Source organism: Bactrocera tryoni, chromosome 2 (genome assembly GCF_016617805.1).
Source record: "Bactrocera tryoni isolate S06 chromosome 2, CSIRO_BtryS06_freeze2, whole genome shotgun sequence".
In the NCBI taxonomy this organism is placed as follows: domain Eukaryota; kingdom Metazoa; phylum Arthropoda; class Insecta; order Diptera; family Tephritidae; genus Bactrocera; species Bactrocera tryoni.
Window position 1 is genome coordinate 24,504,931 of NC_052500.1, and position 144,179 is coordinate 24,649,109.

The 144,179-nt window shown below is 37.8% G+C and overlaps 3 protein-coding genes and 1 pseudogene across 6 annotated transcripts; 1 reads left to right on the forward strand and 3 right to left on the reverse strand.

The window, feature by feature from the left end:
• Positions 1-8,730: 8,730 nt before the first annotated feature.
• On the reverse strand, positions 8,731-9,764 carry LOC120767704 (annotated as a pseudogene).
• Positions 9,765-14,033: 4,269 nt separating this feature from the next.
• LOC120767713 lies at positions 14,034-65,234 on the reverse strand. Its single transcript, XM_040093909.1, has 6 exons — positions 65,115-65,234; positions 64,770-64,907; positions 34,389-34,586; positions 29,777-29,871; positions 29,450-29,713; positions 14,034-15,619 (listed from the first exon to the last, which is right to left on the reverse strand). The coding sequence occupies exons 2-6, from the start codon at positions 64,831-64,833 to the stop codon at positions 14,573-14,575; spliced, it is 1,668 nt and encodes a 555-aa protein (XP_039949843.1). The 5' UTR covers positions 64,834-64,907; positions 65,115-65,234; the 3' UTR covers positions 14,034-14,572.
• A 15,693-nt stretch (positions 65,235-80,927) lies between these two features.
• Positions 80,928-82,260, forward strand: LOC120769628. The gene is made up of 4 exons (XM_040096733.1): positions 80,928-81,463; positions 81,532-81,739; positions 81,801-81,914; positions 81,988-82,260. Exons 1-4 carry the CDS (start codon positions 80,928-80,930, stop codon positions 82,258-82,260), a joined length of 1,131 nt encoding a protein of 376 aa, XP_039952667.1.
• Positions 82,261-88,480: 6,220 nt separating this feature from the next.
• Positions 88,481-127,409, reverse strand: LOC120768950. Of its 4 annotated transcripts, none has more exons than XM_040095738.1 (6): positions 126,985-127,409; positions 119,892-121,509; positions 109,763-109,889; positions 94,657-94,880; positions 90,332-90,777; positions 88,481-89,050 (listed from the first exon to the last, which is right to left on the reverse strand). In XM_040095738.1, exons 2-6 carry the CDS (start codon positions 121,302-121,304, stop codon positions 88,930-88,932), a joined length of 2,331 nt encoding a protein of 776 aa, XP_039951672.1. In that variant the 5' UTR covers positions 121,305-121,509; positions 126,985-127,409; the 3' UTR covers positions 88,481-88,929. The 4 variants fall into 4 exon arrangements, with proteins under 4 accessions (XP_039951672.1, XP_039951671.1, XP_039951670.1 ...); XM_040095737.1 differs by having other exon boundaries at positions 126,757-127,409; XM_040095736.1 differs by having other exon boundaries at positions 126,350-127,409.
• Between the last annotated feature and the right edge of the window lie 16,770 nt (positions 127,410-144,179).

Below are 144,179 nucleotides of genomic sequence, written 5' to 3' on the forward strand. Positions count from 1 at the left end.
TGCCATACAACGCACTAGCCTTCCAAAAGTTTAACTATTTGCACCTTAGTTGTCACCAAAACCTTCAGTAAGCCAATTTTTTCCAAACAAAATTAAAGGTGTCTAATGGAAAATGCGAACAAATAGCTTCCGATAACTAATTTAAAGAACGAAGTATGCCACATCACTCTCCGAACTAAATTCTACAGTTTCTGGAAATAAAAACTATCGAAACATCAGATTCAAAGTAAGTGACAATGACTGACAACTCATTTCACTAGCTTTTACTACTAATAACTTCTTTTTATACTCTCGCAACAAAGTTGCTAAGGAGAGTATTATAGTTTTGTTCACATAACGGTTGTTTGTAAGTCCTAAAACTAAAAGAGTCAGATATAGGGTTATATATACCAAAGTGATCAGGGTGACGAGTAGAGTTGAAATCCGGATGTCTGTCTGTCCGTCCGTCCGTCCGTGCAAGCTGTAACTTGAGTAAAAACTGAGATATCTTGATGAAACTTGGTACACGTATTTCTTGGCTCCATAAGAAGGTTAAGTTCGAAGATGGGCAAAATCGGCTCACTGCCACGCCCACAAAATGGCGAAAAACAAAAACCTATAAAGTGTCATAACTAAGCCATAAATAAAGATATTAAAGTGAAATTTGGCACAAAGGATCGCATTAGGGAGGGGCATATGTGTACTTAGTTTTTTTTTTCAAAGAAGGCGTGGTCCGCTTCCACTAAGTTTTTTGTACATATCTCGGAAACTGCTATAGCTATGTCAACCAAACTCTATAGAGTCGTTTCCTTCAGGCAATTCCATATACAGTTTAAAAATGGAAGAAATCGGATAATAACCACGCCCACCTCCTATACAAAGGTTATGTTGAAAATCACTAAAAGTGCGTTAACCGACTAACAAAAAACGTCAGAAACACTAAATTTTACGGAAGAAGTGGCAGAAGGAAGCTGCACCCAGGCTTTTTTTTAAATTGAAAATGGGCGTGGCGCCGCCCACTTATGGACCAAAAACCATATATCAGGAACTACTTCACCGATTTCAATGAAATTCGGTATATAATATTTTCTTAACACCCTGTTGACACGTACGAAATATGGGTGAAATCGGTTCACAACCACGCCTTCTTCCAATATAACGCTATTTTGAATTCCATCTGATGCCTCTTCTGAATAATACGAGTATATACATTAGGAACCAATGATGATAGCGGAATAAAACTTTACAAAAATACGGTATTTGAAAAATATGTAAATGAAAAATATATTATGAAATCTCGATTATCACTTTACCGTGCGAGAGTATAAAATGTTCGGTGACACCCGAACTTAGCCCTTCCTTACTTGTTTATATTAAGTTCGGTTAGATCGTAGCATTGATATTCGAAACAAAGGTAATCCTCTATCGTGCTTGAACAGCTGGGAACGTTAAGCCTAAAATTAGATTCATATATCGATGAAGAATTTTGAGCTTACCACAATATCGTTAAAGAAGTTATTATCAATCCCAGCTACTTCACTGGGTTCGCTGAAGTTATCTACCAAGATAGTTCAATCTGAGTCTAGCAAAAGCTGGGCATTAAAGAAGAAAGTACCTGGACTTCCTTTATACAGCCTTGGCAAAAAGCGTACTAAAAAAGACGAAGAAACATTGTTGGCGGCATACAAAACATTCAACCGTCCAGTCCTTAACTACACCGCACCAATATGGTCGCCAAGTTAAATTTAAATGCAGACGAGGAAGCTTTATACCAGAACACTGCACTCTGGACTATAACGATCCTCGATCGAACATCTACAAAGTGAGACCCGTATGCTCCCAGTTAAGAAGCATAAAAAGCTCCTCTTCAAGCAGTTTCTGCTTGAGTGTTTCTCTTCCCCTGACTTTAGATATACACTAACCGCCATTCACAGTTTAGCCATAAACACCTTCACCGACTCGTGCTCAGTGAATGGTGTGGTTGGAGTCAAACTAACACCCATGCAGCCAATGAGCTCGAGTTGCCGCGAGTAGCGAGAGTGACACTTGCGCAACTTCGTTCTGAAGACTGCAACAGGTTAAACTCCTAGAAACCAAACAGATGTCGAGCATGAAACAAGTCTCCGCATGGCTCTAACCTCCTCTTTGTATGTCAAGCTAACCTTATACACCTGACACCCTTCTCCCTATGGTCTGTTTCCATCGAAACAGCACGTTTCCTGGGGCTACCCTTGGATGACATCCATGACAACTTATCTGAACCTCCCCACTCTAATGGGGACTTAAAACCGTTACAACAATAACAACGACAGAGTACCGACTCGATTCCAATCGGATGAAATTAAGTTAAAGGCCCCTTTCTAGTTTTTTTTGAAATTTTTTAAATACAAAAGTACTTGCTAGCAATCTTCCTCTATTGAAAAATTCAAAATAAACTCATAAAAATTATCCGAATAACCCAAATCAAGGATCAGCATGATAGAAGGCGCACCCTGTATCAATTGAATCGCTTTATTATATTTCACATTATTTCAATTTATGTATCGCAACAAAATTAATTGCTCTTATAAGCATTTACATGTAAATAATTCTTTAAATGTACTTAATATTTGCAGGGGCCTTTAAAAACTACATTATTTGTCCAATTAAAATGATGAAACTCATCGGTTTTAACCAAATTGAATTTATGCAACAAATTTAATAATATTTTACCTAAATACAATATATCATAGGTATTTAAATTGAAAGTGCACATGAATACTTTCAATAGACACAGTTTTTTATTTACTTAAAATGTATTCAAGTGAATGCCGGAAATACCAATCCTGCAGTGAAGTAAAAAAATATAGCAATTTAGTACAAATTATGAATTTTACATAATTGATAAGATATTCATAATCAGTTAAGAGAATTAAATAGAATCAAGTTAGGCTCCTTATTTCCCGGCTAATGTGTGGTCTAACAAGTAGTATGGATATAGGACAGATATTTAAATAGATCAGATATTCTAGATAGTTGGCTGCTGTGGTAGAAAAAAAAAATTATGTTTCAAAAATGATGACGGGCAAGTGACCGCAGTGGCTGGCTTCCGGCGAATATTGGCTTCACGACAAGTGGCTTCACATATTCCCACGTCAAAGCACCACGACGCGAGATAAGGCGCACATCAAACATTACTTTCAATAAATATATTGCCTTGCGGGCATGTCGCGCTGTCTTATTGGAACCAAAGCTCGCCATTAATATTGCTCTATAGCATGGCCCATTGACTGTAAGATTATTGCCGCTTTCATATTTGAAGATATGTGGACCAATGATTCGCTCTGCCCTTAGAGCACACCAAACAGTGACTTTTTGAAAATATAACGGCGTCTCAATAATGACTCCCTATTTATCAACACTCGATCCATTACCCAAGCTGAGTTTTAATCAAGTAGCAGCTGACAAAACGACCAACTCCGAAAAATGGGTTGGCTCATTGATAACCAAACCTCTAAAAAACGACCCGTTATGTAACGGGTCATGCAAGTAGAGGTTTTTGTGTCAATAGCCTTTGTTTTGACAGATCACGCGTGTGTCGGCCGGTGCCGTTCGCAGCAGCTCGGACTGACGTATGGAACAACTTGGCGCATTTTACGTCGAGTTCTTAAATTGAAAGCGTACAAAATACAGCTTGTGCAAGAACTGAAGCCGGTCGACCTTCCCATCGTTTTACTCTATGGGCTCTTGAAACCTTCCAAGAAGATTTGGTTTTCGAGCTAAATTTCGTTTGGCGATGAGGCCCATTTCTGGCTCAATGGGTATGTAAACAAGCAAAATCGCCGCATTTGGGACAAAGAGCAATCTGAAAAGATTCAAGAGCTGCCATTTGTTTGCGGGCTGGTAGAATCATTTATTCATATTTCTTCAAAAATTATGCCGATGAGAATGTTACTGTCGACGGCGACCGTTGGTGATAACCGACTATTTGAAGCCTGAAATTGAAGGTCTTGATCTCTCAACGAATGAAAAATCTGAGATGTAGGTATTCTTCAAAAAATGAATGACAAAAAATGTTCTTTGGAATGACAATAAACATTCCCATTAAATTTGAAGTTTCTATGCTTTTTTTAAGTAGTGAAACTCGAAATGGATCACTCTTATAATGAAACTTATTTTTATAATTTGCGATGAAATTTCTACACCTCACTGTAACTATACGATACTTTAATATTTTCAGAAAGGATAAATAATTATTTAATATTAAAAATTCTGACTTTCGAGTGGGCTTAAAATTAAAAGTTTTTTCTCTTAAGTATTCAGAATATAATTGGAATTTACTGTCGGTTGGTTCTCATCAAAAGTCCCAACATCGAAACTCTTATTAAATACAGATATACGCTGTATTATATTTGGAACCGGAAATATTTTAATTTCCTAGTTTTATAGCGCGACTACTGGAAATACAACGAAATTAAAATTCACATTTTTCTTGAGACGATTTTTTTTGTGTTCATGGTTTGATTTATATCGCCTTTGAATATATTTTCTGAAAAAAAACTGATTTGTCAAACAAGCTGCTCATAACCTCAATTGCATTGCCTTTAATTACGTCTGCTTAAATAAATATATTGCCGTTAAATTTAACTGATTATTAATTTCTCTTATAACTGTGTACATAAGCTCAAACAAATTGTACATAATTAACTTGACAGGAAGTTGACCATAATTAATACTGAATAAGCAATAAATAAATATTTTTTGCCGCATTTTCAACCAAGCGGAATGAACGGTAATACAACTAATTATTATTTTGTTAATATATTATTGCCCTATTGTGCTACTTAAAGTTTAGTTGGAATATAAATTTAACATTTTTAATGCAACAATTCAGTTATTATAAGAATGAGAGGGGATTTGAAACTGTGTTGGATGTTTGAAAGTGGTCCAAATCATTCAAATAGCAAGCATGATAATGTTATGCTCCAACTTAAAGGTTATATTAGGTCAGGTTAGGTCGTAGGGTTGATAGCTAAAGCCACCTTTATGGCGATGATAATAAAGTGACAATACTGGTCTTGAGCTCGCTGACTCCGCGCTCCAATGTAACCAATTAGTGTTTGACCTACTTATCAATAGCATAAAGCATTTTATTATCAGACTGTTTTGTTTACCTGCTTATGGTAGAATTGCTGCAGATTTCAAAGCCAATGAGCTCATGAGTCGTTGAGGGTGTTAATAGCTCCACTGTGAATGGAGGTCAGTGCATGGCTGAACTTTGTTGCGTCCGAAGTCTAGTCGTCATATTGTTTTATGCCATTGCCGTAGTGGAGGAAGGACACGAGAAGCACTTCATAGTGAACGGCTAGATATCGTCTGTTGGTGATTCATATTTTGATCAAAAGCGAAAAAGTAAAGCCTCTGCTAACTCTTGCCTTAAATTTTGTCTCTTAAACTCTTCTCATTGTTTTCTTAACCCATATTTTAACTAGGGATATCACATAAAAAGGCGTTTGAGGCGCAGAAACCAAACTTGCTGGTGGAACTAGACGTTAGCCCGACAGAAATAAATCACCATAAAAATTCGATTAACCCTTGAAATGCATCCTTAAATTCAAAACTATCATTATAAAGGATTACTCTTAAAAAATTTGAATACAATTTTAATAGTTATGCATTTTCTATTAATATTTGACAGCTACAAATTCATACAAATAAAAACTCAGCTCAGAAAATTTGTCAGCACTTTAATGGTGATTATTTTATTATTTAACCAATAAGTTATTTTCAGGTTGTGAATTTATGAAAAACCATTTAAATATTTTATTAGAAAACACACACAAAACTTTGCGAAACATAAACGAATATGTCCGCGGACATGATGGATGCGAAAGACCGCTAAGGCGATTGTGTGGGGTTTGTATGGCGTTTTGGATTTTGAGCTTTTAGACATATAGCTACTGCTCACATATATATGTACATATGTATGCATGTATGTATATATGTACATCAATATGTACTTTCTATTCGCGATTTTGTATGCCCTTCTTGGGGCATAAACGGATATGTACGACGCAATGAAAAAGTAACTAAGTAAGTAAAATTAAGACTAGTTCATAACTGGCAATTTTCAGTTCAAAAGTGAGGTAGTCCGACAAGGACTATACTTGTACCTAAACTTGAGACCGTTAGTTGGAAAATTTAAAGGATGTAAACTCAAATTTTGTAATATTCTTGATTATGCTCAATATAGCTCTTAAAGCTGAGGCCACTGACTATGAATTTCGGTATTAAATTTTAATAATTTCGACTCGTTGTTGGATCGTATGTCTTTCAATGATGAAATGGCAAACCTTACTGAAGAGAAATCTCAAAAGAACGGGAAAAATATGGCATCGTTTGCTGCCCCCATAGGTCTACTTTTGTAGCGTCCCTATTGAAAACTCCTATAGTCGAGAGTTTTTGACTGACGTAAAATATTACTGGCGGTTTTGGTCCATAAGATTTTCTGACATTATTTTTGGGCTACCGAGAGATTAAATCAACCGAAATCAGCTGATTGACATGCTGAAGAATACTACTTTATCTGAAATAACATCTACTAGAATGGAAGAATGACAACCGTCTGACTAGTTGTGGTCACGGCTCATACTGGCTATAAGGTAATGAGTGCATACCACTACAGTAAGTCCTATAAGTACAGGGTATTGCATTATTTGCATTTCAAAACAACATACTAGCACATAAAAAAGCCGAAACTAGTCAACAAGCAAAAACATCGTCAACCTATTACACAGCAAATAAAATAAATGTTCACTAAGCCCCCATGTTCAGCCGGATATGAGTGAGTTTTTCATGAGTTTCGTTAATAAAACACAATTTATTTGTCACAAAATGCCAATTTGAAACTCGCGGGAGTTGCGTGTTTTTCGTGTGACACAAACACATACATACATAACTGCACATTTGCGCACAAGCACTTATGTGGCACTGCCATAGTTCCGCAGAGAACTTTAAACTTCGTGTTGCAGGCATGAAATAAAATCATAAATGTCTATATTCATGCATATGCCTTCATATATAAATACGTAGGTAGTAGTGTTTGTGTGCGCATATACCTGAAAAGCATAAGCGCATCGAGCCATAAATGCACACATTTTTGTACACGAACATGCATGTTGCAAAGTCAACCTGAAAGCGCATCAAATTGACAGAACAATTTTTAAATATTTCAGTTTTTTCCGAAAGTCAGCAAATTTTTTTGCGTAATATGTTGCATGCCCCGACAGATTACAATGAAAATGATAGACATAAAGAGCTGAGTACATTTTTTTTGTTTATCAGCTTGTGGTCGTTGTTTGGAAAAGCGCTACTGTAAAGCGAGTTTTTCACTGATATCAAGCAAGTGCGCGTTATGGTGTGCGGATTATGCTGAGAATTCGAAAAATTTTAGTTAAATAAAAACAAATTCTTTGAAAACAAAAAGCACTCTCAACAACTTTTATAGTTACAATGAAACACAATTATTGGTTACAAGAGTTGCCGATACAATACAAAATTAATTATAATTTGTATAAATGTTTTTGTGTATATCCTAACAATTTTTAATTATTTTTATAAGAATCAAGCAAATATTTGTATAAGTGATTCTAAAAAGTCAAAGGAAGTTGAAAAACTAAGATTTTGGATTTTTAAACATACTCTTAAAATGCCGGACCGAAATTTTCTCAAGTTTAATCTCATAGATTGTTTTAACCATTACTCTTTATCTCTGTCTAAACGGGAGTTAAGCGAAGAAATTGATTACATTGCCCCTTGCAAGAGTATCAGAGCATTAATTTGACCGAATTATTTTGCATACCCTGAAAAGAATATACTCGAACTAAGTTTGCCACGAAGTTTGGAATACGCAGAATAAAACGTCGAAGTCCCTACAAAAGTTATATGTAATCGATCAGCGTGACGAACGAGTATGCGAACCAGTCTCTGAGTTTTTGAGGTTTCGAAGTGTCATTTAGGATATTCCCCGCTCTCCCAAAAGGTATCGGACCACCATGGCATCATTGTATGGAAAATTTTGTTACTTTCCAAGACAACAGTGACAACCTTCTAAGAAATTATACAAATCGAGCTCCTATAAAAGTGTTGCCTTTTTTATTTCGGGATTGGAGATCTAAAACAAATTTTAATCATTGTAAATCGCTTTATTGCTTTTCAAAGTAATATCCATTAAAATTTATATACTTTTTCATGCGTTTGAAACAATTATCGGGGGATTTTGGCCACTCTGCCTTAGGTATCTCCAAAACATTTATTTTGGTGCATCAACCTCGTCTTGAGGTGCCCAGAAACGTTGATCTCTTAGTTTACTTTTTACGAATGAAAATAAGAAGAAGTCATTCGGTCCCAAGTCAAGACTATACGGTGAAAGACTTATCAAATTCAGGTTTTGAGTGATCAAAAATTCAATTTGTTCAGTCGATGTGAGAGAACTCGCAAAGTCGTGGTGAACATTGATCCGTCTTCAGTGGTAAGTTTCTTGAAAGAAAATTGGCAAAATAAAAATTATCATATAATATTATATCACTCACAATTTACAGTTCTGCGTTGTTCTAGTGGTATGGTGGTGACATATCCATTTTTTTCCAAAAAACGTCAGGCATCTGATTGGAAGGGCTTGAATTATCCATAGAATCGACACGCCATCTTTCCGAACCTGGCATGCAGAAGATCCTCGGCCACTTTATTGATCTGGAGGATGAAGATTTGGCCTCAATCTTCGATGATGCAGTTCGTCACGCTTAACACCCTCCAGTCGCTAGTTGGCACGTCCGGATTCTGTTTTTGTAGCAGTCGCAGTGCATATTTTGGGTCCACGCGAGGTATGTTTACCTGCGCTTTGGGCACCGATGGAATACTGCCGCGGTCTACGATCTCCAGCTTCGCTCCCTCCCAAAGGTTAGGTTCACCGTTGCATTTTAAGATCTCGGCACTGCTATGCAATTCTGCTCTATCAAATGACGGCATGGGTGCCCTTGGTTCGACGTTCATTCTCGAGAAGAGGTCTTCCAACAGTTTCATTTTCGCTATTTTCCACCGCTCCTGTGACATTTGTTCCAGCGGGTTACTGCGGTCTATGAGCGTGACGGTCATTTACCGTTTCGCAATCTCATTGGCCACTACCACTGCTTTAAACGTTATTGGTTTGTTGTCCGCGTGCTTGACATCTAGCTTTCCGGCTATTCCGTTTTTTCGAGAGCGCCTTAGGTTTGCTCTCCGTTGAATGCTGCCACTTTTCAGCAATGTGCTCCTCAATACGGGATCCAGGGCATTACACCAATTCGGAGTGCTATAGTGTGCCCGGCTGTTCTTCACCTCCTCTCTAGTCCAAGCCAGCCGTTTCACATTTGCTTCCTTCAGGCTGAACTTGCCTTTGAGGCAGTTGCATATTCCGGCCGCCGTCTTATATCTCGCTTTTTTCCTTCAACCCTCCTTGCTTGGCTTCTTTCGAAACCCTCTTTTATTACCAGAGTTAGAACCCTTGGTCGCACCCGTGCGCTGTAAAGCTGGTTTGGCAGTAGCACTACAACCACCGTAACCTGCTCCCGTTGGCGGCACAGCTCTAACGCGCTGTACCCATCGGTGGTAGCAGCCTCGTCTCCCACCGACTTTTAGCCCGATATCCGGTCCGTTTCGTTTCTTTGTCGTCCTCCATTACGAGTTTTAGATAAAGGAGTATCCACCATTAGCGATTTATACCTACCGCCAGGTACCTCATCAGCAATGGCCGTTGTAGTATTTCCCATTCACCTACTTCTACTTCTGAGGATGCATATAAAGTAGTCGAACATAAGGGGATGATTGGAAAAATACGTCAGCCTTCGCTAGGGACCGCCGGCTTGCGATGTAATGACTCTGCCCGAAGCTAGCTTGAGAACGTAACATTGTAAGCAGCGACAGCCATTGCCCAGTCGACACCCTCACAGTATAGCTAGAAGAGAAGAGTTAAATAAATATGTCAACCTGAGCATCAGAAAATAAAAAGGTTCCAAAATTTGTTGCTGGTTTAGTTCAACCCGGAAACAGCGATTTCCGATGTGTTTCCGTAGATCATCGTACAACTTTGTGCTGCGCACGGTGAAGCTTTATCTCCAAAAAGAGATTAAAGTAACACAGACAGCTTAAAAACCAGTTTTTTTTTTAATCCACATTTACAAACGCGCCTAATTAAGCACTAAATCACATATATTTTTATCAGCGGTTGGCAAACTTTTCGGTGCAACTCGTTGAACCCAACTCTTGTGTCAAAATTGTATCTCCGACATTAAAAGCGGATTAAAGAACAAAGCTTAAAATTTTGATAACACAACAGCAACACCTACAGTAAAATATGCGCTAGACGAAATTAATTCCTTCACCCACCCACCTTCTTCCTGCTTCCCACAGCGCAGGCATAAGAAAAGCCTGCTGGAATCAAGCGCCAGACCAATGTTGTTGACGATAAGCAAGAGATTGAATAATTCAGTATGGACATTCGTTGTGTGTCTGTGTATATGTGCGTGTCTACGGCTAACAATCTCTCCACAAGATTGTATTTACATTATCTACAAACAAATACAAATGCACTTTCGTACTTGACGTAATAGTGGTGATAGTGCCACGAACTTTATCAAAGAAAAACATTGCCAAATACGTAGAGACGCAGAAACTCCCTGCTCAAGCCTTAACTACCCCTGTACGCAGACGAAATTTACATTGTTCTTCTGCTTACCAGCGCTTCTTGTCCCCCCTCTTACTTTCCCGCCGTGTGGCGTATAGATACTTAGATAAAGGATAACAGGCCAACGCATCCTATCACTCGTTTTTAGTCAGATTGCCATTGTTAAGTTACTTTTGCACTTTTGATGAGTTCATGTTTTTCTTGTTGACGTCGTCGTTGTTAGAGAACACGCTCGCCGCATTGGTGCGAAGCTCCGTACTTAACTGCATTGAAATTCGTCGGTTCGGCCGACCTGTTTATACTCAGTTGACTTCATATTTAAGTTGAGAGGTTTTTGTGCTGAATCGTCACAACGGTCGTTTGGCCTTACCCCGAGCCGGCGTATTTCATTTTTCCGGGCGTTTGTTGAGATTACGTAACTACTTAACATGCAAATGATTTAATTGGAGACTTATGCATTAAATTTCTTACTCGGATTAAGTGTTACAATGTCTTTGCATTTGACACTTTTCGTTGTTTGGCGCAACAATGACGTTATTATACTTGGCTCAACCGGAAGTGGCTGGCCGAAATGCGACAATGCTGAGAGAAATAGAAATCTACACTAAAACTAGCGTACAAATAGAGTTAACTCGCTTAGTGCGTATGTATATTTAAAGCGTGGATGCGTTAGTGGTGCTAATAATGTCAAGTACCTGGTTAACAGTTGTTAAATAAAGTTCAAACTCTGCATTATTTTGGAAGCGCTAGAAAAATAAAACTGTGTAAGTGATGCTAACTCTAATTTAGGAATCTTTATAATAATTGAAGTAGATAAAGCACTTAGGCTGTCAAAGATAGTCTCGTTTGCAGCCCCAAACGCTCCTAAGCTTATATTTTAGGAATCGACGAACCAAACTCAATTCTGGGTTAGCATGTTTTGGATATCTGTAGGCGTGTCTTAGACCTGATCTGACAAAGACCGGACATTTAAGTAGGAATAATTGATCTGATACCTTCTAAGCTGCTGCGATTACTGACATCCAGCAAGATTTTTAACCGGACATCGATTGGGTAATGATCAGTCGAAGCCACTACAAAACAAAATGATAATATTGCTGTGGGCTAAGGACTCACTATACCTCCGCTTACCTTACCATTACTCCGTTGCAAAAGGAACTTGCGACTGCTCAAGTAAAAGTAGTTAACCAGAACTCATCATGCTCACGGTAGACGCCGTTATCTAGTAGTAAAGCGATAGAAGACAAAGAAGTTTCGAACCGCTCCCATTATATTTACTAATAGCGTGGTAAAGGTGCATCTCATTGCACGCTCTTCTTTCTTGTTAAAAAGTAGTTCTCTTTAAAAACCTTTAATGTAAAAATTATTTTATTTATAATACTATAATTGGAAGTAAAGTATGCGTATGTACAGTTCCAGTGTATAAAGAGCTCGGCACCGAGCAAGCCGACTTCCATTGATTTACAAGTACATTTGCTCTTCAACTCTTAAAGAAAACTTGTACGATTTCTATTGTAGTAGCCATAAGTACTACATATGTGTGCCGAGCAAACAGTACTAGTATGATATAAATCCTGCATCATTCAGGGTTTCTTGGATTTGAACACCTTTATAACATTCTTTAAGTAGTTTACATCATATGTACACCTGCGGACTTTTCTAACATGAAAATACTTTTGAAAATATCCATTAGACATCAGCGGCGGATAAGAGAAGTAGTTGGTTATACCAGTGACGAATACTATCAAAACTTGTCGTTTCGGCGCCGCAGTACGTCGATATCTCAAATTAAAAGCACACAAAATAGGGCTTATGCTAGAAGCCGCTCGACCTTTCTAAACGACATCGCTTCGCTCCATGGGCCCTTGAAAAGTTCCAAGAAGATTTGACGCTTTCGAGTTAAATTGATTCAGCCATGATGCCCATTTCTGGCTCAATGGGTATGTAAACTAGCAAAATTGCCGCATTTGGGACGAAAAGTAACCTGAAAATATAGAAAAATAGAGCTGCCATCTCATCCAGAACAAACAACGGTTTTATGTGGTTTGTGGGATGGTGGTATCATCGCTCCATATTTCTTCAAAAATGATGCCGGTGAGAACGTAACCGTCAATCGTGACCATGGACTATTTGATGCCTGAAACTTAAATTCGTGATCTTGGTGTCATTTGGTCTTCACAAAACGACGCGACTTCCTACACATCGCATCAATCAATGATTGAAAGAACACTTCGGTGAGCAGAAAATTTCAACTTTGGGCCGGTCGATTGGTCACCAAAATCATGTGATATCACACCTTTTTCCATTTTTTCTGTGGAGACATGTAAAGTCTAAAGTCTATGTGGACGATTTCGCTTCGAACCCATTAAGCAAAACATCACGCCAGTTACCAGTCGAAATATTTGAATGAGTCATCGAAAATCGGACTCAACGGACCATCTGAGACGTAGCCACGGACAACATTTGAAATAGTTAATCTTTAAAAAATAAATTTTATGGCATTTCTTCGAATGATAATAAATATGGAAATAGATCACCCAACAAGAAAGCGCCTTTTAATTGAGTCAATTAACATTTTTATTAAATGGTACTTACTACCTAATGTAGAGAGCTTTCTAATTGGATGAATTAAATACATGTCTGCAGCACTTGCTCACCTTTAACAAATGTCTTTAAATTCAAAGGCTCGGATTTATTAATAATAATTGAGTCAGTTAACAAATTTCAACCATTTACTAACTGAGTTCAATCAACGAATGTCATGCGGTTCGTAAGTTTCCTGAAACGTGAACTTTTTCATATTTTATACGTACCTTAGCAATCGGGATTCCGATTTCCAAATAATACCTCTGAAGATATTAGTTTTCAGAGATAATACTTACAGATACTGAAGATTATACTATTTTGCTTCCATTCAATGGTAGTAAGGCTTGCGTAACCGGAATGTACCTTAATTTATATCTGCTCACATACTGTCAACTCTATTCCTACCAGTGATTTACATCAAATTGTTACTGGAACTTACATTTTAGCCATAATTGACGATTTACATTGAGAAATACAAATGTCGAGCTTTACTTTAACTTAACGGCGATACTTTTAGATGACGGAACGTTGAACTGAATTAGACATAATCATCTTGATCTTGACTTCAGTGGAAGAAGCTATTTTGAGCAAAACTAATATAGAAGGGTTTTCATCTCAAGTAGTTTACTGAGTTTGAAGCAGTAATTATTTTTATTCCTTACAAAACATATAAAGTTGGATATCCAGAGATATGGTATGTATATTATAATTTATTATATTTCATATCTGTATATGTATGTATATATAAATAAGTGTAAAATCTAAAAACACAATGTGTATGAAGCTTTCTTTTAGTCTTTTAAGTTAAAACAAGTGTAAACCATTATTTTAAATGCGCTGTGATGTATATAAGTAACTGTAATAAAATATATAGAATATGCAACAGGTGATGAGTATTATATTAAGGCATTTTGCAAGACTTGTAAATACATATTTCATCAGAATTCATAAAAATAATTACGCCGAATACTAAATAATGCTTACATATACTCTCATAAAGCTTTGACTGCACTAACGCACATTTTTACTTAATTAAATATCAATAAAATACAATATATTTAGATCTGCGTAGAAATCTTGGAGCATGACTCATATTACCCGAGCGCTGCGGTGAACCACATAGCGCACGAGTGCATTGCGGCATATTAACAGCGGGAAGTCTTACACAAATTTCGTAAATAGTTTGCTAAAGCTTTAAACTTAACCTAAAAATCTCGCAAATTTTCACAACAGCCAACTTACTGCTGGGAGTTTGGCACTAGATATGTTTAACACTAATTTTAGATTGCTACTCAAGACGCACACTTCCTATTTGGCAGGGCTGGCAGGCTCCGAAATGGTCAGTTTTTCAAACATCGGCACGGCGCCGGGATTTTTCAAAGCATTCACATCGAACACTTCAGCATCGGGATTTATGGCGATATCGGGATTCTGCGCCGCTAAGTCATTGACGGCAATGTCATTGGACAAATCCACCGGCACCGCATCATAGGCATCAATGTCGTTGCTCAAATCATTTTGTTCATTGGAAGCGCGCGCCAAATCTGCCTTCAAGTCACCCCACTCCGAGTCGAAACCGGGATTCATCTCCACTTCGTCGCCCTCCGCTTCGTCATCGGATGATGAGAGATCTTCACGATTCTTGTTGTTTGCATAATTTGCGTAACGTTTCTCATTTGGTTCGTTGTCAACTTCATCAATGCCAGCGTCAGACTGCGCAGCCACACCAGCATCTTCACCCAACCACTCAGCCGAATCATCAACAGATTTCGCCAGCTCAGTTACTTCATCGATTCCGGCTGTTTCACCACTAGCTGTTTCGTTAATATTTTCCTCATCCAATTCAGCACGCAAATCATCCGCAGTCTCAGTGGTTGACTCGTTGGCGGCGGCGTCCTCTTCAACGTTAGTTGCATCATCATCGGTTGCTACGGCTTCAGTTGCTGCTGCTTCTGCTGCTGCGGCATCATCATCAGTATTTGATGACTCATTTGGGCTGTTATTCGCTGCCGTTTCCTCATTATTTTCAATTGTAAGCGCTTCGTCCTCAACAGCATCCTGTGTCGTTGGTGTTGCTGCTGTTGTTGTTAGCTCCTCCACAGCAGTTGTAGTATTTTCGAGGTTTTCCATGCCGGCTTTTATCTCGCTGTTGTTAACAGACTTATTGGTTTCCGCTTCGATATTTCCGTCTATTTCAACTACCTCGGCGATTTCTTCTTCCGAACTCTGTTCAACGCTTCCTTCGCTCGCTGCCACTTCAAGACTATTGTCTGTAACAAATGCAGCATTTAAGTTGGCGGCATTGTCCTCATTTGTTATTGGCAACATTGTGTCTTGTATGAGTTGCGCTAGTGGCTGGGGAGCGGTGTCGAATGCGCAGTGCAGTCAAGAGTATTGTATGCCATGTGAGCGTGTGGTGCGGATGGGAAAGGCGAGTGTTCAGCGCGTTGATAGGTGGTGGTGACAATGCGGATTCAAGAAAACGGTTGATGTGCCAAAATGTGGGATTAAAGTTGAAATTAAAGTTGGAATTTCGTTTGCAATGTGTGTATGTGTGTGTGCATGAAACGATAAGAAAAGGTTTTGCGAAATTCAATTAGTTTTAGGTAAGCTTTAGGTTAGTTTTAGGTTAATTTTAGGTTAGTATTTATGTTTAGCCACTTTAAATGAAGTACGAATGAGCGTATGAAGCAGCTGAGCAAATTAGTTGATTTAAAAATAATACTCACGCAATAAAATTGAAATCGAGACTTAAACTAGATAGCTTATTGTTTATGGTATAATACTTGAATGATTGCTAAACCAGCGCGACCACTCTTTATATATGGCCAACAAAACCGCAAATTCACTATTGATAAACAAAACCTACGCTCTACAAAAAATAAAAATTATTTACGCTCAGCATAGCTCACAAGCAATCACTCTCAAAATTCAAATATACAGCACACTCAAATACACTTCTAATGCCATCATCTGAAAAAAACCGCTCTTAGCAGGTTTGAGTCATCAAACAACGCTTCAATGTTGCTCTTAGTTGTTTTGTTATTGTTGTAAGCTATACTTGTAGTCAATTTGCACTCTCTATTATTGTTTCATCAAAATTTTTTGCGTAGCGCACTTAATACTCTTGGCATTACTCATTAAGATTCCGCTGCGTTGCCGTGAGTCACCTTCAACGACGCCGAATTACCATATTTCCTGAACAGTCAAGAATTTCAAAAATCCTACGCGCCAAGTGCTAACCACAGTCGCGTCGTATAGTAACTTATGCCGCTGGCTGGTAGCTGTTAGCTGTCACCTTAGTATGACGTTTCAAGCGACAGATCACTTTACAAGTGCTTTGTCGCTATTATGCTGTACCCAGCAAGAAAAAGCGTTAGGTTTTGAAACGTTGGGCAAAAAATAGTAAGACTTTAGAGTATAAAATTCACGCGAAAACCTATTCACAGAACACTGAACAGACATCTATGCCATATGTCACATCAAAATAATCATTACTATCTGGTATACGCTTGTCTTTCTGAAGTATATAAAGTGTATTGGGAGATCTTTACGTTCTATTAAATTTTGTATGCGAAATCAAATTTTTGGTGCAAAAACATTCAAAATGTTGGAAAAGGCCTTCGGCGACAATTGTTTGTCGCGAGGAAGTGTTTTTGGTATTGTTATAGAATATCCAAAGATGGTCGAGAACGCGTTGACGACGAATCGCGAACAGTATGTCCATCAACATCAACTGACGATCAACACGTCAATAAAATAAAAGAATTGGTATTTGATAATCAACGATTAACAGTTAAAGATCTCACTGGCATCGTAGGAATATCGGAAGGGTCAGTGGAAACCATTTTGAAAGACCATTTGCCCCTAAGAAAAGTCAAAGCACGTGTGGTGCCAAAATCACTTAAATATTTCGAAAAACAGCGTCGCGTTAACGTCAGTAAAACAATGCTTTTCGACTACCATGATGTTATGAAAGATATTATTAATGGCGGTGAGTCTTGGATCTACGCTTACGACCCGGAAACAGGCGAACAATTGGCTGAATATCGTGGTAAAGGGGAGCCAAATCCAAAAAACCACGTCAAAGCAGACAGTTTTCTTCGATTATCGAGATGTGGTGTACTCCGAATTCCTTCCGACTGGCCGAATCGTCAACAAGGAGGTCCCCGCAAAGACCGTACTCATCTGATTTAGCTCAGTGAGACTTCTGGCTATTCAGCGTACTCAAACAAACGTTCCGAGGAAACCGCTTTGAGTCAACTGAAGACATTAAACATGAATCACAGTTAATGTTATTCCGGAAACTGACCTGATTTTAACAACTGTTTCGAGAATTGAAACAAATGTCAGCACAAGTTTATTGGAGCCAAGATGAATGACATAAATTTTGAAAAATAAATTCAGAATTTTAAAATTTTGAACAAAGTCTTACTCTTTTTTGATCAAAGTAATATGATTACGATTAGTTAACAATCACCAATTTACCAAAGCCACAGATATTCTCTACTGGGTAGGCATGCGTAATGCATATGGGTATATAGTGTATGGCAACAAAAAGAATGATACATTTATACGTATGTTTCTCTACAAGTAGGTGTGCTACAAGCGCGTATACAAGCGTAGCTGAGAAGCTGAGAGCAATTTTAATTTTAGTTGCTTTTTCACCCATTTCTCGTTATAATTTCGTGGAATCATAAAAATATCGTTCTTTTTTAAATTAATCACCGGCATTTTTTTGGACGTAAGCAGCACAACAAAAATAAAAGACAAATATTGATGATTTGCGGCTTGCGCAAAATAAAACGTGTGCAAAAAAAATTGTATGCGACTGAATTGTGAAAATTAAAAATATGAAGCTGGATAGACTTAAGACTAAGAAATATACACATTTTATGAAAAGAGCGGTACTATATATGAGATGTTTCGTATTTTTAAAACGCCTTTTTATTTTGGAAACTTTTCATTTTATGAGGCTTGAACTATTTTTACGGTTTCTCTCATTTCTGCTCTATAAGCGGCAGCCTCTTCAGATGTAGTATACTATTAACCTATCCAATATATACCATAGCAACTTTGATAGCTTTGGAAGTTCTAGTCGTGAGTGCGAGCCCGCTACGTATGCTACTTGTATTTACAAGTATATTGCAGAGAACTCACTGGGAAACTGGGAAACTGGGAAACTACAAACTTATTATTACTTTTTTCGACCGGACAATCGTTGCTGTTTAATTGTATTAAGTTGCTGATCGAATTTTCGACTCTTTCTTCTTGGAAGTCAAGAATTTAAAAGAACTATATCCATGGTACAATGTCTATTTTGATAGATTTTATTTAGTTTAATCCAAAGAGATATTTAAGAAGCTGAGAGTAGCTCGTTATTAATAGAACAAAGTTTGGTAATGAAAACCGAACTCTCGCTTCCATATCACTGGTCGCTATTTATGCGGCTATAGAGATACTCTCCTCCCATCAGTTGCATTGGTGTCATACTAGATTCAGATCCACCATAGACACAACAATAATAATATCAATCTTTTAAAGTCAAAATGTCACGAATAATCACTAGGATCAATCAAAAATGACCTTACGATTGCAACGTTCAATGAGAATTTAACTTATCCAGCTCATTTCACTTGGTCCGTCATATACTTCTCGTTATTGATAACTCGACTATATCGGTATCGTCGAGATGATCTGGCTACTAAGCGATAAATAGCGATTTACCAATGAAGAATATAGCAGAGATGCTCTTTGGAGATAAAACTTCTAAGCCGGAAAATGTTAAACAAATCAATGTATTCTATATACGTTTCCTAGAGATTGAAAAACTAAAAAATACTAAACGATAATTATCCCAACTAATCATAGACGAAATCTAACAAGACGACATCGTCGATGTACTCGTCTACTGCGACATAGATAGTTGGCAATCGTCGGGGTACTTTAGAAAGACAACATCTAAACTAAACAAAGTAAAAAAACCTTTAAACCTTCCTCAAAAATGACATGATAAAAGATATGGGTGTTTGTTGAAATCGTTACTGAAAAAGCTTTTGTAGATAATCGTCCTAGAATATTAAAATCTTACGCATATTTTTTGACCGCATCCGACACTGACAACAACCTCACTCCGATGTCCCACAAGGCAAACGCACGAATCATCGAGCAAATTATGGGTTGACCTAGAACAATTCTAAACACTGGGTCTACGTAAACCAGGAACCACACCCACCTGGAATCGGCTGGGCATAAAACAAAAGTTTTGCTCATAAGCACCAGGCATGTGGAAGAAAGAATATTGATCGCCCATAGGGAAGTTTGAGATTACTTCACAGCCACAACTGCAGTGACTTGGCGTACACGTCAGGAAAAGCAATTACTCTATTAGCAAAAGTAATGAGCTCAGTAATAATGTATGCGACCCAATATTAGTCAGGGTTCTAGACATCAAATACTATGCAAGATTAATAGCCACCGTGACAAAACTGAGCCTGTTTCAACAGATTTGCATCCGTCAGTTCGAGTAACTGAAGAGGCTTAAATTGTCTTGCCACTACGACGAACTAATACTTAACCGGTGATATCGGGGAAGAGACTTCAGTTGGCTTTAAGTTTAGTGAATTCAAATTCGGCGAAGAATTGAAGACGTGCTTTTCTAGAAAAGTATTGGTTGGACTTCAACTGAGTTTGCTGCTTCCAGAAAAAGTATGTACTTCGGAAACTCAAGAAATGGAAAATCTTATTGACTGCTTGATAGACATGTAAATTGTAAAGTTTGGCCTTTATTCATCGAGAGAGAAATTTACTTTTCAATTGCTCACTCAGTTCAAATTAGCACCTGTTAGCAAGAATGATTCTGCGTGGGAGTTGTAGGCTGACATTGTTATTTGTGCTGAGACTGATTGCAAGATAGACGAAATTATCGATGACTTCAAAGTTATGGCTGCCAACAGTGGCGTGCTAACCAAGTCGCGAATGCGATGACAGTTACGGACCTATACGCTTTTGTTCTTTGTCCAGTCGAGAGAAAACAGAACTGACAGTGAGGTTGCTGAGGCCAATAATATCAATTTCATCAATCTTAGATTGTACCTCCCACATTTAGTTCTGCAACACGTATTATATTCTCCAGCAATTGATTGAAGAAGTCACACGATAGAAAATCTCATTGTCTGAAACATTGCTTGCTATAGAACGGCGCGGAGAGGTCCTTCCCGAACCTGATGGAGCTTTTGGTATTGCTCAACGTTAGCTTACACAAACATATTATATTTTTGGAGATAACCAGTTTCAGACAAAGCGGCATAGAGGCAGTTCCTTTTCGTGCTGTCGAAGCTAGCTTTAAAACCGAGGTGGGGTGTGTCGATCTTCCTTTCATGGATATTTTTAAAGATTTCAGCTAACGTGGAAAATCAGTCGGTAGTAGATTTTCTAGGTCTAAAGCCACACTAATAAGATTCAATAAGTTTGTTGTCAGTGGGCTTCATTCTTTCACTCACTACACTCGATAGAACCTTATATGCCATATTAAGGAGCCTTATCCCATAGTAGTTGGCGCAGATTTCGGGGTCCCCCTTTTTGTAGATTGGGCAGAGCACACTTAGGTTTCAATCTTCGAACATGCTTTCATTCGACCATACTATAACTTGCGAAGAAGCTGATGCATCTACCTTGTTAGTTCTCTGCCGCCATATTTGAATAACACGGCTTTGTTATTCTTCAGGCGGGTAATTGCTATTCGAACTTTATCATCGAACTTCAGTCGGGCAATTGAACATCAATTCCATAGTCCCCTTCTGGGAACTCGGGTTCGCCATCTACAATTGTTACACTTTTACCTTCCATAACTTCCATCTGCACCGAATAAAAAAAACCTCTAGATCAACTCTGGGGGTTCTAAGAGAGTATGCTGCGTTCTTATAACCTTCTGTTAGTCGCTGCATCTTTTTGTATAATTTTTGAACATTACCTCTGTCAGCCAGTTTGTCAAACTGTTTATACTCACGCATTTCGTGCTCTTTCGATTTTTCTCTGCATATGCGTTTCGTTTCTCTCTTCAAATTTCGCTATCCATTCGGCCCCGGCTTGTGCAACATTGCGATGTAGGTGATGATGGAGATTATATCACTTTACCTCATTAAATCCTATGTCCTCTTTTATCCGCTCTCTCTATCTTGTTCTGAATTCTACTCGCCTATCATATTTGGTGCTCTTAGAACGTTTGCTTTTCCATGCAAATTTGACAAGCATGCACCGCCCCACAATAGCGAGCTGGAAAATGCCGAATCGATGACGGCTATTTACACGCTTCAAAACGCCCATATTGATGTACCCTTTAGCGAGCCAAATGTTAATGATTTTTTCGTGGCCATGCAGCATACTGATTTATAGCAATGACATACAAAAGCCACAATAATAAAAATATTACTATGAAATGCTTTAATTATGAATGCAATTACAAATGACGTATTAAAAATTAATTACCATTTTTTCTATGCAATAGAATGTCACCGAGTGTGCAGAAAAAATATCGCCAGCAATTAAATGGTCAAAAATTACTGTAAAAATTGCGCGATGCGATGAATTATTAAATTATCAAATGAAAATGTACTAAGTAAATGCGCAATTATCGCGCGAAGCATGAATGACACTCATTAAAACGAAATTAATTTGCAACCAAATGTCGCAAAAAACGAACAGCAACAACAAAATCACAAAAATGAAATAAAGTACATAAAATGAAATTCTAAATTTTTCACCGCATATTCCAAATTACTGCGGCGTGAGTTGTTAATTATACAAATATTTTAGAATTCTTTCACCTGTTTTTGCGCCAACTTATTTACGCACACACACACATATGCAGGCATTTGCTCAAAGGGTTATTTATGTCATTAGGAGTGTGTATATAATCCAATCAGCAAGCAAATATGTGCTAACGGTACTCTCGCGCATACATAATAAACACATCACATTAATTTAATATTAACCGTTAATGTAGCAAAATAATATGGAATTTATACATTTTTTGCCGCCAACCAGCGTTTTTAATGACATTAAATGTCACACGCGTCCACAGTTGGTTTTGAAAAGATTTGATTATTTACAAAAAAAATACAAATTTTTCCATGTTTGAATTTGCTCATTTGCATGAATAAATCACTGCTGAAATTAACGAATTTTTATATGAAATAACACTTCAATTGAAATCTCGGCATAGATGAAATTTTCAGCCTTTTCGTTAGCCTTTCATATTTATTTGCAGCAAATTTTGATTCGGTTTTTTGCATTTGCTGACCTTTTGGCAGCATTTAAGGGATTCTGATGCGGACTCACAGCGCAGCAAACGCGCTCACCAAATCATTTTTATGTTTTACGCTGTCTGTGGCATGCAACACCTACATTTTTCACATTTTATCTAGCTGTATAGATTTGTTACCTAGAAGCTGTTATGAGCAGCGGACACATACATATACATATATGCATTAGGGTGAGTCGACAACTAACCGAGCGAAGTTATGAGTTAAGCATAGGTTAGGTTAGGTACGAGTAAATAGTTTGATTTCTTGTGAGGTCGCAAAAAATTCAGTTGTTATTGTTGATGTAGCGGCAGAATTCTTCCAGGTTGATAAAAAAAAACTCCGGGTCCATTCCGATTACATAGACCCAACTGTCGATGGAACGGCGAACTGTCTGCTTCTCCGTTGTGATGTTAGAACTCTTAGATACAGATCAAATAGACCGTCGCATATCGACAAAACACCTAGAGTTTGCCACAAATTCATTAAGGCGGCTAGTATCAACACCAGCCAATTCGGCGGGTTCATCTACATCCCATCTTTAGTTCGCCGTGTTCATTAAAAGTATGACAACCAATATGCTTCAACCAAAGTCTGGCGAAGACTGGACTGTGGACTAGAAAGTGTCCAGTTATTTCCACCTTATCATCTTCATTGCAACTTTGACAAGCTCCGTCCTCTGCCTACATCCCAACGCGTGGGTGTCAATGGGACAGTGTCCAGTTAGGATTGCGGCCTTATGAGCCTTGCCAGAAGCTAGCAGTTCAGTAGACCTCACTCTGTGGCAGAAGGCTTTCACAATCTCACAAGTGCTGGTTCCCGCCCAAGATTATTGAGCTCGCACAAGGCACATAGATCCAGTGCTCGAATACTGAGGTACCTTATGAAATCCGGTAAGTATTTTCATGAAAGCTCGTCAGCTTTACACTTTTCTAGGACTCCGCTGTGGCGAGGCAGCCAGACAAGTTCAATATGGAAGTAATATATTGCTACTGCTAATGCGGTCATGCAGTCCTTGGAGAGCTTTGAGCTCACTGTCACCGAGCTCGGAGCCTGTATAGCAGCACTGCTATCGGAGTGGATGCATACCTTCCAGAGAAGAGAAGTCTATCTGCTTCTACCTTGATGGCTGTCGCTTCTGCCTGAAAGCTACTACAATGGTGTGGCAGTTTGAAACGAGAGTTTATTGAGAGGTATCGACAGAAAACTCCTCTCCAACATTCCCCTTGTGCTTTGATCTATCCGGAAAAGCGACTGGGCCTTTTCTTTCGCGGTGCAATGTTCCAGGGCTGCAGTCGAAGTAAGCGAGAACTAAGAATGTCTCTCTCTGAGACCCTCAGTTTGTCCAGCTTTCCGGAGTCTGACAGCCACCTGCGCAGCAATGCATCTGCATGAATATGATAGCCCCACCCTAATATACACATATTTATGTATGTATATGAATTTATGTTTATGTTTGTACTTGTCGCTGTGCGAATGGACATTTCATATTTATGGCCATAAATATTAACTGTAGAGAAAACAACGCAGCAGATATTTTGCGCCAACAGCCGTCATATTGAAACAATTTGCTTCTTTTGCCCAGCGAACGGCAATAAATTGCCAATACACATGTCTGTAGGTGCGTATGGGCGGCAAACAAGCCCTTCCCTGAGTCGTCGGTGCTGGGTCTCATAGGCATACACGTGCGCGCATGCATTTGCGGATATTCGCGGCGTTCAAAATCTTGTATTTATACTATATACATATGTATATTCTCTTATATACTTGTTGGTAGTCCACGTAGTCGATAACGTTACACCTAGAGCTATGTTTTCAATTTCAGTTACAAATATGCTGTCATTAGGGGATTCATAAATTTGATTTGATTTTTTATAACGGCTGCCAAACGATGCATTCCATAAATATCGATATAGAACCAGTTGCTACATAAATATTGTTATGTATAGACACACACATGTACATATGTATATAGTTGTGTGCAATAAAGGTCTCAGAGCGCACTTTCGCGCCCACCTTTTCTTTTTAAAATGTCTTTATTTCTAAAAAATTAGAAAATAGCAATTCACTAATGTTTTTCTGCAATAGCAAATTGATTTTAATACAATGGTCATTTTATGACAGCTAAAATTTTCTGTATTTTGAAATTGTGTGCACAGACAGAAAAATAGTAGGCTGGAGAAGAGTTCGTGTCGCTTCTATGAGAGAATTTCACTAATTATGAATCCACAATTTGAACCTTCAAATGACAAGGGTACAAACTTGGCAGTTCTCGGAGTTATACTACTGTGAGAAAAATAGTGTAAGAAAAATTCATTCGTCGAATGGTTTTTCTTTGGGTTGGTATGACTAGTATCAGTGACATTTGTGCCAAATTTCTCATCAAAATTATAATCTGTCGTGCTTATTATACGCTTTTCTTTCTTCAAAGTTCATTCGGCGATGTTTATAGTGAGTGTAATTATACAGCAAAGAAGTTTCATTAAATTTTTTGCGCAGCACCGAATTTCTTATACCAAAAAATTCAAAGTAAAGGCCTTCGGTGTGTGTTGTCACTAGCAAGTGATTTTGTCTGCTACAAACTATTCAAAAAGGCTCGAGAATGCGATGACGATAAAACTCGCCCAGGACGGTTGTCAACATCAACTGATGATCAACATTCCAATTAAATGAAGGAGTTGCTGATTGACAATTCACGATTAACAGTCAGCAATCTTAACGGCGTCGCTGGAATATCGGAACGAACAGTGACCACCATTTTGAAAGACCATTTGGTCCTAGGAAAAGTGATTGCTCCCAAAATCACTCAATTTTTTCAAAAAACATGGTCGCGTTAACGGCTGCGAAACAATGCGTTCCGACCATCAGGATGTCATGAAACGTATAATTACTGCCGATAAGTCTTTGATCTATGCTTACGACACGGAAACAGATGATCAATCTGCCAAAAATAGTGGCAAAAATAAGCCGAAGCCGAAAAAACCACGTTAAAGCTGATCAAAAACAAAGGTTATGTGGACAAATTTCTTCGATTATCGAGGTGTGGTGTACGCCGAATTCCTTCCGACCAGCCAAACTGTTAAGAAGGAATCGTACTTGAGTATTATGCGTCGTTTGCGCGTAGCTTTTATTACAAACAAGTCATAATTATGGGCATGCTTAAAATACACCGCCGCATTTTGCAATGGTCATTCGTGAGTTTTTCGCCAAATTTTCAACCAATATCGTTCCGCAACCAACGTATTCGCTTGATTTAGACCCGCGTGACTTCTAGCTATTCAGCAAACTCAAACGACCGGACACGAAAAACCCGTCCGGTCGGAAACGACGGTGTCATTTGAGGAAGAAGTAAGCCCTGCTTCACAAATTAATGAAAACGATAGCAAAGCTGCATAAATCGAACTTCATACTGCTTCCGTATGCATCAGTGGCGATTCCACTGATTTTAAAAATTCTAGGTCACTGTGATCTATCATATGCTATTCCAGGCTTGATAATCACAAACTATTTTCTATTCTCAAACCTTAAAAGAATTGCTGCGCGAGAAATATCGCCGAGACTGAAAGCAATTTGTTATCAGAACTGGTATCGAAACATTTGAAGGTCAATACTATCGTTGTATCACCGTCAATGGCAATTATGTTGAATAAGTAAATCGAATTTTGCTAATAATACATGTTTGACTAAAGTCAAGAGTTTTTCTTAAAGAACATATGAACTGACGAACTGTGCATCCCGCCTCTTAATACAAATGGAATATTTTGCGCAGTTCTGAGTAGTATTTTATAGACTTAGAAAAAATATATACAAATAATATATAAAATAACGAAAACTTCGGTTTGCATCTATTACTTCATTATCTCTATCCTCGTTAGCTTTGGCCTGCTGCACATGTGCCCTTACTTAGTATAAAAAAAAAAAAAACAGAGCAAAATATTTTCTCCTTATATTCGATATACGTTGCTAGGCGAAGTTCTGAACCGATACCGATTTTCTGGCACGGAATCATAGGATGACATTGTGATTTTTAGTTGGTTATTGCACCTAGCACAAATATATCAAACACAAAGTCCAAGAAGTTAGCGACGTTTTCTCAAAGTATGTTTTTAAATAAAGATTTACGAGTCATTGCGATATAGTATTCATCATTCATTCATTCGGTTTTTCGGTTGTACTAACATTACTCATACGATATGACATACCCAATAATTTCCTAATATATTTTTGCAATGTTACTCATACGACACGTGCAACGCAAAAGAGTTCTAAGCAAAAAGTTACTTTTCGTTCTTCTTACAACTGCATTGAGACTATTATAACTATTAGACAGAATTTAATGTTTCTTTTAGCTTTGTCTCCTTCTTACTAGTCTAAATAATGTAGTGCAGTCCCAACAATACTTGGCATAAACCCCAAAACAGAGGTGTAGAAATAATAATAATAACTTCCGGCTTCATTAACTTTCGAAAATCTGGAGTCTAAAGCTTTTGAGTTTATACTGAATGTATAGTGCATTAACAAATAAAATATTTAAATTTACTATTAAATATTTTCAAAAAGTTTAACAGTCTAGTCTCAAGCCCCAAGGATAGGAAGTTCTCTTTGAAACTAAACATCGAAAACAGAGTGAGGAATTGGTAAGAAGTGTGGTTGGCGCTTGGCGGCGAAGGCTGTTATTAGAGTTAGATACACTAGATCACTGCATCGCAAAAACTCCTCTGGCTGTTTCTTCTCAGCTTACACAACTGTGAAGTATTTGTAGGCGGACCGAAGCCGTTGAAGGTGTGCAGTGAGCTTTTCCACAGATTGCGCGAAGTGAAGACGGAGAGTAGGAGGTGTCGAAGGCTCTCCATTCAGACTATCAGACCACAATAGCATCTCTCAAATGGAGATGGCTGCTATTAAAGTAGTAATAGGTGCACTTCTCCGAAGGGCGATTTAGTTCAGAGAAGTGTGCATTTACTTCGATAACCGAGCGACTACACCGGCTTTGAGTTCCCTGACTGTGCGCTCAAAACATGTCAAGGAGTTTGTGATCTCATTAGAAATCACTTCAAGCTTCCTTCATATTAGACTTGTATGGGTGCCCGGTCAAAGCAAAATCGCCAGTTACTGAGCTTACTAGTGAAGATTTAAAGCGAGTCGTTATTTTGAGATCTTCTTACGTTCTGGCGTTGGTGCTTTCAACCTCCTGTGAGCCCAACCAGCGCTGGGGAACAACCAGAACTTGTGCGACTGCGAGATCCTTTTAGACAAGAGTAAACCGTTATAAGACCCTCCAACTACTGGCTCTTACCAAATTCAATTTTCCCGTAATGATAAGTGTGTTCACTAGACTCTGTCCAATAGGTTTAAATGTAGAGCGACTAAATATTTGACAGGATGAACTTTCTTGGTGCCATATGGCGCAAGGCGAAATGGAAGTCTTAACCTCCCACTCCTTCTTCTTCCTCTATTAATCTGCTTTTGCCAGACTGAGATCGATATATCTTGGTAGACACGGCTTTGATTATTAACCGCCCCAAAAATTTGGATCAAAACCTAAAACTTATCCTATCCATTCATAAATCAAGGCTATTCAAATACCAAAATGGGCACATGGGGTTGGTGATGCGAATATATAGCCTATCCCTCACAAACGTCAACCTCACCTTCGCGCGGTACCCCCGTTCACTACGAACGAGGCTCTGACGACCGAGTAAAGGCGGTATAACCTGCGAGGAGGAAATTCCCACGCCATTGCCTGCCTAGAGGCGAAACCGGCAGCCCCAGAACTCTAGGCTCGGATGCAGAAGGCTAATCACCTAGTCATCTTAAACCCTCTGATTAGCGAAACCGAAATAAACAACTTTAAAGAACTTTCAAATAGTATATAATCAAAAATTTGAAGATTTCAAGAAAGGTCATCATGCAATTCTTATGAAAACGTTATTTTTAACTTAATAACTAGACCAATATATTCTTGGAATTTGCTAATATTAGTATGCTACTCAATACTCACCACTTTCTTTTCAAAAACATTTTTTTAGAAATATTTACAGTTATGAGTCTATTTACAGCTTACCTTTACCAAATTATGCCCAAACCAGATTTGTTATATTTATTAACCGTTCAATCATATGCATATGTACAGCCATGTAAATATATAGATATATTCTGTATATTGTATATACATATGTTATTGTATGCCTTAAATGTATGTATATATATGTACATATGTATGCATATCAGCTAAGCCCGCGATTATGCCTTAAATTAGTTTTCCAGCAAAAGCATATTTACAAGTTCAAAAATATTCAAAAATAACTTCAATACAAACAACTTTATTCGTTTAAAAATAAAATCGTTTTCGGTTTTTTTTATGAAACTATACAAAGTTATATATTTTATTAAGTAGCTATATATATTTTAGGATATATAATACAAATATTAGTTGCGGTAAAACTTTGTAGAATTCAATACAAGCATACATGTTAGTAATTGTTGTTTTTTTATTTTCAAAAACCATAAAAGCCACTAAATAATGCATTTAAAAAATTGTAGTTTTCGTAAATGCCTCTTTGAGATTTTGTCATATTCGATATATATATATAAATGTTGTATATAAGTACACACATCTGGAAATTCATATTTTTTCTCATATGTGTAAGCAAATATAGTCAAGCTAATGTAATGTAGATATGTTTAAGTATATCGAAAAAATATTGAAATTTATATGATACAAAGCAGCGAAGAAAATCAAATTAGTTTCGGAATTTTACACTTGGCGTAAAGATTAATTGTTTGAAAATCGAAAAAATAATGAAAATATACAAAACTTTACAATGTTATTGCATTAATAGATTTATTTGCGTTAATTGCAAAGTTGCTCCAGCGCTTAATATTTTACCTCGGGATCGTCGATGTTGTGTTTGATCTCATTCTCATATGAGTTCTTCTCCAACGGTTCGCGACGTTCATCCGATTCGCTCTCGTCATTCTTTTTGTTTGGTGCGGATGTCACAGGATTTCCAGCCTTGGCGTTGGGTGTTTCGGCAACGTCTTCACCCGACTCGAGCGGACGAATGTTGACCAAACGCACCTTGTAGAGATTATCAGCATCGCCGTATACGGTTTCGTTTACTTCGATCTTATGACCATCGACAACCTAAAGTAGCGGTAAAAGCGTTAGTTGCAAACTAAAAAGGTGTACTTATGTAATTAACGGTACCTTCACAGTTGAAGTTGTGTTGCCTTTCGAGGTGTCGAAGGCGCCCAACTCGTCGGTTGATGACCAAATTTGGCTGCTCAGGCGACGGAAAATATCTGCAGGGACGAGAAAGCATACAATAAATATTTTTTTGCGATATCAGTATATACTATACGTAGAACATATACTATACATTAGCTCATTCAATTCGACGCTATTTTGCTACATTAAATATTAGTTAACCAAAAAAATTACAATAGGGGGGGTCTCTCACCCGAGGCTGTTCTATTCTTTTCATTGGGGGTGTTCTTTTTTTCGTGACGGATCCCAAACCCAGCGCACAACCCTTGGGGAGCATGTTTTGCCTTCTCACTTTAGCTTGCATTGCTTTTTGGCTACCCAGAACACAACCTTCACAATCAGACTGAATGACTGACACATGGATGACGCTACTAGAATCGAATCTATTTCATTTTTAGTTAGCCCTAACCTGCAAAAGGCGGGAAATTTGACAGCTGTCGAATCATTAGTTGGTGAATCAGATCATTTTGAGTGAAAGCACTTTTGTTATTTTGAAAAAATTGATATTTTTTCGAGTGTAGATAAAATATTGCATTTTGAAGGGGAAAAAATACAGTGGCAGCAAAAACTTGACTTGATGACGAGTTTCCGAATACTGCCCCAGGAAAACCTAACATCAAGGATTGGTATGCTAAGTTAAGACATGGTGAAATAAACACCGAAGACGGTTAATAGAATGGACTCCCAAACGAGCTTGTTTGGGACAAACACATCGAAAAAGTCCACAAGATAAATTTTGATCGTAAAGTGAAGTTCATTGAGATATCAGGCAGTCTTAAGAGATCATCTTAACGTGTACATCATATCATTAACGAATATTAGGTGTGAGGAAATTGAAAATTGCATGTAGCGCGAGCTTACTTTTGACCAAAAACTAGGATGAGTTGATGATTCGGAACAGTGTTTGCAGATGTTCAGGCGGAATAAACCGAGTTTTTGCGTCGATATGTGACAATGAAAGAAATATGGCTACATTATTTCACTTCGAAGTCAATCAATCGGCCGTCTTCCGAGTGGACGATATACGATGAACCCACTCCTAAGCGTACAAAAATTCAACAGTCGGCTGGCAATGTTATGGCGTCTGAATTTTGGGATGCGTATGGAATATTTTTTATTGACTACCTTGAAAAAGGAGGCACTATCGGCAGCGACTATTATATAGTGTTATCGGATCGCTTGAAGGACGAAATCGCCACCACGAGTCAGTGAAAACGATGATAAGAATCCATGAGTTGGGCTTCGACTTGCCTCCGTATCCACCGTAGTCTCCAGATCTGGCCTACAGCCCCTATTTCCTGTCCTCAGATCTAAATAGAACGCTTGCTGGGAAAACATTCGTCGAATGAAGAGGGAAACACCGAGACTGAGGCCTATTTGTAAACAAAGAACAAGTCGAGTTACAATTATGGTAGCGGAAAGTTGGAGTGCCGCTATAATCAGAGTATCACACTTGAATAAATAAAACGAATTTTGCCAAAAGAATGTGTTTAACTATGATAGGCCTTTTCAATTGAGCTTTTAGTACTCATTTAAATTAGGAAGCTATTGTGAGAAAGGGTTGATTCAAACATGGGAGGGAATATTTGGTTCATTACTGGTTAAATAAAAAAATAGCTTTTCACTAAAATTATTCGAAATTTCTTCAAACTGGTACAAAGGAAAGTTGCTTGCTGCAAAATTTACGGCTTTTAGATAACCTGATGTAATACCTAAACAATATATTATACACTGATTTGATTAATGTGCAGAAGTGGAAATTATTTCTTTGTAAATAATAAATCAAATAACAAATTATTTTTCGAAAAAGTCCCAAACAGTACGCATTAAGAGTAGCTGACTAATCAAACATTTTCGTTTTAAAATATACATATGTATGTATGTATTTAACAATTTGTGATTTATTACTCACAGGAATACCGGATACTTCTTAGTTATTTTATTTATCTCAAAGGAAGGTTTTATTATTGTGCGCAAACTTACATTGCGCTCCCAAAGACTATTAAGCTCGAAACGTATGTATATAGATTTAATTCATACATAAAAATGAAGTATTCACCTACTCATACCATACGCAGTGCTCTCTAAACCCGATTTTAAAGAGAGGAAATTCATACTCTTATACATAGTAAGACATTTTTTATTTATTCCAAAGCTTTGTTTTCTTGTTAATAATGTTTCCATTGTTAACTTTGTGAAGTATTTCCCCATTTTGAGTCTTGGCGGATGTGGGGCAGTAGGATTGTCATGAATCAAAAGAATTTAAAGCGTCAAGATGCAAGATAAAGACATAAGTGTATGTAAGTATATATACATATGTGTGTTTGTGGGTTAAAAAATAAAATTGTGAAGAAGCTTCTTTGTGACATTAATTCAAATAACATATGCAACCACGAATTCACCGAAATACAATACTTGAAGTAATGAGGAATGTGTTCTGAGTTTCAAGTTGTTTTGAAGTCCAAATATTGCAATTATCGCATGCTGTTCTGTCTTAGTTTTATTATGTCACTTTATACCAGTTACTTTGTCTCAAAATATTTAACAAATTTAGCATAGCTGGTTTACAACTCCATGTCAACTCTATTTTTTACCTTCAAAAGGCAATATTTATCCACATGCGAAATTCTTTTTTATTAATTTTTTTTTAAATAACAAAAGCCGGGGGCTTTTCATTTGAACTGTTAGTTATAATTTAATAAGTATGACGAGCTGAGTCGATATAGTCTGACTGACCTCTGGCCGTACACGCGAACTACTTTATACCTCCGTTATTGAGAAATTGATCTGAAATTTTGCACCCGTCCTTTTTGCTTCTAGAAGCTGCTCGTTTGTGAAGACCACCGATATTGGACCACTATAACATATAGCTATCATACAAACAGAGCGATTCGGAGTAGTGCAACCGAAGTTAACGTTTTTCTTGTTTTATTTAGCGGACTCACAACTTGTCATAACGCATCGTAAGATCATAAAATCGTTAATTTCCAAACTTGTCATAACTTATAACTTTATGAGTCTATATGAACCCCGTGATTGTATTTTTTTTTAAACCGCAAGTAAACAATTCTGATTCACAAAAACAGCCCACCCTATAATGCGTAATCCATTACATATGTATGTATGTACATATGTACAAAGTAGTACCATATATATTTATATTTTATAGGAAATGGACTTTGCGTGCACATTTGCAAGCTGTTTTGTCGACTTTTTATTTGCATTGCGTGATTATTTGTTGTCTTTCTATGTCCAAGTTTCTATTCTTAGCCTTGTGCCTAATAGTCTACCGTATTCTTAAAGGTTACGAGGGCTTGCATTGTATGCTTCGCTTAGTTATTCTTATTTGTATTGTACTTCGTTTTTTATTTTTCAATTTCCAGTGGACGGCAGTGGACGTCTTACAAAACAAAATTGATTTTGCACAACACCGTATGGAGAAGAAACTATTTAGGCTAATTTTCTACGGCATTTCGATGTTTGAAGGCTTCACTAAAGGTGTATAGCGCATAATTGCTTACATATGTATACATATAAATACATAATAGTATATACTACATATATGGTAATAAGAAAACCGTGAACCAATGAGACAAGCACTAAACCACTCAATTCTAGTCGTGCACTTTGTGAAACAGTATTCCTCTTTAAGACAAATAGAGTGTGAATATATATTGATAGTTTCTTTCACAGCAACAACAGTCTAGCACTTTCTAGAAATTAGAAAAAAAGCTTTGCGCAAAACGAAATTGGACATACTGATTATCACTGAAGCTAGATTTTCGAAAATTTTATATTCCTTCGAAGCCTACTAAGCCGGATCGTCGGATTATCGCACGACGCTTAACTAACAGACAGCACATTCTCGTATGCGACCAATGTGATCAAAAAAGACGAATCGAATGTTTTTTATTTTGACAGCGGCAACATCGATTTCTTTCGGTACGAAAATGGAGGTAATTCATTGTCCAGCCCTCGTTCATTCGATAGTTTTTGCTACTGAAACCTTACAACACTTAGCTGCAGTATATGGTACCCTTTTCCTTCAATAGCTACGGTCCAAAAATTGGTATGTGGCTCACTCGATATACACCGGAGAGCAAAAACTGGACGAAATTGTGAACATAGTCCGGAAAATTTGCTCCTCAGACAATAAAGGATATCCTATCGACCGCTTTTCAGTGATCGGCATCAAATACATTGAGAAGGTTGAAGCTAAGCCGAGTGCTTCGACCTTGCCACAAATTCATTAAGGCGGTTAGTATCAATCCCAGCCACTTCCTTAGATTCGACAAAAGTACGCCTTCCGCGATATTTCAATCTCAGTCAGACAGATCAGAAAGGAAAATTAAATTGATCGAACCCGTTACAAATAATGGGGGTAGCATTGTTGTAAAAAATATCCTTCTTTTTTATTCGCACCCAATTAGCTACAATTAAAGACCTCATATGTATAAACTATTATATTAAGCCTAAATTTACTAAAAATGTACATAAAATTTCCTTTTCGTATCACTTTCAAACCCTTCCAAAATAGATAATAAATACGTACCTTCAAAAGCATCGAAGAAGCCCAAATTGAATGAGAACGGCAACGGATGTGGCTGCAGGAACGGATAGCCCACACCAGTATCGATGACGCCCCTGAAATCTTTGAAATCAGGTTCACCGGCTGAGCTTTCATCCGAGTCGTCAGTTGAATGACGACGCGGCACATTAATCACCTCAGCATCATCGCTTGGTGAACCGGCTGTAAAGAGAAAGAGCACAGAAGAATCAATTAACGCCTGCAAATGCAAATCAAGCTAACACAACACAGCTAATTAACTGTTATGGCGGCAATATTAGTATGTCTACATATGAAAACGGTCTATATGCTCCTGTGCGAGCTTTATACCGAATTAATATTCAGCAGAAATGCGCAACATTTAATTTGCCACATGTCAGCGTATTCAAAAATTATTTAGCAAAATTTATCAAATCACCCGCCCTGCAATCTCCACGTTTCCCCAGGGATGTAGCGTTAACAAATTATGTAACGCTCGCACGCTTGTGGCACATTTTGACGCCGCGAAATTTAGGCGAACCTTGGCAAACAGCCGTCAGTTGGCGAACCGTTACGCGTACCGCGCCGCTACGTCAGCGGTTTGTGCACTAAATATTACCGTGACTTAAATGTGAACGATTTTTGTGTTGCCGCACCCACACCGCTCTCTAATCACTGGCTTTTCCGCATCATCATTTCTCTCAATTATTTCGCGGCGGTCTCAGCTCCTCATTACCCCCTGATTATATGTATGGGTGTTTAGCAAAACCAAAAATTTCGCATAATTAGAAACGGCAACGAAAGGCGTACGCAGGAATAATGTTTCCGGCCCATTCATCACATTTTTCGGCAGCCACACATGACGAAACCGTGATTCAAAACACTTTTATGCGAGCTTCACTTGTTGTGGAATTGTTATGTGGATTCATAAATCTTAAGTCTTCTGCTGTCAGCTATAAAAACAATTATGCTGAAATCTAATGCAATTAGTTCGGATGTTTTCAACATTGTAATGTCGACTTCTGCTTTCTACAGGTTGGGCAAAGAAGCGAAGCAAAATGGCCTGGTAGTGAACGAGGACCAGTCATCAAACAAACAGTCGCCGCATTCGCGGTGTGGTTTCCACGTCAACATTGACAGTTATAACTTCGAAGTCGTTGATAATTTCAACTATCTTGAAATCACGAACAACATCATCAGACTTGAAATCCAACGTAGAATCACTCTTGCCAACAGGTGCTACGTTGGAGTGGTCCGCAGTACCAAGGCGTCCAATAGAGAAAAGGAAACCGACTGTCGCGCTGTTGTAAACTCGGCTAGAACCGCTAAGCGGTGTCTACACAAATAAAGAAGAACGTCGAATAGAGTTTTTATCGTCCGCCTGCTGAGTTGGTGGCCGAAAATCCCAAAAATTATTCCAAGAAACTTTTCTGCCACCGCAGTAACAACTGATATATTGTTAAAACTCATACAAAACAAAATTGAAATCAGGGAGAGCTGCCGACTTCGATCATCTTAGGAGCAGATTGTGGCTTTTAATTACCTTTCCACGAGCACACGGTCTTAGTAAGCTCATTAATGCTGTATTTTTTAGGTTTATAGGGATATAGACAAGTTGACAATGAGTGAACGTCAAGACCTCTACAGTTGTCTCTATGACAAAAGTATTCTGTCCGGATTGTTTATGAGACTTATACAGTACGTATATGTATGTATATGACACAATTGCTACAGAAACTGAAACTTTTAAAATATATAATTAAATTAAATAAGTTACATAAATCCTTTTAGAATGATTTTGGACTTAGTATAGTGTCTAAATTCGAAAGAGTTTGTTCTTTTTTGGATTATTTACTGAACTTGTCCGAAGTCGTCACCAAGTTTATTATTTTGGGTTTCAGGAATATCGTATAACTGGCGTCATATTACTTAGAAATAAGAGCTTGTTTAGGAACTCATGCAGTAAAACCTCAATACCTCAACACCTCCCTAGGTCGTCTCTTTCCTTCTCCTTTTTCCCCACTAGGGGTTTGAGGTTCATCCGGTCTAGTGTGTATGAACATCCTCTTTGTTTACTACCTCCAATCTGGCCCCTTTCCACATCTCTCCCATAAAAACACTGCGTCTTTGTAAAGAGCTGCAGATCGCTCATCGGACCACCTTATGAGCTTGTGAAGTCCATTTTCCATACACGTCTTTTTTTCGAGAGAGTTTTTTCCTTGAAGTGAGTTTTTCCGCTTGATTGACGTTTGAACCACTTTCCGACTTTCGTTTCCTGTTCCCCAGCTGGTACCAGCGATTCCGAAGCATACAGTTGCCTTAATATGGTATAAAGTTAGTATATTTCTACCAACTTGCTTGGTATTTTCCTTCCCTAGTAAGACTAGTGCAGTGGTGGACTCTACGCAAGCCCCTTTATTAACCTTAGCGGGTGACGGTTGCGTCACACTTAGTACTGCGTTCTCAGGGATAGATCTGGATTTTCTGATTACGATGAGAACGGACACGAAGACCCTCATTCAATTAGAAGTACCAGATCAAATTCCATGCTACTCTGGCTTTAGTTAATCAAAACGAAGGATTGACTTTATTAAACTGTTTAAAAAATTTTCAATCCAAAAGCTGGATTCACTAATTTAAGTTCGAAGTCAATGCACTTAATTAAATAAATAGAAATATTTAAACCTCTTCATTTAGTAGCACTAAAATCTCACACTCATAATCATAAATCTACATCGGTTGCATTGTATTCTGTTAGTTTGTTAGTTAAATATTTCACAAATATGTGCATTATATCAAACTAAGCACCCAATTAAAAAGGCATTGTGCGACACAGATAGCTTTTAAGTATTTATATACACACAATTTAACAGAAAACAAATATTATTTCACAAATTATGAATTTCGCACACAATGCACTGCAAATAATTAATTAATTAAATATCGCAGGTTGCCACACATTTTCACATGTTCAAGGGTATTAATGTGTTCACGAAATATATTTGGTAGATTTTGTTTACACCCAAAATACATATTATTTTCAAATTTAATCACCCTGACAACGAAAATCACAATATGAAAACTCACAAAAAGCAGCACATGAAACAATAGAGACAACCGAAGTTAAACAGGTGATTATTTATGAGTTGATCGTAAAGGCCAGTTGAGAAAAATTCACTTAAGTATTGATTGTATTAAAGTAGAGTCCTTACACTGAACTGAATAAATGAAGACCAAAGCGTGTTCGATTCACCACTTCATTGCCAGTTTAAACAGTAGAGTTCCAGTTCCTTTTCTCTTAAACTATTGATGAAAAGTTGTCAACTACGCCATGCAGTACTTTAATCTTTTCAACTCGTATATTCATTTATTATTTTTGCTATTTGTTACTCCAAACTGCTTGATTTATACCAGTTGGTTGTTCGAATCAGCACTCTACACTAAATATTTTTTTAAACTTTTTACTTCAGTTCGGCTCTATTTTCAAACTCTGAAATTGAAGCAGAGTCTTTGTACTGAATTGATCAAAGGAAACCTAAAGTGTGTTCGATTCGCCACTCCATTGACAGCTAAACTGATTTCTGCTTTCCTTTTAAACTATTGTTGGAAAGGTGCCAACTTCGCCATGCAGTACTTTAGTCTTTTCAACTCGTAAGTATAATCATTTACTATTCCAGCTATTTGTTACTCCAAACTACTTGAGTTATACCAGTTGAATGTTCGAATCAGCGCTCTCTGATCAATTTTTTAAATTTTCAGCTGCTCGCTAAAATTGAGTTCGGCGCTGTTTTCAACCTCTTACAATATAACATGCTTCCATTGTACAGCCATTCCTTATACTAAATTATGTGATTTACACTAGGTGGATGTTCAAATCAGCACTTTGCAAATGAAATTTTACATTTCACTAAACTGGAGCATCACTTTCTTTTAAAAAATATTGCATATGAAGGAGGCAACTGCGGCAAACAGTTGCACACTTTTTATTTTAAACCTCTTATCTTTATAATCTCTTCTTATTCTACAGATATTTATCTAAACCAGTTGGTTGTTCGAATCAGCACTCTTCAAGTTTTGGAAAATTAAGCTCAGTTTCATTTTCTTTATCACATTGTTATACTTTTCTTACAGGGTATGCCCACACATTCACGCCATATTGTTCTAACTAAATATTCATGTAAATATATAATATTTAAACCTTATTCAATATCAGTGTTTTATATATGCATATAACTATATTTTAAATACTCTCTGTTTGTATTATAAATATTGACATTCCTCATTAGAGTCACCACATGTTACAGTGCTGAAATAGAAACACTATAACACTACGAACATGTTTAGCTTTTTTGCTAATAAAGTACACATATAGTGAGGACTGCAAAATGGGCTATGAATTTTAAGTAATCATTCGGAAAAATATAAATATTTCTTCGCGTAATGTGAAAAAGTTTAAGCTCAATAATAAGTAGATCGTAGTCATGAGTTCACTATTAGAATAAAATTCATTTTTAGAATTAAAAGAAAGCCACCAAAGTAGTATTAAGTTACATTACTACTGACGAACCCTATGTGACTCCAAACAGAATATTTTGTAAAAACTAAATAGAAAATCGAACACTTGTTATGAAAAGAATGGTCAATTTTGATTAACCAATTGTTATCCAGCATTGTCTAGCTCTCTCCTAATAAAATTGACAGCTGAATCTAACGCACGAAAGTGTGTTGACACATCATAAATGATAAACCTCTTACCATGCAATCCCTGCATGTTCAAGCTGGTAATTTTGATTTATGCCAGTTAGTTGTTCGATTAACCACTTTTCTGGTAGGTCGAATCGAAGACAACTAATTTATACAAGTGTAAGAGTTTAAAGTTTTAGACAATACATTATCTATAAAAATGTTTGCAAACTTTCGTTAGGACCTCGGAGCGTCCGCATGTCTAAAACACTGGATACCTGTCGTCCGTCTATCACAACATGAGCGATCTGGTTGGTGGTTCCATACGGAGACAGCCAGGTAGCTTGATGCATTTTCCTGTGCTGGAATCTAATACTACAGATAATCCTATTTCGGGCTCCGGCGAAGTAGATTAGCCTCAACCCATTTGAGGATGTTTCATCATGGAGGCTGGCGGACTGTTGTGCCCACCCCGGCGTTAAAGTCGCAAAGCACAATATTGATATCGTGGCGGGGCAACTCTTATAGTTGCGCTTCAAACGCACATAGAAGACATCTTTGGTCAGATCGTTCTTCCATTCTGTCGGGGAGTGGTCGCAAATCAGCGATATGTTGAAGAACTTCGCTTTGAGGCGGATTGTGACTAGAGATTCATCTACCGGTGTGAATTCCAGGAGTCAGTGACGAAATCTCTCTCCCACCACGTATTACACACCGAATTTGCGCTCTTTTATATAGCAGTAGTAAATGCCACAAGAACCTACTCGCCTTAGTCTTTGTCCGGTCCATCGCAATTTTTGGACGTCGGTGATTTCAGCCTTTATTTTTACGAGAACATCAACCAACTGGGTAGGAGCACTTTCCCAATTAAAAGACCGGACATTTCAGCTGCATGCTCTTAAATCGTAATTCGTAATGTGTTTACCATGGTCTTCATCAAAACAGGGTATCTCGTCAGAGGCTGTTTTCGTCTTTTCTCCCGTTTTTTACGTGACGGGTCTTAAACCAAGGGAAGAGATGACTCGCCCTTTCGCTTTAGCTTGCCTTCAAACGAATGTTCTGTGCTTACCCAGAAAATACTTGATCTAAGATCGGAAATCGTGAGCTGCTTGGGCCATATGTGATATGTGACTTTCGTTTTTCTAACAAATCTTGTCTAATAGGTCGGTCAGTGTATAAGTTAGACATAATATATGTATGTAGATATATATATATAATTGCTTAGATTCCAATGCTCTGGTTGACGTTTTGCAGCTTAAGGTATTTCCCTGGCTTTGAATTTTCGGTTGCATCCGAACTTAGCACTTCCTTACTTTTTTTCTTTTTCTAGTTTGTTTGATACGTGATATTCAATAAAAATGCTCATATATAATAGACCCATAACTACACACACATATGTAAATCCATGCGCCACATACCCGGCTACACCTACACCGTGAGTAATTCTTCTAGCGTATTTTATCCCGACGCATGTCTGAAGTGGCAATTCGCACAAAAACTTTTTATTCACCAGCAGTAAAATATTGCGAGCCATTTTTCCACTTTATTTATAAGTAGCAAATATTTGCAGTCAACGGTGTGCAAGGTGCACCACTCGCACAATAAACGGTGGCCATACACATGTATGTATGGATGTAAGCATGTGCTGGAGCGCGCGTGGTGTTTGCATGTGTGTCAGCGGATGGCCCACATTTTTCATACTTTACTTTAATTTATCACTGAACAGTTAAAATGCGAACACTTGGAATCTCGAAGAGATTTTCTTGTCTTTTGTTTTTGGTTAAATCGGCTTAAAAGTGCAGTTGACACATAAATGCCAATGTAAGCTCCTGCAAGTGTCACGTTCACGTACACCAGCGACACAGACACACACCACACACACACACACACCGGAGCACTGCCACTGCCACCGCCAACGCCACCAGCTCACCGTCATCTGTCAGCACTTGTGACACCACACGTTTGTGGCGTCGCGCGGCTCCATTTGATAGACATAAGAAACCGTTAAATGAAACGAGCATTCATAATGTAAAGAAATGCACAGTTATACTTACATATATACATACATATACTGTATTTTTGTTCGATTGGTAGATAGCTATGCAGATTTTTTGGGCGTGAATTATTTTTGTGTCAGGAATCTGTATTATTGAAATATAAAGAAAACGATGTCCATATGTATATACATATAAGAATGTATATGTGTATTTTTATGTATGTAAATATGTCTGTATGTATGTATTTGGGGTAAGTGAAGAATGATTTTGAATAAATTCCGCATTTAAAACAGTTATTCCGCACTCCACCTTGATTGATGTGCCCTAATTTGCATTTATTGCCTGAAACCCTGTGGTGAATAACACTTTCTATTTTAAAGATGGCACGTGATCACGAGGAAAGAATATTACGACTGGGTGAGGACGGGAGTGAATAACTGCCGTAATTGAGAGCATTTCAAATATAGTAGGAAAGAATTATGAAAATAAAATGTTCATATGTCACCAAAAAGCTTCACAGCTACTAAGCTATCTTTGATGCAACTTTGAAAATATTTACTAAAAAAATATCCATCTTTCCATATACATATGCATACAAGTACATATGTGAAAACTGAAAAGTAAAGTATGTATGACTGTAAAGCTTTGAACCGCTAGATGGCGCTATACCGTATGATCGTACTGATGGTCCGATTTGCTTTACATTCGATATAACGGGTTTTTCAACAAGAGCGCTACGAGGTCATTATGCATAAAACACGATTTTTTGGTCACTACGGGCACGCTTGCAGAAGTCCAGACCCAATTTTCAACGATTTTCAAGCATAAATCGGCCGATAGTGCTGCAATTTCATGTTCGATATTCGTATGAAGTTCATCAACCGTCGCTGGATTGTTAGCATAGACCAAAGACTTGACATAGCCCTACAAGAAATAATATAACGACGTCAAATCGCACGGCCCAGGCGGCCAATTGTTTGGGCCATTTCGTGAAATAACACGTTCACCAAACTTCGTTTTCATTAAATCGATTGTGACATTCGCTGTGCGGCTTGCGGCGCCGTCCTGTTGGAACCACACATTTTACAAGTACATATCATTCCATTCAGGTCAAAAATATTCGGTTTTCATTAAGCGGTAGCGATTCCCATTCACCGTAACGTACCGATCTTGATCATCACGGAAGAAGTACGGCCCAATGACGCCGCAGGCTCATAAACCGCACCAAACCGAAATTTTTTCGGGATGCAATGATGACTAATGGAGTGGATGTGGATGGCTGCCTGACCATTAATGCATATTTTGCTTTTTGAGGAAGCCATTTAGCCAGAAATGAGCCTCATCTCTGAAGATGATTTTTCGATGAAAATCCGGATTATTTTCAAATTGTTGCTCAGTCCAATTCACGGACATTCGACGATTCTGGTGAGTCAAGCGGCTTCAGTTCTTGCGTTAATTTGATCTTGTAAAGATGTAGATCAAGATCTTTTCGCGAAATTCGCACAACGGCGGCACAGAGAAGTCCAACGCTTCAGAACGACGTGTGAGAAACAGACTTCAGTCTTCCTTAATTGATGCGCTAACGGCAGCATTATTCTCGACACTTCGGTCACCTCTTTGTTTCACTTGCATGGGAACATTTTGTACTGTGCTGTGGCTTCAATTTTTCTATAAGAAGCTCATCTGTTGATCCGACAAGATGATTAAGCCGACCATAAATGATTATGCCGACCATAAATTGGGCGTAGCGCTCTTAAAGTTGAGGCCACGAACTCCGAATTTCGGCAGTAAATTTTAATCATTTCTACTCGTTGCTGAATCGTATATCTTTCCATGAAAAAGTGACAAACCTTACTGAAGAGAAATGTCGAAGGAACGGAAAAAATATGGCGTCATTTGCTGTCCCTATCGGTCTACTTTTGTAGCGTTCCTATTGAAACCCCCGTTATATATACATATAAAGCATCAGCTTTACAAGTTGAGTCCATTTAGCCTTGGTCCACATAAAGTAACGTTTTTTCTTGGTTTTCCATAAATTTCATGCGATATACATATAAAGAAAAAAGAAAAGCAGGTATAGATCTAGTAACTCATGCTCCTTTTCTTAGTCAATCCTATATATGGAACTCCTTTGAATGTAGTGATTAGAAAAAGATTAGGAAAACTCGATGAATGACTGAATTATTTTCGGCGTCACATTTATTTGTTTGAATGTACACTCACTCTTTCTTCAATTTTAGAGATATCTGTCTAAATTTGATTATAGTTCTGATTTAATTCGAATCGTATCAAAAATTTGTACTTAAAAAAGTCTACGCCATGCTTAGATTAGAAATTACCTCAGCAAGCTGTCTAAAGATGGGTCCGTTTTAAATAAAATAGAAAGTCACCAGTGAAATTTACGATAATATATTTCCCACATAAACACCATAGAGGAACCTTGTAACCGATAATTCTATATAAGTGTCTTCCAGCATATTCTTTACATTACGCAAAACGCTCGTAATGTGTTACTTTATTACGAACAGCGTTGAAGTAGAATTGCATGGCGAAAAAACGGAATAACTGATTTATGGGCACACGAAGCTGTTTCTTTACTTCCATACGGACTATAAGTATGGTCATGGTTGAAAACACCTGCTTGGCACTCGGTTTTCGTTTTTGTCACTGCTTGCCATATATAGAGATAAGAACGAGTACAAAAACACAGTTTGTGAAAAGGTGACATCAATAAAATTACAAATAATTTGAATATTTTTGCGTTGAGCTTTTGTTTTTAGACGCCTGTTGGCTAACCTGCCAACCCAGTTATTAAACCGTCCACTTATTTGTCACGCGTAAGCCGAATTTATCAAATCGAAAGTACAATTTATGATTTATGAGCTGTGACTGACTCAGAGAAACTTAGAAAAAAACAGACGACGTTCAGTTGAGGTAATGCTCAAAAATTGTTGGAATATTTCTTATCATTAACTGTGATAAATTTTTGTAGACTGCTTAGAAATGTTTGCTAATTACAAAATAACTTTGTTGCTAATATTTTCTAGAACTGTCGTGACAACGCTTATTATCGACAGACATATATTTGCTGGAAAATATATGTTTTAGTATTTGTTAAAATATTTTCTCGATGATTTGCTGTATATAACATTAAATACTATGAACGTTTACTTGAAAAAGTATTCCACATTCGAACGAAATAAGCACATGGCCTTCGCTTGGTTAGTCCTCAACCTGTTTTCGTTCCACTTTGATCCCGTTACCACTTATAAACGTTTCTTTATGCCATTAGTTTGAATATCAAAGAACTTCAGCAATATTTTCAGTTCAGTAAACAAAATTTGAAGCAAGTTCTTTACGAAAGAATCTCGAACATTGTAAAAATCGAAACTCTCACATTTGGTTGTTTACAAAAACCCGTGCAACTCGGAGGTTATTTAACCGTTTGACAAACCAACGCTTGCCAAATGTTACAGACAGTCCAATCACATAAAACGTACCTGCCTTTCTGATGACCGGGTGTCTTAAACAATAATTTCACCTTACATTTCAAACACAGTAATAGAATGTCAGAGATTCTAGTTTGCCCAGCAATATGTAGAAGCAGGCTCAAGGCTCTTGGATCCAACTACGTGAACAGAAATCGCGCACAGCAAATTGATTTTGCCCCAGCAAATTGATTTCTATCTATCTGTCACGTCAGAGGAGAAAGCATGAGAGGGAACAACACTGAAACTGTAAACTTTCATAGTAGTTGTAAACAGCAGGACTGTTGTCATTTTTTCCTTCGCTGACATCATGGCCTAAACATTTAGCTGTCAAACTAACTCTACAAAGCGAACTATACGTAGAGAAATTGTCGCAATCCATATTTCTCTATTCTTTTGAAATCCTTCACAAATGATTTTCTTCAAAGTATTTATAGACTGAATACAATCGATTAATTTCTTTTCAATTTTTACTAGTCAGTAATGGGATTTCCATCAGAAATATAAGTAAAACATGATTATCTTCAATATTTTCGACATTTGTTTCTACTAAGAAGCTGCTCGTTCCTCAGAACCGAAGATGTCCGACTATTGCATATAGCCGCCATACAACTGACCGATCAAACTCAATATTTGTGTCGAAAACTTGACGAGGTTATTTCACGAAATTTGGCTTAGATTGTTATCTAAAGCAACGCTTTATTATCCAGTGAAATCACCACCAAGGAAATCACCCGTCTTGACACCCAGCATTCCTTACTGGATAGTATTCGACAGAATAGACCACGTCCAGCATGCAGTGAAGAAAATATAGCAGCCGTAGCTGCTAGTTTACACGAAGACCGTGAAGACTCTATTCGGCGCCGTTCGCGGCAACTCGGACTGACATATGGAACGATTTGGCACATTTTGCGTCGAGATCTTAAATTGTAAATTGTAAATATACAAAATAGGGCTTGGACAAGAACTGGAGCTGCTCGATCTTCCATAGCTACGTCGCTTCGCACTATGGGCTCTTGAAAATTTTCAACAAGATCCGACGTTTTCGAGCCAAATTTTGTTAAGCGATGAGGCTCATTTCTGGCTAAATGTGTAGCCAGAAAAGATTCAAGAGCTGCCATTTTATCCAGAAAACTCAACGGTTTGGTGTGATTTGTGAGCAGGTGGGCCATATTTCTTGAAAAATTATGCTGTTGAGAACGTAATCGTCAAAGGCGACCATTATCACACCTTGCTAATCGAATATTTGATGCCTGAAATTGAAGCTCGAGCTTTCAGCAGCATTTGGTTTCAAGAAGACGGCGCCACTTGCCACAAATCGCATCAATCAATCAATTTATTTAGAAAACACTATGCAGAGCAAATAATCTCACGTTTCGAGCTGGTCGATTGACTACCAAGATTATGTGATATCACACCATTAGATCCTGTGGGGATGTAGAAAGTCAACGGATAGACCATCTGAGACGTAGCCGCGGCCAACGTTGGAAAGAGATAATCTTAAAAAAATAAATGCCAAATAATTTTCTTTCGAATGATAATAAACATTCCGCACTAAATTTGAGGTTTCTGTGTTTTTTTTTTTAAGAAGGGAACCTCGAAGTGGATCATCCTTTAGCTGGCATACAAATTGACGGTTCAAAATCAAGTTATTGTATGAGCAGTCAACCTGAATGTGTTCTGGATGAATCTCGGCTGGCCTTTACACCTACAAATGGATGCACTTAAAGACCTCCCGACAAGCAAAAGCTTTTGTGCCACCTAGCAGAGCCACTTTGCTCGTTAATGAGCATCAACACGCGAGACCTCGTCATATTGCGGAAGTAAGGGAACAATTTTAAAGGTTACGAAACATACGAAGTGGAAGTGTCTTAGTAAGGAGGGTTGTTTCCAAAAATTAATCCAATAATACGTAGGAAAAGTTAAAAATTTTGGTCTGTTTGAGCTTGCGGTGGCAATCATCAGTATTGAAAAGACCACAAAAGATAATTTAAGTTCAAACTTTGATAATTTGAATTTGCTTTGCATTATCATCGTTTGCTGCTTAATTTCTAAGAAATTCTAATTGAACGTAAAACACTTTCGAACAACTGCTTTTATGTATATGTACTTAAGTACTTATATTATATGTGATGCGTATATGTATATACATACATATTAGATAAATACACCTTTGTCAAATATATAAACCAAATGATTACACGAATACCTACCGTGCAAATAAGTAGCGGTAAATGGTGTAAGCAATATGTTTACACACGTAACCACCCATCAATACCGCCTCACACACACTCACATGGTGCACCACCCGTGCTTAAAAGTATTTCAATATGCCATCAAAATAATTAGTTCGCAACGCATTGATGTGGAAGTCTGACTTTGTAGATATGCAATTAGAACCGCAAAATATGCAACAACATTGCGGCTGCAAGCAATGTTGCATAGAAAAGTGCACACGCACACACAGAGACATAACTAAATACACACACCAGCGCACATTGATATTATATTTAGATACCGTTATGAGTTTAGTCGAGCGGCCGCAGCGTACATTTCACTCGATTGCGGCTATCCTCACAGAGATATAGGCCATTGAACATGTGAAGCCGGAGAGCATTAAAAGGGTTGGGGTGGCGGTGACGGTGTGCTTATTTAGCCGCTGCTGGGTGGGGGTGGTAGGTGGTTGTTGGAGTTTTTCGTCGTGTTGACGCTGTGGCTTACAATATAATCGCATCAAATGCAATCATGAGTAAACAATTTTGCACGATTTTATTTCGCTGACATGGCATGGCAAATCATGAGCAATATGATAGGCAAAAACAAAACGCAAAACAACAACAACAACAATAGACTATTATTCATATTAAACGCAAAGAGGTTATTGTTTTCATAATCTGCACGATTATTGGCACGTAAAACAATTACACACGCACATATTTTAATCACATTTACACACACTCATACGTATACATATATGTATGTAGATATAAGCAGAGATATGCCATAATACATGCGTATATGAGTGTATGTGTGCCTGCACAAGATAATAAAACTCAAATCGTGTGTATTTATTGTTATTGACAATCGAATATTTCAAATGCTTATTTCATTTTAGGCTTTGCCATCAAATTTTCATAAATGTTGCTAACAGGTTGTTGCATACCGTTTATACAAAAAAAGAGCAATTATTTGCTTTTACTGACATCAAATGTGCCGTTTAGTACAAATATTCTTGTTTGTAGAACATGTATGTGCGAAAGATGTGGCAACTCGGGTTAAAAAAGTTTAAGTTCTTGGTGTTTTTGTAGAGTATGTAGAACAGAGCACTCTATTTGTGACCTTATATAATTTTGTTAATGATTATACAAGACATTTTATTAAAATTTCGAGCTTAGAAAATTCACTGATTATGAGGACTACCATCTAGCCATTGTAAATTGTTGCCCGCATAAGTAGTTCACCATGAGAGCCATGCTAAATTCTATTTTCCAAAGTCTGATTAAAGGCGAATCGAACACACAGTTGGTATAAGTGCTCATATATATGTATACTCTCTTGTAATGAATTCAACAGAAGAACTTTGTTGTTGCCTCCGAACATAAGTACATATATACATAAATATAGTGACAAAAGAGAACAGAACTCAAACATAAAAAAAAGTGGAGAATCGAATGTTTATTGTAAATTTTCCTTGAATGATATGAGAATTGCCTTTAATATTTCGAAAATTCAAACATTTTAACTTTGGAAATAGGTGGCAACTCTCTCGAAACAAATTTTGGGCATTAACATTCCGAACCTCTTTTCGATTGTATATGTAATAAAAATGTTGATTTTTTTTAAGGTGGCAACTCTGGTGAAATTATATTTTTAGCAGAACACATTTCAGAAATATATTTTTTAAAGAATTCTCATTTCATATCCACTATTTCTATTTATTTTTATTTATTTTAAATTATACTCTACAAACAGGTGGCAACTATTTTAAAATATACAAATATACATATTTGTATGTATATACTATATGTAAGTAAATTATATTTTAAAGATGCGATAATTGCTTTTTATATATTGAAAATTCAGACAATTTAACTTTTGAAATAAATGGCAACTCTCTTGAAAAAATAGCATTTTCATTGTTTCTGACCTGTTTTCGATTTTATGTAAAATAAAAATGTTTATTTAATTTTTTTTGGAAAGGTGGCAACTCCGGTGAAATTATATTTTTAGCAGGACACTTTTTAGAAACATATTTCTCCAATACTTCCCATTTCATATCTACTATTTATGGTTATATAGAAGAAAATTTTACTCTTCGAAAAGGTGGCAACTATTTCAAAATATTTCAAAAATATACAAATATACATATTTGTATGTTTGTATATACATATGCATGTACGTAAATTATCTTTTTATGATGCGTGGATTGCCTGTTTTATTACGAAAATTCAGACAATTTAACTTTAGAAAAAAGTGGCAACTCTCTTGAAAAAACTTTTCAGCATTGGAATTTCGCACCAGTTTTGGATTTTATGTGCTATAAAACATTTTAATAATTTTTTTTTGGAAAGATGGCAACTCCGGTAAAATTATATTTTTAGCAAAACACTTTTCAGAAATATACTACTCAAATGCTTTATATTTCAAATCTACTATTTATGGTTATATGTAAGAAAATTATACACTTCAAACAGGTGGCAACTATTTCAAAATATTTCAAAAATATACAACCTTTACTAGAATACTCTTTTCAAATTTATATCGATATTTTACCGTTGCAAAATGTTTACTTAATTTTCAAAATTGATCTTATGAGTTTTCACCGGATACTACGCCAGGCGAAGGCCTCATTTGAGAGTGGTTTACAGAATGTCGTAGAGACTATTAAGCAGTCTACTGTCGAAAAGAGGTTTTTTTGGTACTAAAACATTAAAACATGAACACAAAATGATTTTGACTCGTTCACTAGTTCTTGAATATTTAGATGTGCGAAAGCTCCTTAAAAGTTTATGCCACAAAAGCTTGCTATAAAAGTATCTCAAAGTAATTGTACCGATAGCGTTATTGCCTGAATTGAACTTTGAATAGTTACCGAAACCATCGTTGTCTTCAGATCTGAAGCCCAAAAACTTTTTTCTGTCCTTAGACTTCAACAGAATGCTCACAAGAAAGAACTGGAGACTGAAGTCTTCTTTAAGGTGCTACAAAAATTCTATGGAAAAGTTACAAAATAGCTTTTCGAAAATTTCACTTTTTTTCTACCGACTTTTTATATAATACTTAGCGGGAGTTTAGTTTTAGTAACATAAGATTTTGAAAAATTAATTTCATTACTTTATTAGCGACTGATAATGCCTATAAGCGTCCTTTTTCATATCGTATATATACATAGAGATCTAACATTGCCGACAAAGGGGCACAGAAGCCGCTTAATGGAGTCACGTTATCAATGCTAAGCCATGCACCGTATCTTGTTCGATTACCACTGTTGCCACAGCCATTAACTACATTGCCAGCAACAATAATACAAACAGCAAAATCCCCACAACCCAACGAAGAGTACACTGTGCGGCTAACACAGTGAGGCAACCGCTTTTGATGTTGATGACCGCTATCACTGATAATAACTCGTGCAACTCACACAAGTAATATATTTGTATATGGTAAATATATACATATATATATACATATATATATATCAAATATATGTCTGTGGCTGCTTACGTTTGTATATCCTCAAAGGTGCGTTACAAAGCCCATTTGTATGTTTGTATTTAATGCTCTGCCCCTCGCCCTCTTTATATGTGTATGTTAAATCCATATACACCGTTTTATATATACATACTATGTATGTACACATATGGTTCCATACATTTACATGTGTTAATAAATCTAGATTCTATCGACACACACACACGCAAACATAAGCTCGCACATCCGCATATTGATCCGACGCATCGGTTGCAAATGCATCGGTGAATTGCGCAACACTTGCAAAAGTTGGCAGTATTTAGCTATGAATTTGTCCAGTTGGTCGGTCAGTCAGCACAATCCGACCAGCTGTATGTCACCCGCTACGCTGACGCCCTCCGGCATTTGTCACCGGCATCGGCGCTGCCACTTTCCTCGTCAACTAGCATAGCCGCCGAGGTTACTACGCTTGTGGTCGTTGTAAATTTAATGAGATTTCTGTCAAATTAATTTCCGGTTATGATTAGATTTTCGTTAATAGCAATTTGCGGTTTTCAGCCAAATATTCGAATGTTCAGCTGGGACATGTGTGCTCATCTTCAACCATACATACAGATAGTCATATGTAGATACGTTTGAGTGTATGGGAGATATATGTATGTATTCGTATGCCAATGAAGTGACAGGAAACTGTACGATTTTCACATTGTGTTTCAAAAAAAAACGGTATATAAAAATATTGAGTGTGTAAAAACTAATTCTGTGACTTTTTTATTTAATATTTTAGGTTATAAAACTATATTAAATGTCTTATACACTTGAAGCTCAGCAATTAAAGTGTTCTCCTTAAACGAAGGCAAGGCTGATTGAAAATCCAGTTGGCGCAACTCTATATCCATATATTTACAAAGATTTATTATAACCGATACTCAAATATCGATAACTTTCATCTAATTGAAATAGTCTGAAACTCTGCGTCAATCCAATCGATCTACTGCTTATAAGCTTGAATACAACGCTTCAGGCAGTGACATGAAGTCTCATAATGTTTCCCGAAAACAACATATTATATTTATATAAAGCGATTATCCTGATACGATACACTTTTTTACGACTAATAACATATGAAATCTCATGAAGCCACAGAAAGAAGTAGTCAAGCTCCACAATCAATTTGATTCAGATAATCAAAGAATCCTCAATCGCCGACGAATAATTCAAGTTGCCTCTCGAGTATTAATTTCGTAGTGGTCTGAACACCTCGGACTATAATAATGACAAGTACCAACTAGAGACTTGCAATCACTTTGTATGACAACTCGCACTATTTACTATATAGGAACTGTTCGTTTTCTGAAGTGGCCGTTAGATTAGATGACAATTCTAATAGCTTACCTCTAAGCACGGTTACATACCCGTTGTATCAGCAAGTAAGCTTAATATAAAAGGGAAATTTCCAGGCATTTTCACTTTTGCAAGGCTGAAGCTGAAAAATCCCGGCAGTTATACCTTCGACGAACCAGTAGACATAGCCAAAACTGACATTGACCGTCTCAACAAATTTCTGATCGCCTCGACGAGCTTGGTTTTGATTTATGAGAGTCTTAATGATCAATTTTATCGGAGCTTTCGGTATCATTACTACAACGGACCGGCGTTAAAAGCTGTTCAAGTGTGACCGCTATTAGTTTCGACACATTTAACCCAACTTAACCATCCTCCTAGGAAGAAGTAATGTGTAGAAGTTCACGCGAGTGAGGAAAGATCTCTGAACGCCATTCACTTGGGAACGATTCCTTTACATATAATTCAGCTCACGACTTCCGGCCTTAGACCAAGTATCCTCTGGATAGCCAAAAAACATCCTTTGGAAGGTGTGCCAAAGTGAGAAAGAGAAACCTCCTTCACCAGGGTTCCGCGCTGGGATTGGGACACGCCACGTAAAAAAACACACACAATGTAAAGAACAAAACAGCCTCGGAAGAGAAACCTTCCTCATGATTACGACCACTTAAAGCGTGTTAAGGATTACTATTTAAGGGCATGCATCTGGAATTTCCGTTCCCTTAATTGAAAAGGTGCCGCACCCAACTGGTTAGTATCCTCAAAGGCTGACATCACCGCCATCTAAGATGTGCGATAGACGGGAGAAGGACTGAGACGAGTATATCCTTGTGGCTTTTACTACAGTGACCATATAAAGGAGCGAAAATGAGGTTTGGGATTCGTGGTGGGAGAGAGACTCCATCGCCAAGCCCTGACATTCACCCCGGTGGATTAACGTCTAGCCGCAATCCACATCAAAGCGAAGCTCTTCAATGAATAGCTGATTTGCGCCCACACCGAGACGGAAGAGAAAGACGATGTGACCAAAGATGTTGGTACTGCATTGTTTCTTCGTCAGTTTTACGCTAAATTTTCAACCAATATCGTTCCGCTACTACTTTATTCACCTGATTTAGCTTCGTGTGACTTCTGGCTGTTCAACAAACTCAAAAGACCGCTCCGGGGAAACTGCTTTGAGTCAATTGAAGACATTAAACATGAATCGCTGCGCGCATTGAAGGCTATTCCGGAAATGGACTTTAACAACTGTTTCGAGTATTGGAAAAGCGTTAGCACAAGTGCATTGGGGCCAAGAAGGGATTACTTTGAGAGGAATGACGTAGATTTTGAAGAATAAATTAATAATTTTAAAGTTATGAACAAAGTCTTACTATTTTTTGCTCATGGTAGTATATGCTTATCTTTTAAAGGAAACAACTGGTATCATATTACTTAGATAATAGCAGAAATAATATTGTATTTTAATACCTGATCCCAAGTAATTACGAACTTAGCCCTTAGAACATTTTATAAAATAACAAAAATAAGTAATATACATAGAATAATATAGATGTATGTATATATATATTTTTTTGATTCTAAAATACGTCAATTAGTCAGCAAATTTATATAATTGACATTATTTTTAGTGAAGTAGTGTCTCAACGCTACAGTTTTAAACGAATATTCGAGTTAAGAATTAGCATAAAAAGTGGCAATAGTAAGGGCTAGTCAAGTACTAAAGTGCACCGACACTTCTAATAAACGCATATGTGCATAGGTACTTATTATATATTCCTATGACATAGTATTATAATAATCATTTTAGAGGTGTTGAAAATTACTTTCAGCGAATATATAAATTTAATGCATTAAAATTTCGGCAAAAAGCGAGAATTACTTGTAGTTTTTATAATAAATTGCATTCATTACAATTCTACGAATCATTACGAACCCCAAAATATAGTACAAAGAAAAGCTCGTTATGCCTAACGGTTTTGAGCTCATGCAGATTTATATGTTATAAAATAATCTCCACAATTCAGTAAATTAATTTCTGCTGATTTCAGAAACGATTAGCTCTGAATTATATCTCATTATTTTCAATTTAAACCTGTAGTTACGCTCAAACGAACATGCAAAGACACACATACACAACACATATGCAAGTATATGTATATTTGTTTGCAAATCTTTTAATGAATGCATTCACTAATTAGTGGTGAGATGATTCATCGCTGCTATTTTGCTGTATTTTTGCATTACATGACTTGCGATAAAATTAACGAAGTAATTAACACGCGGTGACTTTAATAGGCATTAAAATTTGCAGACTACTGGTTTCTAGAATTCACTATTGTTCAAAATTTTAACGGCAAAGTGAAAATTAGTCGCATAGACACGTAAGCACAAAAACATTTAGTTTTTAACGTTTAAGTACTTATGTAAATAACGTCGTTCAATACAGGGCGAGGAGGGTATAATTTACTGATTTTAACAATTTGCTAATAACTAATGAAGGTTGAGTTTATTGACTCATACTCCAATTATTACAGTTGATTTGAAATAGTTTTCAGTTGCATAATTCGTAATTGAGTCACTTGATTTTCTAATTATTTATAAATATATTATTATTATTATGTATAAATATTTTCACTACATAAACATACATATGTATATGTATATAAGTATCTATTTTTATGTCTCCACAAAGGCAATCTCGCATCACGAGACATTGTCACTGCCTAGGCCTCGCTGAGCAAACACGCAATCATCATTACTTTAATTACATATATCAGTAATTTTTATGAATACGAGTACACCTTGGAGGAAATAGCTACTATATATATATTTATATGTACATATACGTATATACATATATTTCGCAAAGCTTGAAAATGTATGGTTTTTATACCGCTTACCGAATATATGCATTAAGTTCGCCAAAAAGTTGGAGATCAAGAAGGAAACATCGGATACCCTATAAAATACATATATGTGACCTGGTCTACGGAAAGGGGGCTTAAGTGTCAAAAAATTAATGAGATAACGAGAAACTGACGAAACGAGTTGTTTATTTTTAACAGCTGTTTCCCAGAAAACTAGTTTTCGCACGTTAGCTCCCTTTTCATAGACCAGGTCATATATACTAAATGATCAGCGTAACGAGCTGAGCCATTTATTCTTGTCCACTTCTCTGTCCATCTGTTTCTATACACGCCCACTAGTCTCTCAGTTTTTAGGATGACAAAATGAAATGAGATATCAAAATCAACTCCTTGTATAGAAAACTCTTTTATTTAACGAGTTATCTTCACGAAAACTGACTGGTCCAAAGCAACAATACAGTACACAGAACAGTAAATTGTCCAGTTAGGACCTTTATAGTATATAGCTTCCATACACTGTTTGAACAAAATCAAATTCTTCGATCGAGAATGCGCAAAAACTATTGTCAATATTTATAATCGAACTATCGTCAATATTTATAATCGAGTAGAAAAGGTATCAGAACTAACGCGTGATCCTTTAGAGGTACTTTTCTCAATTGCTTTGTTTCGACAAATCACGCGTGAGTCGTGTCAAACTCTCATATTGTTTTTGTTCAGTATTCTTTGGTATACCATCATGAAAACACTTACACTTAAGCAGCGTTTACAAATCGTTCAACTTTATTACGAAAATTCACGTTCTGTAAAGAATGTGTTTCGCGCGCTTCGCTGGCGTTTGGTCAACATAATCGGCCTCCGAAGCATACTATTCGCAACACCATCACCCATCTTGAGACCCAGCATTCATTATTGGATAATTTTCGACCGAATAGATCTCTTCCAGCACGCAGTGAAGAAAATATAGTAACCGAAGCTGATAGTGTACACAAAGATTCGGCGCCGTTCATAGCAACACAAACTGACTTGACGCAATTTACGTCGAGAAATTGAAATCGTATAAAATACAACTTGAGCAAGAACTGAAGCCGATCGCTTCGCTCTATGGGCTTTTGAAAAGTTTCAAGAAGATCCAACGTTTTCGAGTCAAATTTTATTCAGCGATAAGGCCCCGTATATATATATGAATAAGCAAACTTGCCGCATTTAGGACGAAGAGCAACCGGAAGAGATTCAAGAGCTGCTATTTCATTCAGAAAAAGCAAATGCTTGGTCTGGCTTCTGCGCCGGTAGAATCAACTGTCCATACTTCTTCAAAATGATGCCGGTGAGATCGTAACAGTCAATATCGCGCCATAATAACCGACTAAATGATGCCTGAAATTGAAGCTCATGTCCTCGACGACATTTTGTTTCAACAAGACGACGTCACTTTTTACATCTCGCGTCAATCATCATCAAGATCGGTCGATTGGTCAACAAGATCATGATATCACACCCTTAGACTTTCTCCTGTAGGCATACAGTGGGCTTACATATGTAAAATCTAAAGTCTTTGCGGACATTGAAAATTAGACTCAACGGATGGACCATCTGTGATCTTCAAAAAATAAATGCAAAAGAATGTTCTTTCGAATAATAAAAAACATTCCCCAATATATTTGAAGTTGCTGTGTTTTTTCTTAAAAAAAAATAGGGAACCTCGAAATGGATCTACATATGTATTAATATCATAAATAAAGGTGTAGTTTTTGTTTATCTGAATTTTTAACTTATTCAAGCTACAAAGTCACCTAATAAAGCAAAATTTTTAATTACTTCATATAATCCTCTCTTTACTTAAATAAGCCTCTGCAGCAGTTAATTAACACATAAGCCTATAATTAGTACCGTTAGTCAGCCAACGCAAGGATAAACAAGAATTATGTAAGTGAGAAAAAAAATCACGCAAAAAAAAATATTTTCAAATGTTATAACTATTTAAATATATGCATACTTATGTGCATACATACATATGTACATATGTATATAAACTTATAATCTTAAGCCTCGAAACCAAAAAACTGTTGCGACACAGCTCTAGAGCAGTACAAATTATAACAGCAACAAGCCGTGACCAACAACAATGGCGTACGCGCATCGAAATGCCGAGGACAAGGCATAAAGAATAAAAGCAACAATAAGAACTACGAAATAAATTTTAAAAAGTTAATTTGCCTGTCGCTTTCGTTGTCAACTGCAGGCGCAAGTATGAAAGTCCGCACACACACACACACACACACACACATAAACATGCACACAAGTACAGTACGAGTACATTCGTTATGCGAAATCCGCAGTTAACTACGCCGAAACGGGGCATCTGCAAATAAATGCAATGACGAACAACAGCAACAACAATAACAGCAACCCGTTGAACAACCAGCAACAAGAATGGACAGACTGCAGTGCGAGCAATTGCTGCTGCAAAAGAATTAAAGTCCCCAACAAGTATGAGCTGCTTTTATGGTTGTTGTTGTAGGTATATATGTATGCATGTCTGCTTAAATGCCTGCCATGAATTGTGCATGGCTACCGCAGCCGAAAAGTCACCAATACCACCTCGGCAGTGATTCCACTCTTTAGCCGGCTTCCATGGAAATGCTGGTGTGCCGCGGCGACGGCGATATTTATGCTTATAGGATTTTATTGTGACAAGCATTTCACAAAAATTGTGCACTTTATTATCACACTGATTAACGCATCATAAATTACCTTCAAAAAGGGCAAATATGAATGCCAACACGCTGAAGTGGGCCGGCAGCGGAAGACACGACTCTAAAGGAAATACTCAAGCGTGTGTGTATGTAGTATGTAAGTATATATGTAAGTACGTTTGCAAATAACGCAAGTATTCATTTAATTTAATTAATTGGTTAGCGGTGCAGACATGCAAATATATTTACGCATGTGGACTATAAGAACCCAAAGTGTTGTGTGGTTTGCCACAGAAGAGTCAATACGGGAATTGAGAGTGGGAGTCAACAATAATGATTGTAAAGTATTATCGACTGACAAAAAGAATAACAGCTCCTAGAAGTTAAAGAGTTGCTGAGGGATAGTAGTTATAGAGAAACTCCTAGTGATAATAAAAGACCAGCAAAACTGAAAATAAGTTAACATACCCCAAATATCAGCAAAGAAATGGTCGAAAATATTATTCTGGAGTATCATAACCAAACTTTTTATGGCAGAGACAGTAAAAACGGGAGATATTGTGTTACAATTTATTAAACAATTACTAAACTCTATAAAACAAAAGCTGCGAAAAGTTCAGGTCGAGGAATAAGCCTTCTTAAAAATATGTCAACACCATATGATCAACCACTGATTTCGCCGATTGTGAGCTCTTCTTCACACATCTTTAAAATAGGAGAGTCATTTCGAGCAGGTTAGGTTAGATAAATAAGCTGATATTTTATAATCCTACTTGGACAGCTAGAGACGCCTGACCCTAGTAATAGATCAAAACGAACGTCGGATATCAACAGAACGTCTAGCGTCTGCAACAATTTGATTGAGCCAGCTAATATAAATTCTTGACAATTAAGGTGGTATTCTGGTCTAGGATTTTGAAAAACTCGATTTTTTTTTTTTGCATATTTTGAAACTTTAGACTTACAAAAATATAACCTTGGAAGGATTTTTCAAAATTCGAATTATTTTCGGAGAAACAGCCGATTTTGTGACGTGGCGTCGGTGTTCACTAGAATTGTCTCCTAAACTTTAAGCGCGTTTTTCTCGAAACTACTTATTTTGAGGTGGTTGACATGATATCTCAAGTTCCACCGAACCGACTCCTTTGAAATTTGGTATATACCAACTTTATACAATGCTCTATCGTGTCTGCCTTGGATTTCCAAAAATTTTTATTTGAAGTATTGAAGGATGGTAAAAATGTTTTTAATTTTTTTTTTTATCTTAGTTTAAAAAATGCCTAAAAGTCATGCGTCTAGACCAGAATAATCCCTTAATTAGCCGGCAACTGAGATACTTCAACTTTAGTCTTTCGAAAGCTGGAGAACAAAGTATTTCACCCAGTGAGTCCCAATGGGACAGTTTCCCGTTTGGAGTCAGGAGAGTTCAATGGACCATTCATCTTCCACCCTGTGCCTAAAGGCTTTCGCTACCCTCAAGTGCTGCTTCCTTTCCAACGTTTGCTGAGCTGAGAAACCCTAATTCGTTTATATCCTAATGGATTTCGGTGAGCGGTGCCTTTTCTTACAAACTCAACGAAACCTAGGCAAGTTTAATATTGGTACTAATTACCGAACAAGAACCAGTAAAGCCAAGAGTTGAGAAAAAAAACAGGACATATACCTGAAACGGCAGTTTAGTAATAGGGTGAGAAAAATATCAAATTTGTCTCAAAGATCATGAGATGGAGAGTCGATTCGGCGCCGTTCGCAGCAATATGGAATGACGTATGTAACGACTTGGCGCATTTTACGGCCTAATCTTAAATTGAAAATGTAAATGTTAAAAATTTTGCCGCTCGATTTTCCCAAGCGATATGGTTTCGCTCTATGGGCTCTTGAAAAGTTGAAGATGATACGTCGTTTTTAAACCAAAATTTATTCAGCGATGAGCTCCATTTCTGGCTCGTTGGGTATGTAAACAAGCAAAATTGCCAGACGAAGAAGAACCTGAAAAGTTTCAAGAGTGGCCATTTTAGCCAGAAAAAGCAACGGTCTGATGTGATTTGTGGGCCGGTGGAACTATCGGTCTATATTACTCCAAAAATGATACCGGTGAGAACCTAACCGTCAATGGTAACCGTTATCGCGCCATTAGAACTGACTATTTGATGCCTGAAATTGAAGCTCGTGATCTCGGCGATATTTGGTTTCAACAAAATGGCGCCACTTCCCACACATCGCCTCAACCAATGCATTTATTGAGATAACACTTCGGTGGGCAGATAATTTTACGTTTTGTGGCGGTCTATTCGTCATCAAGATCATGTGATATCACACCGTTTTTTTTCCTGTGGAGATATGTAAAGTCTAAAGTCTATGCGGCCAATACCGCTTCGATTCAGGCCTTGGAACAAAACATCAAAACATGTAAACCACAAAATATTGTATTTTCTATCTTTAAAACTGTGCAACTTTTTATGACTAAACTTTGAACTTTATTCTGTAAATTGACTCTGATTTCTAGTAAAAAACCAAACAAAATCGGTTTATTAAATATATATGAATATAAATATATGGGCATAATATTAAACACGGAAGCAACGCCTGAGTGGCGCTATTGTACTGCTATAAATACCTACGTAAGTCCACAAGTGCATCAATGTTTAATCTCTGGCGAGCATTATGCGAACAAAAAAATCAATAAATGATTGAATGCAATAGAAGAAGACAACAACAACATTATGGATTTAAAAATTCTATCTGGTGGAAATCATTTGCACAGTTTGCCATCATTGTAATCCAAATGTTGTAGTGCACTGCAAATGAGATACTTCATTACAAGTACTATACAGTACGAAAATACTGATAAGTACTGGGTAAGTACTAGTACCGTTGGCATGAAAAATCAACGATCGAAAAAAAGTATATATGTATGTATATGTATGTACGAAATTGCACACTTGAAATTTCCGGTGATTTCTCGTTCATTTATTCACCGTAAATCGCTGCATCAGTCAACGCATCAAAGCGCTTGCCGACTGCTTCACGGTGTGTGGGGGGATATGTAATCAGGAGTTCGCCGCTGTAAATGCAAATGCAAAAAGCGAATATGAATACGAATGCGAATGCGAGTGTGAATGCAAATGGAAATGTGAATATCGATGGCAATGTTGGATTGTTGAATTGTTGAGGTTGTTGCTGTCGTATCATTATTTGTTTTTTACCCTGTCCCTGTGTTGCTATTACACAGGTACTCGTCGCATTATTTTATTGTTTATGTTTTTGCTGATGTATGATAATATGAAAATATTTTTTCAAGTTATTGATTTTAGCCACGGCTTAATGTTTTTTCATTACTTTCTGCAAATTTGTCAGAAAGTATTAAATATTAAGCGGCAAAAAAAATGTGTCCATTGTAAGCTGATTTTAATATTTCGAGTGCAGTTATTAAAGTATTACTTTCATGCATAAAATGTTTCGCAATTTAAGTGTGTCAGAAGTTGTGGGGTTACTTCTTGAAATGATAGAGTTTTTATGTAGTTACAAGCAGCGACGGTCAATGAACGGATTACCGGCCGAACTATTCAAAAACGGCGGCGAAGAACTGATAAGGAGCATACGTCACCTTCTTTGTAGAATATGGTCGGACGAAAGCATGTCCGACGTTTGGAATTTAAGTAATATCTGCCTAATAAACAAAAAAGGAGACCCCACAATCTGCGCCATTTACCATGGGATAACATCGCATATAAGGTTCTATCGAATGCATTGTGTGAAAGATTAAAGACCACCGTCAACAAACTGATTGCACCTTATCAGTGTGGCTTTAGACCTGGCAAATCAACAACCGACCAGATATTCACCATGCGCCAAGTCTTGAAAAAGACCCGTGAAAAGAGAATCGACACGCACCACCTCTATGTCGATTACAAAGCTGCTATTGACAGCACGAAAAGGCTCTGCCTTTATATGGTTATGTCTTAATTTGATATTCCCGCAAAACTAATGCGTCATGTCGTCCGTATGGACGAAAATATTCCAGCTCTGAAAATGTACGATACAGTACCCGCCGGGGGAAGCAGAGAAGAGAAAGACCCCCAATCCAGTGTAGAGATCAGGCGGAGAAAGACCTGACTATGCTTGGTATATTCGATAACCGGAAACTTTAAAACGCCTTATTCACAGGCTCAATACCAAACCACAGCAGGTACCTGAAATTCATCTGAGTACTTGGTCTATGAGAGTACATTTGATGGAGGAAAGGGCGCAATAGACTCTAGCTGGCGGTACAAACCTCATCAAATTTCTACTCTGTTATATTCTTAGCAGAATAACACAATTAAGGATGATCGTTGTACTAAGAGCATAGCGATGTCGAGGGAACATTATACAAGATACTTCTCTCGACAAACCTGAAAATGTGATTAAAGCAAGAAAAGGCTTCGATATAAATATATTTGGAGATGGCATTGACCTTGCGGCGACCACCATTTTTCAATAACGAAGGATGACCAAACAAACTGTTGATTCTCCATGTAAACAGCAGCAGTATTTTGGAGAGTCTTATTTATCACAAACACAAATACTTGAGTGCAACGAAGCATTCAGTGAAGATCGTGAAGTCATCGAAAACTCATCTCTTGCGATTTGTACAACTACTTCTTTACTTGACGATAACATTGAAAACATTAAAGAAATAGTGCTTGAAAACCCTTGTGTTGGCATTTGAGAGATAGCAGAGGACCTCAAGACCTTTTAAGGACTGAGCACATATTGGTTAAAGTTTTTTATATGAAGCGTGTCAATGAGAATTGAATATTTTGCAACACGAAGTCGACTATAGGTCGCCAAAGAGATGATCGACAACTTAGCTGAGAACCATACATTTGTCATGCATCAGTGATGATGCTGATGACGAAACGAGGGTATATGAATATGACTTCGAAACTGTCCAACAAACTAGATTTATAGCGCCCCGAAAATTAGAAATGGCAACCGAAAAAACTACAATTTGCTGAAGTCAGTGAAGGTCATCCTAACTTTATATCTAGAGGGGTCTATTTTGAAGGCAATAACAAATATTATAACCATCTAGTGTTGGAAAGGTGAGATTTTAAGCTTCATTTAACCAAAAGGAAATTAAATTCGTTGGAAATTTCGAAATTTCGATTCAAACTGATGAACGTTTTATACGGCTGAATTAATGGCTCTAGCGTAAAAATGGCAACAAACGGTCGATCAAAATGGTATATATTTGTTTATTTATTTATTAGTACAAATATAAAAAAACTAAATGAAGTTTGATTAGAAATACGAAAAGACTTTTTAGACTACGCAATATAAGCGTGAATTAAATTATATTTTTGCACTAGGTAGCCACCAATTGTAAATTTTAATTTTCTTCATTAAAGTGAGAACTTTTCAAGCCTTTTGCCGCATGTGAAATTGCGCAAGAAAGCCTCATTAAAGTGCAATAATATTGCCTAAAATTATTTTTTTTTTTACACTACAGTCTATTCCATTGTCAAATTTATGCAATTATCACTCATTATCAGCTTTATTGTCATATTTACACATATTGTCACTTTACAGCCATAAAATTAATCTGTAATAATTTTACGATCGTTTATTTCCTATCAAGGAAAACTACTATTATGTGCTCTGTAGATGACCTTATATTAATTAATATTCAGTATCACTTATTATACCCTGAACATGGTATATTTAGTCTGTCATGAATTTTGTAACACCTTGAAGGAAACTTCTGAGACATTATATAACGGGTAATCCAAGTACAGGTACTTTTTTCAATAACCTTTTTTTTGACAGATAACACCTGAGTCGTGTCAAGCGGTCATGCTATCTTTCGTTCGTTCGTTAGTTCGTTCAACTTTATTACGAAAATTCACGTTCTGTAAAGAATTTGTTTCGCGCGCATCGCTCAACTTATGGTCAACATAATCAGCCTCCTAAGCATACTATTTCCAGCACTTTTATCCATTTGAGGCTCTCCATTCATTATTGGATAATATTCGATCGAATATACCACATCCAGCACGCAGTGAAGAAAATAAAGCAGCCGTAGCTAAGTGTTTACACGAAGACCGTTTAAAGTCGATTCGGCGCCGTTCGCAGCAACTGGGACTGTGTATGATGTATGGAACGACACGAATTTTACGTCGAAATCTTAAATTGAAAGCGTATAAAATACAGCTTATGCAATAATTGAAACCGCTCGACCTTTCCAAGCGGCATCGCCTCGCTCTTTGGGCTATTGAGAAGTTCCAGGAAGATCCGACATTTTCGAGCCAAAATTTTGTTCAGCAATGAGGACCATTTTTGGCTCGATGGGTATGTAGAGAAGCAAAATTGCCGCAATTGGAACGAAGAGCAACATGAAGAGATTCAAGAGCTACCATTTCATCCAGAAAAAAACAACGGTTCGTTGCGGTTTGTGGTGTTGTGTTATCATCGATCCAATTTTATTTGAAGAGTGATGCCAGTGAGAACATAACCGTCATTGACGTCTGTTATCACGCCATAATAATCGACTATTTGATGAATAGAATTGCAGGTGGTGATCTCGGCGACACTTGGTGTCAACAAGACGGCGCAATTTCTCAAAACATCGCATCAATCAATGGACTTATTCAGAGAACACTTCGGTGAACAGATAATTTCACTTTTTTGGAACGGTTGATTGGCCACCAAGATCGTGTGATATCACAACGATATATTTTTTTCCTGTGGGCATATGTAAAGGCCTTGGAGAAAAACATGACGTGTGTTCTTCGCCAGTTACCCATCGAAATGCTCGAACTAGACATCGAAAATTGGACTCAATGGCTCGACCACCTAAGACGTAGCCTCCGTCAACATTTGGAAGAGATAATCTTCAAAAAACAAATTTCTTGTTAAATTTGAAATTTCTGCGTTTTTTCTTTAAAAAATGTAGGGAATCTCAAAATAGATCAACCTTTAAATATTTTTTCTTTATTAAGTAACCTTAATTCGACTTCAAGGTTGATTATTTCAATGAACGTGGTTAGAAAGAACTAGTAAATATTTCTGTTCAATGTAAACCGTTAGCCGGTTACGTTTTTGAACTTAATTAAGCATATAGTTGCTGTAAGGAATACACCTATGAAGGGTATATAACTTCAGTATTCTCGCAGTTAACGTTTCTTGCTTGTTTTCTACGATATTTAGTTTATGCAAAATATAGCTTGAACTTTGTTTCAGAAACTTGTTATATATTTAGCTATTTTTTTAGGAATTAAATAAATTACTAAAAGCAATGCGCCATTTTCTGCTCATGAATTAAATATTTCTAAGCGTAAGTCCCCTTTTAACTAAGAAATGATTAAGGAGAGCAAAAGTTAGCAATTTATATAATATTATATATGTGACCTGGTCTACGAAAAGGGGGCTTAGGTGTCAAAAAAAGGAGAACAATTAATGAGATAACGAGAAACTGACGATTATTTTTAACAGCTTTTCCCAGAAAACTAGTTTTCGCACCTAAGCCCCCTTTTCGTAGACCAGGTCAATATCACATTATCCTTATATAAATATAAATATAAACATATATAATATTTTTCTAAATATTTATTTATTTCGAGTCATTATTACTCACCCGGTAGACACAGCACACCGCCCACAGCTAGAGATGCAACAAGTAATCCGATGAGGAACTTCATGGTTTGTGATTTCTTATTTGTCAACACTTTACAAACACAGCCACACAAACGTTGTTTATATTATATACTATGAACTTTGAAAATAAAATAAAAATTTGTTTAAACACAATTAGAAGAAATATAAAATTTTACACAACAATATAAAAGTTGTTGTTTTTTTTGTTATGCAATTTAGCGAGCGACTAGCACAACAATAATTTGTAGCTTTTATGGGCGATAATTATTGAAACCGCTTATTAAATATTAATTTTCTGGAATATTTCATAACAAGTGCACACTACCTGTTCAGCAGTTAGTGTTTTTAGTTTTAGAACTGAGTACCGTTTGCACTGCACAAGCTTTGGTTCGTCTATACCCGTTTGATGTCTATGGCGATATGGCGAGCACCGGGCACGGCAGCGAGTAGTTAAAGCGTTAAGCGGCGCTGGTGTCACCACACCAACAGCGACTTTGCTTGCTGTCAGCGACGCGACGCGCGGCTGACGTGTGTTTTGCTACAATTCGTTGTATATTTGTATGTAATATATATTTATATATATTTCTATATACTAGTTACACCGTTTTGCCCGCTCAACTGCAGCGCTTTGCACTGTTATATTCACTTCCTCCGCACCTTAGCTTTGTTGGGGCTTTCTGTTTTCACAATTCCGTTTTATTATTACGCGTTTATTGAATAAAGCAGAACGTATGGCACACAGGCAATAACACAAACAACAAAACAAACGCTAAATAATAAACAAAGTATACATAAAAAAGTTCAGTTGTAGTGAAAAAAGTGCGCGCCGGCACATTCACTGTCACAGTCAGCGCTGACGGCGACGTCACACACAAACTTGCATACATACATACATACATACATATGTGTATTTGCTCTAGCAGCCATATGACAATACAAACAGTGATTTTAATTCATCACTCTCCTTCAATGCAGTCGCTGGCTCAAATCCACAAAAATTAATGGTTGAATGTATGTGCACACATACATACAAATGTACAAGCTTTTGGCGCTGACTAATTTAGAGACATGCAGAAGTGACATATAACGGGTTTTTCATTAGGAGTGCTTCAAAAACGGTTTGGGATATCAATGAAATTCTTTATTCCTGTGAAAGTGCATTCGACGCCATTATGTATGGCACTAGACTTCTTTTGCATGGCCACCACGGGCACGTTTGCAGAAGTCCAAAGAGTCCAGCAGACGCTGAAACCAATTTTTGGCGGTTTTCAAGCATAAATCGGCCGATACTACTGCAATTTCACGTGCGATATTCGTATGAAGTTCACCAATCGTCGCTGTCTTGTTGGCATAGATCATAGACTTGACCTAGCCCCACGGGAAATAGTCTAACGGCATCAAATCGCACGGCCGAGGCAGCCAATTGATTGGGCCATTTCGTGAAATAACACGTTCACCAAGCTTGGTTTTCAATAAATCGATTGTGACAATCGCTGTGTGGCTTGTGGCGCCGTCCTGTTGGAACCATATATTGTCCAAGTCCACATCATTCAGTTTGGCCCAAAAATATTTAGTTATCATTGAGCGGTTGCGATTTCCATTCACAGTAACGTGCCGGTCTTGATCATTACGGCAGAAGTACTGCCCAGTGACGCCACCGGGCCATAAACTGCATCAAACCATAATTTTTTCGGGATGCAATGGTGACTCATGGAGTACGTGTGGATTGCTGTTTGACCAATTACGCATGTTTTGCATTGACGAAGCCATTCAGCCAGAAATGACCCTCATCGCTGAAGTTGATTTTTCGATGAAAATTCGGATTATTTTCAAATTGTTGCTCAGCCCAATTCACGAACATACTACGATTCTGGTGGTCAAGCGGCTTCAGTTTTTGCGTTAATTTGATCTTGTAAAGATGTAGATCAAGATCTTTTCGCGAAATTCGCCACAACGACGTCGCAGAGAAGTCCAACGCTTAAGAACGACGGGTGAGAGACTGACTTCAGTCTTCCTTAATTGATGCGCCATCGACAGCAATATTCCCGACACTACGGTCACTTCTTTGTCTCACTGGCACCAAAACATTTTGTACTGTGCATGTGGATTCAAATTTTTCCACAAGACGCTCAATTGTTGACCTGACAGGACGCTTATGACGTCCATAAATTCGAAGTAGCGCTTTTAAAGTTGAGATCACTGACTCCGAATTTCGGTAGTAAATTTTAATAATTTCGACTCGTTGTTGGATCGTACATTTTTCCATGATGACATAGCAAACCTTACTGAAGATAAATGTCAAAAGAGCGGGAAAAATATGGCATTGTTTGCTGTCCCTATGGGTCTATTTTTGTAGCGTTCCTATTGAAACCCCCTTTATAACAAACATATGTATGCACGTTACACATACATATGCAAGCGGCTCATTGAATGAAACACCGGCAAATTAATAACAATTGTATTACGATGTTTATGTACTTATAAACACATGAGAATTATATTTAAGTAGGCATCTAATAACCATATAAACATATACATACATACATACTTATGTGCTATACGATTATACATCCTCACATATACATACATATGCATACATATACTTATACGCAAATTAGTTGGATGCAGCTCCCCTGTTTATAGACAAAACGCAGCCTAATCAAAATTACAGTTAATTTTTGCGACCTACACATACTTGCATACACTGTATATATACAGCTGCGGTCAAATTCTTAGTAGTGTGCAAACGTAGACGATTAACTGTTAAAAACGTATGCGATATCGCCTTTATAACAAAAAAACAAGAAAAAACGTTAACTTCGGCTGCACCGAAGCTAATATACCCTTCACAGGGGCATTTCTTTTAGTAACTATGTGTCCAGTTTGTATGGAAGCTATATGCTATAGTAATCCGATCTGAAAAATTTTCTCGGAGATTATAATGGGTTGTCAAAAAAGACTTGCGGTATTTTTATTGGCTTTTTTTTATTGAAATAGAAATGAATTTTTGATGACTCATGCCCAACTCTTGACCGATGCTACGGCTGCTACTATGCCGGTCGTTTTCGACCAATTCAGCGATTTTATCGCAATTTTCGACGACAGGCCTTCCGGAGCGTGGCGCATCTTCGACCATCTCTACACCAGAACGAAAACGTTGAAACCATCGTTGTGCGGTGGAAATGGAAACTGTATCGGGTCCATAAACTGCACAAATTTTATTGGCGGCTTGAGATGCATGTTTGCCTTTATCGTAGCAGTACTGTAAAATATGTCGTATTTTCTCTTTATTTTGCTACATGTTTGCGACGCTATAACTCACGAACGACTCAAAAGGAACGACAATCAATAAAACACGTGTTAGCGCGTGAAATGAGCTTTCCAAAAAGGTATAGCATGAGCCGAATAAAACTAGAACTACGCACTTTCAGCGCCAACTAGCGAAAATACCGCAAGACTTTTTTGACAACCTATTATTATGACCTTAAGCAGTAATCCATGTCAAATTTTGTGAAAATACCACGTCAAATGCGAAAGTTTTCCATAAAATGAGCAGCTTCTTGAAGAGAAAATGACGTTTGCAAAATTTGAAAATGATATTTTAAAAACTGAGGGACTTATTAAAATATTTTTTATTTCTTTTGTTTTCAAATTGGATATTGTCGTTTTATGAAATTAGTATTTAGTTGCGTTTTTCAGTATTGCAGCACAGCGTCGTGGCTTTGAGTCAACAACTTTTTGGCAACTTTCGTTGGAAATAGACTCTCACGAGTTTTTTACAGCCTGCCATAGTTGCGTGGTCGATGTCGGCTTACATCGAACTACTGACTCCTTGACATTAGTCCACAAATTTTCGTTGGCGTTGATGTCAGGGGACTGTGGTGGCCATTCCATTACCTTGAAATTCCTTTCTTCAAAGCACTTTTTAGCAACTTTACTTGTGTGCTTGGGATCGTTGTCCGTCTGGAAAGTCCAAACAAGCGGCATTTCTTCACTGGCATATGGCAGCATGATTTTCTGGAGTATTTTGACATACGAATCACCAGTCATGTTTTCCTTAATCCAATAAATGCATCCTACAACTTGCCAAGAAAAGCATGCCCATCTTTGTTGTATATTTCGACTGGTAATAGATATTGGGTGGACATCTTACACATTGACGCGATCCCTTTCCGGCATACTTAAGAATCTTCGATTCGTTTCGCTATTTTGTTGAAAACCAATTTTAAGGCTCTTTGTCGATTCTTCGTTCTTTTTAGACAACATGTTGCAGGAGTACAAAAATTCAAATCTCGTATCAAATTACTTTAAAAAATATCTCGTTTCATAATTTTGTAGGAAATTTAATGTTCTACGAAAAGAATACCCTACAATTATTCGACTAAATTAAACCTTTACTAGATATTCAACGTCAAACATCAATGCCTGTCAAAACGAGACCATTTTTAGATCAGTAAATTGCCTAGAAAACTCTGAGAACTGCGACCTATGTTCCATCGTAACAATCGCCCAGCAGAGTAGGGCAACCATAGATCGGTTTCGCACTACGTTTACACCAGTGAATAATGCACTTCCTCATAGACGTCCGCTCTGTAGCGCACCGAAAACGCTTTTGATGTTGTGAAATAGAGCACCGAAGAAGACCCTAAAACAACAATTAGAGATGCAACCATCCACTTTATGGATAATTTTGGAGACGGATCTTGGTTTTCGGACTTATAAAATCCACAATCAAACGTGTCGTACGCTCATTGAATGGGTCATAAACAAGATGGACACCGATACTATTTTTCACAAGGAGACATTGTATAGCTTTTGGTAGAATGGGTACGAGTAATGATAATACACAAACCGTTATTAAGCCTTCACTACCTACGAATTAATCAACTTATTGAAGAAGCCTTACTAAATCTATTATTTCTTCTTCTTTATTGGATTATAGCCGAGTTTACAACAGCTCGCCAGTCGTTCTTGCTTCTACCTCTTTTGGCGCCAATTGGAGATTTCAAGTTTAGCCAGATCCTTCTCCATCTGGTCGCTCCAACGAACTGAAGGGCTTCCTCTTCCTCTCACGGCAGGTACTAGATCGAATACTTTTAGAGCTGGAATGTCATCGTTCGGATGCGATATTCGTCGTTGCCGATGCGCAAAGGACTATAAATCTTCCGCAGAACTTTATCTCGAAAACTCGTAACATCGACTTATCAAATTTTGCAATAATGAGGGACTTATAGAGTTTGGTGTTTGTTCTTCTCAACTAATTACTCAGTCTGAAGTAGGACTTATCGGCAAGAGTTAGTGGGGTCGTCTTTTTGCTTTTCCTGAGCAAATTTACCATAATAATTTACATAATATTTCTTATACCTTCGGAAATTAGATATTTCAACAGATATAAAGCTTACAGACTTTTTAAAAAATCTGAACTTTTCACGTGAGAATTTTTGATTGATAATAAAGTTTTTTCGATTTAAAGTCTTCAATTTTTCACATTAATATTGAGGTGAAACGTGATACATCTCTTTTTGGCGTAAATCAAGTTAAACCGTTTTAACCCTTAAAAATTCAACTACACCTTCCTCCTTCCTCTTCCCGACCTCAGATCGCCCATCAACTATTTTTCCTTTCAATTCTATGACTTCATCTTTCGTGATCAATGGATTTTATGATACTAAGACTTTTTTGCTTTCAAAAACTTTCTACCGTGGATCTAATCAAACTCGAGAGTAGTGAAAAATCTAAATTATATGAGTAATTAACGATATTAACGGTTATCAAATGTTTTGACCACTGTACATTGAAAATATAGCACAATGTTTAGGGCCACTTACACATACTTACGTACAAAGCTGTATTCACAAGAATCCATTCACTTTAATAAACATTAGAAATAAATTTTTCAACATAATATACGTGTATGTATATATTACAAATACATATGTATATACATTATATGTAACTCGAAAACATCATTATTGCTTCCTTGCCACGCTGAGGGCAGTGATAGTAACGATTCACACGATTTGGATGCTGCAAAATTCATGATCTTCAGTTTTGCGAAGCATCTTCGGCGTAATTAGTTAGTGTTAGTGCTTGATTATTTACGTTTAATACGTAAGACGAATTAATTACTTAGACAACACGGTGATTCAAAGAAACCAATAATTCTTGTTAGTTTGTTGTTTGTATTATTGTGCACAAAACTAATCGTGAAACTTGAAAGGCACTTTTGATCTGTTACCTAAGTTCAAAGTAATTGATTGCCTAAGCGCATACTAAATAAGAGAGAATACTTCTTTAGTATAAGTAAATAAATGCAAAAATAAATTTATGTTTTGATTTTCAAAATAAAAACAAAAAACGACTAGACGACGGAATTATAGAACTTAATTTTATAAACATTTTCTATATAAATTTTTTACGAACTTCTCTTCTACTATTTTATTTAAAATAAAAGCCTATTTTTCTTTTGTTTTTTGGTTTAGATAGAACCGGAAAAAAGTTAACTCTGGCTACTACTTTCTAGGTTGTTGGATCTATGCTTACGACCCGGAAATAGACGATCGATCAGTCGAACATCGTGGTAAAGGTGAGCCGAAACCAAAAAAACCACGTCAAAGCAGATCAAAAATTAAGGTTATGTTAATAGTTTTCTGCGATTATTGAGGACTGGTGCCCTCCGAGTTCTTTCCGGCCGGCCAAATTGTCAACAAAGAATTCTATTTGCGTGTTTTGTCGTAAAAAGAGGCCGGAATTATGGGCCGACAATTCTTGGTTTTTGCACCGCGGTAATGCACCGTCGTATACTGCACTGATTTTTCTTGAGTTTTTCGTCAAATTTTTTACAAAATTCGTGCCGTAACCACCGTATTCGCCTGATTTAGCTGCTTTTGACTTCTGGCTCTTCAGCAAACTCGGTCAGAAAATTTTCGTTCGAAGAAAAAGATTTTTTCAAGCGCTATATGACAGCCCTAATAGAATTATTTAACATCTATATGATTAATTTTGACACCGAAGACCAAAAAGTCGAAATTTTTCATTTAGCTATAGCGCCCACAATTAACGATAACATTGGCTCCATCTTCAGTTTAAGAATAGCATAAACCAATAAGGCTGCCGGCATGCAAATTAGAGCAGACAGTGGCTTTTTTTACATCATTCGCTCTTTAAATATAGTATCTCTTTGAATTTGGGAGTTAATGTATTCAAAAAGTCAGAAATATCATTTAGCACAGCAGATGATTCGACGGTTACAATTTTAAAATTAAATTTTTTTGTACCGAACGCAGATATTGGGATAGCTTCCACGATTTCCAAACGTGTTCGTGTGTCAGCTTTTGCAATTTAATATTTTTATTTTGACAATCAGAAGAAAAAAACACATAGAAAGGGATATTGTTAAAGCTTACACCACTCACCAGGTTTAGCATTAGATTATTGAGAACAAAAAATTAAAAAGAAAAATAAAAAAATCATCCGATTTTTAGGTTGAACCGGCCCTTGAGTATACTAGAAATTTATTTACATAAGTACATGTACCTATTATGCAAACATTTCACGTATTTGAATATATTACAGAAAAGGCGAAACTGTGAATCCGTCACGAACATTAGTCGAAAAAACTTTGCCTAGCCCTTTGGCATTTCCAGCAAGAGTTAAAAGCAGAATTAAGTGCCAAGCTAATCAGCAAGTATTTACTATTTTGAATTTCTTCGAACATTTATCATAATTAAAATAAAACTTAGCTTGACGCCGCACACATTCTGATTAAAAGTCGATGATAATATTCAATACGAGTATTTGTAAATCAACTCTAGTTATAATTGTCTCTTAGTTTTCATTCTATAATTTCCTTACCCTTCTTATAACGAATGATCTAAGTAGAGTTACTTTTTCAATAACCTTCTTTGACAGATCGCGCTTGAGTCGTGTCAAGCTGTCATGTCATTTTTGTTCAGTATTAATTGGTATTTGATCATGGAAAGACTTAGGCCCGAACAACGTTTACAAGTCGTTCAACTTAATTATGAAGAATGAATGAAGTAAAGACTGTGTTTTGCGCGCATTGCTCAAAAACAAAACTCAGAAAAAACGCGCTTTGCTCAAATTATAGTCAACATAATCGGCCTACTGAGCATACTATTCGCAAGACCATCACCCATCTTGTGACCCAGCATTCTATTGGATAATATTCGACCGAATAGACCACGTCCAGTGAAGAAAATATAGCAGCCGTAATTTAGAGTTTACACGGAAATCGTGAAGAGCCGATTCGGCGCCGTTCGCAGCAACTCGGTTTGACGTATGGTACGACTTGGCGCATTTTACGTCGATATTTTAAATTGAAAGCGTACAAAATACAGCTTGTGCAATATCTGAAGCAGCTCGACCATCCCAAACGACATCACTTCGCTCTATGGGCTCTTGGAAAAGTTCTAAGAAGATTCGACGTTTTCGAGCCAAATTTTGTTCAGCGATGAGGCCAATTTTTGGCTCAATGAGTATGTAAAGTAGCACAATCACCGCATTTGGGACAAAAAACAATCAGAGAGCTGCCATTTCTTCCAGAAAAAACAACGGCTTGGTGTGATTTGTGGGCCGGTGGAATCATCGGTCCATATTTCGTCAAAAATGATGCCGATGAGAACGTAACCGTCAATGTCGACCGTTATAGCGCCATGATAACCGACTATTTGATGCCTAAAATCACGCTCGTGATCTCGACAACATTTGGTTGCAACAAGACTGCGCCACTTCCCACACATCGCATCAATCAATGGATTTATTGAGAGAAGACATCGGTGAGCAAATAATTTCACGTTTTGGGTCGGTGGATTGGCCACAAAGATCGTGTGATATCACAACGTTACACTTTTTCCTGTGGGGATATGTAAATTCTAAAGTCTATGCGGATAATCCCGCTTCGATTCAGGCCTTGGATCAAAATATCATGTGTGTCAGTCGCCAGTTGCTCAAACGAAATGCTCGAACGAGTCATCGATAATTGAATTCAATGGATGGACCTTCTGAGACGTAGCCGCGGCCAACATTTGAAAGAGATAATCTTCAAAAAATAAATGCTAAAGAATATTTTTTCGTATGATAATAAACATTCCCCATTTAATTTGAGGTTTCTGTGTATTTGTCTTTAAAAAAGTAGGGAACCTCGAAATGGATCACACTTTACATAAAAATAAAGGACATCATGATTATTAACTTAAAAAAAATATACATATATGGAACACTTTTAAAAAGCTAACACTGCTTTCATTAAAAATTACATGAATGAATGTGCGGGCACGAACTTGAATTCCCAACTCATCATCCCGCTCATTCACTTAACGCTTTGTGTATTCTTCAACTTATTATTAATAACGTATTTCTTGGGATGCAAAAGTATAAACAATATAAGCACGAAGTGTGCGCACCAAACGAAAGCTTTCAAGGTCAACAAGTTAATATTCATGTATATGTGTGTATGTGTGTACGTGTGCATATGGTTAATATTGCATTAATGCTGCCGATCATTTCAACACTTCCACACTGTCTCGCATTAATCACAGCTAATTATAAATTAATCTTTACCGGGAATTTCGCTTCAACTTTTCAACGCAACGAAAAGTCAATTATATCATGCCACGATCTCGAATTCGCTAGCTGCGTGAACCGACGTGTGTACAATTGCGTTTGTTTCTTTGTGTTACGTTATTGGCGCACGAAAGAATTCTTTTAGACACCAAGCAATTTGAAGACAACGTAAAAAAGACGAAGCGACGAAGCTCTCTTGCGAAAAGACACCTTTGAACTAAAATAATGCGTGCGAATTCGTATAATTTTATATCAGCATCGGCGTTTTAAGAGAACGAGACCAAAATCCGATCATGCTACTGCATACACATACATAAGTATGTATGTATGTATGAATGTGTGCAACATATGGCCACAGCATCAATAAAATTCAATTATACTCTCACACAGGTAGTCTGGCATGTTTGTTTGTATGTATGCATTGGCGATGCGAAGTAAAGAAAGAACTGGAATCCGAAATTATAAAAGAGCGGCGGTACTTTAGTTCATATTTATATATGTACATATGTATGCAAGTTGGTGAATACATACATATACACAAACAAACAAATGTGTTGTGATCAGGCGGCAACGCCGACACATCTCCGCTTATGACGCAGGGGAAGGTCGCGACGAGATTGAAAGTAAACAAACACTCAGGAATGCCGGTGTGCGGTTGACAATAAGTCGTCAGTCGTAATGGGCGACATGAAAACGTGAATTATGGATTATATACAAGCTTAAATTTTAAGTTTTGATACTATATAATAATATTTTTTAGCAGTTCTTGAATGAATTAAATACTCGGCCTTTAATACCCTTACTCGGGTAGTGTTTGTAGAATCTATGTATTTCGCATTACTGATTTCGGAAGGGTAAGGACTTAAGTTATAATTATTTAACAAAGACATTCCATTAAATTTTATGTTTGGAATCTGATGCCGAAACGTTCAGAATGTTGTGAAAGGCCTTCGGTGGTAATTGTTTGTCGCGAGCAAGTATTTTTGATTGGTATAAATTATTCAAAGAGCGTTGAGAACGCGTTGACGACGAGCCACGTCTAGAACGGCCACCAACTGATGATCAACACGTCAATAAAATAAAAGAATTGGTGCTTGAGAATCGAGGATTCGTCAGAGATCTTACTGGCATCGTTGGAATAACGTAAGGATCTGTGAAAACCATTTACCTATGCTTACGACCCGAAAACAGACGATCAATCGGCCGGATATCGTGGCAAAGTCGAAAAAAACACGGTCATAGCAGGTCAAAAATCAAAGTTATGCGACAGTTTTCTTCGATTATCGAGGTGTGGTGTACTCCGAATTCCTTCCGACCGACCAAACTGTTAACAAGGAATACTAATTGAGTGTTATGTGTCATTTAACCGAAGCTATTCGTAAAAAGAGGCCGTAAGTATGGGCCGTCAACTCTTTGTTTTTGCACAACGATAATGCATCGTCGCATACTGCATTGATTCTTCATGAGTTTTACGCCGGATTTTCAACAAATATCGTGCTGCAACCACCGTCTTTTCAGCAAACTGAAACGACCGCTTCGGGGAAACTGTTTTAGTCAATTGAAGTCATTAAACGTAAATCACTTTGAATGCTATACCGGAAATTGACTTTAACAACTGTTTCGAGAATTGGAAAAAACGTTGACACGAGCGTACTGGAACCAAGGGAGATTACTTTGAGGACGACGACATAGATATTGAAAGGTAAATTATATATTTTAAAATTATGTACAAAGTCTTACTATTTTTGGCTCATAGTGTAATGTTTGCTTTGGAAAATATGTCTATACACAAAATAGATTTCGCGAAAAGCCTGTATGAACATTAATATTAAATATTAATAAAGTAAAACAAAGCATTTTAGCAAATAATAAATAATAAAAATAATTATTCCTTACTGGACTAGAAACTTCGTTTATATTTCCATGCTAATCCTTTTACATAAACCGCAAAGCCTTCTGCCCTCCGCTAACAGCTGCATTTACTGTGAGCAAACTCAAGATGCACGTTTGAAATATTCACTCAATTTACACAATATACACTCAATGAAACTTAATACTTTACAAGCTCTAATTTTTTTTAAATAAATTATATTTTTTTACGACACAATTAAACTAAAGCAGAATGAGTTGATGACACACACAGAAACCAAATATTTAACACTCATCAGCTGTTGATTTTACTTTGACAATTCAGCAGCAGAGTTTGTTGTTGTTTGTCTACCGCTATTAAGTATCAGTGTTGTACATTTTTTTGAATATGAACTTTTTATTAATGCACTATACCGAAATGATCAGAAAATACCGAAACGTATTTACTATTTATTTCAAAGTAACATGAAAATCGATTTAAAATGAAAATAATTATGTATATATTGTCACCTACAATGAAAAATAGCATATGATCAAAAAAATCGAAAATCGTTGCTAGATATTATAACCAATATATAACCATTTTATAGCCAAAACTCAAATTTTGTTTCAATATAAGTGTATGATAACCAATATATGACCATTTTATAACATAAATTAAAATTTTGTTCCTATTTATCGTTTTACCTTCGCCTGTAAACTTATGAAAAGTTATGTTAAGTAATTTTGCATTTTAGGTGACGATATACATATGTGTAAATTTTGAAATATTTTTAATTACAGTTGATAGTAAAAATTATTTTTTATTTGAAATAGTACCAATATAAACGATAAAATATACACAAGACAGGTGTGGTATAGTTAACACTTAACTGAAACACCTAACTGGTACATTTAATACTTAACCGCCTAACTAATTACCTACCTAAAACCGGTACACAAAGCAAATTTCTTCCAACACTGATGCACATACGAAGTGTCAGTTCCGTTTCCCCACACACGCTTTCCGCTTTATTGCTTAATTCCTTTGCTTGTCATTTCCTTTTGATTTAGTGTTGCCACGTAGAGTTTTAATTTAAAAATTTTAAATATACAAATTTCTTAAAATGTTGTTGCGTTTTATATATTTTAAGGTTTTATGAACAAAAATGTTTATTATTGTACATATATAAAAGTAGTTGTTATTATTATATTTAAAGATAATATTTTCGATAAATCAATGTGCAGAGCTGATGCTACAAACTCATTCAGTTTATAAATATTGAAGTTCAAATGGTTAGTCAGTTGAAGCTCATTAACTTATATGGGAGTGTACTTTTCTATAAAATAATAAAAATGGTACACATCGTCACTTAAAATGCAAAACAACATATTTTCAAAATTTTTTTTTTGAATAATAACCAATATATAACCACTTTATAACCAAAAAAGAACAGAAAAAGAAAAATAAAAAGAAAAAAACATTTTATTTTGCACTAATATTAATTTAACTAAAATTAAACATACAACAGTTAAAAAGAATGGTAGATGATTTAGTTACACACAAAAATTTTATATAAAAAATTCGCTTTCCTCGCCATTATATCTTTTTTATACTCACTTGTTTATTTTTATGAATTTATTCCAAGAATAAATTAATGAAGAAGAATTTAAATTAAATTTTCAGTATATATTGAAGCAATAAAACATATAATATAATATAATAAAATAAAATAAATCACACACATTAAGATATTCCAATCTGGCAACCTTGCTTTGCGGATGTCAAATTATAGTTCAGTGCGCAGGAAAAGGCAGTAGCGCAAGCTCTCCTGTTCAATTCTAAAGTGAAAAGTGAAGTGTTTGTAATTATTAATAATTTAAAGAGAATTTATTAAAGTGAAATTAAAATATTGTCTTTTTAAAAAGTGTGTTAAGTGAAATGAAATAAATATCTTAAGCATTTATAACAAAAGCCGAAAATAGCAAAAGCCAGTAGCTGCTGCAAAGTTAGTTCAAATTTGTTGGTAGCTGCATACAGGAAAGTGTAACGACGTCATGTCGACTTTGTTCGGTGCTGTTCGTGTGTGTTTCTTTTGATGTTTTGTTTTTCGTGTCAAATATTATAAGTGTATTTAGAGTGCGCCATGATTTGTTTTTGCGTTGTTTTATTTTTTGTGTTTCTTTGTTTTGGTCAAGTGCGTAAGAAATTAAAGTGAATTTTAGGCAAAATGTTGCAACATAAATGTGGAGATTAGCTGTTTGCATGTATCCTTCGGCGCATGGTTGCATACTATAGTTTATTGGTGAGTTATTTTCTTTTTAATATTTAAATATACTATAATTATATTATATTAAAAATGCATATTTATAGATTATATACAAAAATACATACTGTTATATGCATATGACACTTAATAAAACCCATCCAATTTAAAAATGAAGGTTCCTATAACTCTTTTAAAATTTTTTTACGCCAAAAATAGACTCAGAAAAACTAGATTTGTCTGCTAAAAATCGTAACCTGCTAATAATTTTAATTTCCCATGACTCAATCAAAAACTACGAACCTCAGAGGGTTGAAATCCATTATATTTCGTAGGGAATAGGAAAATTGTGCTCTCTTCATATATTTTAGCCAATAAACTACGAGCTAATATCCTAATTTTTTCATTAAAAAACTTAAATATTTGTTGTCGATCAATATGATTACAGTAATAGCAAATAGGCTGCTTAAAATGGCTACACTTATGGACAAAATAATAGGTGTGAACAGTTTTTACTTAGTAACTTTTAAATATTTGCAATTAAAACAATTTTGTTTTAGTTAAATCTTTGCTTTACTTTATTAAACCTAAATATATCGGAAATCTTTCATTCCGATTAGTAAAACTGAAATTTTTTTCAAAACAAGAAATAGCATTGGTCAAAATAATAAAGCTATTATTTTTAAATATTTTTGTCCAATGAAAAAAAAAAAAAAACAACAGAGTTTATAGCGTCCACCGGTTTTTAATAAGCTGTATATCCTCCTTGGTCTTTCATAAGTTTTCCCATTCTGCTCGTCATGTATTGAATTAAGTTCCTCAGGTTTCCAATGGGGTGTCGTCTCAAAGTTCCTTTGTTTTCAGCCACAATTCCTCCTTCTTTTGAAATCACAAGGCTGCCAATCTCCTCTTAAGGTCACTACAATTGTTCTCAATCGGGTTGGGATCAGGGGACCGACTATGCCATTGCAGACAGGTTACATTTGCATACTTGAACCGCCGCAGATACCAAGATCGATGTATGTTTCAGGCCGTCATCTTGTTGATAACGCCGTTTTAGCGGGGTTTTTCAGCATATGGTACATAGCATAACGTTCCTCAAAATATTTCTGTACTCAAAGACGGTCCTTTATCCAAAATAAAAGAGCAACGCCTTGCCGGAAGATTCATCCGCACACCAATATGTTTCCGTCATGTTAATGCAGGCTTTAACCTTCTGCCTGCGAGCTAACATTTAGTCCAATTAGTCCAATTTCCGCTGCAATTTGTCGTGAAGTCAAAAAGGAGTCCTTTTTTGCCATGAGAAGTATACGGCGATCATCAATCAGGCTAGTTTTTCTTGAACGACCCCGAGTTTCTTCTTCGTTTTTATATTTGAGAGCATTAGTTACAAAGTTTTCCGAACATCCTAACATATCTGCAATGATTTCGAACGTTTTTCCTTCATCACGCAATTCCTGTCAACACCCGCCATAGGTGCAGTGGCTTTTACGACTCATTCTAAATTAATTTTTCTTTTGAGTTTTTGGGATTCAAAGGAATATAAATTTGCAAATTCTCCAGGTATTAAATTTATGTGAAAAATACTTTGAAATAACTACTGATTTTGTTTTTTTTTTTTTAATTAATTATTTATTTTACTTGCTAACCCAATTTGATAAAGCAATGATGACTTGGTACACAAATGCAAGTTGTTGGTTCACTAAACTACTATCACCCAACAGATGTCGCCCAAACTAACCCATGTGTATAAGCTAAACAAACTGCTTTTATTTTCCCCGACAGAGGCCCCAATTACTTGCAATCAACTATTCCTTACTATTGACTGTTCTCAAGTAAGAAATCAAATTGTTGCTAGGCCTTATGTTGCTGCAACATGCTTTGATGGAATGTATGGAGTGTATTTAGCAAACTCAAGCACCCAAGTGATGAGCTTAGCAAAATTTTCTACACTAGATGGCTCAAAGTTTCTTCAAAATACGTTTGATATAGAAACTGAACATAGACTGAGTTATATGTATATGTGGGATCTGGTGCGTAACTAACTAGTTTGTTTTGGACGAGGTCTCGTGAGTAGTGCAATTAACAGTGCAATGTTATAAGTTGATTACAACTTACTTAAGGATAAAGTTATAATGGACAGCGCAAACAAGACTCGCTGGCAACTTGCTTGCAATACATTCTAATAATAAAAAAAACATATGACTTCATCTACTTCACTCGGATCACAGGTCGTACATGCTAAACTTTTAATATCACAAAGAATATTTCAAAAAAAAACTGAAAATCGAAGAGCAATTTTTCTCTTCTCGACAAACACGAAAATAAAAAAAAAAAAATGTTTAGAAGGCAACGCTTTGTTTTTTTGATTCTGACTTTCCGTGACACAAACAGAGTTTTCTTTTAAGTTTTATGAATTTGTTTTGAACGATGCCCAAATGCAGGAGCCGTTCGGTCGCGCGCGCGTCTATCTTACCATGCTATTGTTGTCGGAAATTTTTCTCGGTTTGGCCATTATAATCGTAACCGCCATTTATCAACGCATATTGGGCGCTTACATGGCAGATGTCGAGCGAAAAATGCTGGGCGGTCAATTCTTCAACACCTACATACTCGGTTTTCAACTAATGGTGGTGTATGCCTGCAGCATTGCCATGTGGTCTTCGCTGTGGTCGCGTCGCTGTTCACCCAACGTCAATTTGCTGCTTAATCTTTGGATGTTCTTTTGTTTTGTGGTCGTCTTCTGTGGGTTCGGCACCATTTGGTCATTGATCACGTGCGCCGATGCCTTGGAGAATACGGCGGAAATGTCGCTACTTAAGGGTATCGATCTCTACTACACGTGCCCGGAGTGGAAGCTGCTTTGGGACGGTTTACAGTATCATAAGGAATGTTGTGGCGTGCACAGTTACAAAGATTGGATGAAGGCCTCCTGGATGCCGGCAGAGGCAACGCAGTGTCAGTCGGCGAGCAGGTGAAGTGTTCGGTGAAATATGTGATTCGATTAAAATAAAAAAAATGTGTTGTTGACCGTTTTCTTAGTGAGACCGCTTTGGCGCCGTACGCTTGTTGCAAGCACACGTGCGCCACCTGCTTCGAGAATTACATACCGCGCACCGATAACAGTCGCATACCCTACCTGACGCTGTCGCAGATCAACACTGAGGGCTGTTTGCCGCTGTTCACCAATAAAATGTGGGAGATACTCTATGTGCTGATTGCGCTCGTGCTGATCGCCTTCAAATTGGACGTGAGCTCTCGCCAGCATTGGTACACATTGATTTTCGGCTACATTTCATGATTTCTTTTAGCTCCTCATTTGCTGTTTGGCGAAGTATATCATACGCAAGCAAGCGGAAATCGACTGTTGCACTTGCGACAATGATGCTTGCGATGATGACGACGGGCGTCCGATGGTGGTTGTGGTGCGTCTCAACGTATTTCTTGTTTTTATTGTGGCCAAGTTGCATATTTTCACTTTTTTTCGTACTTTCTTAGAAATGTCCTACCACACGCTGTGTCAAGTTCGACGGCGATGAGGGCGGAAATCCGCAGGTGGCGTGTAAGGTGGGCAGATCACATGGCGGCATGAGCGAGCCTTGCACGTGCTGCAGCGGCGACAATATGTTGCGTGGCTATACCGTTAAGCAGGAAGTGCTGCACATGTCAACACCGTCACCAACGCAACGTGCCACACGCTTCTGCAACTGCAGCGCTGGCGGCGGGGTTGGTGGCGCTGGTGGCGCCAATGAATCCCGCATATTGCATTAAATAAGTTTAAGTGGCATTTACACCGAGTTCAAATTGTTGCTGAAAAGCTTTGAAGTTTCCTTACTTTTATATTTATATTCCATTTAGTCTTACATTTATTTATTTTTAGGTAGCTTTACATATAATAAAGAATTCATTATTTAGCCTGTTGTAAAGCTTGTTTCATTTTTTAGTGTTCCCCGATTTATGGACAATTCAGGGAAGTAAATTTTTTTCCAAATCTTTGGTCTCAATCTAGAAGTTCTGAAATTATAAACCTTGGAAATGTCGTAGATTACGAGGCAAGAGTCTTCATAGACATGTTCTTTATTTACAACAGCACGCCGGTGGTTCTTCCTTTCGCTCTTTGGTGCCAGTTTGAGATTCCAAGTGTAGCCAGGTCCTTCTTTACTTCGTCTCTTCAATGGTGTGAAGGTCTTTCTCTTCTTCTGCTTCCCACGGCGGGTAGTGCGCAGAAGAATTGGAGAGTTTTCGACCAATCGAACGACATGACCTAGCCAGCGTTGCTCTTAATTCGCTGAACCATGTCAATGTCGCCGTAAATCTCGTACAGCTCGTTATCGTTCCGTCGACTGCGGTATTCGCCGCCGCCAATGAGCAAAAGACGGTAAATTTTCCGCAGAACTTTTCTCTCGAAAACTCGTTTTCCGACTCATCAGATGTTGTCATCGTCCATGCCTCGGTACCATATCGCAGGATGGATGATGAGTGACATATAGAGTTTGGTCTTTGTTCGCTAGAGAAGACTTTGCTTCTCAATTGCCTACTAAGTCCAAAAAAAGCACTTGTTATTTTGCGTTGGATTTCGAGGCTGACGTTGTTTTTGGATAGTAATGCTGGTTCCAAGATAGACGAAATTATCTACGACTTCGAAGTTATGATTGTCAACAGTGACGTGGGAGACAAGTCGCGAATGCAACAACTGTGTAATGACAAGAGATATTTCGTCTTGCCCTCGTTCACTATCAAACCTACTTGCTCGCTTCCTTATCCAGTCCAAGGTAAAACTAACGGCGCGGTAGTTGAGGCCAATAATATATTCATCGGCGTACGGCAACAGCTTCAATCAGCTCTGTAGCTCGAATTATTTTCTCCATCAGTAGATTGAAGAAGTCGCACGATATGGAGTCGCCTTTTCAGAAACCTCGTTTGGTATTAAACTGCTCGGAGAAGTCCTTCCCGATCCAGACGGAGCTTTTGGTGTTGCTCAACATCAATTTACACTACCTTATTAGTTTTGCGGGGATACCAAATACAGACGTAGCAGCATAAAGGCAGCTCCGTTTTGTGCTGTCAAAAGCAGCTTTAAAAACAGCGAAGAGGTGCTGTGTTCGATTCTCTTTTCACGGGTCTTTTTCAAGATTTGGCGCATGGTGAACATGGTCAGTTGTTGACTTTCCTGCCCTAAAGATAAGGTCCAATCAATATGCTGACGGTGGACTTTAATCTTTCACATAGTACGTTCGCTGAAACCTTAGGCGATATTGAGGAGGTTTATCCCACTGTAGTTAGGTTTTCGCCTTCAGATATGGCCTTCGTACGGTGATTTCGTTCTTCGAACTTTTCAAAACTCCTTTTAAATAGCGATGGTTTTTTTTTTAATTTTCCATAAACTCGAGAAAATTATTCCATATGCTTCTGGAAATATTGACACCGTAACTTCTTACGTATTTTCAGGCTTTGTGTTCGATTCATAGTTAATAATCCACTTTTATGGCTTTTGAATAATGTCGGAGTGAAAAGAAGGAGCCATTTTTTCATTCATTGTTACAAATCGAAAAACAGCTCAGCATCATCAAGTCAGTGTCCTTCATGGCCAATTTGTGAACTAGCGCCGCACGTACTTTTCACAAAGGATTATACCCAAATATTTATGACTAGGTAATATCTTTAGAGTATCAAAAACATATGAATTTAATTCTGGTATAGACTTATCATTAGATTATAATTAAGTCGAGATGTTCACTGTGACTTGAAGTCCACTGTTTGCATATCTTCACGCACTTATGCCAATTTGGCTGTTAATTCGACCATTGTGTGCAGAATGTTTTCTTCGAGCTCCTCGATCGTTGCTGGTTAATTTAACATACCCCCAAATAAAATAATCTTGAACCACACGAGGATTTGATCCAACAATTTAAAAAAGAGACTGATATCGGAATCAGTAGAGTTACCAGGCAGCACTAAATAACGTGGTACCTATTTATAAATGTTCAACATTCGCAGTTCAATTGCATGTGAGTTTAACCACAGCTTAACGGAATGCAACCGTTACTCGTATTTATAAAAATTAATCGTTGGAGGTCTCCTCGTTGATAACATTGACCCACGCCGCGATCATTTTATGTGCATATATCTCTATATCTGATTGTGTATGCATAGGTAAGTATGTGTGTTCGAATGTCGCCTGCAATTGGGTCGAGCGAATATTAGATGCTCGTTAAATTTTCGATAACGATCTGTGAATGCTACTCGCCACAATAGTGGGCTAATTGTGAGCCAGACAATTTAAAGCTGAAAGTCAATTAATTTTGCGCAGCAATTTAACGCAACACCCGAATTTTTTTTTATTATTTTCTGTGGCGAATTTTTTTGAATTTCTACAGAATGATAATTGAAACTGATTGCTTTTACGACTATATAAAAATTGAATATCTTTCGGTTAAATCGACGATACAGATGATATACATAAGTATTTACATACTTATCAACTCGTATATACTATGTATATACATTTATGTTCGTTAGGATGGTCCTTAAATAAGCTAGGAAGATTTATGATGCATACATATGTATGTATATACTTGGGTTTTGTATATGTACATACTCTGAACAATTCCAAGAGCTAGCTGGCCGCAATGGAGGTGATGTGATCCCTGTCGACTTAGATGGATCCAAGTGCCTTGCGCTTACTTCTTCAAATTGCTGGGGAAACTGGAATCAAGTTTGCACAAGAATATATGTCCATGTTGGACACGTGTTTTTTGAGCTTACAGTGCCCAGTATAGAGCGCGACAAGTAGACGGAACTTGTCTCAGAGGAGGTTGATCATATATCTAAACCTTGCTAAGTTGTAACCTTCCAATAGCAGATTGGCGTGGCGCATTTCTGTTGCCTGCTGCCAGTGCCATTCTCTCCCCTCTCTATACTCTGTGCGGAGCTACTCTTTTATGGTGTGTGACCCCACCGCAATGCATGGTTTTGGCTCCAACATCCTGAAAGCCGCCGCAGAGCCAGTTCGTCCGTCAGCTTATTACCATCTACCTTTTTATACTCCAGCCAGACTGATAGGCGGTTCAGCCTTCCTATACATTCCTCCACTAATATCGAGTTGACTTCATAAGCTGAGAATACTTCTGCTTGAATGCCATATCGCGGAAAACATATCGTTGGTCTGAAGAGCTTGGCATGTGGTTCCGCAATGCCTTCTCTAATGCCTGGATAGTGCTGCCCCTCAGCAGTAAGTCGAGTATGGAATCACTCCACTCCGCCTTACTGCCGAGACTAACTTTAAAGTGGTATATCCTCCCTTTGCCATGAGCAACATCTTTGATCACTAGATGAAGAGGTGTGAGCTCCAGCATGACTTCAAGTGCTGCGGTTGGGCAAGTGCGCATTGCCCTTGAAGCGCAGTCGCAAGCGACTCTCTCAAGCTTCGATAGTTGAAGAACTTCCGAAGACTACGCTGCCTTCGCTGTCCTCGCAACCGCTTCATAAGTGACAATAGGCGTTACAAACAGGGTATACAGCCACCTGATGATACCTTACTTACAGCCTCAGGGTCTACCTACCTTTTCATATCATGAGTGCTTTGGTGGCTCTGGACAGTGCTGATCCCACATGCCTATTCCACCGTAAGGTTGTGTGTAATATGAGACCTAGGAATTTATATTATATTTATATTTACAATAGAAAGTGTCTACTGATTTTTAACATATCCATTTTCTAATATGTAATGCATAAATTAACCGCGTAAGCGGTGTCTACGCTAATAAATAAGAAGAATAATCCATAAATTAGTACAAATTGCACCAATTTTTTCTCTCTGTGTAATGTGATAGCATGTTTAATATGCTAATTTTTGTTGTCACAATCAGTGACAAAAATTACTTCCGATAAAGCTATTTGGCTTATGGTATTTTAATTCGTGTTATTTTTTTATTATATTATTTGTATATTTTATTTGAATTTAATTAATATCGTCATAGTAACACCAAATTGAAAATGATAATACTTTTTACCCAGCGCACATTTAAATTAATTTAAGGAATGACGCTTAATTATAGGTTATATAGGTTAGGTTAAGCGGTCAGTAGGGTAATCTGGCCTGTTTTTTTGAGATTTTTTCTCATAGAAATTTTTATTCTACAATAGAACTTTTTTCACATATCATGAGGTATATCGTGGAGTGTATAAACAAATTTTTTGGGAATTTTTTGATGACATCTGGCGGAGAAATGGCTGAGTGAATGAGATGCGTTTTTTCATCGGCGAACACGATTTCTCATCTTTCGATCATATGAAACACAAAAACCCAATTTATTCTTAAAAAGTACATGAATGGTCTTCATCCCTACTAGAGTCATGAAAAAATTTTGATAAATAAAAAAGTAATTAACGGTTTTTTTTTTTGAATTTTTCCCCATGTTTTTTACATAAATTTTGTCATAACATTATCAGTAAATTATAAAAAATTATGAATCTACCAGGCGTTTTGTGAACATTAAAAAAAATAATAATTAAGCAAATTAAAATATTAATAATTAAGCAGTTTTAAAAAGTGTGTTTTGAGAAAAACGCGTTTAAAGTTTGAGGTACTGCCAGTTGTGTACTCCGAGCGCTCCGAACGTCGAGCAGTATTATTATTTTTGGGCCTTTTTCGAAACTTTCCAATGGTAAAATGGGTTTCTACATTAATTCTAAGTGTATAGGGGAACAGAAAATGCAAAAAAAAAAATTAAAAAAAGACTACCCTACTGACTCCACAAGTTACACTGGCTTACTGTCACGCCATATAAAAACCTACAGGACCTTTGTAATGCCATAAGCAGGCTCAGTTTAATACGAACTGTTCGGAGTAGATTTTTGTTGTGATCACCGGTGATACACTGCCAGCCAACGTGTCAATTAAAGTAGAAAAATATAAGGCAACTCCCATTATTTAATATTTATTATACGAGGGTTATATTTTATATTTCGAGATTAAAGCTCAAAAAAGGATCAATACTCGAAAACCGCTTTGTTTTTTTTTTGGCTTTTGCACGACTTTGAACCAATTGTCGCAGCATTTTTGCCACTCTGATTGAGGTATATCCAAAACTTGCGTTCCGAATGCATTAACCCCCTCGTTAGGTGTCGAAAAACGTCGAGCTTTTAGTTTATCTTTTAAGTACGGGAATAAAAATAAGTTATTCGGTGCCAAGTCAAGACTATACGGTGGATAACTCATCAAATCGATGTTTTGAGTACTCAAAAATGCTGTGTTTTCAGTCTATACATATGTGAGAGCTAGCATTGTTGTGGTGAAGAGTGAAAGAAAACTGGCAAACAAATGGTATGTACCACACAGACTCCGTATAAATCTTCTACTCAATACCTTTCACCTTGTCATAGACATGTTTCGAATCACCGCTATCGTATTTTTTAAATTTCTCTGAACACAACAAAATCTACCGTCAAATGTTTATGCAATATTAAATTTGGGTTGGTCCCATTAAAGCTTATAGTTGCCTTAGTCTCACGTTAAGTGACATGACGACCCTGCAATATCAGTTTGCGCAGAGCATCAATAGTTTCCGGAGCCACAAGTAATTTGGGACAACCCTCCCAAAGTTCATCTTGGAGTTATCTATGACCTCGATTGAATTCACCATACCGTCGATAAGCGCTGGTTCTTGGATGGAGCAATGGTGATTTAATTAAATGCATTCATGGTTCGGCTATCAGATTGAGTAACGAATTACGATTGAGTACGAATATAAGTTCCCAGACATGGCTACCTATAAAAAAAATAATTTCCTCATAAATTCGGTTATACTAGGAGATATGCATATATACCACTCCTAGTATATTAACCCGGTGTATTTAACTGGCACAGACTCGAATTTATATCTTCTGTAGGAGTCTGACCTCAACAACATTCCGAATTGTTACAATACCTATAACGACACATAAAACCAAAAAATCTGAAAGGATCTCCCAGGTTTAATAACTTCAATATAATTTTTTTCCGCATAATCATTTGTTATTCAAGCATCATTACATTAACTAAATACTTAAAAAAATTAAATACAATATGTTTCTTACATTACATACATAAATATGTATTTATTTATATTTGTTTTAAATTCTTCTGATTTATGTGGGACACATTCACTTGGTTATTGGCGAAAATTCAATATGGCTTTACATTTCAGTCGGCGAAAGCAATAACATTTATTTTATTATTACATATTTTAAACTTAAGTCTACATTTAAGTATATTTAAGTAATTATAAGCAATCATAAGTAATACTCGTACAATTGACATTCAAATAAAATAGCTTAAATATTACTTATAATAATATTTACAAAATTTCTTTAAACTACGCGCTTAAAATTATATAATTTATTTGTTTAAACATAATTGGCTGAAAACTTTAACAGTAAAAATTTGTGTATACTAACAGTTTAGCCGAAGCCGTTATTGTGACGTTTGAGTTTCCTGTTCGAACGCGGACAGCGACCGATTTGTTCATTGTAAATGCCAAAGGAACAGTTGGGTACACTGCACAGCCTCTCAGCAATGCATCTGGGAAGAGATAAGGAGAAGAGAACAAAATGTTAGCTAAAGAACGCTCTCTTATGACGTTACATCCCGAACATTTATCCGTCAAAAGCACTCTAAAATAACAAAAACCGTTAACTTCGAAAGCACCGAAGTTATACTTAAGTAATACCCTTCAAGAAAACCAAGTAAGGTAGAGCTAAGTTCAGGTGTTACCGAGCATTTCAAACTCTTGCATCTTGCCAGGATCAAATCCAAGAAAATATCTTCAGGTGCATAAGGTTTGTAAGTTATATGGGATCTATGACAAGTTTTCATGCCATTCGTTCTAAGAAGAGAAGTGCACCGTTATTTAAAAAACACTCTCTCTAAATTTTGTTAAGTGAACTCACATATTGGCCGATATATGCGGTATAAAGTCACCCGGATGTTCGAAAATCTTTATATTAAGTATATGGCGGCTAAGGGAATAATACATGTTTAACCCGTTTTCGACCTTTAGGCATATTATTATTAGAAAAGGATTCTCTCCGAATTCAGATATTTTTGATAAAAAGTTCACAAGTGAAAACTTGATCCACATATTCGGTATCTGGAGATTTGAATAGGTTAGGTCCGGTTTAGACAAGTTTTGGTCATAAGATGGCCTACTTTGAGCGCACTATCCGGGCAAAGTTTTATCACGATAGTAAGTGAAATAATCAGATGGAACTTAAAAATGGGTTTAATAGGAAGTAGTCGTGGTTGTAGTCCGATTTCCGTTATTTTTCACGGGAATATATGAATGTCAAGGTAACATTATACGCTAAATTTGGTACATATCGGTCCAGTAAGTCCTGGGATATGGATTTGCACCGAAATGTGAGCAGGGCCACGTCCATCGTCCATTTTTGATCCCGGTTCCAATAAAGGCCCCTTGTATTACCCCAAGTAACATTTAATGATTCCGCCTATTTATTTTTTAAATTTTTGGTACCAACAGACGCTTCTATAACAATGAAAACGCATAGCTTAGATTATTTACTCCGCTCATAAAGGCGCTTATTCAGCGATAGAGAATGACAGCCGAATAAAGTGCGGAATGCCAAAATGTCCGGAGGCTTGGTACAACAGACTCTTCTCTAACGACGATAACGTACAATTTACATTATTTACCCTGCTCATGAAGACTTTTGGCTTTCAGCGCTTATTCAGCAAAAGAGTAAGATAGCTGAATAAAGCGCTGAATGCCAAAATGTGCGTTAAACTTGGTACAGAAAGTTTCGTAAGCAAAGTTTTATAAATGTGTCATAAATATGTGCTCACCTGCGATCATTCATTGCGAAGCCCTCATCACCATTCTTGAAGCGCTGACACGATGCATTAGCGTCTGCACAGTCGCAACGGCAATTGTAGGTGCGTGCAACATTTGTTTGTGATTCATGACGTCGCTGCGTTGCCTCCCATCTAATATCCTCTTGGAACACATCGAAGTGTCTGGGACAGCGACAGACTGCCTCTCGACTCTTTTCACTATCATATTCAAGGTCACTGCGTTCCTCCAATTGATTCGCCGCATCCATTGTGCCATCAAAAGCCGCAATGTGCGAACGTGTGCGTCGCCTATACGCGAGATCGGAACGTTTGTCGCGTGTGATGAACTCTGGCGTAGAGGTCAAGTACGTACGATTTATGCAGTGGCATTCGGTGTCGTTGCGCAGCATCAAGACTTCGGGATGCTTGCGCGAGTTGCTGGAGTTCACCAATTCTACCTGCAAATCACAAATAACAAACAAACAGCATTTGTAGCGATAGCTGCTATATATGTGTATGTATATATGTATATGCATGTATATTTACAAACATATGTATATTTGTAATTGAATTAATTCTATGAATGACAGCCTTATTTATTTTCATAAGCGCCTGTGTTGTTGCTGTTTGTACGTGCGTCCGTCTGACTATGAAGTTTTACCGGCTAAACTATTCCGGCGAAAAAGCAAGACGTCCAAAAAAAAAAAATGTGTATGAAAGTGCAACGCCCCTTCGAAATTTCTTTCGCCTGAGTCATTCATTGTTTCGCATTTGCATTTCTTTTGCTGCAATCGTTCTGGTGTAATTGTTGTTTTTGTTTACATTCCTATTCACGGCGGCTTGTTTTTCGTTGCAGTCAAATTGGAGTTTTTTATCGCCAAATTTATGGGTCGCTGGTGCCACGATTTGCCGGCAACACACCTCGGTCGGGCACCTTTGGCATAACATAACAAGCAATTGTGTAGAAGAATTGATATTCAAATATACATACATATGTATTTAAGCGGATTTGTTGCGCTGTTGTTGTTGTATATGTATGTATGCTATATGAACTTGCACCATACAGCCAACTAATTGGGGGATTCTTAACATATGCATGTATAAAGGCGAGGTCGCCAAGGAGGAGACCAATGACCTGAAGACCCTGAAGCTTTATAAATATCGGCGCCGTCGCCAGCTGACCGGCGATTTGAAACAAGAAAAAAAATAAAACAATTTCCTATAATAAAACAGTTGTATCCCCACTTTAATTGTTCCGCAGTTGCTATTGAAAAATAAAACAAGATAAAATCAAGTCTCGTAAAAATAAATATACCCCAGAAGCATATGGAAGTACGAAGACACGCTCGCTGAGTTATCGTAAGGCGATAAATAATTGAATATAATACAAGCTTATGATCTACTGAAATTATAATGAGGAATGACAATGTGATCTGATAAATTGTGTATAGAAAGCTGGTCAATTTCTTTTTCTTCTTTGCATCGCACTCTTGAGTGATCCATATATAAATTTGGTTGTATTTTTTATGAAAATTTCTCTCGAAAATTATTTAAAAATTGTGAGTAAGGTTAGTGAAATTAGACTTAACTAGTTCCGAAGTACCCACTCTTCACAGATAGAAGTCTCTCAAACTCCGCAAAGTCAAATTCATTATTTAGACTGCAAAACCGTCCCATTCTCTTTTGACCAAAATAGAACCACCATACAGTCAAACTCCAAATCTTTATTGCGAATGATCACATTAACCACTTGACATTAGTTATATCAAGTCATAGTTGAAAGATTGTTCATTACTATTTTTTCAAAATATTCTCCATTAAGGGGTTACATGGGTTTACGGATTTCGAAAAAATCGAATTTTTTTATGGTCTTATTAAATTCTACTACACTTCTGGAATATTGTCCCAAATTTTCAAGTTGATCCGAGTAATAGTTTCGGAGACACAGCCGTGGGAACTTGTGTGCTCGAGGCAATATAAATATTTTGGGTCATTTGTCTGATAAAAGTAAAACGAAGGAGATGGGACTCGCTACTAAATCTATGAAACAGTTAACCCCAACTATATATAACATATGTATATATTATACTAAATAATATGGCGCTCTTTGAATATAATTTATGTTTTCTGTTTGTAATTCTGAAAGGGGGACTTTCCGCTGGGAATTTGAACGTATGACTCTTATCAAATTGAGTATGTACCATCAAGAATAATTATTGAAGAGATCACGTGAATAGTTATCAAGTATTCCATTATATTGCTAGATAATACTTAGGAAACTCAGTAGCCGATAAACTTGTAACAATGTACATAAGTAGTAGCGTTACACTTGATCCACTCCACTTCAATAGTCAACTGGAGTTGCTACCGAGAATTATAGGAATATTTATATCAAAGTATTTAGGTTGTCAGAAAGGTAAACATATTAACTAAGCAATGGATACAAATTCTACGATCCTCCCTGGACATTGTTTATTTTCTCAAAAGCTATTGACTAATACCGTGTCGGCCAATTGCTTGTTTCCAGGCGCTCTGGACTACTTTTGAAGGGCAATAACCATACTACTAACCCTCAGATATTATTTCCCAAATAATTTAGCGGAACAAAAAGGGTGATCCATTTCGAGTTCTCTAATTTTTTAATGAAAAAACACAGAAGCTTTAAATTTAAAGTGGGATGTTTATTATCATTCAATAGAATATTATTTGGCATTGATTTTTTGAAGATTATTTCTTTCAAATGTTAGCCACGACTATAATATATCAGATGGTAAATCCATTGCGTCCAATTTCGGTGACTCGTACCAGCATTTCAACTAGTAACTGGCCACTAACATACGTGATGTTTTTTCCCAGGCCTGAATCGAAGCGTGATTATCCGTATAGACTTTAGACTTGTTGAAACCAAATCTCGCCGTGATCACGAGCTTCAACTTCAGGCATTAAATAGTCGGTAGGCGCGTTAACGTTCTCACCATCATCAATTTTGAAGATATGTGGAATGATGACTTCACCATTCCACAAATCACACCAAACCGTTGCTTTTTTCTTAATGAAATGGCTGAACAAAATTTGGCTCGAAAACATCGGATCTTCTTGGAACTTCTCAAGAGCCCATAGAGCAAAGCGATGTCGTTTGGTAAGGTCGAGTGGCTTCAGTTCTTGCACAACCTGGTTTTGAAGCTCTTAATTTACGGACGATCAGTCCGAGTTGCTGCCAACGGTCTTTCAACGGTCTTTGTGCACACTCTCAGCTAGGGCTGCTATATTTTCTTCACTGCGTGGTCTACTCGGTTGAATATTGTCCAATAATGAATGCTGGGTCTCAAGATGAGTGCTGGTGTTGCAAATACTCGTAGTACGCTCAGTAGACCGATTTTGTTAAGCGAGGCGCGCGAAACACACACTTTGCAGAACGTGAAGTTTCGTAATTAATTTGAACGATTTGTAAACGTTGTTCAGGCGTAAGTGTATCCACGATGAAATGCCAAACAATACTGAACCAAAATAACATGACAACTTGACACGACTCACGCATGATCTGTCAAAAAAAGGTCATTGAAAAAGTACCTCTACTTAAATCAACCGTTATAAAAACGTACGCATTCACTCACTTAAATGCTGGTACCCCAGAAATATCTCGAGAAAGCAAAATCACATCGAAATGATATAACAAAATGCACTCACTAACTTAGCTAATGCTTTTGCGTATGTATCAGCTTTCAATTTCACTTGAAAAATAGTCAAATCTCAAAGACTGACGTTATAAAAACATAACGCTTTGCCACAACTAAGGATACGTCATTGAGTAATAACAACGTACATAACTTAAAATTTGTCATAAATCGTGTGTCAAGAAAATATTTAATTGAAAACGCCGAGCATTATGACATTTATCGCCCACTTTCTCTGCGCATGCGCACAGCTCTTTAGTCAAAAACACCGGCAGGCAAAGCGTAAGAGCTTAACCAGCGAGTGAATATGCCGTCGTATGCAAGCAAGCGCGGCCTCAACGCTTAGCAAATTGATAGTCAATATAATTTGTGGTTGTTGTTGTCGATTGTCTTTTGTTCCGAGCGCTTAACGATCAAAATTATTGTTAATTGCTTCTTGCCTGCACATTTGTGGCACTCATAATATTCATGCATAAGCCGACACACACACACATACATACACATGTGCAATATAGCCATATATTGTTGTATTAATGAGAAAATTGCTGTACGAAAACTGTCATATATTTGTATGCTGGTATTTACTAGGAAATTTATGGCAAGACATTTTAAATGCATCTATGCAATATAGCATATAATAAAGGTGTGGTGGGTTTCACTTACCATAAAATAGAGTGGCACATTCTCATACTTTTTGACAGTGCAGGTCTGCCCCATCGAGCGACAGCAGCCCGTATCCTCGCCGCAGCGATACAAAATAGTGTAGGAGGGATGATAGGTTTTGAAAGTGTAGTTGGAAACGTGTATGACGCGCGGTATTGGACGGCGACATCTAGTGGCCACTTTCATGTGATTATAGTGCTCGATGGCCAGCTGGGTGGGCGATTCTGCAATGGAAATAAGTTTGTAAGATGTTATTAAATGAGGTTTATAAAAATTATGTATTTTGATCCCTACAATACAATAAGTAGACTCTTTAGCCTTCTAATAATTTTCTCTGGAAAATTTAAGTGCAATATGAGTTAATTTATGCATGTATTTCGATGCAAGGTTTGGCGTGAATGCGCACCCAAAGGGAACCGCTGTTGTCTTATGCTGAAGATATCATTATTTTTTGTTGTTGAAAATATACAAAAATCAGGTTTAGGATCCAAAGATTCAATCAAAACAATGCCCATCTTGAACTGACATAACAAATTCCTATTTTTCTTGCAATTTGTGGATTCCATTCCAAAAGGACTGCTTTGGCTTGACGGCTAAGAACAAATCAAATCATTTTTTGATACTCTCTTCTGAAGTGAACCGCATTCCAGTAGACCGTTCTACATCGAACCGAAATAAGGCCTGGGCTATGAGGAGTGGGAGGCAAAGCTTGCCAATCGTTTTGACATGAAAAATCTTCCTTCCACATCTTTTGGCTTCAATTCATATTTCACCGAAGTTCCTTGCTTTTGAATGTATCCGTCAACTTTTAAAGATTTTGAAATAACTTCTTCAGTTACCATTTCTAGAACGGCCGCTCAGCTAGAGCGTGTTCACCAGAAATGCCAAGTTTATTTATATAAAAGTAATGAAGAATAACTTCACAAATATACTTCTTCCGACCGCTAACAGTGTGCAATCGACTAGCTGGTAAGTCCTGTGGCTGCAAGCCAAGGATCGTGTGGTTGTACACCATGATCGTGCGACCGATAATCACGTATGGAGCGCTGGCCTGGGCCTCGAAAGCTTCGCAGACTTTAGTAGGGCTCCAACTATCGAAGCTGCAACGACTCGCATATATATGCGTGTCGGGTGCAATGAGCACTTGTCCGACGGTAGCACTGGAAGTCATGTTTGAGCTTACACCACTTCACCTAGTAATCGGTCTTGCAGCCAAACACACACTGCTACAAATGACAACAGAAGAGGTACGGTAATCTGGTCCCACCGGATGAAAGAGTTAAGTGATGTAATATCTTTGGCCTTCTCCCAAGGGACAGTATTACCAAGAAATTCAGGGTTAACCTTAGCAGCAAAGCTGAATGGAATGATTCCACTCTCGAGCTACTACTTAGGTACGACCAAGTGGTACACTGACGGCTCGAAAATATCGGAGGGTATTGGTGCTGGAGTCGCAGGACCATGTCCAAACTCTCCATACCTATGGGAAGTTTTCCTAACATTTTTCAGGCAGTAGTCTTTACCATAAATCGGTGTATAGAGATAAACCTCCAATGCAACTATACTTTGAGATACATATTCAAGCGGCACTTAAAGTAATCTCCTCCTCGAATCGCTACTGATGTAGGAGTGTAGAGAACGGGTGAATAACCTATCGGAACGTAACCAAGTGCTTTCATCTCTGTGTCCGGTCACAAAAGTATAACCGAAAATTAAGTGGCTGATGAGCTCGTCCTCTCCGCAATATCCACATGGTTGGACCTGAAACCTTCATAGGGGTGAGAACACATACCATAAAAGAGCTGCTCCGCAAGGAAGAAGGAGTTGGTGGAGAGAGGTATTGGCAAGGCATGCGCCATGCCTAGTTGCTGATGGGGGTTAATAACCTCAGCAGGTTTAAATATGCAATGAACCTGCCTAGGGACAAACTCAGACTACTGGTTGCATTTCACACTGGACACAGCACGTTGAACTTTGACAACATGGACCTACTAGCTCTTGCGTAAATTGCCATTTCGGGGACACAAAGCCTGAAACACCACGACACCTGCTAATTGACTGCATAGTAGTCTGCAGACGCAGGTTAAAGGCTCTTACATCTTTGTTTCCAGATAGGGATTAAATCGCTGCGCTAGCACCAAGCAGTATATGGGTCTTTATCAATATGCTGTGGATAAGTGAGTTTTTGCGGTTTGGGAGAGGGCACAAAAGACTTAAGGTCGCGATGCATTCTTCGTCTATCAATCAATTAATCAAAAACTTCGACATTCAAATGACTTATACTAATAATCTCGTTCAAGGACAAAAGCTTACCAAAGCATGTTCGGAATATTGGAACGAATAATAACTAAACAAATAATCAAATTACTCCATCTCTTTACCAAGCGCTCAAATATAGTTATAGACCCAATATATGATAAACAAAAAATTGGATTTTATAATATCCGAGCTGCATCTTCATCAATAATATTACAAAAATTGTATTTTTTGTTCAATTTAAATACAGCGGAATTAAAAAGGTTAATTAAAAGGTATAAAAAATAGGAAAATAGTTCTGATATTGATCAAGCTCTAGTAGAAATAACTGCTGCTATCAAATGCACGATTGATTCGATATTCACCATCTTAATGATTCAGTTAATATCTGAAAACAATATCACTGTGGAAATCGAAAGTATACAACATTCCATATGAAGTCTTTTTTGACGAATATAAACGACTAAATTATTTAACGTGGTGGACTTCCGGGTACTTGATAAAAAACTGCTATGGAATATTTATTGTTCTATACTATGTAAAACTGATATAAAATAGAGGTTTAGATGAAACCATGGCCTATATGGAAATCTAAAAGAATTTAAATGAACTAAAGTCCACGAGAAGTTGATAAGGGCAATTCTTTCAGTAGAATGCGACAACCGTGAAAGATATGCTATAACAAAACATAGCAAAACAATAGCTCTCATCAATTCGATAGACCTTAAAAGATGGCGAATCGAACAACCAACTGGTATAAATGCTATAAACTGGCATAATCAATGAAAATGATAATAGCAATCATTCAGACGATTTTAATGCGATAAACGAGTCATCTCTTGTATTGAATTCAAATAGATAACCTTAGCAGAGCGCAAACTTTGAGAGCAATAAAGTGGCCATCCGAAGATATCGCATAATACTGATTTCTGTATGAAACTATTTCTTATTACAATCGTATATGCAGTACTGTTACACGGAGATCAAGTTTTTTCTAGAAAGCTACAACAACCAAGCTCTGAAGTCATCGTAAACAGCTGTAGCTAAATATCCCTCCGAAAAAACATCTGTTTAGGTTAAACATCGAGCAACTGATAGCTCAGCTAAGTTGACAACTGTTTCTCATGAACGAAGCAATTTCATTGAGTTTAAAAAAAACATGGTGGCAATGCTAGTTTTATTTTTTGTTACGTAAAAATATGTTTACCATTTATTCTTCTACAAAATAATAAATTTTCTTCGAAGCAGTATCAATAGACTATAACCGAGTTTAATGCGAATTGTTTGATATACGTATTGATAAGCAGCCATTCTATTTGTTGACCCAACAATTGCTGTTGCCAACGCTACCGCTACTGTTTGCGCTACTGTATTGATATGCCGCAAGTTCTCCATTGCGGAAATTGTACCGTGTCAGTGGATTATTGGCGGGCATCATGGCATGACCGCAACACATAACAACTTTATTATCCCGTAAATTTACGACTTTCCAGGTATGGTAAACTATCGGCACGAGAATGCGACTACACGTAACTAAACACATGTTGCACACACGAATATGTGAGTTCCTTTCAAACAGTCAATCGCATTATACCAACTAAAGCGGACCGTTGTGGCTTGCAGTGTTGTTCTATGCTTCATTGTAGCGAAATCGAGACTTAAAATATTCTGGCCATGCGTCACGACGAAACGTCGCGTTCCGGCATATGTACCGACGTATGTGTACGTTTGTTGCAAATCTTTTGAGTTTGCGGCGGAGGTGTGCATTTCAAATTACGATGTGCCACATGCCACACGTCCACTTATTTAACAACAGACCGGCACAAGCTTACAAACCTTGCCATATGTACATATTTATTACTATGTGTGCTCGGTTAAGACGCTATAAAAACCTTTTCGACATGCTCCTGGAACTGGTGCCAAATGGGTTAAAAGTAGCACAGCTTGATCGAGTATAAATTGGTCCAGTCATTTAATATTGTTCAATAGGTTAGGATTAATTCCATTATTTTTATGCGATATTTAGAGTAGAAAAATGGCGAAAATCTTTATTCGTTGGAAAGCCTCGATCTCTCGATCTCCAAAATCCGATTGCCTGATTTCTAAGGAAGGATTTTCTAACTAACAATCTGATAGTGAAGTAACATTTGATCGTAGATAGCTTTCCCATAGCCTGATTTCCAGGGAAGGATTTCTTAACTGACGTCCTTCGAAAGTGATCGAGGAAGTCATTGATAATTACGGAAACTCCTATATAGTTGTAAGATATCCCCTTAACGATATTTTTGAAGAGATATAGAATTCTTCAAACTGTAAGACTCTTCCCGCTGATAAATATAGTGAAAGTCGAAATCGAGGGCTCATAATTATCTTCCGAGGGTACACCACTTTTAGAACAGTACATTTTTCATCGAAAATTAGAATCGAATCCCATTCTGCGGACTAGCAGTGTCACAACGATGATACAAAATTCAAGGCTGGCCATAAATCCATGTCCGATTCGTCTTATAGTTTTTAACGACTCAAGAACCTTGAATGTATGTCTCATGGCTCGACAAATATTGGAAGAAAATAAATTTTATTGCCTGAAACTTGGATCGAACTATATGCTGAAAAGTGATTGCGTTCTTCTTCTTTTAACTATATTGTAATGCTGTAGCTTCGAAGAATCCCTCCGAGTTAGGAGCTTATTGTTAAACATAAATTTTCGGCTACTTCGATCCAGTAGTTTTTGGTTTGTATTTATTGCATAGAAGGATAGATACATAGATAGAAAGTAGTTGAGGCATTGCACTGCGACCTATGGTCTATTGTGCCCTCTCCTATATCACATATGGTCACAAAGGTCCAGCACTCTGAACAATTCCAGAAGCTTAATGGGCGCGACTGAGGTGATGTGATCCAAATTCAGTTAGACGGAACGAAGGGCCTTGAGCCTTGTTGGACAGTCTAGAATCAGGTGATCTGGAGTTTTGGGTTCCATGTCGCAAAACTGGCGGTTTGCGCAAAAGACTATGTCCATGTTGGACAAGTGCTACCTGAGCCTGCAGTGCTTTGTTTAGAGCGCGACAAAGGAAGAATATGTCTTGGGGGAGGTTGATCATATTCATAAACCTTGTAACCTTGTACCCTGTACCCACCCAGTACTAGCTCGGCGGGGCGCATTCCTGCTGACTGCTATCAGTGCAGTTCTCTCTCCACTCTCTCCTCCGTGTGCAGCAACTTTTTTATTGTGTAGGGTCCTACCGCAATACAAGGTTTTGGCCCCATTATCCTGGACGCTGCGGCAGTGCGGGCTAGTTTGTCGGCCAGATCATTGCCGGCTACCCCTTTATGCTCCGGAACCCAGATCAAGTGTACACGGTTGCAAACTGTTAGGAGGTTCAGCCGTCCTATACACTCCTCTACTAAAAGTGATTTGACCTCATAAGCTGAGATCGCTTTTAGTGCCCCTTACAGAAGGATGTATTTATATTTTCATTTCTTACCAGAAATACAATTAAGTGCAGGAATGTTCCTCTGACACAAACGCTATTAGAAACATATTTTTTTCTAGTAGTAGACCTTGTTCTGAAAAGTTTTCCACAATACTTTCCCTTATAGCAACCAACTTTATTGCTGTGGCTTTGAGAATTTCGGTCTATTTGCTAGTTCGTGATCGAATATAAATCTGGATCCATTACGGTAACTTAAATCCAAGGGTTTGTAAGACTTAGTCATGAAATCCGTCTCGGTATATTATACAGGAGGCTCGGTGAGCAAGAAATGCGAAGCTAATAACTTCGTTTGTACTGAAAAGTGGATATTTGTAATTTTTCGATATGTTTGCATTAATAACGGTGAAATCCCTCGAAAATATATACGAGTTTTATGCCGACATCAACATAGATCCCTGAATTTATATTTGGTGTCGTATCGACAAGTCAAAATCATACGAGCTAACCGCTGAAGCTGTAAAAGTGTTTGCTGATGCTCCGAATAGTACCTGAAGTGGAAAGGCGACGCTTGGAAAGCTTTTAAAGACGCTTAATAGACAAAAACAGCACCGCACATGTCAGTCGAAATGCGAATTAGCGACCGAAACGAACAAACAACTCAGTCTACTTTCGGCCAAACCACTTAGCCGCTTACAAAGCGCAGAAAGTGAACGAATATCTTCTGCTTCTAATGTCTTTTCGCATTTATTAAATATTTCCTCAATTAAACGGTCAAAACAGCTGTAAACTTTTCATTGGGATTAAGTGCAGGCGAGCCTTGCCTCTAATTGAAATAGTCGCTGTCGATCGAGAAATAATTTGATTTACTGCAGGGTTCGCGAACACAAACACACATGACAATATATAGCGGCCACGGCATGCACGAGGACATGCCACATACTACAAATGTGCATAACAACAACATGCATGTGTCCGTGCACTACAACAAAATGTGCCGTTTTTTATCGCCTATTACTTTTATTTCTTGCTTTTGGCCCCCACTTGGTGCAATTGTCTGCCAACTGTGGCACAGCCAACATCCAGTCTGGCTATTTATTGCCGCTGCGCGTACACACATGAGTGCTGTTGTTGCCCATTGCCGTTAGTGCTGTTGCATGCCACAAGGGCAAATTATTGACTTCTTTGTTTGGTACTGCTTGTAGCGCTAATTCCAAGCAATTGAAAACTTGCGTCCGCAAAGTTCTACACAAACACACACACACACACGCGCGCGCGCGGGCATGACACACGTTTGTTGTGTGTGCAACGAATGTGCATAAACCGTTGCATGGCCACAAGTTGCGATTTCATTGGCCGCCAATTGGTGGAGTGCGTTCATCTGTGGGACGCTGCGCTACTCAAGTTCAGTGGCGCTTAAGTGGACGATTTGAACAAAGTGTTTTGCATGCGTGGCACCGGAGTAGAAACGTTGGTAGTAGCATTGCACTTAAATATTTTATAGCTCATCGTTTAATATACGCATGCATAAACATATTGACACACATACATACACACACGCATATGTAGATTTGGTTGCATTGCGCCTACGCGCCATGTAAGTGAATGTGGCATATTTGCTTGTTGCACTGTGTGGCATGTAGCACAAGTGTTTAAAACTACATAGTAGACATACATATGTACATATGCAGGCATGTAAATATTTATGTATTTCCTTGCAAAAATGTTTCTCCCTCCAAACTTTATTAGCGCCAGCAGAAATGCCGATAAAATTCGCAGACGCGCTCATTGAAATGCATAACCATAAAATCGCAACATATTTAACGATGAAATCGATTAATGTGGAATTTCAAAGAAATTTTCATGTGCGCACACATGCGTGTAAATAAATATAGACACGCCAATAAATTTAGACACATTCACTCATAAAAACGCAGAGAACACTTTCGCACGAATTGCAATTGCCACAACATCGGTCTGGTTGATGAAAAGCTTGCCTTTCAATTTCGGCGAAAATAATAAATTTTTTATTGCTACATATTGAAAACAATGTGAACTTTTGACTGCCGCAGTATATAATTTCATTTTCAATTTATTGCCATGAAAGTAGAAACTTTTTCACTTGAACTGGGTGTGTTAGGTTAGCCAAGAAGGAAACATCAGAGACTATAATATGTGTATATAATGATCCAAATGACAAGCTGAGTCGATTTAGCCATGTCCGTCTGTCTGTCTGTCCATCCATCTGTTTATATGCCAAGTAGTAAAGTTTTTGTGATACTCGTATTGCTCTTCAATTTTGCCCACATTCTTTTCTTTACAAGAAGCTGCAAACTTGTCGGAACCGCCAATATCGGCCCACTATAGCATATAGATTACATCAAACTGAACGTTGAGATCCAGTTCTTGTTTGGCGAGGCATGCACAGAGTTGATTAGTATCATGCGGGAACTCTTTGCATGCAGGAAACAACCAGCTACAGTAGTAGCAATGAAGTTGCGCACGTCCATTTATCAAACAAACTGTCGTCGCATTCGTGACTTGACTCCCACGTCACTGTTGACTGTCATAACTTCGAAGTCGTAGATAGTTTCGTCTTGAAACCAGCGCAGAATAACACTTGCCAACAGGTGCTTCTTCAGACTGTGCAGGCAATTGAGCAGGAAAGCCCTCTGGCGATGAACAAAGACTAAATTCGACAAGTAACTCGTCATCCCGGTCTTGCTATGAGGTGCAGAGGCATGGACGATGGCAACATACGAGGAGTCGGTTTTACGAGTTTTCGAAAGAAAGGTGATGCGAAAGATGAACCATAAATCTTGACAACAGAGAATATCGCAGTCGATGGAACGATGAGTTCTCCGACGACAATGATATAGTTCAGCGAATTAAGAGACACCGGCTACGCTGGCGAGGTCATATCGTCCGAAAGGAGAAAAACACTCCAGCTCTGAGAGTATTCGACGCATTAGCCGTCGAGGGAAGCAGAGGAAGAGAAAGACTTCCACTACGTTGGAAAGACCAGATGGACAAAATCCTGTAAATAAGAAGAAGATTATCTTGCTGTTTCTAAGAGAAGATCTTGCTTTAAGTATATAAGTAACTCCAAGGATATTTTCTGCAAAAAACATGCCTGGAGAAATTGATTGGAGAGAAGTGTATTATATTCCTCAGCTGAAATCAGCTGGGCCTCCCTATGACAGTGTTCGAGAGGAGACACGAAGCGGTCGACTGACCTGTAACGTTTCTTTGTCCTTTCCTCAAATGCTGCTAGCTAGCGACTTGCGGATATTGCTGCAAGTCTATACTTTGATCGTATATAGACTGAAGTACAAACTATCAACCCTAACATCCAAAATTCTTGTGTTGTTCACTGTCGGAATTTTAACGTCGTTGACAAAAATGAAGACTAGCCAATATTCCTTGGTCCAGTTGGTAAATGTGGTTCTTGCAAATTTACTAGGGGAAAGTATTAGGCTTTTTACAGAGAAGAAGTGAAAGAGGTTAAGGAGATGGGTATTCACTTTCAAAAACATCTAATCGGTTTTAGTCGGGTTGGGTAATCGATAACTATCATTAGTTATTATTACCTCGTCAATATTTAGTGTTAACTTTAATTCAATTCAAATATCGATAAAATCTGCAATTTATAAGGCAACAGAAGGTCGTTCATAAAATACTCCACCCACCACCAATATTCACCTATATTCAAAAATAGAACTCCTAACGGAGCATCATACTTTTGGGCAGTGACAGTGAAGTCTCCAGAATAATTCCAAAATATCTGTTTGAATCCAGATGACGAAGTTACAAATGTGTTGGCATACAATACTTCGAACAGCGACAAGATATCTCTGGATGTTTTCATAATATTACCGTTATAACATCCATATGAATACAGATGACAAAATTAGAGGACTAAGAGGAATGACATAGGGGACTATTCCTCATACTATGTTGTGCTTGAAGCCTAATCCTTTTTGACGATTCTAAAAAGAGCATTCTAAGGTAGATAAATAAAAAAAACCTACTTAAATACCATTATTACTCATTCCTCTCATAAATTTAGGTGTGAGAGAAAGATCTAGTTATAAATTTACTTCGTTGACAATAATTCAATACTAAAATACATTGTGACAAAAAAGTACGCAGATATTGTATATAAAATGCAAAATATTTAATTATTCATCAATTTGTCGCCTTCAAAGTACCAGTACCAGTGCTCGAAACAAACCAAAATCATTGGAACGGACTCGCGAGTGATGTCGAGCTCTCTTGCCATCACTCTGACACTTGTCTGATGATTTTCAAGCGCTCTATACTTTACTTTTTTAATATTTTCATCTGTTGAAGAGTTCAAAAGTCTTTTAGACTGATCTTCAACGATCTCTTGACAATCCTGGAAGGCTCTCACCACTCACAGGCTTGTGATTTTCAACATTCGCAACGATTCCGCACACGAAATTCGGTAAAAAATTTTAGACAACTTTTTTGTCAAATAAAAATAAAATCGATTCTAAAAATCATAACGCACTATTGAGGTGTACCGACTTATCGCGCTCATATTTGGCATAGTAATTAAGGACTGTCCCACCAACTTAGTAAAATACATTTTTTGAAATATCATTTATCCGGGGAATTTCAGGGTTCTTTTCTGTAGCAAAGAAGGTCAAACTAATTTCTGGACCTAAAATCATGGAGACCAGTATAAGCGAACGCTTTGTGAGTTAGGTTTTATCATCAGATATTTCAAGGATTATTATTTAACAGAACTTGAATTTATTGCGACACCAAAACTTATATAATCCAGTAAAATGATTAACAAATAAATATTGACTAAGGAAGTATTAAATTTACTCACCAACATGATTGACTTTATTGGCTTGATCGCGTGGGACATTACATCAATCCTAGCGATTAGCTAATCAAACTGTGTTGGCTTCTTTACAAGCGCTTGGCAAGCTTAGTGTAATCGATTCTTTTATTGCCACAGCCACACACATACAACACAAGAAAGTACTACTTTAGTGCTTGGCCCCCGAACTCGCGAATAACACGGAAAATTGTGCGCCCGCCAGCTTTAATAGCCGCGCATTCTACTGGCCTGAGCCGCGCGCTGCCGCTGCCGCTGCTGTGGTCAATCATAAATAATGTGCATTGCCCCAGTAGTATGCGCTCTCTTCGCATTTTATGGCCGCCAACTTGTTGCGAACTGACGTAAATTGCCACTGCGCTTGGGTGGTCGGGCAATTCTCTTTATTGCACACAAGTATTGAATGGATCGATGGGTTGCGCACGCGCCGGCCTTATGCACGGCCGCTGTGCCGTGAAACAGCTGCAGATGAGCACATCGGAGCCGGAGCCCCAAACTTTCTCTCAAACTCGGCGGTGTAGTCCATGCCGGAGGCGGTAACATTACAACGCGACAAACGCAGCTATGCTTTCTACGTGTCTGTAGGCGTTTCATATGTTCATATGACTTTATTAAATGGCAAGAGAGAAAAGTGATGGCGACGTCATGGCCAATTGCCGTCATAATTATCATTCGCTCGGAGACCAGGCGACGCACCGTTAAACTATCGTATGAAGCAGACAAACGGGCGATGGTCTGACTACCAATATATACATATACATTTATATGTGTTTATATTGCATATATATGAAGGTATGTGTGTTGCATGCTGGGTGCATAACTATTAAACACAAGCTGGTTGTTTCCAATGTGAAGCCGTCAAACGTGCTCCAACAGTAGCAACGCCAATATTTACACGGGTTTGATGAGCGCGCGCACACCGTTGACACCGGTGTGTCCAAATTGAAAGCAACGCGCTGCCACATTGAAAACTAAACGGCGACAATTATGGCGCTGCTGCGCCGCGTACCGCCAGCAAATATTTCAAATGAATGGCAAATAAACAATCAACACCGTCAGCGCGCAGTTCGAGTGATTTTATTGCACACCTTTCATGAAGATTAATTAATTAATGAGCCCATAAGCTATTGCTGACAACACTTTAATTGTCTGGCAATTATTACCTGCCTCGCCTGTGTGTTTGTATGTTACAGGTGGCTCGTAACTCACTTCCTCAACTATTTGATTGGGTTAGTGGCGTGAAATTGTTGGTGGTCACGTTGACGCTCGTCGGGCACACATAGAGATTCAAATTTAATTATATAATTGTGGGAAGCAAACAATTTATGGGTTTATGTAACATTTATGTTTATGAAAACAAGGTAAGCATGGTAGCAAGTGCTGTGTTCGGGTGCAGGGCAATAATATTAATAAATTTTACAAGGGAGTCGAGTTTTTGGTTTAAGAATACCCTAATTAATACCCGAAAGTATCGGAAGTACTTATTAAAACAGATATCAGTGCAAATCTTCACCCAGCATGTCGAACTAACTAACTGAGTTTAATATACTCGGACAAATGTATGCTGGGTAGGGACCGATAAACTAACAGAGAGGGATGTGTTATTGGAATTGGTGAAGCAAAACCATAGTCTCCCAAACGTCAACTTCAAGTTTCCGCGGTACCGCCTGTTAACAACAAACGAGGCTCTGGCATCCGATCAAAGATGGTATTATCTTATAATTAGAGGTAATACCAGCAACTCAGAAACTAGGCTCGGTGTCGGAAGGTCAAACACCTACTCATCTTAAACCTCTTGATTACCGAAACCGGTTTGTCCGGAAAGTAATAGGACTGATTTTTTGCCACCGCGACTGTATTTCGGAGCGTGCGCGCAGCGACTGGATTCGGTAGACGGCGTTCCTAGCTAACAAACGAGCGGCAAAGAGGCACTCATTCTTTTCTTTTGGGACGACAGAGGGGCTCTAAGCAGCATGCACCTCGGCTCTCAGAGGTATTTCGGAGAATGCCTTCGGTGACGCCTTTAGTGCATGGAAATCTCGCTAGCAGCGCTGCATCGACGCAGAAAAAGCCTATTTTGAAAGTTTTTAAAGGATTGTAACGATTGGTTCAATAAACTTTTTAAATCGACTCAGTCCTATTACTCTCCGGAGTATACGGGACACCAAAAGACATATACGGATGCCGACCATTTTTACTGTAAATATTTCGATGTCTTCACTGATAAGTTTTCTATCGTAAAATAAAATAAAAACATGGTCGAACATCCATGGTACTGGAACTATACCGTCTCACTTTAATTTGTGAAAATTCGACGAATTTTTGTGAAATCTCGATTTTGACCTTTACTCAAACTTATATTTCAGACATAGTTACCCGAAAGATAAAGCGATCAATCGAGGTCATAAATTACTTCAAAACGGATTTCTTAAAAGTCGTCCAAAATCAATTGTTCCCGAAACTATTGCTTCGAAACTTGTCACATTTTCATAGCAGAAAAATTCCTTGATACTCGTCGAAAACTGGGACCCAACTCAGATTCTCCGGCTTGGAGCTTACTTCTGACCATTACTAATTGTGCTACTTCTAATACACCCTATGCATTCTCAATTTCAACGAATCCTTCATACTTATGGTATTTGGTTTCAGTTTGACATTGCAAATTGTTAACAATTGACCCAATAAACTTTTCCTCGAAATTTGACTTTACTCACCTCCCCCTAACTTGAAGTAGTTAAGTACCAAATTTAATGTACCTCAGATTTATCAACTGATTGTTTGTTATCTCCGTTTCTCAAAACCTTTGCATTGCGACCGTCAGCCAACTACCGGCGAACGGTAAATCATTGCCGGCACAATGACACATTTCGCAAAAGTCTACACTGATAACATTCCATTTTCATGTAGCAGCGGCAATTCTACAAATATTTGCCATGCACTTATGCTACTGAATTTCTGGTGTTCCCAGTTGTTCGGTGAAGTTTACAAGTTTAAATGCTTGTATGTGTTGTATACTTGCGTGCATACGATTTAAGCAAAACGGATAAATGTCCATAAGCTTAAAAGAATGAGATACTATATGTTATGTATGCACAATAATGTTGGTTCCTTCTCAAGTTTTCAATATATGCCCTGCACGAAAGGCTATACGAGGAAAATGTGCAAAAAAGTATAAAATGTTTTTCATTGGAAATGGAGTTTTTGGAATTCTATATCATTTTATGGGCTTCACTGCATATTTATATAAGATTGGATGAAGATGTGTAATTTCCTAGAGGGGTAGCTGTCAAACCAGTTGTCAACGAATATACAAATGTTTGACATAGACAGAGGTATTCTTAGCGGGTATGTTCAGAACAATCCTGCTAATGCTCTTTAGGCTCTCTTAAAGCCATACAATGCCATTCTGTATGGAACTCGATTTCTTTTCCATAGCCATGACGGGCACGCTTGCAGAAGTCCAGACACTGAACCCAGGTTCCGACGGTTTTAAAGCACAAATCGGCCGATACTGCTGCAATTTTTCGTTCATTATTCGTACGAATATCATCAGTTGTCACTGGATTGTTGGCATAGACCATAGACTTGACGTGGCCCCACAGGAAATAGTCTAAAGGCGTCAAATCGCACGATTGAGGTGGCCAATTGACTGCTCATTTCGTGAGATAATACGTTCACCAAACTCGGTTTTCAATAAATCGATTGTGACATTCACTATGTGGCTTGTGGCGCCCCGTTGGATCCATATATTGTCAAAGTCCATATCTGCCAATTCGGGCCAAAAATTTTCGGTTGCCATACTTAAAAAGCCGAATATCTCGAGAAGTATTAATGATAGAGATTTTGATCTCGAACCTTTCTTATAGCAAATAAAATTTCCTACAAATTTGTCGTGTAAATTCTTTCTATAGCTCCTGTCATTTACGAGATATATACAAAAAAATGCGAAATTCTTGGAAAAATCGGGTTTAGAGCCCCGTACTACCTCGCCGGTGTGAGTTACGTCTTTGTTGCACTGGGCACTTTTGTAGAGTGAACAATTGTGAGAAATGTGCGTCTAAAATCAAAGCGATGCCTTAAAATACCTCTGATCTGTAGGAATTTAAAGATAAAAACTCACGATTGTAGTGTATTTTTTATGGAAAATTTTTATAGGCCTTGGTCCAGTTCTTAATGTTAATATTAAGGGCTAAAATTTTCACGGAATTTTTTTTAGGGTATTTCCAAGGAAATTTCGTGACGGGACTGAAAAAACTTAATAGTTCAAAAAAAAAAAACACCCTAATGTACATAGTATATAGTGACTGCACCCAAACAGTAGAACGTTAGAACTAATCACAGAGGAAATGGGCAAGTTTGAAGAAAATTATGTGTAGATAGGGACCCGACGTTCACAATCGTCGTTCAAAAACGTCACATAAACAGTTCTTTGGTTACGAATTTTCATAAGAATTTTCAAAGATTATCTTTCTCTCAATTTTTGTCAAGTATTATAAATTTTATTTACTCAGCGTATACTTCTTTTTTAGCGTTTCATACTTACTTTGACTTTGCACATATGCATTGTGCTCCTTTTGCACAGCTTCTGGGGTACCCAAGGTCTCAAATTTTGTTTTTGATATATCTTCTCTCTCTCTGGAGCCTCTGTCAGGTTCATCATCAGCATATTCCTGCAAAATAAAGCCGAGAAAGAGGATTATAAATTAAAAAACGAACTTTATTTGTGATCGGTTTGTGGTAAAATCTTATAAAATATTGAATATGAATTTATTTGTGAAGTTGTTTTATAAATAATAGTAGTTTATTTAAATAAAGTGCTTCTTGTTTTATTTTTTCGAACTTTTACGTAAAATGCCGCTAACTGAAAATTGTGACCGTTTTGAGACATACTTGGTTTAAGATTTTTACGTCCATAACTACAATACAATTGTTAAAATACCAAATTTTCCATTTATATAAACAAGTATACGATTTCAAAATTGTTATGTGTTATAAAATAATGCGCCACTCGACTTTCTTCCATACTCCAAGCCATGAACGAGGCCTGAAATGAAAGTCATAAAGCGTGTATTGGCTCTTCATTGCAGCGCAGCTACCAGTAAATACCCAATTGAAAATCAATAAAAAAATCGTAATCATTTCCTTCTTAAATTGATTATAATTTGGTTTGTCTTCAACGCGTTAAATTTCAACGATATGCTACACATGGGACCATGGCACATGATATAACGTGTAACGTATGGTTTTCCATAAATCTCTTAATTAGGCCTTTCATTGATTTAATGAGCTTTTATTAACACTTTGATATTGATACGTTCGTAAATTTATGCATAAACATATACTTGTATATATATGTATTTCGGTGGGTTCATGTTACATGCATACACACACATGTAGGCTTTTTGAAAATGTCCGCTGTATCATTGTATAATTACATAAGGTCATTAAAGTAATAAAATTTGTCAGCGGAATTTTTGGCTCCGCTTTTAAATAGAAAAGAAAAGTGACCGTCTTCGATTCGCCACTTATCTGCTCTCTATTTGGCGATCTTGAATATTGCTCGCTTACAACGAGTTTGAACAGGAATTGGAAGTTATCAGAGTACAGTGATGTAGTTATCACCAAAAACGCTTGCTTTTTATCTATTTTATATCGGCATTTATACCAGTTTTATGTTCGATTCACCACACTGCAAAGCTTGACGAATCGAAAGTAGCTATATATTCGGGGATTACAGTAACATCTATGATAACAATATATACCAAATTTTGTCACGATACCTTATCAAATTAAAAGTTCTCTATACTAGGATTTGAGTTTGATCTGTCTGTTTTTATAACAGTTTCGGCAATCAATGCCGGCCTGTTTTTATACTATTGTAACCAGTTGCTACAGAGTATTATAGTTTTGTTCACCTAACGGTTGCACGAATCACCTAAAACTAAGCAAGATAGATATAGGGTTATATACTTATATATATAAATGATCAACATGACGAAGAAAGTTGAAACCCGATTGACTGTCTGTCTGTCCGTCCGTGCAAGCGGTAACTTGAGTAAAAATTGAAATATCTCGATGAAACATTTTATGCAGGTTCCTTGGTACAAAAAAAATTTCGACCACAAGCCGCCATTAACCGAAAACCAATAACGTTCCATAAATAAGGACTAAATTAAGGTATAAAACTCAAATTTGGTATCCGAGATGGTGTGGGAAGTCTTTATTGGAGCCGGGTCGAAAACTGAACAATGGGCATGGCACAGCCCACTTTTTCGTGACACCCCATATCTCAGGACGCGACCGATTATTCGTATATTCTCATATCACAGTGTGAAAATGGGCAAAATCTAACAACAACCACGCCTAATTCCCATATAACACAAAGTTAAATTCACTTGATTCTTTCACGTTCCTGTATACAAATGAAGAAGTAATTAATAGAACCGGATAAAATTTTGCACGCATAATTCCAATAAAGTATGCCAGCTCATGACCAAATCTAACTAAAACTGTTTTAAGTTCCTAAGTGGAGCTCAAAAATATGGAGCTCAGTATATATAGTTGACTTTTGACCGAAAATTTCGGTCAAAGTGTGAGAAATACAATTGAAACTCAGAGAGAATCGTTTTCTGATAATATTTACTCTGTGTATCAAAAAAGGGTTGAAGCCCCCATATACCTAATATAAAGAAGGGAAGGGTTTTATGACCGCCGGTGTACAAATTGGATAATAGGCGTGACACCGCCCACTTTTAGGTGAAATCCTATATCTCAGGAATTACTTAACCAATTTCAATCAAATTTGGTGTGTGAGGTTATCCTATAATTTCTATTTCATATTATTGAAATGAACGGAATCAGTTAACAACCACGCCTAATTCCCGTATAACCAATTTTTAAGTTCCATCTTATTCATTCACTTTACATTGTACAAATTAAACATCAATGAAGTAATTAGGCTAAAACTTTCATAAATGGTGTCCTCAAGGTATTTAGCCTAACACTCAATGTAGAAATCGGACTATGACGTTTCATTGTCCCAGACACCAAATACTATGTAGGTAAACTCCAGTGTACTCGTATATGGCTAATATTTTAGAGAGCATATTAGTTTACGAGTTTTAGTATTGAAATTCGGGGAGCATATTTTTGTGGTAACAGCATGCCATTGTGCCAAAAATAAGTGAAATCGGATCAATACCTGCCTTAGATCCCAAATAACTTATAAAAATCCGGTATATTACTATACCTTGCGAGAGTATAAAATGTTTGCAGCCGCACCGTTAGTTCTGTTTTCTACAGATTGGATAAAGAAGTGAAACAAATAGGCCTGGTAGTGAACGAAGGCAAGATGAAATATCTCCTGTCATCAAACAAACAGTTGTCGCACGCGCGACTTAGCTCTACGTCATTGTTGACAGTCATAACTTCGAAGTTGTAGATAAGTTTCTCTATCTCGGAACCTGCATTAACATCAACAGCAACGTCAGTTTCGAGATCCAACTCAGAATAACTCTTGTTAACAGGTGCTGCTTCGGACTGGCTAAGCAATTGAGAAGTAAAGTACTCTCTCGACGAAGAAATACCAAACTATCTACAAGTCACTCGTCATCCCCGTCCTTCTATATGGTGCAGAGTCATGGACGATGACAACAGCTGATGAGTCGACGTTATGAGCTTTCGAGAGAAATGTTCTGCAGTAGATTTATCGTCCTTTGTTCATTGGCAACCTCGAATACCGCGGTTGATGGAACGATGAGCTGTACGAGTTATACGGCGAGATTGACAAACTTAGTTCAGCGAATCAAGTGACAGCGGATACGCTAGGAAGGTCATTGTTGTCAGAATGTTCAGCTTTGAGGGTTTTCGATTCAGAACCCGCCGGTAGAAGCAGAGGAAGTGGAAGACCTTCACGCCGCTGGAGAGATCAGGTGTAGAAGGACCTGGCTACATTTGGAATCTCCAGTTGCCGCCAAACCGCGTAAAGGAAGAACGACTGGCACGCTGTTGTAAACTCGGCTATAACCTTGTTTTTGCTGATGTAACTGTTGGACCATCAGATAGTCATGTGGAATTCAGCTCATCTCGTATATGCCATATATATCCATACCTCCCGATTACGATACATGTGGCTTTTACGAATTATATAAAAACTGCAATATTGTTAACTTCTTACATTTTACTCGACAGTGTAGCAATTCGTTACAAGAAATGTTGGGCAACACTGTATATATAACGCATACGTATACACATACCTACATATACATATACACACATTTGTGAATGCCGACCCACCAGCATCGCATATATCCATGCAAGTCATTAGTCCAAGTAGTTAATTGTAGCACCTTAGTCTTGCTCAATCATTTTGGCGCCGCCTTTTCCAACAAATTTGCTGGCTGGTGGGCAAAACAAGTTTGATAATAATCAGTAGCGAGTCCCTAAATATCACCTAGAATCGAGTAAATTCTATGTTGCAGGCTGATGTAACTCATAATAGGATGCAATCAGCTGTGTTAAACATGGACCACAGCGGCAATTTGATATGAGCCAACACACACACACACGCACACTTACAGATTTATCTATATCCATAGTATGTAGTGCGATTGTGTGTTGTGAAGCAGCTTGCCGACTGGACACTTTGCTTGGTTTCACTTTTGCTGCAGCGCTTAATGCTTTTACCATACGGCCACCGAAACGGGGCCACAACGCACCGCCGTAATTGCTGTAGACACTCAGGCGAACGTCAACGGCACAAAATTCCGGTTGGCGGCGCTGCATGACGAGGACGCGGCGACGTATGTAACTGATGGACGCCCGCCCGAGTAGTAGTGCAGCGTAGTTGGGAAAGTGCAGCAAAGTGCGCGACAGCAATTAACATTGTAAATTGCGAAGATTGCAACAAGCTGATTTGCCACAGCAATGAACAAAAATCGACGGCATTCTTTGGCTGCAATTCTTTTTATACACACACTCATGTGTACTTATGTTTGTATGCACATCCGTAGCTGCAATAGGCGCTGGCTTTTCTGATTGTTGTAGTTGCTGTTGTTACTTTTGTTGGTTTCGTTGTTGTAGCAATGATGATGAAACACAATAGGGCAATTTTAGGACTTATTGAGATTCTAGGTCGGTAATTCCGAAATGCCAAGCGTCGGAGAAAGGCTGCGAACACACACATACATAGCATATACATATATACTTGATGAGTCTGTAAGTGCGTAAGTATGTATGTATGTACTTAAGTGCAAGTCAAGCCAGCATCTTCAAAAAGAAAATTGCACAACCAACCTGTTGTTACTTATAAGGATATTGCCCTTATAGGTGCATAACTGTAACTGTAGCATACATATATACATACATATATACGCTTGACATCTTTAAAGCAATTATTGGTACTGTTACATGAGTTTTTAGTGTAATATGAGACTTTGTTGTGAGTGAGGCGAGTCCAACCAACACCTTACATTTAAGAAACATCTGTTCTGATCAGGTGATGTTTTGTGGAAAGTATCAAGAGAAAAGATAGACTTTTACTGTTACCAAAAAAAAACAACAAGAGAAACGTGAACCTCGGTTGCTCTGAAGCTATACTTTTCATATGTAAAAAATTTTCCTAAGGTTAGGTTAGATGGCTGATCAAAGATCGCACATGGTGGTAGATATAGTCCTTTTTGAGGTCATAGGGAAGGAGAACTCCTGTGTTCGAACTTATAAATTAGCAAAACGCTTAGTAGTCGATTCCAGTTTCCATTCCTGCCAACTTGGAGGGATATCTAAAGGTGTGCGCTGCTCCCAAGTGTTTAAGTCTTGACCTCTCTAACTTGGGACAATCAAGAAGGAAGTGTTGAGCTGTGTTCACCTCATCTTCATCGATATAGCTTCCACAGATAGCGTCTAGTTGGATTCCCAGCCTTATTGCGTGGACGCCAATAGGGTAATGACCCGTTAAAAGCTCCAAAACTAGGGTGAATCTATCCTTACTGAGGGCAAAGAGATCACTAGATCTCTTGCGATCGACCTTGAGCCAGAAGGCTTTTGCGACAGCCTGACCAAGCTTCCTCGAAGCCCAGCTATCTAGTAGTAGAACATAAGCGGATATAGGGCTTCCGACCAGCTCCCATTCTACCGATAGCGGTTCTTGGGTGCCTTATCTTGCTAGCTCATCAGCTTTGCAGTTTCCTGCGATTGCGCTGTGGCGTGGAACCCACTCCAGTCTTATCACAAATACATTCGATGCTATTGATAGCGAGGTTTAGCTCTCGTTCCCATACTGTCAATGAGTTGAAGGTTAATATTGTTGCTCTGCTATCTAAGTGGATGGTCACTGCTCTGAAGCAAGATGCACTCCGCAGCAGGAAATCTACTGCTTCCTTAATCGGCTTACTTCGTTTAATTTTTGTTTAAACTTAAAATGGGGTAAAAAATCGAAATTCATACTTCAGTCTGTTCATGTATCACGTATGTATGATATACTAAGGTGAACTAGGAAAAATACTAGAGGCCTGACATTTAAAAGAGGAAAGAGAGGACACGACGTTGTCGACTTTTACCAGATTATTTAAGCATGGGTATTTGGGTACGCCCCAAAAGTGAATTTTTCATAAGCCAATTTTTTGCATTCAGCGGGGTTTTCTATTGCGGCTTAGCATATTGCCACATCATTATATCTATCTTAGAAGAAAAATGAAGCTGCCTTAACTCTTTACACCAACTGATTTCTCAATTAATGACAGCCAAATATAATTTACACACAGAATATGGCAGACCCTAATGTTTGCGAACGCACTTATTAGACACCTCTGCGCTTGAGTAGAAATGGCCGCATTCGCGCAATTTTGCTAAAAGCCACAGTATCTGTCTTTTCACACCGCCTGTCACAGCCCACTAGCGCGCAACACCTACGCGTTCGTCGTTCCTCGTTCGCGCCGTTCTTAATACATTCCAACAATGCTCTGGCGTGGCATAAACAAGACTTTTGTTTGGGCCAACGATGGCACTTATGAAAATTAAAAATACTGATAATAACAGTGATAATGCGAAAATATATGCGAAAACATGTGCAGAAATTAGCGTGGGAAGCATTTTAAGCATTTGGCATAGAATAGAATAGCCTCGTCATTCAAAGGCATTCGTATCTAAATGTGCATACTTACAGACATTTATATTGCTTGTGTACAAAAGAAATCGCATGAATGTGTGAAAACTTTTATTACGTACATACATACATATATGTATATGTATGTATGTCGCAGCGTTGCAAAGGTACAGACTTCTTGACACTGTAAACATAGTATTTATTTAATAGTCAGTACTTCGACTGCCGCTGGAACTAGAATTATAAAAGGGCAGTAAACGAACTACTACTTTCGATTTGAAATCTCAATACAAAGCGCACACCTAGTATGAAAATTAAATAAACCGATTATTTTAAAATTTCTATAGCTATTCTTTTAAAAATAACATGCTAAAATAAATCGATAACTGAAATAGTTTTTCTGTTACTGCCTTCTTAGGTAAGTAAGTACGACCGAGGATTTTAGGTGGTTCATTCTGAAACCACCAGAACAAAATTCCACTCACTCTAATTAAGGAGTTACATGGGTTTACGGGTTTCAAAAAATCGATTTTCTTATTATCTTATTAAATATTACATAACCTCTAGAATATTGTTCTAAGTTTTCAAGTTAATTCGATTAATAGTTTCGGAAATACAGCCTTGAGAGCTTATGCGCTCGAGTCTAGCTAGGTTAAGTGCGCCGTTTTTCAACAAATTTTTCTCGAAACTGTATATTTGAAGTCGGTTGGCAAGATTTCTCGAGAACTACTACACCGATCTTCATGAAATTTTATACAGACCTTTGAGATACAATTCATAAGGACTTGGTCGATGGATTTTTTTTCGATTACATTTATTTGAAAAAAAGTCGCGAAATTTTTACTGAAACTTTAATTCTTTTTTTGTAAAAATATCTGCCAGTTTTTCAGTTTTTTTCCTTCGTCTAAGTTTTAAGTTAAGGTTTTAATTAAAACACGTATTTTTTCACTTTAGATGATCGTGTAAGAACTTATGCAAAAATTTCAGAGTTTCTTTGTTATTTGTGTATGTTTTGACAATAAAATATTTCATTTTTTATATGAGAAAAAAATTGTTGAAAAAATATTGTTTTTTACCCGAGGAAACCCATGTTAACCCCTAACGTAGACACTGATAGCAACAGGGGACTGCTCGCTACTCACTCTATTATGTCCTCTGAATCACCCTGAACTCCAAATGAAGTTCATCAATTCAAAAAGTTTATATGTTTCGAGACATCGTCAAGGCTACAGGCAGAAACATATATTCCTTCTTTATCGGAGTCTAATAGTAGAAAGCCTGCTCGGGCTAGCTTTTCTGCTCTACAGCTGTTAGGAATATCATTATGTCCTCGAACCCAATGCAATTTTTTCTTATAATAGATGTTAGATTAAAGAAGATATCAAGATGATTCTTAAGTGCAGCCAGTTAAATCAGCTCAATCAGTTTATTTTAAAGCACGTTGTTTTTTCCTTTCAAAACTAAATCTTTCAAATATGCTCTGTATGTTCTGTATATACTACGTACTTAGTTCTTTGTTGATCCGATCAAAAATTGACTTTTAACTTTTCAGCCACCGATATTTTGTGTGTAAATTAAATTTTATTTTAGGTCAATGAACGGACAATCCCTCCTAGTAAAGAAATTTTTTGGGTTTCATTCAAGGAGAAGGCTGGAATCACTACAGCAGATCACATATAAAACGAAAAATTGTAATTTTTTTCTTACTATGGGACCTTGAAGTATATCTAAATATACCCCTATAACTTTAAAATACAGTTGAACTTCGATAATTCATACTTCTATAACCTGAATTTCCCCAAAACTCGAACTCTCGAATTGACAATAGAAGTAAAGTTTCATACAAATTTCCTTCCGTAACTCGAAGTTTTTTTGTGGATTTTGGTGAATCAAGTTAGGGAAGCTCAACTGTAATTGATACAGTAGTTTTTTCTCAATTCGAAAACATAGCCTTTCTGCGTCTGACACACTTAAATCCAGTTTCATAAAATTATCAAAACTAAACTTACTAATTTTTTGAAATTATTTTTTATAATAAGCAAGTGCAAAATAAGTTGTTCAGATATGTAAAACTTTACTTTAACTTTACTCTTTATCTATAACCTTTATAGATTTTTGGCGACTTGAACAAAATGTGGTATAATATATATGTATGTAGTATATATACTTTCATAAGCAAATAGATATACCAACTTTAACGAGGGATCTCTTCTTGTATTGAATATCTTTCTTTTCCTTATCACACATAAATTTTTCAATAAGTTAGAGGAGGTCTCAAGCATGAGAGCAGGGAACTGCCCTAGAAAAAAAATATAGCCCCACACATTATTTACTTTATTGTTTAAGTGTATAGTACTTGTATACACCCAGAACAAGATTTGCTGTTTCGCTCTCAAGTAACGACAAAATAGTCTGACAACATGCTTGTTTACAGAACTAGAAACTTAGAGGATGCGAATAGAACAAACAACTGGTATAAATGCATTAAATTGGTATAATTAAAATGTAATTAAAATAGCAAACTTTAATGATTTATGAATATATTTTTATACCCTGAGAAAAGTATTTTAATCGTGCCACTAAGTTGGCACTCTCCCAGAAGGAAACGTCGGAGATATGATCAATGATCAGCAGAGCTGAATCCTTTTCCCATGTTATCTCTTTCTGACTGTCTGTCTGTATATACGCGAATTAGTCACTGAGTTTTTAAGATATCAATCTAAAATTTTGCACACGTTCTTGTCTCCCCAAGAGGCGGCTTGTCGGATGGTAGATATCGACGGAGTCAACAGAGTCGTGTCTGGCGCATATGGAGGCCTCGTTACAGTATTCATTTTGCCCAAGAATTCAGGAACAAGCAACGAAGAGTATGTGCTTTTAATAAACGAAAATCGTCAAGCTCATAAAAACACGTATAACCTTAGCAGCCGCTGTAGAAAAAGTAAGCAAGGAATACAACAGAAAATGTTATCGTACCGCAATGGAAATTATATCAACATAAGTTAGGTTAGCTTAATCTGGTAGGCCAATAAGCCACTCATAGACCTGTTTTGGACGTTTGCGATTATATCAACATAATAAAAACCATTAGGACTCTCCAGACCCGCAAAATTTTAAACTTCACTTTATTTTCTGAACACACCTCGTATATTTCCTATTGAACCCACTACTAGACTGCTATACTTCAGACTAAAATCTGACAAATGACAGCTCATACTGCCTCGTCTTGCAAAAGTAGCAGTCACCTTTAAGAAGAAAGGATAGTCGACTGACCCGTTGAGCTTACATTTCCTACAAGTTGTAAGCTGTGGTGCTTTACATAAAATTTAACTCACCGCAAGGCATTTCACTAAGGCGATTTAAAAATAGCTACTTATGTCTGCTCCCTTCTAACTTTTATACACATGTCCATGCTAAAAACACTTTAATACTTCGTGTGGGCACAAAGTATGCACAACGATTTGCTTTGAACCCCCTCAATGGATCTAAGTAGGCTTAAAGTGAATGTCGTGACGGCATTCCAATAAAAAGCACCATTTTATTGCATTGCTTAAACTTAACTTCGACTTACATCATCCGCGCTCGTGTCATATGCCAAATGATTGTTGTGCAACTCCTCCGATTGTACGCGATGATGATCGCGTGCCACCCGCGAGTGTTCGATTTCATATTGTTGTTGTTGTTGCTGCTGCTGCTGTTGCTGTTGCTCTTGGCGGTACCAATGCTGACGCCTTTGCAATTGCATTTGTGCTTGCCATTGCTCTTGATTATGCCGCAATTGCTGATGATGTGCCGTTCTCAAATAATCGCTTGTGACATGCGCGGGCCGCCACTCGACATCTTCAATGCCACCATCAATGCCACTGTCATAACCGTAGCCATAACCGATATCGGGCACAGCAAGTGGCTGTTGCTCCGCATTCGACTCGTTCGCCTCATCATCATCGGCATTGTAATCATAATACTCCAAATCATCATCCTCATAATCTCTTGTCTTGTCTTTGTCATTGGACGTGTTTTCGGTCGTGAGCCTGAGCCCAGCACCATGCGTTTCGGCAAGCGCTATGCGCTCCTTAAGACCGCCTACTGTTGAATGATGCGCATGCAGCAACGCGGCGCTCGTAGTGTTGCTATCAGTGTCTACGTTAATTTGACTGCTTGCGTGCACGAGTTTATTATTGTGCGTCTTCACAGGCAAGTCCACTGCTGGTGGTGCTGCTGCTGGAGCTTGTATTATATGAGGTACAGATGTCATCGGCGTTGCGCTTGTACGACTCAAATCGGCCGCTGGCTGCAGTTTGTGGTGTTTATGATGCTGTTGATGTTGTAGTTGCTGTAGTTGCAGTTGTTGTAGTTGCTGTTGTTGGCGTATTATCGGCTGATGATAATAATTTTGCGTGCCTTTGTTCGCCTCATCAGCGTTAATTGTGTGTTCGTTGTGTTTCGTAGGCGGCCAAGTCGGCTTAACCAGTTCTTTTTCACTGGCATCCACAACAGCTTCGGTGTCATTATCCGTCGCTTCTGTAGTGGACGTCGTTGTCGTAGTCCTTGACTTTTGCGCGTTCCTATGATGCGCATGCGTGTGCAGCGCATTATGCTTTTGTTGTTGCTCTTGTTGTAGACGATTATCTAGATCTATTTGTAATCGTAGTTTGTGTTGTTGTTGTTTGTGCGCGCCACGTTGTAAGTACATACTTTCGGTTGCATCATCCGGCAACGCTGGCGTCGTTGATTCAACAGCAGCCGCCGCGGCACTTTCGCTTTTCGCCGCGTCACGTACGTCAGCGTGCTGTCTGTGGCGGCTGTGGTGTGCTGTGCGCAGATGTGCGGTTCTATGCCGCACGTGATGCTGCTGCACTAGATTTTCATTTTCTAATAATTCCAGGCCACGACGCGCCTCATCATCGTAGCTGGTGGCTAATGGCTGTGCAATCTGCACGCCCAGGCAGGTTAGCACTACAACAACAGCCAATAGGTTTTGCATTGTGCTCGGCGTTTCACGCAATTACTAATGCGGAAAATACTGTTTGAACGCGCAGCACTCTTCTGCCGCTACTTCGTACGTTTTTATTGTTGTTTCGTTCACTTTTATCTTTTTACACTTTTAATGGTTTGAGAATTTTCACTTTTTCACACCTTCCAGCTGCCACTTGACGTACACCATTCACTTCGCTAGGTGCATAAGCCGCCTAAATGGATACAGTTCGTACAGATTAAATATTTGCCAAGAACATTTTATGTCAAAATTAACTACATTATACCGGTTCAATGATTCGTGTGTTTGTGTGTGAGTCTGTCGGTCTGTGTGTCCCTATGTTTGTACTTCTTTTTGTGTTTTAGACTTCCTTTGGGCAGTCTGTATAGATGAGCTATGTACACATACTAAGATGTGAGTTCAAATTTACATACGAGAGATATAAACGAGTGTTGTCCGTTAAGTACGTAGCCTTGCCGGCCGTTCAGGCACTTCCGTAAACAAGCGCAACCGAAAGACGGCTTTATAACTAGGCTATGAAGCAATTGGAAAAAGGTTTTGAGTAGCTTCCTGACCGTCGACTAAGCTTGGATCCACTGTTACACGTCAAAGACCAAGAAATAGTCGAAGCAATGGACTTCACACAACGAATTTGGTCAAATGAAGGTGAGGACTATCTCAACAGCGGGAAAACTGAAACTGAAAGCGAAGACTATTTCATCTGCTGGAAACCTGAAACTGAGAGCTGATCACCACTTTTTGAGATTCATAAAATGTAATCTACATTGACAACTTTTAGAAAATGGTTAAAGTTTCCAGAACTTTACTATGATGAATTATTGGACGGAAAAGCTGAAACAGAAAGCTGGTCGACACTCTCTGTATAGTAACCTACATCGACTACCTTCAGAAAACGGAGAAAAGGTTCACAGAGCTCTATTATGCTGAATTATTGGTCCGACTGGATACCGATTTGCAGAAAATACTATCTCAATCGGCAAAGAAAAGGGTGCTCTTTCACTAAGGCGTCTAACCGGCTCACAGAACCACCGTCGCCACTGATAAATGGGTCGAACTAGGCTACCGATCCACCCTATTCCAGAATTGGCTCGGTGCGATTGCGTTTTGTTTCAATACATGGAAAAGTTACTCTCTTGACAGAAATTTGAGTCGAACTTAGAGGTTGTCACTACCATGGAGATCTACTTTACAGACCAAAATAAAGGACTTTTCAATTGACGTACAGAAGTTGGAGAATCGTAGTATCGGTCTATCGCGCTAAAAGGCGACTATGTTGAGAACACTACCATGGAAATCAACTTTACAGACCTCCAGATAACGGATTTTTCAACCGACTTACAGAAGTTGGAGACCGTAGTGTCGGAGTATCGAGCTAAAAGGCGACTATGCTGAAAGCACTGCAATAAAGATCTGCTTTACAGACCTTCAGATAACGTACTCATCGAGCTAAAAAGCGTGTATATTGAGAACTAACTCAAACTTTTTCATTAATTTTCGTCGCACCCTTGTATACTAAGCACCTAACGCACCGCCCTCGTTATGTTGTGCCTGTTTTGTATCAATTTCGTGCACTTCACTGCGTTTCCAGTTCGAAAATACACTTTATAAAGCCTTCTTTCTTTTGTGGCCTGTTTGTTTCGGTCAAGCCATTAGGCCGACGAGAAAATACAGACTCGATGCTGGAACAGCAGCCGTTAAATACTGCTAAGTGGCAGCCATTAAGGCAATGTTTAGTAATGTCTAACAACACCAATTACCAGCACTTGGTTAACGTTTTTGTTGTTGGCTGTTGGTGAAGCAGCGCTACTGCTCACCACCGGCTAATACTTACTATAAAATATGACTACAGTCTAACGTCGTCGGTCGATCGGTTGGTCGTTCAGTCGGTCGGTTGGTCGCTCGGTCAATCTTTCTGTGGACTTTTAGAGGCTACTATTCTACATTTAATATTTGCATACGCGTTTGCTTTGTTTGTACACACATAAGTCTCGCCTTATTAATTGCCTTGTCAGAGGCGCTGTCAGCCGTCAGCTGTCAGTGTTGCTATTGTTGTTCTTGTTGTTGTTGCGTCCAGTTTGCGTTTAGCACGCTATTAAGCAATACAAATGGATAGTTTTTATCGCTAGTGTGGCTAGCTATTTGGCTGACTGTAGGCTAATGCCTGCAAAGCTGCTGATTGACCCAATTAATGAGTTTTGCGCTCTCGTATTAACGCACTGGGGATCTTCGGCGCGCTGCCGACAAACACACGCAATTAGATAATCAAAACATTTGGAAGTTGTTTATGGCGCATTCAGATGAGCTTATAATTATTCATACATTACTTATGTATATACATATGTAGCTGTTGGAACACTTGTTCTAGCGCGCCTGGGCTTGAAAGGTGTATGCGCAGCGGTAGACGCCCCGTAAATATATCGGTATATATGAATTTGAATATAAATACGAGTATAAACGACAAGTAGAACAAGTTTAGTATGACACAAGCGGTGATAATGCAAAATGTGTGACTTGTTTTCGATTTATTGACTCGAGCACTCAAACATGTGAACATTTGTTGGGAAATATTTTGTACCAAAAATTTATAAATAATATTTTTTTGCACTCATTTGATGTCAAATAGCGGAGTTCGGGCTTATTTTTTTTTATCTATTTAACTGTTACTATTCAGCGGCAGAGAAAAAGCTGCGAAAATAAACAAAAAAGCAGGCGCCATATGTGCGTTATTCCTACGAGGGTGGTCCAGTTATGACTTAGCCTCCCTACCACTAAAAAAATTTACAATCGTGTAGTACACGTACATAGTTTCACCAGAATCGAACTCATAGTTTTATTTTGTTTGTGGAAGAGAAGAGCAAAATGCAAAATCGGTTAATTCTTGCTTTTGAAAGGGAAAATCTCGCAGTGAAATCAAAGAATGCACAGCAAATGTTGGTTTAATCGGTTCCAACTCGTCTACACGCCGATTTTTGATGAGTATCCCCCAGGCGGAAGCGGATACCTCTGAAGATAACGCGGCAAAAGTTCACTATCTTGTTTTGACAGAGACTACCCACTTAACGTGTGGTAAATAGTTGAGAGGGTAGGCATTTCAGCCCACCCCGTGAGTCAAATATTTCCTAAATTATTCGACAGCCATTTCGGCCTGCAAGCGCTACCGTGAGATTAATTTACAGCAATGTTTGAGTGCAAGCGGAAGAAGGTTTTCGTTTCGTGAACTCTGGAGTGCAGTCTCCTTCAAAGTGACATTAGAGCGATATCAGCCTTGAGTTTGCCGACTGAGAGACAAGACTCCTTATCTCCAACATCGAGTTATTTTATGATTAAACTGGTTTATGTACCTGCGGCAAAAGTATTGCAGGAAACTGTAAGTCTTATCAGCTCGATAGTATTTCAGTTTCAACAGCTACAAAATGAGATCGATTAGGAGCTCCGGTCTCATTTTGGGGTTCAATACTGAACTGTTGGGCCTCTGTCGTCAGAGCAAAGGCAAACGCTGGTCGACTACCAGCAGCTGTGCAGTCTTTAGATTCCTCCAAGACTTCTAGTCTCTAAAATCGAACTATTTGATGATTAAACTGATTTGGGAACCTGCCACAACAATATTGTAGGAAATTGCAAGTTTTATGAGTTTGCTAAGACAGGCACTTCAGTCTCATTAACTGCGGAATGGGAACGGGTAGGAGCTCCGGTGGCTTCTTGTGGTTCAGTACTGAACTGTTGGGCCTCTGAGCGCGAATCAGAAAGGGGTGTTTGACTACCAGCAGCTGTGCAGTCGTAAGGTTCTTCTGGCCTAAGGTAAATCGTAAGCGGTTCAGAGAACTTTTCCGTCTCGGTTATGTCAATCTATAAATGATTGTAGGAGTTCTAATTGAACACTGCCCGATCGGAATTCAGCAGCTCTGCAGTCTTAATGTTCTTGTGGCCCCGGGAAAATAGTAAGAGGGTCAGGGAACTCTTCGTTCTCAGCAAGGTCAATCTTTAAATGGTTGTACGAGTTCTAACTGTACATTGTCCAATCGGAATGCATGCAGTGCGATTACCATTTTACTAGATTAAGGAAAAAACACCTCGGATTTCATACTTTTAAACATCCGGGCGAAATAACGGAAATATAAAACAAAACAGCTAAGCAGATTTGTGAAGTCCAGGACGGTTTTGTCGATAGCTGATATTCAACTACAGGAGATTTTCGTTTTGGCTTTACACAGGATTGAACATAACAGTCTAAGTGGGATCCTCCCGCAATGCTGAGCTGTTTATCTTGACCTGACTTCTGGTTCTTAGTCGTTGGTTTATACCAATGGATGTATTATATGTTTTGTCGACGGTCTCAGCAGTGTCTGAGCGTTAACCGAAGGAGTTTTTGAGTGATTTTCTCAACGTCGACAAAATTTGGATCCACTGGTACTCACCAGAGACCAAGGAATAGTCGAAACAGTCGAAACAGAGGACTTAACCCGCCGAATTTCCTCCATAAAAAGCGAAAACTGCACTATCAACTGGAAGTGGGAATGGTCACTGATTTCTAGGAATCACAAGTTTACTTCTGTTCTTAGTCGTTGGTTTATACCAGTGGATGCATGTTTTGTTGACGGCCACAACAATGTTTGAGTGCTTGGATTCACTTGTATTCACCAGAGACCAAAGAACAGGCGAAACAGTGGACTAAACCAGCCTAACTTGCTCCGAAAAAATCGAAAGCTGTAATTATCAGCCGGAATGGGGGCCGGTCACTGATTTCTAGGAATCACAAGTTGGAATCTACTTCGACCAACTAGAGAATTATTGAAAGTCTCAAGGAAACGTATTTTCGGACGAATTAAAAAAGTTGTAGCAAAAGGAGACTATTTTGAAAGACAAAGCGCATGTTTCGGACGAAGGAAAAGAAATGGAGCAACGGAAGACTATTCTGAGGAATAATTCGTTATAATAATAATTGGACCACACTCTTGTATAAACACAAAATTCTAATAAGCGTTCGTGTAAAAAAAAATTCATTTTCTATTTTTTTTTTTTTTACTTTTTTCAACCTTTTTGTTCTTTATCGGTGCTCTTTTATTTATGGAACATCGCACTTTTCACATTCACACACATAAATATTTATTATAATTTTTCACTTTGATATCGAGTCGGTTGCCAAGTTCGAAGAACGCGTCAAGGCACATTTTGACGCCCACTTATTTATGAAATGTCTACGCGGCGTGGACACCGCGACCAAGTGGCATCTTCGGCAAGTCTCAAACTGTTTTATCTATTTGTAATGGGCCGTCAGTTGCCACTGTGGCAGCGTGTGTTGGTGGGAAATCCAAATATAGCCGCGGCATACGTTGCCAATTTGACCACGCGTGCTGGCCACCTGATTGTCACAGACTCGTTGTGCGTTGCGAAGACACACTATAATTACAACAACACATCGACAATAACACTATATACATACGTATGTGCTTTTTGCAATCAATTCACTCATAATAATAACGCAGAACAAGTTCACTCGCCAAAGCTGATGCACATGCAAATTCCTATATGTGCGCGTGTGTGTGTGCGGATATTTATTGCACGTTAAGGTGAAGTTCACCGCATTCTACAATCTTTTTAATTTTTTGTTTTCTACACAATATTGCTTTATTTATTTTTAATCGGCACGATCAGTTTAGTTGTTGCTTACGAGTTTTGCATTCAGCTGCGCGGATCGCTCGAATTCGCACTGTGAACCGGCACATTCAGATCTGCGGATCGACGCGTTCGCATACCGTCACATAGCGCACTTATATTGCTCACATCGCGTGCAAGAATCTTCACAGCACAAAAAACAAAAAAAAACATCTATTATTTTTTCACTTTCATTGCACACGTCTGACAAGCCCCGACAGCTGGCCGTACGATTTTTGGATCCTTTCGACAACAGAATAAAAATACCGATTAATATACGTTAGTCACCCAGTCTTGGTCAAGTGCCATAAGCAACAGACACACTTCGTAAAAAATCTGAACGCTCGAAATGTAGTATTTTGTGTGTAGGAAAATTTGTTTAATAAATTTCGAATTTCGCTAAGCGTTCCACCGTATCCGCTGTACGCGTTGTTGCCTCGCTCGCTGTTCTCGCGTGTCTGTCGCAACGGCGCATGTGTTGCCGCAAGCTGGCAGGCAGCTAGCAGTCTTGCTGCTGATCGTGTCGTCGTCGTCCATCGTTGCCGGCGTCATACACAGCTAGTGCCGGAGCCGGTATGAGCGCCAGCGTCGTCGCCGTCGCCGAATATTGTGTGTTATTTGCGTTGGCCGTCGTGCTTACGGTTGACGCATCATCATCATTATCATAATCAACATTATGATCATCATTATCGTCATCGTTATAATCATCGACGACGATGATCACCAACAACATTCGCATTATTTAAGTTTTTCTTAACTCTTTCGGGCGTTTTCGCTGGATTCTCTGCGTTGCGCCGCCGCCGTCGAAGGGCGTGTGGATACAGCTGTTGCGCTGGCATTGTCTTTTTTCATTCAATTAACGTCGCTGGTGAAATCCTGCAAAATATTTTTCAATAATGAATTTACATTATACATACATACGCGTTTATGAATGTGTGTTATTGATAGCTCATCAGACCATCTGTTCAACTGCGGCAGTCGTTGTATGAATGAATCGGTATTGAATTGCTCCAATTTGAGCATTTACACCCTTTAATTATTCCACGTCAATATGGTTATACGTACGTATGCATGTGTTTTATGTATGTACATGTATATATATATGAATATGGATTCATCTATACACATATATATTCATGTAAATTCCTTATCTACTCATAAATAAGCAAAATTATTAGGAATTCCCCACCAGCTGAAATGGAATTCAATCTACATGCTCGGTATTTATTTCTGTGTGATCGTGATTTCGCCGTCAAAACGATCAATTTCATCAAATTTATTCAATGTCGATCATCATTAATGGTGACTTACAACCAATCTGAAATTTCGTTTACATACTTAATAAATATCACGTTCCAATATTTGGCATACGTGCCAAATATCTCAATTATTTTTCGACTCGAGGCAATGATCTGAATCTTATGATTTGGTTTATTATTATTTGATTTGGACATATGGTAAGTGTTCCATATGTTCAGTTGTGGCTGTAAAAGTTTTCTCATAAAAAGCAATTAACTAAAAGAGAACTCTAAGCGTCTCAGCTCAAGAAAAATAACAAGTCAATCAAAAGTCACATAGATGGCGCTACTAGAATTAAATCCTTATGATTTTTAGTTAGCCCTAACCTTCAGGAGGCGCGTGTATTAATTTGACAGCTGTCGGGTCATTATTTTGTGAATTATGTCATTTTGAGTGAAGCAACTTTTGTTATTGTGTAAAAAATGGATGAAAAGGAATTTCGTGTTTTGAAGAAATATAGATTTTTGAGCGGAAAAATACAGTTGAAGCAAAAATTTGGCTTGATGACGAGTTTCCGGACACTGTCTCAAATCAACGACTGTGTCAAACCAACCATCAACGATTGGTATGCTAAGTTTAGACGTGGTGAAATGAGCAACGAACGCAGTAGACGCCTAAAAGTGATGACTACCGATAAAAACATCATAAAAGTACACAAACAAATTTTGAACGACATAAAAGTGAAGTTCTTCGAGATTACAGGCACTCTAAAGATATCATAGTTGAGTATGAGAAAGCTCTGTACAAAGTGGATGTCGCGCGAATCCTCTTTTATCCAAAAACGACGAGGGGCTGATGTTTCATATCAGTCTTTGGAGATGTTTAAGTGTAATAAACACGACTTTTTGCATCGATATGCGACAATGGATGAAACATGGCTCCAACATTTCACACTGAAGTCCAATCGACGAACATCCGAGAGGACTGCACACGATGAATCCACTCCTAATCGAGGAAAAACTCAACAGTCTGTTGGCAAGGTTATGCCGTTTGTTTTTTGGGAAACACATGGAATAATTTTTACTGACTACCTTGAAAAATGAAGGGCCATCAATAGCAACTATTGCTTAGCTTTATTGGACCATCCGAGACGAAGTCGCCGTTATACGCCCGCATTGAAAAGTATGGAGTTCTTTTTCACCAAGGCAATGCATAGTGCTGCAAGTCAGCAAAATCTTTGGCAAAAATCCATGAATTGGGCTTCGAATATCTTTCGCATCCACCGTAGTCTCTAGATCTGACTTTTATCGACTATTTCATGTTGTCAGGTCTCAAAAGAATGATGGCTGGGCAGAAATTTTCGTCGAAAGAAGTGGTGATCGCCGAAACTGAGGTCTATTTTAAAGCAAAGGACAAATGTACATAAAAGGTATCGAAAAGTTGGAGAGTTGTTATAATCAGTGTATCTCGCTTCAAGGGAACTATGTTGAATAAAAATACGAATTTTGCCAAAAAAATATATTTTACTATGGTAGACCGAGGACTTTTCATACGACACCTATATATGCATATTCGGTTTTTAAGATCATAATTTCATATTAAAGCTTAATTTATTGAAATGCCCAATTAACACAACACAATTTTAAATAAGAATCGTCTTTCAAATGTTAGCTTAATAAAGTGATGGTTTTACGTGCTGTTCCTCCTGTTGGAACCAGATGGTGGATAGAACATTGATGTTTTGATATCAAGTCGCAAGCCGCCATCTAGATACCGCACATTAGAGCCTTGAACCTTTAGGCTTATTAGAGTTATTTCTCCGAAGTTCCCAGCTTGAACCTGAGACTTAATACGGACTACAGTAACAGTTTTCAAAAAAAGTTGCTAATACTTTGTTTTTTGGAAATTTTAGGTTCCGGATAGATTTATGGAATTTTTATTACGAACTTATTCAACAAGTTTCTTTAATGGTCTACTTTACTGGGTAAGAAATAATTTCGGTACTAAAAAAAATTCAGTGAGTGTCATTATTATTTTTCTTTATTGGCGTAGACACCGGATGCTTTTTTGGCTACCTAGAAGATACTTGGTATAAGACCGGAGGTCGTGAGCTGCTTGAGCCATATGTAAGAATTGTTTCTGGCCACTCCCAAGTAAATGGCGCTCAGAGAAATTTCCGCACTTGTGTGAACTTCTACACATGGTTGAGTTGAAGCCGTTAGATTCATTAGATCTTATTATTAGAGAATAGAAATTAGAAAAATTGTGTCATGTACTAAGTCTAGTTTCCACCATTCACGATAACAGCGGAAAAATATCGAAACTGATATTGTTAATCATAGATTCGATATGTTTTCGTTGATATTTGGTGAAAAAAGTAGGCACTGGGAATTATTGTTAGGATATGTTTCTAAAAGAGATCGCAGAAGGTAGACTTGAGACAGATACTTGTTCGACAGATTTAGTTTTGGTTACTGAAAACTCAAAAATTCGATATGGACAATAAATTTTAAATAAAATCAGCTGAAAGAACTGAAGATAACCGATGTGAGAAAAACTTGCCTCCACTTTTCTAGTCGTCGGTCAATTTTTGTTTCAAAATCAAAGGATTTTTAAATTCTTTTAGATTTTTTTTCCTCGACTGTATGATCAACAGTGCTTAATGAGCTGCTCTGAAACTGTAAATAAGAATCCGACTCGGTAATAAATCCATTAAAAAATTTGCTTTGGAATTTGAAATTTTTACAAAAGTATGTGAACGCATATGTTCTGACAAGTAAAATTATTGTAATAGTGATAGAGGAACATATGCGATAATAAAATGATTCAAGCATAATGCCGCCATAGAACTTATCTTTGAACTCGCACGTGCAATCTTGGGGAATGTTAACACCTTTTTCACTTCCACCATAAAAGTCGCCATAGAAGTATTTCTGGGCAAATAATGGCCACAGCTGTGGCACTACTTTAAAGTCAGTTGGTATGCAATTCATACAAACACACACACGCACACCGGTGAATTAATCATTTTTTCCCAAGAAACCCAACGTGTTGCATGCTTAAGTGCGTCGGCATGGCCTTTACGAGGGAGCAAATCGGCAAGAACATTATGTTTTTCAGTTCAAAGTGGAATTGCTTTCGCAGCGCACTGCATTACGTGGAATTATGCAATGCGAGATATCTGTTACAAATTACTTTCGCATATTTTTATGACTTTTCTCACACCACAAAAGCAAGAGCATGAAACTCGCTTTGGAAGTATGCAATTTTTTGGTCAAAGCAAAACAATATGGAAAGCATATACATACTATATGGTATATATGTATATTTTTTCTTGTTTCTTGCAAATCTTTGTTTATATGTATTTCTGATTTATTTCTTTAAAATTCGTTTTAATCCACATTCCTATATACAATCATATCCGCACTTATCAAAGAGTTATGTAACTGTTGAAGGTATTTTGTACCAGAAACTTCATTCAGCTTCAGATGCGTACCTGACAAAATGCACACCTCTCTATATGCCTTAGAGACAATACTTACATACATATATGAAAAATTATTTACCAAGTGTGATCTCGCATTTAATTAGCGGATTTTCATTATAAATTACACTGCAGGTTTTTTTGAGAAATTTTTGTTATGCCACAAACTCATAGATATATTTGATACAACAATCTTTAAGGTACGCAAATCCAAAAAACAACTGGTAAAAATATCGACAAAAGACACAATGAAATAGATTTTGTCTACCATTCGCTAAAGCTTGTCTAGTGGGCGAATCGAACGGACGATTGGTATAAATGGCATATGCTTGCTTAATTAAAAATGAATTCTTTACTTTTTCCAAACTTTTATCGAGACCCTAATCGAACAAATAACTGGTATAAGTAGCTTAAACTGGTATAATTAAAAATATTATTATGGAATGACAAAAAATTAAGGTTTCAAAACGCACAACCAACTTGTCGGATTTAAATAAAATGGCGTAATCGGATATAAATTGAATTACCAGCGGTAATGTTCCCACGCACCCTACCATTTTGAAATAAACTTCCTATATTCGTTATATCCAACATCCACCTTAAGGCTGGTCCAAATAGAAATAATTTTTTCAATAGCCTTTTTTTGACAGATCACGCATGAGTCGTGTCAATCTGTCATGTTAATTTTGTTCAATATTGCTTGACATTTCATCATGGAAAGTCTTACGCTTAAACAACGCTTCCAAATCGTTCAACTTTATTTAAAATTCACTTGATGTAAAGTATATGTTCGCAGCGATTCGAACTGACGTATGGAACGAATTGATACATTTTATGTCGAGATCTTAAATTGAAATTGTACAAAACACATCTTAAGCAAGAACTGACTTATCGAGTCTAATTTTGCTCAGCGATGAAGCTTATTTCTGGCTCAATGGGTATGTAAGCAATGATGCCTGAAATTGAAGCTGGTGATCTCGGCGACATTTGGTTTCAAGAAGAGGGCGCCACTTCTCACACATCGCATCAATCAATAGATTTATTGAAAGAAAACTTCAATGAGCAAATAATAGGCACCAAGATCGTGTGATATCACACCGTTTTTAGTCTAAAGTCAATGCAGTCAATCACGCTTCGATTCAGTCCTTGAGACAAAACATCACGTGTGTCAATCGCCAGTTACCACTCGAAATGCTCGAACGAGTCATCGAAAATTGGACTCAATACCATCTCAGACGTAGCCACGGCAAACCTTTGAAAGCGATAATCTTCAAGAAATAAATGCCAGTAAATGTTCTTTTGAATAATTATAAACATGCTCCATTAAATTTGAAACTTCTGTGTCTTTTCTTAAAAAGAAAATAGGGAACTTCGAAATGGATCACTCTATACAAATCCCTTCCGCGTTTTTGCTCTATATTCAATGCTTTATAAAAAGTGTTACAGTGATCGGATTTAGTTCAAATATGCGCCATTTCTTTCAATAATCTGTTTCCATCTACACGGCAACTTCATAATATTCCCTCGATAAAACCTCCCAACCGAGCTCCCGTAGCTTCTGACGAGTCATCAACGAAGTGTGTTGTCTGGCGTTGTCCTGGTGGAACACTACGCCCTTCCCGTTGGCCAATTATGGACGCTTCTGGTCGATTGCCTGCTACAAGCGGTCCAGTTGTTCGCAGTAGATAGTAGAATTAAGCGTCTGGCCATATGGAAGCAGCTCCTACCAAACACACTGCAAAAACTTCCTGGCCGTCAATCCCAGCTTGGCCACAGTTTGGGACGATTCACCGGCCTTTGACACCGACCGTTTTCGATATTCTCGTATGTGATCCATTTTTTGTTGCTAGTCACCATCCGCTTCAAAAATGGGTCGCGTTCGTTCTTTTTCAGCAGCATATCGCAGGCGTTGATTCGGTCCAGAAGGTTTTTTTGCGTCAAATCATGCGGCCCCCAAACATCAAGCTTTTGCGTGTATCCAGCCTTCTGCAGATGGTTTAAAATGGTTTGATGATTAACTCCCATCTTCTGGACGATATCACGAGATGCCACATGCCGGTCTAACTCAATGCTTTCTATAATTTGATTGGGATTCGTCGTCACAGGTCTTCCGCCGGCTGGCTTCGGTCATTATTATATTTTAAAGACTTCATTAAAATTGGTTGAGCAGTTCGCGACAAATCTTGACAACCGTTTCGAGAAAAACGGGCTTAAAGTTTTAAGTGTCTACATAGCCGACCTCGAGTACGCAACTTTTCAATGTTCTACATATGTCCAAAACTTTAGCATTTAAGATAATATTCTAAAGATGTTATTGACTATATAAGGCAGTAAAAAATCGATTTTGGGAAGTGGTGAAACATCTACGTAGAAATTGCCAACTTTGGCTAATAGGAGAGACATTTTTGCTCCATCAAGATAACACCTGGCTCAATACATATCGTTGGGAACTCGTCAGTAGTTCCGTGAGCTTGGTTGGATTACTCTTATGCATCCTCCTCATAGTTTGGAGCAGCCGTCATGTGTTTACTACCACTTTCTGTCTGTGACAAATAATTTAGTTAGCGAGAAATTTGCCTCGGCTGTCCCAGTTTTTTGACAAAAGAGTTCCTATGAGAGTGGCATTTTGAAATTACCTTAAGTTATAGAATAAAACAGTGCATCTTAACTATGTTAAATATAAACTTCAATTAAATTAAAAAATAATAAATTTCAATATTCATGTATTCGTAAACATAATTTGCCATTATATCCAATTTTCTAAAATTAACAAAAAATTATAATTTCATACAGACTCGGAAAAAGTATGTACAAATATGAAATCGATCCGAAACCAAACTTTTGTAAACGCATGTTTACAAAAATAGCAACAATTATTTTTCATGAAATGCAATTGAAATCAATAGTGGATTCCAAGAATTAATCAAATGGCTCACAGCACTCATGATATGTAAATGATTAATAAATATATGAGTGTTTATTTACATATTGTGTGTATATAATCCATTCAATAACTGGGTGATTTTTGTTTTGAATATGTAGTAAAAATGAGGGCGAGTTGAGTTTGGCATGAATCAGAGTTTGTAGTTTACACAAAAATTATGGAATAGTTTTCGTAATATTATTACTACATGTAATATTAAATGTATTTATGAAGTCGAGTAAATTTCGCGCATATGGTATGTACCCGTCTAATAAACTTTATATACATTGTGACAAAAAAGTAAAAGGAAATTGTAGTTTAAATTCCCCGAGCAAATAATGTTTTGCTAAGTTGCTGTAACTGTCCTTAATTACTATGCCAAATAAGAGCACGGTCTGTCAACCAGTTTGTTAACAGAGGTGCGTTGCGATTTTTACAATGTATGAAAATATCAAATGAAGAATTGTTGCAAATTTTGTATTTCTAATCAAATTTCCTGTAGGGAATCATTGGAATAGACTTACGGTGTTTCAGTTTTATCAAAAACACAATCCACAATCGAGTGGTACAAAACCTTCAAGTTCCAGTCGAAAGATCGTTGAAGATATGCCTCGTTCTGGACGACCTCTTCAACTGATGAAAATATTAAAAAAAACTGAGGCATATGATGCTGGGAAATCGTCAGGCAAGCGTTAGAGAGATGGCAAGAGAGCTCGACATATATCGCGAGTTCATTCGAATGATTTTGGTGAATGTTTTGGGTATCAAACGCGTTCTTGCTTGACTTGTTCCGATAAAGCTAAATTTTTTTTCAAAAAGAATGCCGTAAACTGGTCTCTTTGGACATGCTTGATCGTGCGAATTCCAATCCCACATTCATGAAGAGCATTATAACTGCCTAAAAGACATAGGTTTATGAGTTTGACTTGCAAAAAAGTCAACAAACATCGGAATGGAATGGAAAAAACGAGCCAAAACCAAAAAACCACGCCAAAGCTGCTCAAAAATCAAGGTCATGCCCATTGTTGTGTTCGATCTTCGTGGTTTGTTGCATTATGAATTTGTTCCGGAGGGACAGACGGTGAATAAGGAATTATATGCGTATTGCGCCATTAAAGTGTTCTCATCCGTCAAAAACGGCAGAAGACGGAAACCGAATTTAAAGACAAAAACGCAATGAATACCATCGATCAACCACCGTATTCACCAGTTTTGTCTCCTTGTGATTTTTTCTTGTTCGTGTTTAGTATATCAATTCAAACTAACCACTACTTGAATATTAATCCAATAAAACGTCTTTTATAGATAATCTCTTGAATACGATTATGGAGTGCTAGTCTATAGAAAGATCATAAAGTTATTTGCAGATCATAGATTAAAATTTGTAGATTTTTTTATTTGCCTTTATATTTATCCATAGCGTATCCACAAGCCGACTTTAATACCAGCTTACCATTTTCCATATAAAAATTGCGTCTCTTAAATTGTTTTTCCAAATGCTAAATTGAAATTAAAAACTTGTTGATCGCCAGTATTTAAAGTTCATACATCTCAATATTCCACCCTTGTGGCAATCACTCATCAACTGTTTATACAACACTCATTATTCAAATAAATCGATTTTAAATTGTGCCGGTTGAAATCGAAGTTCATTCCAGCTCGCATAACTCATTGTTCACGGAATTGCTGTCAAAACGTTCAATTACACCAAATGACCGTCAAAGCGGTTTATTAATAAAGCCGACAATTTAAACGTTTTGTTACTTAAATGATGAATGAATGAATGAATTTGGTGTTCATTATGGTATGCACGCCAGTTGGATTAATTATTTTTTATAAATAAAGAATGATCAGTAAGCTTTAAGAGTTAAGTTACATACAATCTAAGTCCAAAATGATAATTGAGTTGTCTCTGCCGAAACATTTACTTATTATACTTCAAGATACTACAATTAGCTACAAGTTGAAATGAATGCAGGAATTGTTGAAGGAATTCTTATAATTGTGTTAAAAATTTTTCTAGATTTAGCTCCCCTTACGCTTTCGGGGAGGTGAGCATTCACTCAGTCAGTAGAAGGGCAATACTAGTTCAAGGCTAGTCAGGGATTGCCTGTTCTCCCTAGAAATGGCATCAAACTACCTCATTATCAGACTTGTTTAGGTGCCTGATAATAGGATAATCATTGGCAACTGCAAAGCAGACGTGATAGCCAGAGGGGCACTAGCTAACATAGGAATAGAACTGAGTTGGATCTACACTGGCATCTTTCGTCTGGTGCCTGGACTAAAGGACTTCTCGTGCGCTTAGCAGGCGCTGGCCGGCGACTCCTGTACGACTGAAAGAGTTCTTCTGAGTCAAACTCCACTCTCTCCTCCATTGTACAGACTTTGCAAGAATAAGGATGAAGCAACTCGGCAGTTTTTGCTTGGGCGAACCAGTAGACAAAGCTCAAATTGGCCATCTCAATAAATTTGTGATAGGCTCAAAAGACTTTTTCGACATGGAAGGGTCTTATAATCTATTATATAGGAGTTTTTAGGATCGGCGTTCCAAGCTGAGAATCATGTTAAGATCGGTATCTTAATCTAACCTAATCTAGTTCCCTTTAAAACCAGTTATCATGGCTTAAAAAGTAAAATAAAATAACGAATCAGCAAATAAAAATGCTGTGAATTAAAAAAAAAGTCGAGCTCAAAAAATTAAAAATTTACTCTCTTATAGACTCATAGTCTTTGCTATCTCGGGTTCCGAGAATTTGTAACCGAATTTTATTTTTATAACCTTTGATAATATTTCGTAAGTAACTCTTCTTAACATTTTTGGCTTATCGTCTGCAAATATGCTCAATGAAAAGTCGATTTTTGTAAGCGAGTTGCAAAAGAACGCACATCTAAAATAAATTTCAATATTAAACAATACTGTTAACTGCTGTTAACAGATGTCAACCAACCTCATCATTTAGTTTCTAGTTGATTTTGTATTCTAAATCATTTGGTTATTTATTTTTCCCACATTGCATTATACTCGAAGTCGCTTACTTCTTAACTAACCTCATTGAACTCCTGAAAAATAAACGAGTTTCTGTTGTTGTACCATGCTTTAGCGAGTGTTCTTTTGTCTCACGCTTAGGTATATGAAAATAGGTCTATAGTACAGCGCTCGTTAAGGCAAGTTTACACAATTGATTTGTCTGTTAATCACGTGAAAAGACAGCATGAATACCGCAGCACTATAGATGCCCCAAATTGAAGCATGATCGCTCCAGTTGCGTCTCGCCTGATGTTGAGCAATAGCAATTCGTATGCACTGTTCAGCACTTGGTGGAAAGTCAATTGTTAATGTTGGCCAATTTGTTGCAACAATCAACAGCTTGTTGCATTGTGGGTGTCACTGTCGTCTAACGCGAGACGTGCTTACATTGCGTGATAGTGTGTCATTCAGCATAATGTTTCTAACGCGCCAGTGTCTGCCCGAACGCTTGCCGTTTTCCAAACGTAAAGTCAACACAGACTGTGAAGGGCAAGCACGCTGCGTCTGCGTCAGCGTCGTGTGGAGTATTGCCACAAGGCAAAGAACGCAAAGAACGATGCGACTGGACCGTGAGGCAAAAATTAGTATGCCTTTGAGTGACGCTGTTTGCTCTAGTGGCAGCCAAGTGTCATTTGAATTCCTGCATAAACTTGTTAAACAAATGCGCGCACTGCAATGAGCCAACAACAATAACAGCAGCGCGGAATAATGAAGAAATATCCACAGTGTATTTTGCTGTGCTGTCGGTGTTGTTGGTATTAGCAATGCAACAGCGAAGAATTTGTCTCTGTCCGCCAACGTCTGCGAAAAAATATATATTTTACATTTGTGTATATAAATATTGGTCCCACAAACATGCTCACATTAACGAGGGTGGTCCAATAAATATTTAGCGCCAACCTGCGCTGGCTGTCAGCCGCGCTAGCTCTCTCCAAACAACAAACGCGTCCGTGAAACCGCTTCCAGCCTGAGCTTACGCTGTTTGAGTGCAATCCGAAGGAGTTTCGGTATCGTTTCATAACAGTCAGCGAAATGTGGATCCACCCTTGCGCACTAGAAACCAAAAATCTGTCGAAAAGTGGACTTCATCTAGTGAACCTGCTTCGAAGATCCCGAAGTATATCCTTCTGTCGGCCGGAAAGTTGATGACCACGATTTTTTTAAATTCACAGATCTACATAGTTGGTCCAAAAGGTCCCAAAGCTTTACTAAGCCGAATAGTTGAACCCAAGTTACCGAAAAACGGTCCGAATTGGTAAAAGTAGTGCTCTTTCGTCATGAGGACTCACCGACTCCACATTCGTCGTCACCACCGAAAATTGGCAGAGTTAGGCTAAGGGCTTTTTGGCCATCTACCGGATTTTTGTTGTTGTCTAGGCAATTGTGCCGCGGTCTTCTAAAATTCGCAGGGTATAAGCTACATGGAATTCTTAGAGAAGGTCAAAGAGGTTCCAAAACTTTACTAAGCTGAATTATTGAATCCGAATAACAGAAAAAACCGACCGATTTGATGATGAAATGCTTTTCGTACGTCATGAGGACTCACCCACTCCACATCTGCCGTCGTCACTGAAAAATTGGCAGAACTATGCTAAAAGCTGTTTGTTGTATCGGCGAAACATATTCTTGAAATAATTTCAAGCAATTGCGCCACGGTTATCTAAAATTTCGCAGCGTGTGATCTACATGGCATTTTTAGAGAAGGTCAAAAAGGTCCTAAAGCTTTACTAAGCCGAGTTATTGAACCCGAATAACAGTAAAAAAGATCCAAATTACTCAAGAAGTGCTCTTCCGCCATGAGGGCTCACCGACTCCACATCCGACATCGCAACTGAAAAAATGGCAGAACTAGGCTTCGAGTTGTTGGCCCATCTACCGGATTTTTGTTGTTGTCTCGAAGGAACACATTCCTTGAATAAGTTCGAGCAATGATAACGCGTTGACAGTTCTCCGTCGGATAGAAATCCGAGTCCGTTCCGGTTAATTAGACCCGACGATCGTGGAAGCGACATTTACCAGATTCTCCAGGATTGGTTGCGTGCCACTTCATTTTCTTCCCACATTTCGAAAAGTCAGTCGTCAGAAAGAAATTTGAGCCACCATGAGGCTTACCTCCAAAATCCTCTAAACGATCAGACAGATTTCAGACAGATCAAAAAAACTCGAGCATGGTTGGCGAAAGAATTAATAAGGAGACTATGTTGAGAAATAAATCGCCAGTTTCCCCAAAAACTTCACCCAAATACTTCCTTTTTCTTTCGTAAATCAAACATTTATCGGCCCGCTATCGTATGTATGAACACCCCGGTTCACAAACAATCAAACCGACTGCCAGACAATAAACCCTCTATCATTAATTTTCATTGCGTCGCCTGCAACAACTTACTCAAAATTGCATGCCCCACAATAGAGTGTCACTGGGAAGCAACGCACAGACAATCATACCTATGCATATGTACAAGTATGTGTGCCAACATAGCCACTTGGTGGCTGCTGGCAGTCGTGGCGGTAGTGACAACACTGATGATATTGATGGCTTTTCTGTTGCCGGTGTTGCGGCTGGTGTGGCGCTCATTTGTCTCTTAGCCACCAACATAGCTGCCGGCGTCGTCGTCAACGGTACCGTTGTTGCTGCTGCTGTTGCTGATGCTGCTGCGACACATTTGTTTGTCTCGTCACACCAAACAACATGCCAATCGTCGACACAGTCACAGCCACTGCCACTGCCAATATGTTGTTGTTGTTTACTGCCAATGTGCCATGTTGCTTCTAAACATATTATTCATAATTTTATGCAGATTTGCCGTCAGCCAACTGTTTTCAATACATTCGAACGCATTCCAAACAAATCAACGGACGCGAACAATACGGATTGATTCATGAAACGTCAGCCGCGGCGCATACAATGTCGGCGTGTAAATATGTATTTAGTGAATGCGCGTTAAAAGATGCAATCGAGCATTGATTGAGGTGCCATGACCATCCCAGTGTCAGGCGGTATCGTGAATTGTCGATATGTCGCGATAGCTTGCGACGTGTCATACATCATGCATCATGTTGGCGGGCTTCTTAACAGCCGAAGTACAGATGTAGATACATATATACGGATATATATAATATCTACTAATATACATAATATATACATATATATCTGGAATTGCTTTCGAGGGCGTACTCTCTTATAACCGCCAAACATTCCGTCACGTAACCAAACGATTTTGTTTCATATGTCTTTCAAATTGTTTATTATTGTTGTGATTTTCTGTGTCTTTTTGCCTGTTACAATCATTGACAAAAGTTCTAGATACAAATAGTTCTTACAAATAAATTGTATGAAACTCGAGACTATATGATAAGCACATATGTATTTAATTGGAAACTGATTGCCAGACAAAAGCTTGCAGCATTTCACCATTAATAAATCGTTGTGCCTCGGTGACAAGCGGTAGAAAATAACAGAAGTGCCGTAGGCTTGCAGAATGCAAACATATGTACATACATATACTATATATGTATTTACTAATACCTATACCTATATACCACACATATGGTTCATATATGTGAACAGTGATCGATCGAAGCTAATTTACTGGCAGTAAAAGAAATCGAAACCGAAAGAATATTTCTAAGGTTACATAAAATTACATTTTACCAGCTAAGAGAGTGGCGAAACAAACACACAACTGGTATAAATTTAAGAAACTGGCATACTCTAAGCTATAGAGCGCAATGTGGATATCCGCGTCTACTCTTTCATTGTAAGAGCATGAACTGAATTACACTGTTGTCGCTTAACACTTAAATTTTTCGAAAAAGATGGAGGTCTGACACCTAGCGTGCAGCGAAGTGACAAATCGAACATGAATATTATAATTATATATATATTAAGAGCGCAACTAAGTTCTCGCTGGTTTGTTTTAAGAAAATGCAATTTTATTATAAGAAAATAGTTACAAATTAATTATACGAAGTATTGCCCATCGCTAGTCAAAACTTTTTCCCATTTCTCTCGACTATCATTAAGGTAAGACTGTTCATCTTGTCATGCTATCCAAGAAACAAGTAATTTTTCGATGTCGCCTTATGGGCGGAACTACTTCTGAGCCGGACCATGTGCCATCGAACGATACAAATAATAATCGGACGATGCAATATCTGGAGAATATAGCGGGTGGGATAGGACTTTCGATTTAATCGTTTCCACTTAACTTTTTCGTGCCTCTCCTAGTAGTGAGGTCATAAAAACCGAAATTCTTTGTTTCTGAATCATTCCCAACGCATGCTGTCGCTTTGAAAAGACTTGGTGGGTGACTCCGAATGCTGAAGCAAGCTCTTCTTGTGTTTGATCCACATCGATCAATGTCTTTAATTCAGCGTCTTCGAAAGTTTTTGGCCTTCCTTAATGCGATTAATATCATAATCGTCGCCCGTTGCTTCACTTTTGGCAGCAGATTCGTCAACTTTTTGGAGTTCCCGCTGAGCTTCAGCCGCCGATTTCTTTGACTGTAAGAAGAAACTCAACACTTCCCGTAAATGACGATTATTTGCGAAAAATCGGACATATTTGCGGAAATAAAGAATATATCCACAGTGACATGAGATATTAAAAAGAGCTCTCATAGTGCCTCTTGCACTTGTCTGGTTGGTCTACTTTCATGATCAGCATCACAATGTACTTAACCCAAAGCTGTAGAAGTCATTAAATAGTTAACGAACAAGCATCGATGATAAGGCCGTGTAATTTTGAGAAGTCCTAGAGAGTTGCTGGATATAAACACAGGTTCTTTTCGCTTAGATAAGCCAGTCTCTTGTACGAACAATGTGATATATTTCGTCTTCGGAAAGGTTACTCCAACAATTTCTCATAAATTATAATCAGAGGTTACGTGACCATTAAACATGAAAGTTTTTATGTAGTTAGTTATAAGAATGAGCCAGACATAACTTTGATGACGAGTGCAATTTGGTGGCATAATGATTTTCTACACAGTTAGTTTTCAAAATTTGCTTTTGGAAGGCTTAGAGGAAGGATTTAATCTTTCAAATGCCCATAATGTTAGATATTTCGCTTCAATCCATTTTTCCTGCAGAGAATGTTACATTCAAGTAAGATTAGATCGCATAAATATTACTTAGTTCCTTAATTCATCTCGTTATCAATATGTTTTCTTGCTGAAAATTGGATGTGGAGGTTTGTGTATGAAATGGGACTAGCTTGACACGTATATTTTACGAAACTCGATTTATTTTATTTGACAGTTCAGTTTGTATCAAAAAAAAATTCAATAAAGTATTAATGATAACAATTTACACCGTTCGAGACAGCTGTTAGTAGTTTCGCTAACGTCCACATATGTATGTAAAGCCAAAACCCGTCATCCAGTATTCGGTACGGCACTAACCTTCACTAATAAACGCCTATGTTTACAAGCATTTGTACAAATGTCGGTCAATCCAAACATTTGTCTAATGGCTGGGCATTAGGCTTGGATCATAAAGCATGTCAGCAGCTTCGTTTTTTCATAATTTATTTTAAGCTGCCATTCATAGTATTTATTGTCATTTCACTCTACCCAGTAGAAAATGGAACTTAGTAAACTCGGCTATAATTGCGTGAGCGGTGTCTACGCTAATAAAGAAGAAGAAGAATGTTCAAAGACAAAGAACGGCTCGAAGTAATCAATATATTCCTGCTGTTCAGGCCTGTGTGGCTGAAGGCCGCAATTCGTCGATTTCAAGACGTACTGAACAATTGGGACTGTAGCAAAATATAACCAGGCGAATTTCGAGAAAGGATTTAGGCTTACATCCGCATAAAATTTTTCTCACTCACAAACTGAAGCCATTAGACCACCGTAAACGTCTTGAATTTGCTGATTTTGCCTTGGAACAACTTGAAAACAATATCGATGTTTTTAAGAAAATCATCTTCTCTGCTGAAGCTCACTTTCATCTGAGTGGTGCGATAAATAAACAAAACTTTCCACTCTGGTGCGAAGAAAATCCACAAACTATTCACGAACAACCGTTGCATTCACCAAAATTGACAGCTTGATGTGTTTTTCGGTACGGATTCATCGAACCGTACTTCTTTCGAATTGAATTTGATAATATCCCTACTGTCAATGGAGAGCGTTAGAGATCGATGACAAGCAACTTTTTATGGCACAAATTGGAAGAAATTTGTCTTGACAGCATCTGGTTGCAGCAAGACGGGGCTACGTGCCACATGCCACGAGCAGCCACCGAATTAATGCGAAAAAAGTTTGGGGATTTGATTATTTCAAGAAATTGTGGCATTAAATGGCTTCCAACAAGTTGTGATTTAACACCTTCAGACTACTTCTTGTGGGGTTATTTGCAGCCGTTTGTCTTTAGCAATAAACCAGACGTGCTATTCCTGACATTCGACTTCATTTCATGGAAAAAGTACTCTAAAACTTAAACAGATTTAAGAGCTGCCATTTCATTCAGAAAAAACAAGCGGTTTTGTGTGATTTGTGGGCCGGTGGAATCATCGATGCATATTTCTTC

Excerpts from the sequence above, each read along its gene's own strand:
- LOC120767713 (XM_040093909.1), bottom strand. The coding sequence starts at position 64,833 with ATGAAGTTCCTCATCGGATTACTTGTTGCATCTCTAGCTGTGGGCGGT. Across the intron at positions 34,587-64,769 it reads CGGTGTGCTGTGTCTACCGG|CCGGTTCACCAAGCGATGAT; the intron begins GTGAGTAATAAT and ends TTCTCTTTACAG. Across the intron at positions 29,714-29,776 it reads ACACAACTTCAACTGTGAAG|GTTGTCGATGGTCATAAGAT; the intron begins GTACCGTTAATT and ends CCGCTACTTTAG.
- LOC120768950 (XM_040095738.1), bottom strand. The coding sequence starts at position 121,304 with ATGCAAAACCTATTGGCTGTTGTTGTAGTGCTAACCTGCCTGGGCGTG. Across the intron at positions 94,881-109,762 it reads TGCATATGTGCAAAGTCAAA|AATCGCCCACCCAGCTGGCC; the intron begins GTAAGTATGAAA and ends TTTCCATTGCAG. Across the intron at positions 90,778-94,656 it reads ATGTGCCACTCTATTTTATG|GTAGAATTGGTGAACTCCAG; the intron begins GTAAGTGAAACC and ends TGTGATTTGCAG.
- LOC120769628 (XM_040096733.1), top strand. The coding sequence starts at position 80,928 with ATGCAGGAGCCGTTCGGTCGCGCGCGCGTCTATCTTACCATGCTATTG. Across the intron at positions 81,464-81,531 it reads CAGTGTCAGTCGGCGAGCAG|TGAGACCGCTTTGGCGCCGT; the intron begins GTGAAGTGTTCG and ends CCGTTTTCTTAG. Across the intron at positions 81,915-81,987 it reads GGCGTCCGATGGTGGTTGTG|AAATGTCCTACCACACGCTG; the intron begins GTGCGTCTCAAC and ends GTACTTTCTTAG.